General features: G+C 53.1%; 14 protein-coding genes across 14 annotated transcripts in view; 6 read left to right on the forward strand and 8 right to left on the reverse strand.

Annotated features, from left to right (window-relative positions):
* Positions 1 to 3176: 3176 nt before the first annotated feature.
* LOC34622048 (1-deoxy-D-xylulose 5-phosphate reductoisomerase) lies at positions 3177 to 6377 on the reverse strand. The gene is made up of 8 exons (XM_026334466.1): positions 6278 to 6377; positions 6073 to 6127; positions 5689 to 5913; positions 5197 to 5507; positions 4681 to 5021; positions 4182 to 4426; positions 3532 to 3742; positions 3177 to 3251 (listed from the first exon to the last, which is right to left on the reverse strand). The coding sequence occupies exons 1-8, from the start codon at positions 6375 to 6377 to the stop codon at positions 3177 to 3179; spliced, it is 1563 nt and encodes a 520-aa protein (XP_026190251.1).
* An 844-nt stretch (positions 6378 to 7221) lies between these two features.
* Positions 7222 to 8355, forward strand: LOC34622047. The gene has a single exon (XM_026334475.1). The coding sequence runs from the start codon at positions 7222 to 7224 to the stop codon at positions 8353 to 8355; it is 1134 nt and encodes a 377-aa protein (XP_026190260.1).
* A 3302-nt stretch (positions 8356 to 11657) lies between these two features.
* LOC34622046 lies at positions 11658 to 21695 on the forward strand. The gene is made up of 17 exons (XM_026334486.1): positions 11658 to 12543; positions 12793 to 13160; positions 13395 to 13619; positions 13908 to 14102; positions 14518 to 14644; positions 15054 to 15089; positions 15558 to 15976; positions 16235 to 16481; positions 16648 to 16971; positions 17074 to 17498; positions 17799 to 17852; positions 17999 to 18445; positions 18744 to 19295; positions 19539 to 19892; positions 20389 to 21080; positions 21425 to 21522; positions 21652 to 21695. Exons 1-17 carry the CDS (start codon positions 11658 to 11660, stop codon positions 21693 to 21695), a joined length of 5493 nt encoding a protein of 1830 aa, XP_026190271.1.
* Positions 21696 to 28957: 7262 nt separating this feature from the next.
* Positions 28958 to 35443, reverse strand: LOC34622045 (heat shock 70 kDa protein). Its single transcript, XM_022735226.2, has 2 exons — positions 35415 to 35443; positions 28958 to 30905 (listed from the first exon to the last, which is right to left on the reverse strand). The coding sequence occupies exon 2, from the start codon at positions 30902 to 30904 to the stop codon at positions 28958 to 28960; it is 1947 nt and encodes a 648-aa protein (XP_022588287.1). The 5' UTR covers position 30905; positions 35415 to 35443.
* A 3266-nt stretch (positions 35444 to 38709) lies between these two features.
* LOC34622044 lies at positions 38710 to 49769 on the reverse strand. Its single transcript, XM_026334497.1, has 17 exons — positions 48196 to 49769; positions 47288 to 48117; positions 46199 to 46359; positions 45325 to 45669; positions 44873 to 45046; positions 44564 to 44754; positions 44023 to 44102; positions 43497 to 43846; positions 42838 to 42956; positions 42436 to 42542; positions 42056 to 42210; positions 41413 to 41842; positions 41087 to 41139; positions 40572 to 40703; positions 40166 to 40302; positions 39862 to 39999; positions 38710 to 39622 (listed from the first exon to the last, which is right to left on the reverse strand). Exons 1-17 carry the CDS (start codon positions 49767 to 49769, stop codon positions 38710 to 38712), a joined length of 5889 nt encoding a protein of 1962 aa, XP_026190282.1.
* Positions 49770 to 62386: 12617 nt separating this feature from the next.
* On the reverse strand, positions 62387 to 63781 carry LOC34622041 (vacuole membrane protein 1). The gene has a single exon (XM_022735222.1). The coding sequence runs from the start codon at positions 63779 to 63781 to the stop codon at positions 62387 to 62389; it is 1395 nt and encodes a 464-aa protein (XP_022588283.1).
* A 954-nt stretch (positions 63782 to 64735) lies between these two features.
* On the forward strand, positions 64736 to 67223 carry LOC34622040. The gene is made up of 3 exons (XM_026334510.1): positions 64736 to 66015; positions 66498 to 66712; positions 66880 to 67223. The coding sequence occupies exons 1-3, from the start codon at positions 64736 to 64738 to the stop codon at positions 67221 to 67223; spliced, it is 1839 nt and encodes a 612-aa protein (XP_026190295.1).
* Positions 67224 to 70232: 3009 nt separating this feature from the next.
* LOC34622039 lies at positions 70233 to 71498 on the forward strand. Its single transcript, XM_026334521.1, has 2 exons — positions 70233 to 71003; positions 71274 to 71498. Exons 1-2 carry the CDS (start codon positions 70233 to 70235, stop codon positions 71496 to 71498), a joined length of 996 nt encoding a protein of 331 aa, XP_026190306.1.
* A 1759-nt stretch (positions 71499 to 73257) lies between these two features.
* LOC34622038 lies at positions 73258 to 74298 on the reverse strand. The gene is made up of 4 exons (XM_026334532.1): positions 74128 to 74298; positions 73966 to 74011; positions 73540 to 73637; positions 73258 to 73425 (listed from the first exon to the last, which is right to left on the reverse strand). Exons 1-4 carry the CDS (start codon positions 74296 to 74298, stop codon positions 73258 to 73260), a joined length of 483 nt encoding a protein of 160 aa, XP_026190317.1.
* A 7756-nt stretch (positions 74299 to 82054) lies between these two features.
* LOC34622035 lies at positions 82055 to 93392 on the reverse strand. The gene is made up of 14 exons (XM_026334543.1): positions 93164 to 93392; positions 92765 to 92872; positions 90992 to 91206; positions 89812 to 90325; positions 89528 to 89668; positions 88876 to 89072; positions 88119 to 88236; positions 87758 to 87861; positions 87131 to 87176; positions 85990 to 86991; positions 85575 to 85844; positions 85063 to 85466; positions 84298 to 84928; positions 82055 to 82356 (listed from the first exon to the last, which is right to left on the reverse strand). The coding sequence occupies exons 1-14, from the start codon at positions 93390 to 93392 to the stop codon at positions 82055 to 82057; spliced, it is 4281 nt and encodes a 1426-aa protein (XP_026190328.1).
* Positions 93393 to 93514: 122 nt separating this feature from the next.
* On the reverse strand, positions 93515 to 96005 carry LOC113146620 (glutathione synthetase-like). The gene is made up of 2 exons (XM_026334553.1): positions 95604 to 96005; positions 93515 to 95398 (listed from the first exon to the last, which is right to left on the reverse strand). Exons 1-2 carry the CDS (start codon positions 96003 to 96005, stop codon positions 93515 to 93517), a joined length of 2286 nt encoding a protein of 761 aa, XP_026190338.1.
* Positions 96006 to 97343: 1338 nt separating this feature from the next.
* On the forward strand, positions 97344 to 102481 carry LOC34622034. The gene is made up of 7 exons (XM_026334562.1): positions 97344 to 97632; positions 97717 to 98003; positions 98704 to 99712; positions 100240 to 100476; positions 100615 to 100995; positions 101243 to 101402; positions 102283 to 102481. Exons 1-7 carry the CDS (start codon positions 97344 to 97346, stop codon positions 102479 to 102481), a joined length of 2562 nt encoding a protein of 853 aa, XP_026190347.1.
* A 5031-nt stretch (positions 102482 to 107512) lies between these two features.
* Positions 107513 to 121598, forward strand: LOC34622033 (calcium-dependent protein kinase 4). The gene is made up of 13 exons (XM_026334571.1): positions 107513 to 107573; positions 108015 to 108087; positions 108601 to 108676; positions 109606 to 109820; positions 109990 to 110190; positions 110434 to 110528; positions 110865 to 110947; positions 111284 to 111456; positions 111718 to 111860; positions 112036 to 112176; positions 112656 to 112774; positions 113329 to 113452; positions 121573 to 121598. The coding sequence occupies exons 1-13, from the start codon at positions 107513 to 107515 to the stop codon at positions 121596 to 121598; spliced, it is 1530 nt and encodes a 509-aa protein (XP_026190356.1).
* Positions 121599 to 134260: 12662 nt separating this feature from the next.
* Positions 134261 to 135486, reverse strand: part of LOC34624527 — a 2792-nt gene continuing 1566 nt past the window's right edge. Inside the window, exons 2-3 of the mRNA XM_026334582.1 lie at positions 134555 to 135486; positions 134261 to 134364 (exon numbers count right to left, since the gene is read on the reverse strand). The exon at positions 134555 to 135486 is cut by the window's right edge and continues 1239 nt beyond it. Coding sequence (XP_026190367.1) covers positions 134261 to 134364; positions 134555 to 135486 — 1036 coding nt within the window. The remainder of the gene's footprint in view (positions 134365 to 134554) is intronic.

Genomic DNA, 135486 nt, shown 5'->3' on the forward strand with positions numbered 1-135486 from the left:
TGCAGAAGGCAGAGAAAGAAGCTCCGCGATGGCTAGGCCTTGGGTAACGGCTTAAGACGTGCGGATCAGGCACTGGTGTCTGTCCCACAAGTCGGTCAAGGAACACTTTATCCGATTTAATTTGAAGAAACGAAGGTCAGAGTAGTTGGAGGTCCGCTCTTTCAGTGGTCTGAGGCTCTGGGCACTGCAGCCGCTCACCAACACAGCAGGAGGGCGGCGCGTGCAGACTCGACGACACTGGAATAGTCGCTAAAATCCTCGTCGTGTCTCTGCCCAGTTGACAGAATAAGACTGAAAAAATCCAAAACCGCCATCACGCAGAACGTACAACAAGGAGCTTCTCTGCCCAGAGAAAGCGCATGGCCAAGCTGGGTCAGCCCTGACCGACCGCTGGTGCGGATCAGCGCAGTGTATGCGCTGGTAACCCTGGGGTAGACTTCCTTCCGTTCTGAGCCACTGTACAATTTATATACTATTTTTACATGAGTTCTAAGCTGCATTGGCTTTGAATTCCTTTTCCATGATCCCAGATCCCTATGGCTGTGGGGCTGCAGCTTACATTGAGCAGCTGCCTCTCTTCGCTGGATGCTGTCTGGCTCTGTATGCGATGATCATCTTATTCGCTGTCCATGTATTCTCTTACGATAGATCTCATACTTTTTGATTCCTCTCACACCATGTTTGGAGAGGCATTCAGCGGCTTACTCCCTATAGACAGACCACTGGATGGCTCGACAGCTTGTCTCCGGCCACAGCCGACTTTGCTTTTTGTACTCCAGGTCCCCATCACATTATCGGTGACAGAAAATATGCTTTATCTGTAGAGGCACCCTCGCTGTCCCCTTCTCCTGTCTGTTCAGCGCCTTGCCTGCTACTCACCGCCACGCAAAGCCCGCCATTCAAATCGGACCAAGCTACATGATACAGATACTTCTGGTGTACTTATACATACCCAAGATTCTGGTAAACATTGACAATATGGTTTGTCCGCGCTTGCGATCTGTTTTTCCGGAGCAAAGTCAGCTCCACACCATTAAATTGCACGATCCGTCTGTTTGTTGTGTGTGTGAGTGTTGGTTAGAGACCGTAGCCGGTCAAGTTACTTTTCGATGCGTCCAGCACACTGGTCATCCTTAATTCAAAATTAGTTACGAATTGTTTGGGTGGTCATTAGACTTGCGTGCCCTTTTTTGTCGAAGGATAGTACTAGTTTAAGAATACAAGGATGTACGCCGCGTGGCTGAGCACTTTGCTATGTGTTTAAAGAAGTGCAGCTGCTTGGTGTGCTTAGATGTAGCAGCAATGCGCACGAAAGATGTCTTGACTCTCATAACACCCGAATTTTGCGGGGCAAGGGATAGGAGGGGGCAGCTCCTCGAAAAGGGAGCGCCCAGTAACTTCGTATGCAGCCTTATGCAGGCCTAGTTCAAGAGTCCCCTTATGAAGATCTTCGAAGGAATGCTATAATGCGCTCGACGGATAACTTGCCTCCGCACTTCAACTAGGGCAATAAGGAGCGTAATCGTCAAACATGGGTATACCGAAGCTTGAGACTGTAAGGATGGAGCTCCGTTCCGCCTCTGTCTTCAGAGTAGATCGGGATTTGTATGGAGGCATCTGCATATTAAAATGTCAAGTAAACTGTTGATTGGTGCTAGTCCACAAAAGTCTCAATCAATTTGCCACTGAACGGGCCAAGGTAACATAGCTCGGTGACAAGAAGGCTTGCTGGGAAAAACCAGATGTTAACCTAACGCAGTGTATTGATGGATTTTCGAGTATGCTGATATATATAGAAGATTTAGGGGGAGCTGCATCATTTGTTCGGTCACATCAGTGGAAGCTTGAGGGAGCCCTCCTCTGCCTGTCCATGCCTCCTGGTAATTAGATCTGATGCCAAACGAGATCCGCAGATGACACAGAATCCCAAGAGTAGAGTCTCAGTTCGCATACGTTTGGCAGCTCCTTGACGAAATAAACTCCATATAAATGTATCGATAGCCCTTTGCGCTTGTAGTCTAGCCGTGCTTCCTTTAGAGTTCAGCAGCTCCGCTTGCCCCTAAGTGGGGCAAATGCAAGATCGAGGTAATCATGAACATATGTTGGCCAGAAGAGGGAACTTTTACCTTGGAAGCATATCCGCATAGACCTAATAATGAGGGCAAGGAGATGTCAGAGTCTGTGCCATGGAATGTTCGCCTGTTCGCTCTTTGTTGGCTCTTTCCATCTCTTCAGAATAATGGCCCTCTACCGCGTGTTAGATGTGTTGCTCTACAGCCCGTATGCTTGTGGTGAAGAACCTTGTGTAGTCAACATACACTGCGGGCCGCTGAGTGACACTATTCTAGTAAACCGTGGCCCTTTGCATAGTGCAACCCCTCCAGAGGATTGAGTGGTTTTTACAGGCTGCACTATGTAGTGAGTCTGCTTTCAGGTGTTTGTCATGTTTGTCTTGCGGGGCATGCCAAGCTGAAAGGCTAACGGGCTGTGGGCCGCAAGTGTTGTGGGTCCCAAACGTGGGGGTTCCGTACAGTTAAAACGTCCAAGGTTAACCAGCATTCGGCATTACGAAAAACGCCTGTTTTGCCTAGTAGAGTAGTGCTGGCAGGGGCTTCGTTTACTACTGCTAGATAGAGCGAAAACGATAACAGGGTACGCTCTACTATGAGTAGTCTAGGACGCTGCCGCCAGAACCTTCGGAACAAAAGGCACCTGGTGAGCGGTCCGCACCCCTCGAAAGCAAACGAAGCCAATAAGACCCCGAGGTAGATAAAATGAAGGTAAGAGTCCAAAAGAGCTATCCCTAGGATACACAAGTGACACTACTAAATAAGCCCGTCATAATGCAAGTGCTCAAGGAGATACATGCATAGATGCCCACATTGTACATCTACGCATAGAAATAGACAGCTAAATCCGCAGACATGCACTGTACTTGTGCCCCCGGAAATAAGATGGCACACTTCATTCCATCATTGCACAATTAATGCTGTCCGATCTAGCCTCTAGCCGAAGGAATCGGAACATAGTCGGCCACGTGTATTGTTCACTGGTCCCGAAGTTGTCCCTGAAGTTGAAGCAAACTCAGGCCGCTAAGGCAGCAACGAACCACGTAGAGAGCCCTTTCAAGCAGATGTTAAATACTAAATCTGCTCTATCGTTCTCTTCGAAAATTTCTAAGGGGAGAGTGTGGGGTTGGGGATGAAGGTTTTGGCCATCTGCCGGGCCCATGTGTCTGTCTCCTCCACATCCTGCAGACGCATCACACCAGCATCAAAGTGTCAATGCACCAGAAGCAGAGGATAAAAGCATCCACGCACGATGCGCTTGTATGAGTGGGGAGCAAGTGGTCTCCATGCAGTCAGAATATGCTGGTTCGTGGGGCGCTCGAAAATCAAGTGTTGGATACGTCTACCAGCAGCCCTCCTACACAGTAGAAGCAAGAGTTGCAGAAATCGCACACGCCTTAGACAGTACCCCTCTTCTGTTTCTGTTGCAGGCGTGGCAAGCATGCAGGAGCTGAGTACTTACTTCGAGGGTTATGTCAGTGTTTGGTGAAGACGAAATTTGCCCATCTGCCATACGCATGACATGCTTAAGAAGGGTGGGAATCTCTGTAAAGTGGATTCGCCCCCGTAGGAACTGAGACACGGCTTCCTCATTCGCTGCATTGAGAGCTGCTGGATAAAGACCACTCCGGCGCCCCGCATCGAACGCCAAATCCAGACACTCGAATGTTTTCCTGCAGCATAATCGACACAAGTGCAACCGATCCGCCAAGAGGCTGACTCGACTCTTCGGCCCAATGCTCGCTTGTCACCATATCTCGCGCGAAATCCACACACCGCATGAGAGGTTCTGCAGGGAGGGAAAGCTAGCACAAAGCTGCGGCCTCGAAAAGGTGCTTACAGGTCCGGCGGTTGGAAGGTGAGAGGACCGCAGGTGAAGAAGTCCAAGCGAGGCCATTTGGTGCTGTGCATTCACAAATAGCAAGCATGAAAACAAACAGCGAGGCGTTATTATTTCCGCAGTTTTCGTGGAATCATATATGCTGCAAGGTCTAGAGCAGTAAATGGCGCTTGACAGCCTGCACAGCTGCGGCAAGTAGGGTGCCTCCAGGCTAAAAGAGCGAATATAAGGGGCCTTTGGGAGGTGCGTGTCCTTGTGTAGTGGGGACTAACGGGAGTCTGTGTGGCCAACTGAAAGCGTAGGCGATTGGCAGTTTCATGTCTGGAAGCCCAAGCTGTCCGATGACGGCGCCATCTTGCATTTCGACGGCGGAGTGCAGAATTGCCTGGGGATGAATAAGCACGCGGATTGAGTCATAGGGGACTCCAAAGGCCTCGTGGGCCTCTATCACCTCTAGACCTTTGTTCATTAGCGTTGCGCTGTCGACCGTTATCTTCGATCCCATTGTCCACTTAGGCTGAAGAGCACGAAGCAGAGAACACACCCATACACACACATATGTACATATATACCAAGCAGCGACGAGCCAAACTACGCCTCTCTCCTTCAAGGGTTCGTAAGCACGTCATAGCAGCAACTTTTAATACTGCACAAAGCCTCAGTAGCTGCTGCTACCCCAGCCAAACGCCTGTCCCATGGTGCTTTCCCATGCGTGCCGGGTCGAAGAGGGTTTGTGGCGCTGGTGGTAGGTAGGGTGTAGCTGTGGCGTACATGTTTGAGGGCGTCCTGAACCTTAACATGTAGGAGATCCTTTGATGTCCACCCCAGGAAGGGGCCCCCCGAAGCGCAAAGAAACAATTTTGCGGGGGGGTATGCAGAGGGCGGGACTCCCTGAAGAGCTTGAAATATGGCACTGTGCTCACTATCAACTGGTAGTAGCCGCCCCATCCCCCCGTAACATTTATCTCCTTGTCCCCCCCTTCCATGGCTCAAACCGCGTGCCTCTCCCTTTCTGTTTACTTTGCGGGCGTACAGTCCATCGCCTCCTGTTCCCAAAGATTCCGCGGGGGCATTCCTTGATACCCCGCTAAACAGCTTCCGGAAGACTGGACCTGCAGATATCATGGGAAGGGAGATATATATATGTATATATATATTTACTGCCTGCCTCTCAGCTCAGCTGTTCAGGTTGCAGTGGCCTATAACACCATGTAGCACAGTCGAGGCATGCGGCTTTGGCCTTCACGGAGGCTCTTTAGCGAAAAGTCCCTTAAGCACGCCACTCACCTGCAGCAACAAGGGCCTCTTTCGTGGCAAGCGCCACGTCCTTGTTAGCCCGCAAAGCTGCAAGGGCCGGCCTCAAGCCTTTGAACCCCGAAATTGCGAGCAGAACGCAGTCCACACCCGGTAGACGCGCTGTGTTCTCCAGAGCCTCCACACCATGCAGCACAGTGGGGCGTCCTAGATGATCCTTTTCTGATCCGCTAGTGGGTAGCCTACGCTTCGCGCTGCTTGTGCAATGAACTTTGAAGGCTTCGCTCAGCAGCTCCTCTAAGGCTTCAGCCCTCTCGGCGTCCTCAACAACTATGAACTCCGGCCTGTAGATGGAGCACAAAACGAGCCACTTGCACTCAAAGCCGAGGTCACGCTTGAAGTGAGCCACCGCTTATGCATCGATGGCAGAATCGAGAGCGGCACTTATGGCCGCTCGAGCAGCGCAGAAGCAGCAGAAGCAGCAGCAGCAATAGCAGCGTCCTCAAAGGCCAGCAATGCTCATACCGGAACTCAAGCGCTTGCTCTGCAAGACGTTTCAGCCGCGAACCAGAAGCGGCCAAGGCCTTGACTTTAAAGAAACGTGGAAACTGTCGAACGACCTCCAGCGCCTGCTGCCCCACACTGCCTGTGGAACCCAAAATGCAAAGGGAGCGTCGTGATCCCCAGGGGGGCCCCTCGGGGGCCTCTTCAGCTGCAAGGGGAGCGTCGGAACCGCGGCGTAGCAGTTCCCTGTACACCGCAAATGCGACACAAAAACGTGGCAAACATACATAACGCTTAATGTGTAAAGGACTTGTGCGTCCTTTGCGCGATGCTCAGCCTCCATTCTCCTCGATTTATCTGCAGTCGATCAAGCATTTTGCACACATTTTTCCCGTCTCAACGTACTCCAAAGCATCCCTTGTTCCCAGAGGTACACCCGTAGCCCAGCCGCTTTCTGCTGCTCGGTCAGGACCAGCTGCAGCAGCAGGAGCAGCAAGGGTTGCTGCTGTTGCTGCTCTGCCTCTGAGTGTGCAGTGCTTGAGGCAGGTTGGCGTACACCCGAAGGCCTCAGAGCCGGGAGGAAGAAAGGCCTGGCGAGGAACGGCTCTGCCTGAGGAGGGGATGAGGGCCGCTTCACCAAACGCAGCAGAGAAGAGAATCGAGATCAAGAATACGGGACCGCTCAACATCGGCGCACATGACGGCACCATCTCCGCTGTAGCTGTTCAATTCTGCCTCTCATAGCAGCCTCATTGGCGCCGCTTTGACCGAAGACGTTCCTTCCGCCTTACAGTGCGGGCCCTTGGCGGCGACTACTGAGAGCTCGGGGCCTAGACGTGTTGTCTTGCGGCATATGGAGAAATGGCGAGTTGTCGGTGTAAAAAGCATCAAGAAACTCGATCATACGTGAGCCACCGCATTAGGTGTGTGTGAAGCCCTTGACCGTAAAATAGGGTACTATTGTATCTTTGTCCCTGAAGTCGAATCTCCAAACCGCGAGGCCCCACCGGGGCCCCAGCCACCGGAAGCCGCAACAGCAACCCCAAAGATACTTCAAAATGGAAGTATACTACCTCGTGTTCCTCTTCAGCCTCTGAAGATGCTGCTGTAGAACTGGAGAGGCACAGGGATAGGGGACCCCAGCCGGGAGGGGAGGGAGCAGAAGAAGGGGGGTGTGCGCGGTCCCTAGTTTTGGACTGCCAACTTCTTGTGGTCTGCGCTGCTCGAAACCTCGGAAGCTGCAATAAAGTTGACACGCGTAGCCTCTCTTCCGCCCCTCCTCCGTTTTCTCTTTCCCCTCCTCTCGTGGATCCTTTCGCATTCTGAGAGCTGGGGCTCCTCCTGCTGGAGTGCTCCTGCCCGAATCCGGCTCTGTCGAAAATCTCTCTACTCATCGGCGTGGGCGCTGCATAACGCTGAAGGGGGCCCTCCTCTGTGAAGGGGGCCCTCCTCTGTGGCCTGGGGCCCCCCAGGGCCATCCTTTTTGCTGCGCAGCGGTGTGGCATCGCCTTACACAAAAAGGAGTCCAACATACAACGTACTCGCTCCAGAAATATGTCCTTCCTGGCTATTATCCCGAAGGCCTCTTGGGCCTGCCCTCTGCGCCGCTCCCCCCGGAAAATCGGCTGCACAGCTGCACGATCCTCGTCGGAGGGATGTACCCTGCAGCCTTACGGGAAGGCTCCAGGCTCCTCCACAGCAGCATCCGACTTCTCCACAGTCGAAGACTCCCGCGAACTCCCGTATGTGCCTCTCCGTAAGGCCCCGGAGAGGGGGGGGCCCAGCGTGTTTGTCCATAGGACACCTGGTAGCTGCGCAGCCCCTTTAGGAGTGCCTCCTAATAGGGCTCTTTCCCCGCACTTACGAGGGGACAGTGGGAACTACGCCCTTCCCACTGGCGCATACTTGCTGCATGCCAAGCGGGGGTTCGCCATATCTCCTCTGAATCCACACATTCATCGGGGAGTCCTCTATCCGAGGGTCCCTCACCCCTATGTGTTGGTAGTGTTGCTGCGCTCTGTACCCGGCATAGGGGGTGCTGGGGAAGTCAAATACGTTCGGCGGGGCCTATTCAGACACCATCTCGGAAGAATGGGATGGGCTCTGCCGGCGACTTGGCAAAACATTGATTTAGTCCATAGTCGAATGCTCTCGCTCCAGCGCAGGCAACAGCAACAGCAAAAACAGCAAAAATCATCCGAACCCCTCAGTACTCATGAAGGGCTGCGTCAAGGGCCTGGTGGGGAACGCCTAGATATCCTCAGTGCTGCTGCAGCGGCTGCAGACATTAGGGGCGTTGACCTGCCTGTTGATGATGAGGGGCCAGTGCTCGCATGGGTACGCAAGCTGCGGCTCCTGTTTGCCGTCGAGACAGAACCTTCAGACAGCACGCAGCTTGCTGAGCCTCTCACGCCTCAGCAGCTCTTGCAAAGACTGAGCGAAGAAGAAGGGCTGGACCTGCTTCCAGGGCAGCTCCGCCTCCTTAGGCGTAGGATCACGCCTTCCCCCCTTCAGCAACAGCAGCCAAAGGAGTGCCATGCAACTGAGGAGATCCTGCAAGGCCGTCCTTTAGCGGCGATCACTAGGGTTGGCGAATACGACCTCTTGGCAATCCTTCCCACAAAGGCACGGCCCCTTGCTCGACCCTTCTCCATTGAGGTCCTCTCCAAGGAGAACCTGCGACGGTGAGCTGCCGCTTAACTCCCGAAGCTGCCCCGTCTTAGCTGATGACTCAAGTGTAGAGCTGGGGTTTGCATGCATGGGCAAACTCACTTGTACAACCCTCTTCTCAGTAGTCACATAAAAACGTACAGTGGAGAAAATATGGTGGCCTGTCTTACTCTGCCGCTTAACATATTGTTTCCTTGGGTAACAAAAACCCTCCTTACTCCGCGGCTGATGCCTGTTCTTTGGTGTAGGCATAGCCTTAGCAACAGTGTAGACGCTGCTTCTAGAAGGGAGGGCCCCTTTGCGCCCCTATGTGTGATATCGGTGTCAACCGCTGAATGTGCTGCGGGGTGTATGTATGCAGGGCTCTGGAGGCGGAGAAACAGCAGGGTGCCGACGAAGCTGAACAGCACATGACCTTTGCTCTTCCCTCGCTTTGAAGAATAGTGCCCTTGGTCCTTCCCCCTCACGATTGTCTCTGCTGCTTTTCGCACAGCTTTCCTACAGCTTCAAGCTTGTCCAATGTAGCGGCAGACCGTAGCACAGGGAGCCCTGCTAATGCCAAGTTTTGGCGGGTTTATTCGTGGACTCGATGTATACCCCTTTAGCTACCTACAGGCCATGCAAATTACTAGGAATCAGTCTGCCAAGTAGATGCAGAGTCTGCAAGCCGCTGCAGTGTTTTCGTGGAGAGGGTTGGCATTGTAAGTGGACGCTTGTTTAGGCATGCAACAATGAAGGGGGCAAGCGGCAGCGCCTCGTCAATCGAGGGGACGCCGGGTCTTTCCTTTTCACCGGACTCGCTATTCCCCTCTCAGGTGCTTAGCAGAAGGAGTCACGAATGACACACGCTTCCAATTTTTTCATTAGGGGCGTATTCGAAAGATCTTCGTAATTGACATACTGCTACACTTGCACCACACAGAGTCCACGAATTATGAGGGCTGATTTATCCACTAATTTCCAGGAGGCGTTGTGCTGGCTTTCCCTATCTAGAGACTACCGCAAATAGGCTGCCATTCCGAAAGCACCGAGGAACGCGTATTTCTAATTCAAGCCTGATATGCAGGTGGAATGAAACAGGGAGATATACATGGAACTTGAAAAAGGGTACTGAAGAGCTTGCAGAGAATCAATAATGCTTCATAGAGAAGTGGTAACTCTAGTCATACCCGGACTCCAACGAAGAATTAGGCGCTCTTCTCAGTATACGGGCATTTAGTCACTGGTAGCCTCAAAAAACTTTAAGACATTCAAGTTTTGCTGCCTGAGAAGAGAAAACCCTCTACTGTACCGTCTGGTGAGGCTATTCTGAAACAGACTGATACTAGTATTGAATTTCTTCATGACTCCTGTGCACATCCGGTCATGTGTCTCGCAGTAAATCGTGATTCGATATTCAGAGGCTTGTTGGCCACATGTACGGGGGCCACCCTACCATCTCTTTCCCTAGAGGAGTACCCTTGCCTGTGCATGCCGGTTTCCTTCCACGGCTGTGGGGTCTCGCTCCTTGAATTTTCTGCTGGTGTTGCGCCCTACTGAGCTCTAAGATGGGTTGAGGGAACTGGCTTTTGCTTCTCAGGGATTCACTCGGCGAGGAGAGACGTAAACGTACACTGCAGGTTTGTCCTTGCGCGGGATTACATTCCAAAGGCCTGGAAAAAGGTCTCGCCAACTTTTTGATTAGCGCTGCATTTGAAATACCGTCGCCTGGAAACAGAACTGCGGAAATTGCCTACTAGTGGCTTGGCGAGGAGCACGCAATGGCAGGGCAGGCATTGTATTCTACACACATTTAACATATAATCATTCTGATGTTTAAGAGCGCAATCAGACAGCACTACCTTCACGCGCCTGACTGCCCTTCTTCTGCCAAAGTTGGTATGTGTACCGATTAATGTGTAGATCAATGGAAAAGTCGGCTCAAGAACACAAAGTATCCATTCGCTGGATTCCTAGCTGACAGTTTTATCAATTTACGCCTAATTATGTAAAAGGCGACTTTCTTACAAGAATTCGAAGTATGCAGGCTTTACACTTGTTCGCTGCTGCCAGCAAGTGCATATGGCCACTTATCAGTTCAACGCCCACACTGCACCTCCTCCCGCATTTCTTGGCTTGCATTGAGCAGAAATGTTCTCCAGTAACATCTTTTACCGGGCCTGCTAGATATGTATATCTTTACTTTGATGTCAAGGGCACGTTATGGCGAGCCGACTAGTACGAACGGCAAATCACGTGTCCTGTTTCTAAAGGTAGGCGTATTCCCTTTACTCAGTTGAAAAAGGCGAAGGATTCACACCTTTATGAAAGCTGCATAGCTCTTGGCTATACAGGCGGTGCGATGCATAAATATTTCTCACTATTGATAGATGTTTGCAGGTAAACGAGGTTTATGTTCTAGACCTTGGTGAAGCACTGCTACGAGTAGAGGCAGTTTGATCGTTGGTTAGACTGACTGCCTAGCTCACACTGGATGATGCGCAACATAGATTTGCTGCTTTATCAGCCTGCTTAGGGGTAGCCTCCTTCGGTGTCAATGTTTCTTAAAGCGCCTTCGAATACACCAGTATGGCGGTGAGGCTGTGGCATACATTGCGCCCTTGGTAATGAGCTGTCCTTTGCTAGCAGCTCATTTTCTTCCTCTCCAGATCTAGAATCGATACCATGCTCGTCCTTTGCTATGTTTGTAAGGGTGGCCCTCCTAGGCCCTGCCTTCGTCCTCTTCGCTCTCGAACCTAAAACCCTCTCCTATGCTCATAATTTGTCGTAAGTCTCCACCCTGAGCCTCTTAGCCACTGTCTTCCCCTTCCCTTCCGGCCTCTCCACAGTGGCTCCTGAATCGATGAACTACTCAGTTTGTAGCGGCCAGCAAGTAACCCCTCCCACCCACACCAAAAACCCGATTTCAATCTTTTGCTCATACCTGTGGTCTTGCTCCCCCCCCAAGAGCATGCATATACACAGTAAGTAGTGCTTTTACCACCATGGACCTCCAGAGGCTCTCCTTGCATTGCAAGTGCAAATCCTCTTCGAGGCGACGAGATGGAGGGCCCCCGGTGCTGATGGTAAACAGATCCGGCCACTCCCTTCTTGCACTGTTCTTGCTGACTTCTGGTTTCAGAATTTGTTGTATTTCAGGTATACAATTATTTCTTCCTCAAGACCGCAGAGCCCCCGCGAAAAGCGGCACCGGAAAGAGGGTACCTTGAGCTCACCCGTGACTGTGTTCATCGGTATTTGCTGTGCTCGTTGTAGAAGAGGAAACCACAGAAGACATATTCTAAATTCATGTTTTCTCCCAGAACTTACCAATTCTGTGAATGTTTTATGAAATCTACGGTGGAGAGGGGCCCCCGGGCCGCCCGGACATACCGCCTTCCGCCGATACTCCCGAGTCTTGTGTCGAGCAGCAGCAGAGGCGCGCAAGCCCCCCTGATTCGGATGTGTGTCCCTCCCACAGTGGTGAGTCAGCGGCTACGGTAATTCCTGGCCCTCAATGGAGGCCTCGGAGGGCAGGTGCCTCACGCGGAGTTAGGAGGCTCCCTGTGGGAGCTGCTCTTGCGAGGGGGAAACTGCGAGTAGGAGGTGCGAGGAATAAACGCAACAGGGAGAGCCCGGAAGCCACAGAGTCCGAAGCCAAGGTGTCTGATGAGACTTCTGAGGAATCCGCGGACACCAGCGACTCCGAAGAAGAGACAGAGAGCTCAGAGCAAGCATCTTCAGGGAGCAGTGACGAGGAGGGTGACGCCTCCGGCTCTAAGCGGCTGTGGCAGCCCTCCAAGGCGTATTCGGCTGCAGCAAAGGCAGCCTTACTGAAGGAACGCGATCCATGGTTTGCAGCGTGTGCTGTAGATGGGGACTTCAGCAATGACTCCGAAAATGAAGAGCCCTTGATGGACGTAGTGGACAAGGTGGAGGAGGCCCTTGAGGTAGCAGCGAACTGCGCTGTATCAGCGGCGACAGCGAATGACGCACCGGCGGTGGATGCGCGCAGGAAGTCGGTACAATCGCCTTTTTATGTGAAAGTGCGCTCGGAGCTAGAAAAGATTCAAGAGCTACAAACCAAGCCAGTAAAACTTCAGCAGCAGGGGGCCCATGAGGAACAAGTAAGCCACTGCGTGCTGCACGACTACCAGACAGAAGGGGTTGCCTGGATTCTGCAGCGTTTCGCTGCGCACCTCAATTGCATCGTCGCAGATGATATGGGTAGGACCCGGTTGCTCCAGCTGCTGTCTATGCCGACAGGCAGGAGGACTTTCCCTCTTAAGACTGAGACACACAGAATTACTCTCTTTTTATGCCGACCGATAGATGAAGTCTCTCTTTTTGCTGCTAGAGTTCCTGGTTTACCTTAGACACACGCTCCGAAAACACGCATGCTTCCCGCCATGGTGTTGATGTCGTGTCGCTTTTTTCAACGAGAGGAGCTGCTCTTGGCTTTGTCGCTCCGTGCAGGACTGGGGAAGACACTGCAGGCGCTTGCGGTGTATCTGCATCTCTGTCGGTTTGGGGGCTCCGCCTTCGCTGGGAAGCCTGCCATCGTTGTTTGTCCACTGAGCGTCATTAGCTCATGGGTACAGCACTGCACACACTTCTTGGGGGCTGTCAACTTCCAGCAGCTGCCGGAGCAGCAGCAGCAGCAGCAGACAGCGGCAGGTTGCCACTTAAACGCAGCATCAGCCCCTCCAGGAATGTCAGCATTCGCGGAAAGCACTGCAGAGAAGCCTCTTCGGTTGCTAGTCTTCGTTGGCGACAGCCCCACACGGGCAGACATTAAGCAGAAGGTGTTGGCAATGCAACGGCGGGTGCAGCAGCAGCAGCATGTACGCTGCGGCATCTGCCGGCTGAGAGATTTTTCACGGACCGCTGCTGAACCCTCTCTCGTCTGCTCTCTTGTTGCATATGATGGCCCTTTTCCGTCTCCTCTTTCTCCCCCCGCCTCCCCACTGCTGCATCATTCGAGGCGCACTTTGCCCTGACTGCCCTCCTGCAGCAGCTAAACACTGCTGCGCATGTGCAGGTGCTTTTATTTTGTGGGTTTTGTGCTGTGTCAGGAGGTGGCAGCTCCTACTGCGGCGCCTTTCGATATACTGCTCACAAGTTATGAGCTAGCAGCGCGTGAAATGAGCTTTGTCTCTTCCTTCTGCTTCTCCCTGCTTATTGCGGACGAGGCCTCGCGCCTCAAGGGGCCCCACGGCGTCAAGCGACGCCTCCTAGCCGAAGGCATAAAGCGACAGAGGACGTTGCTGCTCACCGGAACTCCCATAGAAAACTCCCTTCTAGTAGGCGGAGCAGGAGGAGCAACCCGCCGACACACGTTTTGATGGTGTCTCTTTTTCTGCTGCTGCTCTGGCTCCTGTGTCGTGGCAAGGGCTGCTGTACAGCAGCAGCTCAGCCCTTGCGGCAATTCGTGCATTGTTGTAGACGCTGCCACTCGTGCGAATGCTGCTTCCACCGCCGCTCTCTCTCTGGGGGTTCTGCGCCTGTTGTTGCTGCGTACGCTGCTGAACGGCCGGCTCCTTCAACTTGCGTGATCTGCTGCCCCCCCCGCTGCCTTCCCATGCTTTCAGGAGCTCTTCTCCCTGCTATCCTTCCTCCACCCCTCCATCTTCTCCTCTGCAGAGGCTTTCACGTCCCTCTTCTACGCAGAGTGTGAGAACCGCCTCCCCGGTTCCAAGGCCTCCTTGGCGTCTTCGCCGAACAGGAACTGCCAGCTGCTGGAGCGCGTTGTCTCCGCTTTCGTGTTGCGACGCACAGTCATGCAGGTAGATGCCAATTCGCACGTGCCGTTTCATAACGCCATGCTGTATTTATCTCTCTCTGTTCACGAGACCTGAGGAGGCCTTTGTGGCGTCTTCATGGACAATTTCTCGCTCGACGTATCGAGATCTCAGCGCCTCAGACTCTCTCGTCGATTCCTCCCCCTTAAGATATCTCTATCGCGCAAGTGCGCGTCGTGGGGCCCCCACTGCAATGCCTTTTGCCCTTCTTCTCGCTCTTGCCTGCTTTCTATTTCCACTGTGCTTCGCACATCACCGTGCGCCTTCTGGCTCTGCCTGCACCCTCTTGTGCATCCTTCTGACTTCTTCCTTACGCGGGCAGCCCTCGCAAGCGTGCAGTCTAATCTACAGGGGAGACGGCAATTTGCTGGCGGCCTGTTGCGCTGCTACCTCCCTGCAGGCACAACACTGCTGGCAGCTTCCGCCTCTCCGTGAAGTAATCCTCATGCTGCCCTTGACGCCAGTCCAGCGACGCCTGTATCTCTGGCTCCTTACGCGGGATGCGCAATTGCTTTTGTCGTCGTCGCGTGTAAGGCAATACACACTGAAGCGGAAGCTGCATGCAGGAGAGCACAGGGCAGATGAATATAGTGCGGTAGCTTGACATTGCCGCGTCCCTCAACGCTCACGCTTTTCCGGGGGAAAGGCCTTGCAACGTGATCCTTGGCGTACATCTGTCCACACGGGCACGCATCCGCCTCCTTGCTTGAAAAACTGCCCTCGTTCCAAAAAGCATTGTGCGCTGTTTTCGAAGCTTGCTCTCTGCCTGCCGATAGTTCTTCGGTGATGCTTCCACTGCAAGCAAGTGCGCCTCATTCGATATGCACCGCCGTGTCTGCGTGGAATCTGGGGATGTCTGATGAAGTAACCCATTGCATGGCCCCTCTGTTGCTGCCTTCTGGTGCGATTTGCTCTCTGTGGCCACTTAGGATTCAGATTGTGGCGCTTCAGACATCATCAAAGGAATCCGAAGTAGGCTGGAGCACCACAGATCCTAAGCAAAGTCCCTTTGCAAAACCTTTGATGCACAGTCCGCTGACGCCCTGCTCTTCTTCCAAGTCCCCTGCCCCCAAAAAATTGTGCATCGAAGCTCTCTCGCAAAGCGGCTTCGCACCCGTCTGTCGCTTCTATGCTGAATCTCAACACCTCCCTAGAAGGCATCCCCGTCCTGCCCCTTGAAAAAAGATGGAAACGAATCACTGCTCCATCGCACCGGCTACGGCTGCCATGCTGCCGCTCTCATTTTGTGTATCCTCGCCTCTTTGTGCTCGCTTCGAAGCCGCTTTCCCCCGTTCTCTGCTGTCGTAATTGAGAGACGCACCCGTACGGCCGTCCGCGTCTGCTGCTTCCCCACCAGCCTCGGCGCTGTAAATGTGGCTTCTTCTTCGCTTGCCCGTCTTAGCTGCTTCCCTCCCTCTCGTTTCTGCTTGCCCTTCGCAGACTTGAACAACCTCTATATGCAGCTGCGAAAGGCCTCCAATCACCCTCTCCTCTTTGCAAGAAAACAAAGCGACACGCTGCCCTTCATGCAGGCATCAAGCGCAGCAGCTTCCGGACCGCGTAATGCAACTGCTCCTAAAAGCCCTAGCGAATTTTCCACCGACGATGAAGAAGAGGATTTCTGCTACGAAGAACTGCTCTTGTCCGCATCTAACAAGCTACAGGCATTGCATCGCATCGTCTCCCTATGCATTTCTCGAGGCGAAAAGCTGGTCATCTATAGTCACTCCACCAAAATGCTGGATATCACAGAGGATCTTCTTCTGGAGTCCGGCATTCGCCCCGCCAGACTCGACGGGGATACACCAGACGCAGGCAGAAGAGCGGCGATCGAGGCCTTTCTAAAGCCACCACCAACGGTCAGCTACACGACTGCACTGCGTTGTAGAGAAAAAACGCATACCCGTGCGCAAGTGTAGGTGTTTTGCCTCCGTAGAACGACGCACTATGGACAGAGTGCAGCGTTTAAGGCGAGACTGCAGAGCTTAGTTAGGCCCTCTACACGAGCCACGATAGTTGCACCTACTGCGGCAACGCCACCCCTTGCACTGCAGCTGCTTTGAATAAGTCCTCAAAGAGCGATTGTGTGCATCCCCTGCGTCATGCCGTTTCTTCAGACGCAAAAATCGGATGACGACGAAGGCACTGAGTGGACTCCCATGGTGCTGCTGATGTCGGTTCTTGCCGGAGGCTATGGCCTTAATCTCGTCTCTAGCAGCAGCAGCTGCTGCTGCCGGTGCTGCGTGTTTCTGGAAGGCGGAGGAGGCGGCAACCCCCAAGTAGAGCGGCAAGCCATCGCACGGCTTCATCGGCAGGGGCAAACGCGGCCAGTTGTAGCTATCCGCTTGATATCGAAGCATACAGGTGCGCTCTCTTGCGAGGCTGCTGCTGTTGCTTCCTGCGCTGTACGAAGTTGTTGTATTTCCCTTCTCCCCCCACCCCCAACCCTCCCCCGCTTCCGCCTGCTCTAAGCACACATGAGGCGACGAAATCCCCCGTGCTGGCCAGCTGCCTCCGCCTTGCTTTGCAGTTGAGGAAGTCCTCTATCGGAGAGGAAACGCGAAGCTGCACCTTTCCAGCGTAGTTCTGGGGGCAGCAGAGGCTGCTGCCACGCCTCGTGGCACTGCTGGTGCAAAGGAGGCGAGCGCGACAGCAGCTGCGGATCCCCTTCGGTCGCTACAAGCTTTCGACTGCGGAGCACTTCTTACCAGCAATGCGGCAGACAACGGGAACCTTGAACATGACGCGCCTCAGAAGCAGCACAGCCAACTGGCCAAGTCGTTGCGGTTTGGTGCAGCTGCTCTCATAGCTGCAGACACCGAAACAAATACCACCGCTACGAGCAGCGCTGACAGCAGCAACAGCACCAACAGCAGCACCAACAACAGCACCAACACCAGCACCAACACCAGCAACAGCACATGCAGATCGGACGGCAAATACGGTGCGGATAAAGCAAACGTTTTGGAATCCTTTCCGATTGAGGCGATACTGACAGATGCACTCTCGACGGCTGCTGCTGGTGCTGCCCCTTCTGCCGGAGTTTTGCCAGCTGCCACTGTAAGCAGCTCTTCCCCAGGTGCTTCGCCTCCTCTTCTGTCTTCTCCACCAGCAAGTGCCCCAGCCGCTCACGTAGTAGAGGTGCAGTCACAAGACGACAGAGCGAAGTCACCACCAGCAGGAGACAACATCTACGTTTTTGAACAAAAGGACTTCACGCCCTTCGTGAGAGCCGATCGTCGACAGGAAGATGATGTAACAGCGCTGGAATCGCTCGCCATGGCTAATGCACGTGCTCCTCCCGATACGTTTTCAAAAGGACGACGCGGACTTACACAGGAGGCAGGTTTTAGAGGCTTCCGGCTCTTGCTGTCTTGGATTGTGCTGCCGCTGCTGATACTACTACTGCTGCTGCTGCTGCTGCGCTTGCCCGTCCTTCCACCCTCATGCTAGTTCCCCATTTCGAGCAAGCAAGGCCAGGGCAGACGCGACTTCGGCAGTGGCGAGCGCAGCTGCTAATCCTCCAGCTAGCTGGCCCCGCCTTACACTTACCAGTGTGTTTGTCGGCTCCAAGAGTGCGTACCGCCTCAAATCAATTTTAACCAACACCTATAAGCCTGATACTTCTAGGCTCTTCACGTTCGCGTCCCCTCTGTCTGCGGTCTCTTCGGCTGTGTGTAGGGGAACCCCCGGCTGCCGGAGGAAACTCCAGAAGCGCGACGCCTGCGTCTACAGGTATGCATTCGGTTTTGCCTCCACTAGTTGGATTCAAGGTTCCTGCTATGCCTGTCTTATCGCCTCGCACCTCTTGGGGGGAGGAGGGCTCTGGGGCGGCCACACCTGCCTGCTTTCGCAGTGTGGTGTCCTGGCTGCAGCACCAGCGCGTTTTCCGTTTGGAAAGACTGTGGGAATCTCAAGGCTACATGTCGCATGCTTTGCGCTTCTCCGGAGAGACAGATCCTCGTTACATTTGGGGCCTTGATGCATCTGGTGCTGCCGAGGCAACGGCGTCGGGCTCTCCAGAAGGAAAGACGCCAACAGAACCACGGAGACAGATTCCTGCTGAGACGTTCTTCGTATTCCCTTCGCTGTGTGACAAAGAGGACAGCTCGGATGCGCTACCGACGAAAAACTCAAGGCCGAAGGGCAGCAGCAGCTATTGCCACCAGCGCATTGGTGATGCGACATGCCCCCAATCCGTTCTAGGGGCCCCCCCGGGGCCCCAAGTAATCTGTCTCTTCGTGGAAACGGGCGGTAGATGGCTCTCCAGAGGGTTCTTTGCCGCCATAGACCGTCTTAGCTCAGAGCCTCGAAAAGTCTTCACACAAGTCCGTTCCCTGTCCCTGCTTCCGTACGGCTGTAGCCGTAGCTACACCTGTTTCATTTGCTGTACGACGGCTGCTGCATGCATGCGGTGCTTCGGTGCTTTTCGAGATCTTCTTGCAGCTGCTATTCTACCCGCTAAGTGACACACGCTGCCGGAGCGGTCCCCCTTGCTGCTGATCGCCATTCGTGGCTCTGCGGTGTTGCCGCTGCGCGTCTTGCCAGCCCCCTTCTTACGGGGTGGTTGGTCTGTCTGCGTGCCCTGCTAGACTAAACAGATCTGCATGCATGTTGCTGCTGCAGGCACACAAGTGCCGCGACGTACGGGGCGGGGACGTGCACTTGGTCAAGATTAGAGAGGGCCTCTTTGTTGCGCTGGCAGTCTGCATCAATGAGGAAAACAGGAACCGGAAGGGAGGCGGCGGATTCTTCGTCCGCGTTCGAGATATGATGCGCTGCCTTGACCTGTTGTCTCTGCACTGCAAGATGAACGCAGCTTCGCTGCATCTCCCTCGCTGCAACACGCCTTGCCGGTATAGCGCGGACGCCAACACCAACAGCCTCACCACCAATGCACTGGTCTTTAGGCTGCTTCAGGAAACGTTTGCGAGGAGGAAAGTGCATGCTTTGACGTACATTCTGCCCCGCCGCGGCAACCCTGCCGATAATGTTGGCTGCCGGAATGGCGTAGGAAGGACTTCAAGCATCCCGAGTGCAGATACAGGAGTGCCTCCAAAAACTGCGCTGGTGAGATCCGCCTTAGGTCCCTGCGCTGCCGAAAGGGGATCCAATGGCTCCGTGGGGTCGCCCGAAGGAGATGGCGACTGCTGCGCATCTGGAGCTACGCAAGTGCAGGTAAGAAAGATTCCTAAAGGGGGTACACTTAGCCAGTCTGGCCTCTCTAAAACTGGAAGATCGTGTTTATGCCGGAAGCAGGGAGAGGCTTCAGTGGCATCGAATAGATAGGGCTAACGTTTTGCTGCCTGACCCTCCTTTCTTCTGGGTCGCCTTTTTGGCAGAGTTGACATCCATTGACGTTTGGCTTGTCCAATAGTCCTCCGTGTAAGTACTGTACTGAATGTGTTGCTGCTGCTCCAGGCAACCAAACAGAAGGCCCCCAAAGGGTGGTGTGCACTGCGGAAGAAGCAGCGGGCAGACGCGCAGACAAAACAGCAGCCACAGCCAACGCAACACGGCCTCACGCAAAAGAAGTCGCCACAGTTACAGGTGAAGCAGGAGCAGCAACAGGCGTGGAAGGTGCCGCAGAGAGGGGAACAAACTCAACCTGTTTCACGTGAGCCTGCGTTGTCGGGTAGCAGCAGCACAGCAGGAGGAAGCGCGCAGTCTTCTTCCGAGCGCTCAAAAGCAGATAAAAACGAAGTCGGAGAGCACGCTTGTGGCGTTGAGGGGGCTCCGTGTATGCCTATTCCAGCTTCGGCTGTGTTGCATGAAGCACATCAGCAGGAACAACAGCCGTGCAAGGTGTCGAACCAGCAGCAGCAAAGACAGCAGCAGCAAGGACCGCAGCTGCAAGGACAGCAGCAGCAACAACGACAACAGCAGCAACAGCAGCACCCCCAGCGGCAGCAGCGGGTTCCTTTAGAAGAGCCTATTTGTGCGCCATGGAGAGACTCGAGGGGCACCTCAGCTGTTTGGCTGTTGCACGAGTCTCTATGCGAAGGTGTTCGGCTTTTCCTATTTGAGGCCCTAAAGGCTGGGGGTGCCCATGTGGGGTTGGAGTGTGTAGCTACCTTCCAGCGGACGATTGGCCTTCACGGAGATCCTCCGCCTGTATATTTCATCGTTAGCCTGAGTTTCTTACAGGTACTCGCAAAGCCAACTAGCTCGAAATCATCACTCCTTCCTTGTAGGGCTAGGGGTCTGCCCGTCTGTATGTTAGGCTGCTCTACGAGTATGTTGCATATGTCTCTGTATTCTGCCTTCACAGGAAGTATTGGAGCTCACTCGTGAGGCAGTCGAGATGGATGTTTTGCATGCGGCTTTCGGCCGTCTAGTCGCTTCTCTCGCCGCTGTTGTCGAGACCGACGAACAGCTCAGTCAAATGGCTAGGGCTTGGGGAGTGCAACAAGTTCTGGTGCAACTGCCGTGGGCGCGGACTTTTTTTCCTGTGTGCTTAAGGCACACTTATGAGAAGGGAGGAAAGGGCGTTGACACATTTCTTGCGACGGGAAATGAGTGCAGAGGAGGACGGCGTTTGATAGTTCGCATAGAATTTTCTGACTTTGGGGAAGCTGCTGCTGCTTCTGGCTGCGCTGCCATTTCCAACTCATGGTTGGCTGGCCTGCGGGAATTCCGGCCCTCTCGCAGCGCGGCGACTGGAGGAGAGTCATTTAGCAAATGTACACCCACCTTTCCCGCGAACGAACCAGGAAGCTGGGAACAGATATGTCATGAGGCGAAGCGATGGATGCGCGCAGAGGCTTGCGAGGCCGCGGCCATGGCCAGCTCCTTAGAACGGACCCCCATAAGCCTCCTTGGCGGTCCCACCGAAAGAGTCATCCCTTCGAATCTTCGCCTGGCTCTGTTCGCTTGGGAAAATGCGAATCATGCAAAGCAACGACCGCCCACCGAACGGTCTAAGGTTGTTCCCTCCGACCCCCTCTTGTTCTATGGGGTGCAGTAAAACTAAAGAACCGCCATTTTTCGGCAACAATTTGAACTTTTGTTGCCATGAGTCCTGAATGAGGAGGGGCGTCAAGTTTGGGCAACGGGCTCGTGTTCGGCTGTTCAAGATAAATACACTCAAAAATGCGCTCTGACGCACTACTCGCACACTTGCACGCTTGCACACTTACACTAATAATATGCAAACCCGTATTACCCTATACCACAGGCCCATTCCGAAAGGTCATTTTCATGAGGGTGTATAGGACTTGATGCACACTGTCTTCTGGTAACAGAGCAACTATTATAGTTGTTGTTTGTAAGGCTATAATAGCCTAGGCTATTCATCGGGAAGCTAGTGTGAGTGGCGAACACAGAGGAGAACACAGTTCGATCTCTGGTCGCAAAGCTGTAGGTCACTTACATACGGCATTGATGTTGTCTCATTATGTACTGCGTAGACAGCTGTGTAAGATCAGAGGGTGCAGGCTTGGGCTCTAAAGTATACTTTTGCGGTTTTTCTCTATTTACATCTGCTAAACGCAGATAGAAACATTTTTCCCGCTTTCTCCTTCAAACTTCTCAGAGTGCGATCAGGCCTGTGCTGCATTAAGCTGTAACCCCCTCTAGAGAAAAAAGGTGGTCATTTTCTAGCGTTTATACGAAGTGATCATTGTCATTTTAGAGTTACAGGTCGAGGCAAGCATGCGGTGTCCCTCATTCTGATATCAGAAGTCCACATAGAGCGTATAGCGTCAAAGTTTCATGGTAGATGCAAAGCACTGTTCCAAGGACATGAATTATATCTACGTTATCTGCTGGGCAAAAGTGCGTACAACAGTCTGCACTTGCTTTTAGGGTGCAACTGGCTGCACTTCCAACCCCTCCTTAACTTTCGTGCAGCACGCTCGTATCCCGCTAAAAATATGGCGCAGTGCCTTTAGGAGTCATTGTTCAAAACGGTTCTTGGAGCCTTGGCTTGATGCCTAGGCGAAGTGTTTCCAAATTGGAGCAGGAGGAGAAGCTTGTTACACGGTACTGTCTACTCCATGACTCGATGCTGTCGCTATACCATTACTAACTGGAGAAGCTATAAGTTATTTCTCCGCTTAGAGCGCGTTGCTTGACTTCGAGGTTTGAAAAGTGTCCAAATGTACACCAGCATATTTTTCTTCTACTAGGTTAAGTAGTCCATTAACACAATGCAGGCTGATGCAGCGGTGACCCCCCTGGGCTGGGGTGGTACGTTTCACCATGCAGGCTAAAGTGAGTGCATTCGCCCTAAAAGATACAGAAGCCCCAGGATCCCCTCCAGGGCGGTTTTATTGACGAATGCCTGGATCTGCAATGCTCATGCTCTTTTGCTGAGCATAAGGACAGCTTATCACTGGTGCCTTTTACCGCCAGACCCTATGTGCACCTTCGCTTTGGCTATGATGGGCAAGAGAGTGTTGCCTTCCTCTCGCTGTGGTTACTGAGAAGGCCACACGAGGAGCCTTGCACTACTTCTGCAGATGGTACGCGTTGTCTCCGTGAACATCGAGTGTACAGGGGTCAACATCTGGAGGAGCGTTTTTCCACTATCGAGAGGGCACCTGCTGTAACGCTGGCTACTATCAGAATAAAGTACTTGACTGGGCTGAGGTTGTAGATGTTTCGACATTCTTGTTGCCCTCTGAGCGGGGCGATGGCATGACGGAGTCTTAGTGGCCCCGAACAGCACGGAGAGAAAATAGAGCACAAACCTGCGTCATGACATAACTGAGGATGGCCCGTTAAGTTTAGCGAAAAAAAATTTTAACTGAACCATCAGTATGTAGAACCTTCAGGATGCGCCGCGACGATAATCGCAACGTCGGAGCCGACTAAAGTTTCCCGTGACCGCAGAGCACCTTTGGTAACAAGAAGCAGTAAATTAGAGTCGACAATGACTTGTTATGTCTATGAATTTTTGGATGGTGGCTCGTGGCAGTGCAGAAGAATTATGCATTGCTTGCTAAGAGCAAGGGAATTCGCACCATTAGCGTGGAATGAGCGAAGTCGAGTACGGTTCTGACCGCAAGGACTCGGAAGAGCATATGCTTTCAGTGACTTCTCAGTTAGTGCGTATTACCCCTAAACTGCCATTAAAATCATTGCTCGAGGGATTTGACCGTATCGGCCTAGATCCCTAAGTGAGTCGTCACTGATGTATAAATAGAATCTACCTGTACTATGGCGTTGTCTAGATACATTGAAGACTGTTTCGTATTCAGTATTGGTTTCTAATGCTTCAGGGCACTCACTGGCTAAAGTAGAAGCACCTATGGTATGCGATTTGTACAGCGACTTCGGGGTTAAAAGGGGTCTAGCTAAGATGAGTCCACTATGCTGGATCAGAATCAGATCCATCACAAGCCTATGAACTTGCTGTATGGAAAGGATAGTTCGGCGTCTTAATCTACCTTTGCTTTATATCGTTTCAGCATGCAGGTAACCTACCCTACCTACAGATATCTGCTGCATTTTCAGGCTTGATAAACTGCATAACATATCGCTAAAGCCATAGCTATAGTGAATGCTTCGCCAAGCCTGCTGCTTCGTTTTTGTATACTCTTGCTTCTCTTTACTACTGCAGAAGAGGGCATCGGTGGGGCACCGGGAGAGTGGGCACCAGCACCAAAACAAATTAGAAAAATAAGCAGAATTAATGTAGACATATAAGATGCCGACTACGCTCTGTTAACAGTGAGTGTGCTGTCAATCTAAATGCTTAGATACCAAGCTGCGAGTCTTTCTATGGAATATGGCTATGAACATTCTTCAGCACACGCCACCCAAGACACTAGTATTTGCTAGAAGCAGTTTTGGATCGGCTGGATTCCTGAGCCTTTCTGGGCCGAGACTTACTGGACGACTTGCATTTTGATAAAGGGTTGGGTCACCTGTGGGACTCAAGGATGCCTGTGAACCTCTTTGATTTTACTTTTTGAAGTATTTGGAGTGCTTTCGGCAAACCAGGACTTTACCGGCTTTTTCTCGTTCATACTATGGACGCAAGCAAGCAGCAAGCTGAGCTCCACAGTAGTTTGCCAGATTCTAAAGTAGTCCCATAGGGGCTCCAGAGAGATTGCATCACACGCTCAGGGAGATACGGGTAAGAGAAGCTGGCGATCAGTATTTCAGCGCGCCGAGTACATCAGGGGACAAAGTCAACATATTCCAAAATAGCTGGAAACAGGTAAGGGAGTTCGAGGATTGGAGTTTGTGTGGCTGCCCTGACCTTCGTTGGAAACTGGACTCGTCACCCCTTGAGAGTATACTTCCTAACCATTCGAGGGGACTTCGTGTCGCCCAAAGACCACTGACTGTGGGTGTTAGGACAGTGAGTAAGCCTCCCATGAATCATTGACTACTTCCCAATTACTTTCACATAATGTTACTCCCATATCTTAAGCTGGGAATCAGGACACCATTCAGGATTTCGAGCCCATGGAAGTCTGAAATGTGATAACTAGCCCCGGCCTCCAGCTGTGAGGAGCACCCTATAGCCCCCCAATACTGCATCTGCTATTCATGTGGGAAGCTGAGTCAGATATTCGGAGCACAAATGAATGCACACAAAGTTACATGATTCGAAGAACTCAGCTGGGCCCAGAGGAAGCAAGCTGCTCGGCGAGCAAACAAGGCGCAGCAGGGGAACAGAAAAGGACATCACGCAGACTGAAGCGCAATGAAGGGGGCTGCAGAAAATAAGGCCACACTTAGGAACCCACCACAGATCAATCCTGAGCTTTTGCACGTTTGCGGTAATGATCAAGAACTGATAGCATATCCTGACGCTGAACCTCAGTGGCTCTGTTAAGGGAAGGTGCAGGAGTGCTTTTTGCCTGTTCACTCGCTAGCTAGTCAAGCTTCAAGCTTGAGGATGAGCAGCAGAACGTAATAACTCACAAGGCCACGATATATAACTATTACTTTGAATCAAAAAGGAGTCTTCTCAGCATGATCTCTGGCCTCTATGTTGGACTAGTGCACGTTGACGCAATTTTAAGTACCCCATGGGTGACTCAAAGGAAAGTGAACACGCCACCACAGCTCCACGCTATGTATCCAAAGAAAGAGCTACCAAAAAGAGTGATATCCTGGTATCCTTAATAAAGCTTGTTTCATCTAGGGTGACGGTAGTAGAATTAGTACCCTTCCAAGGTGAGGCAAAAACTTTATCCGGGCCTTTTAGCAGTGCAGTAAAACAAGACAATTCTGAGCACGCATACCCTTTTACTGCCTCAACTAGGGCGTTTTAAAGAATGCGATTCAATTTCAAGCAGAAGAACAACAGGAATGGGCAAATACCCCAAAGGGGTTCGCGGATGAGATAAGCATGACGAGCTGCCAGCACGCTGGCCACCTGCTGGCCGTCCTGCTGGACATATCACAGACGTTTCGGTAACGATTCCCGAAAGATCATTCAAAACTCTACGAATTATTCGGGGAATCGACCACACACAGAGGGCTCCTGTGAAAGCGCAGGATCCATGGGGAGCCATAGAAGTGCTGGATTCTACGACTTTTGATCGCCAAGTGCACAGTATATGGGAGTTTCTAGTGAAGGGTGCTAGTGAATGCCAGACAAAGTGGCTTGTGGAGGACCATTTGCAGGCTTCACTGGCGGCGTGAGACATTGCCCTCTAGTTTGATTAACAATGCTAGTCTACATGCACAGGAGTCCTCGCACATCCCTTGGTTAGTGCCCCTTTACAGCGCATGGTTGGCCTTGAAAAACTACCTTCATCCATGCGTATCGCTGAAAAAACTGCCGGGTATTATCGTTTACGCATGCTCTACACTCAGACTTTTGCGGTATGCTGCTCTTGTGTTCTTCCTTCTCTCTTCTTTGAAGCTTGCAGTTATAAGCAAACCTTAAAGAGACTGCTCTATGCGGTTCAAACTGTGCTAGAGTACCGTGTACGTTGATTCGCTTTCTTCTTCTAACGCTTTGTGTTTTTAGTAGCAGGAGGCTCCCACATTTCAGTGGTGTGACAACAGAATCAATCGCGCTACCACGGTCATGCTGTTTTGGTTTCTTATCGTTTCAGCCAGCATGCGTCTCTTCGTACCATTCTAGCTTTATTCAAAACAGGCAGGAAGCGAGAAAGTGCATATGAAAAAGCCAAATGCGTGCAACAACCGCTTGAGTGTCAAAAGAGCAGGAACCTTCAGCTGTCGTGAACATAGTTGGTCTCGACGCACCGATGCGGAACACGTTGGGGCGTGTTTGAGAATTAAAGGGAAGAGAAGTGCTGCGCCAAGCTACCGTTGGAGACGGTTTGCCACACTAGTTGTATTTAACAAAGCATAGATGAAGAATTGACCAGTTGGTCTGTCTCTTCGTATCTATTTATTATTTTAGAGTGATATTAGCTCGACACAAGAAGATTCGAAGTTGCGTGTGTGTGTGCTCGCCAGATGCTCTCTGTAACTAGCTGTGAGTACACAAAAGCTGCAGTTATGTGCCCACCAGCTGTCGGAAGACCCCTACGCCAATAACTATGAGGGAACCGGGCACGGGAAAGAAGGATCTCTTTTCAAAAATACTCAGTGGCTGTCTCTTGAGTTTGTATTGAGTCTGGAGTTGTGTGTCTCCCTACGGAGACCTTACATGCAACGAAAGCAACTAGCGCACAAGCACTCCACATGGCGTCGCCTTGGACGGAGCTAACGGTAATCTTCAATAAATATGATTTACGACAGATAAACCAGTTACCAAATTCTCTATTGATTCCCGATCATTCACCACCAGTGCAGTAGAAAGTACCTCAGAGTAGCTTTGCCCGCTACTCATCAGGAGTACGTCGCGTGGATAGAGTGCTAAGCTCTAGACGCAGCCGAACAAAGTTGGTGGCCTTGGCTGAGGTAGCACATGCGGGCCAATGCCAGATTTTCTAGAAGGAAGTCAAATTAGAATAATATGTACTCGACAGAATGGTTATGGCTGGGGAAGGACGCCCCTGCTTGGGAATGGGCAGTGTTAGGATGCACAGGGGTGAAGCTACGTCCCTTCGGGAAGTTAGAATGTAGTTGGCCATCCCAAAAGCACGTGTTGGCAGAGCTGTGTATGATTACATAAGGCATTTGCTGCTTTCCGCAGGGACAGGCCAGCAAGACTGGGGAGGGCACCCACTGCGGAGCCCCGGGAGAAGACAGAAGCTGCGTCGACTCCCTGCTTTGATGTCTTATTCTTCCAACTATCTGTCCCATATCAGCTTCAATCTTAAATGTTGCTCTGCTAGAGCTTGCCACGAAAAACGTTCAGTTGGCGCTTGAGACTCGGAAATTTTCCGGAGCCTCTGTGGACGTCTTGTCGGCGGCGCTCAAGGAGGAAAGCAAGCTCTTTTTTTGTGTAAGAGCTACAGTGGCACAGAAGGCGGCAGTTCCGTGTGTTTCTGTTGCGCTATTCGCATCCCACCTAGCGAGGGGCAGCTCTCTGGAGTTGGAGTGTTCACCTTGACCGTGGAGAGAGAAGATGCAGGAAGCGGAAGAATTTCACGCTTTAGGATATTTGTGGTTGGTATGGAACATAGTGAAGCTTCTGATTGCCTTCTCTCCGTTATTGGTCATTGCCGCCATCTTTATCACAAATACCGAGAGCGGTCGCAATAATGAAAAGCCTGACTTCCAGCTGGACCCCATCGAATAAAGGACGAATGACTCCCCTCCACGGATATCGCACATGTGGGCAGCGAACCAATCTTTGCAACCCGACAAGTTCGGCATGGAGAACAGAAAGATGGCTCCCTCTTTATAACATGCAAAGAGTCGTGTCATGCACGGTACGCTCAATCTGACCCGTCCCCGGAAAAGCCAGATTAATTGTGCCTGGTGGTTGGGTTGCGCTGACGCCCAGCTTCACCATGCAAGGCTCAGTCTTTGGGGACTCCCCGAATTCGTTTACTTATTCCACCATGGTTGGGTCAGCAGAGCCGGACACATGTGTAGGTTCGCATGCAACAACTCTCATAGCGCCATTCGTGGCTTTCCCCTAGTTTTTGCCTTTTTCATGACACGAGTTCGTATGTAGTGGACAGCCACAGCCTAGCAGTCCAAAACAGTAAGCCCAGTCATACTCAAAATTACGTCGATTGCCCGCGGTAGATATTGGTGTAGGGATAACGGCAGACCGTGTGCAGCTAGATCGCGTGTGGTTACCAGCAAGACGCCCAGGTTTTTCCTGGCCCCTTCGAGTTCATTCAAGGAGTCACTCCGCCACTTGCTGACCCCTGGGGGCCCAATGAAAGAGCTACACTCACGAGGGCCGGAAACAGGATACCATTTTTCCTTACCTGTTGATGTGCTTATCATCCCCTTACAGCTAAGAAGTCTGGATGGGCCGCTGCCTCCTACACATTTCCCGCACGACTCCGCCAACATCCCTCTGCTATACTATGTAACAGTGCGCATGACTACACTAACAAGAAAGCCGACTACAGTCCTTCCTGGTAGAAAATAGCAGTACGATAGGCTGGATTGCATTCTCCAAAAGGCGTACAGTTGGCGTGGACTGTACGGCGGTGAGCTTGAAGTAGCAACCAACAACTGTTCCTTCCTTGATGTTTGACCCACAGAGCCCACCGACCAACGCAGAGGTGCAACCCAACAAGTGATTCTTTTGCCGTCTAAATATGGCACAGACGCCGATTCCGACTCAACTAGCAGGCACACAGACGGCCCAGTGCAAGTAGGCATCGGATCAGAACCACACTGCCGATGCACCGGAGTACCATATGAAGGTTTTGTCGTGCGTACACCCATACATCAAAGCACGACCATCCACGTGATGCAGTGGCATCCGCCAGAACAATCGTGCCCTAAGACGCTCTACCAACCTACACAACAACGCTATAATAAAACGCTTAGTCGACCTCCTCTACAGTTGGTCCACCTGCTCCACCTGCCCCCGACATGTCGGGCATTCCTCCGGGCATTCCCCCAGGCATCCCTCCACTGCCAGCAGCAGCCTGATACATCTTCGTGACGATCGGTGCGCAGACTGCCTCGACCTCCTTTCGCTTCGCTTCGAACTCCTCCTTCTCTGCCAGGTGGTTCTTGTCGAGCCAGTCAAGTGTTTTTTGAATGGCAGAGGTGGCGGCTTCTCTGTCATTGTCTGAGACTTTGTCCTTAATCTTCTCATCCTCCATGGTGCTGCGCATCGAGTAGCAATAGTTCTCCAACGCGTTCTTTGACTCCACACGCTGCTTGTTGGCATCGTCCTCCGCCTTGTACTTCTCAGCTTCTGCCACCATGCGGTCGATTTCACTCTGTGACAGGCGGCCCTTATCGTTCGTAATCGTGATCTGGTTGGATTTCCCAGTGTTCTTTTCGGTGGCAGTGACGTTCATGATGCCATTTGCATCAATATCGAAGGTGACTTCGATTTGAGGGACGCCACGGGGGGCAGGAGGGATTCCATCCAAGTGGAACTTGCCCAAGAGGTTGTTATCCTTGGTCATGGCACGTTCTCCTTCAAAGACTTGAATCAACACTCCTGGCTGGTTGTCTGCGTAGGTGGTGAAGACCTGGGACTTCTTGGTGGGGATGGTGGTGTTGCGCTCGATCAACTTCGTCATGACGCCTCCAGCAGTCTCCAACCCAAGCGAGAGTGGCGCTACGTCTAGCAGCAGAAGATCCTGTACCTGAGAGTTGTTGACACCCTTGAGAATGGCGGCCTGCACTGCAGCACCGTATGCCACGGCCTCATCCGGGTTGATGGAACGGCAGGGCTCCTTGTCATTGAAGAACTCCTGGATAATCTGCTGAATCTTGGGAATACGGGTAGACCCTCCGACCAAGACAACCTCGTGCACACTGCGCTTGTCGATGGCAGCGTCCTTCAACACCTTCTCCACTGGCACAAGAGAACTCCTGAAGTAATCCATGCAGAGCTCCTCGAAACGTGCCCGGGAAAGAGATACGGAATAATCAATGCCTTCAAACAGCGAATCGATCTCGATGGTGGCCTGGGTGCTGCTCGAGAGGGTGCGCTTCGCTCTCTCACATTGAGTGCGCAGGCGTCTTAGAGCACGGCTGTTGCCGCTAAGATCCTTGCTTCGATTCTTCCGCTTGAAATCCTGCATGCAGAAGTCCACGAGTCTGTTGTCGAAGTCCTCTCCACCCAAATGGGTATCACCAGCTGTAGCCTTGACCTCAAAGATGCCGTCCTCGATGGTAAGCAGGGAAACATCAAATGTGCCACCACCCATGTCGAAGATGAGGACATTCATTTCACCCTGTCCCTTCTTGTCCAGACCATAGGCTATGGCTGCAGCCGTAGGCTCGTTAATGATACGAAGAACGTTCAGACCCGCAATAGTGCCGGCGTCCTTTGTGGCCTGGCGCTGAGAATCGTTGAAGTATGCCGGTACTGTAATAACGGCCTCCTTAACTTCTTTGCCAACGAACGACTCGGCAATTTCCTTCATCTTCACCAGCACCATGGCGGAAATTTCCTCCGGATGAAAAGTCTTCGTAGCACCTTGGTAGTTCACTTCAATAAGTGGCTTACCCCCGCTTCCAGCCTTGACCGTGAACGGCCAGTGCTTCATGTCCGACTGCACCGCGGGGTCATCGAACTTCCGTCCAATGAGACGCTTCGCGTCAAAAACGGTGTTTTCGGGGTTCCTCGCCACCTGGTTTTTCGCGGCGTCGCCCACCAGTCGCTCTGTGTCGGTGAATGCGACATAGGAAGGGGTGGTTCTGTTACCCTGGTCGTTCGCTATGATCTCGACGCCTTCGTTCTTCCATACACCCACGCAAGAGTATGTGGTGCCAAGGTCGATGCCAACTGCCGGTGCCTCCGCCATTGTGAAGCGATGTAGAATGAAATACGAAGTAAATGAGCTAAGAAAACAAGTGGGCTATGTGTAGAGACACAAACCCACAAGAACCCGAAAGCAACGCGAGTGGGGAAGCGGGCAAAGAGTGTGCTGGTGACCGTAGGTGCTTGTTGCCGCCGTAAGCGCCACCACACGGGCAATAGAAAAGCACGCAGTGTTCTGCAGACACCTAAACTGTACAATAACAGATGCAGAGAGAGCAAAAGACCACTAGCATTCTGCGGCAACGGCACCAATGCTCTCTGGCCGCCCCCTCCCCGCAGTGCGTAGCATCCCCCGCGGGGAGGCTGCTGCTGGCACATGCCCCTCGTTCCCCCCACTGCAGCACCTACCCTCCCCTTTCGCTTATCGCTATGTACTGGTCTATTTTTTTAAATAAGTGCTTCAAACAGGGGAACAATGCACACAGAAACTCTTAGCACACTATCAAGAAGCAAGCAAACATACGTGTATCCCACCAGCAGCACCACATGGTAGTGCGGGGACGGGCAGACAGAGGGGCGAGGTGCTTTTTGCTTTTAGCATATAGCCAAATAAAGCGAAAGCTGCCAAACTCACACACACCCTAGATGAGTGTGCGTCGTGTGTGGGTGGAGATGCAGTTGCGTTAGTCCCAGTTAATGCCAGCCTTCCCTTCGTCCATTACGCTCCGGGGTCTCCCGGAAGAGACCCGGGCATGGAAACTCGTGCAATCGGCTAACACTTCACCGAGTTTCCAACAAACCTTTTTCACCACTCTTTATAAGCCATGAGGTTCTGGGGTGGAGTAAATGTTCTTGTAGCCTCTCGTTACTGCCAAGTTCACTACAGAACCTGAATAGCTCATTGGCAACAAAGAGTCAGCCCATATGTTTCCATAGCAAGCTATCTTCTACCTCCCCAACCCAACGCGGTCATAAGCTTGAGAGCAAGAGGGGCTGCCCAGGGAGTGGCTCCGGTTGAGCTTGGATACTGCAAAAGACCTAACGAGCCACTAGCCTCCATACTCAAAATATACTTAGTAGGCTGTTGGGTATTCTCTAAAGAACTCACGCCTTCAACTGCATGCTCAGTGCATGTGGCATAAAAGGAAGGTGACAGCTGGGGGGACGCATTGCTGCACTTTCTAGAGGCACTCTGAGCGTTCACAGCAAGTCGCGCATAGCGTCTAGAGCACACACACAATATTGCGTTCTTAGCAGTAGTCTGCAACGACCAAGCAAAAAACCAGTTAAACGCTTTACTCGTGTTTGTCTGCATAAAACTAGTGGTGTATAAATTGTCCTCGAGTACCTTAGCCCGCTACACCTTCCCCTACGTTCTATTTCAACGCACACGCCATCGCATTCCGTACCTGTACGCCCAGACCAACCGAGTTCACGAGCGTGAAAGATTATCGCCTCGCTGACACTCCAAAACAGCCAGCAGTGCGAAAGAATGCTAGCGAGAGGAATAAGTGTGTGCGTCAACCACCAAAGTGATATTGACAGGACGAAAGGCACCCACGCACTAGCTAAAACGAATGAGGGGCAAGACCCAAATGACCAAGGAGGTGCGGTGGCCCGATGTTAGCGCCGAAATGTGGAAGCCTCCTGCTACGGCAGCACGAAAGCCAAGTATAATGTGGAAGGTGAATCAAAATGCATATTAACTCTGGAGTGCGGGGCCCCTGCATCTCCTGAGCAGTCTCCGCATGCGCATGCGCTCATGCAAAACAGTCGAATCCGGCGCCTCAACAGAGGCAGCAGAAAGAATATAGGCAACATACCTGGGAGTGGCTGCACATAGAATGAGTGGTGCGGCCCCGTTAAACAATAATAACCGGCAACTTTTCCAGCAGTGCGCATAGATGAAGGTAGTTTTTTCAGGTAGACCATGCGTTGTAAAGGGGCACTAACGAAGGGATGTGCGAGGACTACCGTGAGTGGGGACTAGATTTGCCAAGCAAACTGAGCAGCAATGTCTCACGCCGCCAACAAAGTCTGTAAATGGTCCTTCACCAGCCACATAGGCTGGCGTTCACCAACACAATTCACTGTAAATTCCCATTTATAGTGCCCTTGGCCCTCAAAAATATTCGAATCCAGCACTTGTATGGCTCCCTGTGGATCCTCCGCTTCCACACAAGCCCTCTATGTGCGGTCGATTCCGTGATAATCCGGAGAGTTTTGAACGTTTGGAACTGATAGGTATCTGTCAAGTCCAGCATCAAAGAAATCAGCAAAAGGTGAGAACGCATTAAGCCGTGAGAAAGCCACGTATGTGCCTAGCTCTCTGGCCGCAAGCTTCCTCTGTGCACCTGGTGCACATTGTAGCTCTTGGATTCAGCAAGTCCAAATCGCCGCGTTCGAAACACACAACCGACACACACTTATCACAAATCAGTATTTGTCTCTCTTGGGTTTTGCGCATGGTTTCGCGTGCACTAGTCAATAGTTCCCGCACCCCTCCGCCAATAAGGATGATTGCTTACCTTATTTCACCTGGTCCAGGCCTGCGTCGAAGAGGGGCTCCTCAGCGTAGACTAATGACGTGAGAGGGCAACGGGTGGATGATTATACTGTTGTGTTATAGCCAAAACAATAAGATGGTTGTGAACGCAGTAGGGCAAAACCCAAAGAAGAGTACGTTTCGTGGGCTCTTTCTATAGCTGTCTAGAATGACTCGCAAGGAGTCATACAATGATCAATGTTTAGGCGGATCATAAAGGCACACCAAATAGCTCTAACGACCTTCTGATCCCTAGCCGCACCGGTGCTCCTGGTAAAGTCGCCTGGCTCCCGTAGATGAGTTGAGAATAATTGAACCAGTTCGTGAGGCGTTTTTTTTTATAGAGGTGAGGCAAGAGGCAAGAGGTACGTGTTATCCTGACCCTTGAACTCTGGCAGTCTGTTAATAACACCCGAAATCATATTAGTTTAAACCTTTCCAGTATCTGGGAAGTTTGCGAAATGGCCAGGCCTAGGAAAATTTCGCGGCTTCAGCAGCCGACAAACTAGGCATAGTAGTGCACACTCCTCTTCCGCCGGACGCATTTCATGGTCACCAGAAGTACCGGTGGTGCTTTCCCTATGTACCCGTGAATTTAGCCATAATTTGGAAGAACAGAAGCTTGTGCTTTGGAAGAAGGTTATGGTTAAGCGAGGTCAGCAAATACAACTGATGGAGTCCCCGTCATGTTCTGAAACACAGAAGGCCATCCTCAGCAAGGCGATGCTTCATCCCTTCGCTATTCAAAGTTTTGGCAAGAGTAGCGGTTGCATAGGTATCAAAAGTATATGACTAATGTAAGCTTAAAGGAAGCCATAAAGTATCACCGATCAATAGCGATTTCGCTGCAGAAGAGCGCGCCACCCGGGCTTCGGGAGAGGGAATTGGTCACCACGCTGGTGTCGCTTCTCATATACTTCACTGTACCGTCATACTGCAGGAGGCGCTCAAGGCAGCATATATGTCTAGGGTTTTCAAATGCTCGAACACTCTTCCCAAGGTCCATCAAATGCTGATGGTTGAGCTGGACAACAAACTAACCCCCATACAGGTGGTGCCGGTATAGTTCACCCCCGGCCACACCACATTGTCCTTTCTCCGCACAGCTAGGTGCTGCTCGGATCCGGTGAAGCGATAAGAATACAAACAGATAATTTGGTTTTCTGTAATAATTCGTAGCTATTGAGGAAGAATGGCTCTCGCCACTACGCCACTAACATCGGTTGTTAGGAAGATATGACGGTCATAACCGCCAAACAATGCAAGTACCCGAGAAGTTTTAGCGACGAAATATGGCCTTGCTGTGGCATTTGCCTCCTGCATTCAGGGAACAGACGGTGTTTTCTGAAATAGGTCAGTCAAAGTATTAGTAATATGAGCAAATCCAGGGAAAATATTTGAATCTTACGTTGCAAGCCCATAGAACTTCTCAACGCCCCTGCGGGTGCGTAAAGGCAAAGGACACACCTCCTTCGCTTCAGTTCTTGCCGCATCTGATTTAGGTCGTGCAGCCAAAACACGGAATCCCACAAGCAATTATCCTGACTGAAGACGAACAGTTTCTTGCCTTCACATATTACTGTTTGTCCTGTAATAGTATAGGGGCACATTATGGGGACGTGGGTAGTACACTTGAACGTTTCGGATGAAGACCGAGACGGTGACCATATAGAGAGCAGTCCAAGTGTTTTTGATCATTTGAAAGATGTGTCTAACTTGCCGTTGCAGCTCAGCTGTGGCATCAACCAGTCCCAAACGCATAAGGTGTACTCGACTTTGCAAGTGCGAGTGTGGAATTCAGTTTTGTGCCTGTAACCAAGCTGCACGAGGATTTGCAAGAAAGCGTCTGTGATGTCAAACGCTGTGTATACGGTTAAACCCTGCCACTTGTAAAGCAGTGTGCCAAAAGTGGTCATCGGGAACACTTGTTTTACGGTGGTCTTGCTCAGAGGTTTAAACTTCAGTCATGTGCCCCACCTTCCCGTTCTTTTTCTCCAACACTACGATTTGCCCCACAGCGCTTGTCGACTCCTGCACTTTTCCTTTTCCCCTGAATGATACGCCTGCCGCCCAATATTCGATTTATGTAGTGGATGGCTTTGATAACGTTGACGCGATTTTAAGCTGACTCGGGGCTTAGCTCAATGCGTTTCGCTGGACGTCCAGCAGGTGGCCCGCCTGCCGGCAGCTCGTGATGTTTATCTCATTCGCGAGCTCCTCTAAGGTATTTGTCCACTCCTGCTGTTCCTGGGCTAAAAGATATGCTGAATTTGTAAAAAGGAATTAGATGAGCCAGTAAGAGGGGATGCGTGTTCAGAACCCTTTTTTTTACACTGCTGAGCTGTTGGAAGGAGTGACTGCGTCATCTTGTAGGGGTAACCAGTCTACCCCGCTTACTCTAGAGAAAACCAGCGTTGCTGACGATACCAGGATTGATTGTAGTGCGTCGCGGCACTCTGGGCTTCTCAGAGTGAAGCCAGGACTACGTGCTCACCCTCCTATGGGTCATCCATGGCTTACCTTGTAGTGCGTCATGGTGCACTGGTAAAACCTAGAAGCCATGAATCATGCTGACAGGACACATTGCCGATTTGAAATGCTATTCAAATAGCGTAGCCTCGCCAATTCTTGCGTTCTGCGGCCCTTCGGCAAACATGAGTATTAGCGCCTGGGATAGTGAGTGAACATGCAGAATGTGTCTACGCACCGTCTCCTTGGATAACAGATCAACTTCTTATCCAGTGTGATGTCACGCCAACACTTCTTGATGAATACTAAGCAGGTCCATTCTCACAGGATTGCCAGGTGGTGGGCTCCTAATTACGGTTTTATCCTCAGTAGCTTTCTTCACTGCGTTGCAGCCTGCGTTGGGTGTTTTTCCTTTCCCAGATGCGTCTCCTTTGCTCGCCAGGCAGCCTGCTCCCGCTTGGTCCAGCTTGGTTGCTCATGTTCTTCAAAGCGTTTGCGCTTGTTTTGCTGTGTCAACTTACATCACCTTTGTCTCTCACAGAAGAAGCAGAAGCGCTGCTGGAGGGCTGCCTGGGCCGCTTGGGAGCGCAGGTTTCCTGAGGCATCCTTTTCCAGCTAAGAGTAGACTGTGGGTTAGGACCACTTAGAATAGTACTGCCATCCATAGATTGCAAACCCCGATTGGCTTTTTCTTTAGCCAAAGGCACAGCATTTGCTCTCATTCGCTCTTTAAAGCCTCAAGGATCTCATCGTTGGCAGAAGCCCCACCGGGCGGTTATTTTGTCGCAGCTCACCTTGCGACCATCTGATGTAACACTTCGGATGCACATAAGACAAGGCACTTATGAAGCAGCCTTTTGTTTTCTTTGTGTCCTTTTCTAGCCTCGGCTTCATATTTCTCCATATACTAGTAGATTTTCGTGCTTCAGCTTTCTTATTCCCTCAAAGCTTGCTGTTGCGCCTCTTTCTGCATAAGCTGATGAGTCAGGCATTGTGTAATTATTTCTACTGCAGTAAGCCCCACAGGCACAAGACCTTCTCTACATGAATAAAGCCATCGTCGAAGTGCTTCTCCTTCCATGTATAGCTCCTCTCGCCTGAGGCAAATCTCCAGGGCTCTCCACTCAGCCGCCAGACTATGCATTAGGGCTGCTTGCCTGGCTGCAAATGCGCGGCTTTGTCTCTAGCGGTAGTCTTTTTTTGTAAGTGGATATGTGTGGAGTCATAGATGCATCAGTCAAAGAAGCAGCCTCCACAGCTACCGTAGTCGCATGGGCACTGAGAGGCAGGGGCACATAGTAGCACTAACTACACCATTTTCCCGGCTAAATGCAGCTTGTCATAAAAGTCTTTTGCATGCTTGCATTCATCACGCCTCTATGACGTACAATGAGCCTATTTGTCCCTATATTGCAAGATGACTGTTGTGTATCCCTGTACAAACGAAATTTGGGTCAGTCCAATGTTTTCGCTTTCATCGACGGAGCTTTCTGTCCCAACGTCACGCGTAGAAGCGAGAACGGATAGGGTGTGACGAGGTAACTGACGGGCAGTCTTAGGCAGAGAAGGGACAGAGGAAGGGACGGAAAATCCAGCTGAAGGCGAACTGTTGACACGCATTCCAATAGAACGTACTTTCCCTTGGCACTCTTCTTAGCTGCAAAGCTTCTTCTCTACCTGAGCTCAGTGTAATGCCGTCATGCATAGGACTTCGGGTCGAAGGGGAAATCGAAACGAGTGAAGGAACACGTGAGAGCACGCAATTCCTACAGCAGCTTGTTTGGGGTTGTCCGTTCGGTTGTCAGAGTGCTCATAGACCCTTCCGAGTGCAGGATACAGGGCTATCTTAAGACATACAGAGCTGTGTTGAGGGTAGTCGATGAGAAATATCATGACGGTGTGAAGGTGGGGGCTCGACAAGGAAGCCCAGTCCTGCTAACACCGCTCTCCTGCTGAAGGCGTCTATATTTCGTACCATCCGCAGCTCGGAACTAGTTCGTTAACTGCTGGTCTGCTGCCCTCGATGATAATTTAGAGCCCTATGCAATCCTAGGTTTCTCTGCGGGGCTTTCTGGGAATCGCTTCAAAAAACTGGCTAGTTGGTGGGATAGCCGCTCTGCAAAAGTCGCAGCTCTCGAGATGTTTCTGTGTTTCGTCTTCCTGATTCCATTTGTTGGGAAGAACCCCAGGCAAGCTGCCATCGCCAGAGTATTCGTGCCTCCTTCACTCGGTCTAAAACGTCAGTCGAGGTTCCCGTGCCAGGCCCTATGGCAGCAACCTCAAGGCGCTTATCCCATTTGTCCCTTTTAGGTTTGTTAAGAGCTTAGTGTTTGTCCGCTGCAACGCCACACTTCACCTTACTAAAGGAATGGACTCATAGGAAGGCTTAACGGCACCCGTGGTAAAGCCGTGGGCTCGGCGTACAGAACAAAGTGCGACCTTTTACTTCGTAGCAGCGTCAAGGAAGACGTTTGCAGTGCAGCAGTGGTTGAGAGGAAGCTACAAAGGTACCTCATGGAATCCAAAAATTTTACTACCTGCTGCGTGTGAGCTCCTTATCAGATCTTTTCAGTCCCCCTAAACCCATTTAAGCGAACTTCAGTGGCAGGGGCGTCCAAGCATGCTTTGACACAGACGTCGGCCTTGCACACTCATCGCCTGCCCCTCAGCATGTACTCTCAAGATAGAACATACCTCTTTCTTAGCCAGTTTTCCCCTTGCCCGACCTTTAGGAGCTCTGTGTCCACCCGAAAAAAGCGTGTGCGAACGTACGCAGGCAACGGCCAAACTGGCATTTGTGTGCAGCCTCGTTTTGTTGAAAAACGTCTACTACTCTACAACAAAAGGTCCTCGAAGACATGTTGCTGGGCTCCCCCCCGCGCCGTAGGCTGTTGCCCCTCTGAGGCGTCAGTCACGATCTGCCTCTCTTCCAAGCGAGGGGCTGCCGAGAGAGGCTGTGATAGATCCAGTAGGGACCACTCCGAAGCAGACCCCCCTGTTTGTTGATTCTCCACGCGGATGTTGCTTAGCAAAGCGTCTAGGGCATCCATTGCATTCGCACTCCCGTCCTTCACGCTTGTGGCTGTTTCCGGTAGCTGCCTGATGTTTCCGCTATCTGCTGCAGCAGCAGCTACCAAACGTGAAGCTATCGCATCGAGGCTGCCTTCAGTTGACATCTGTGTGCCACCATCCCGAGGGGAAGCAGGGAGACTGAGAAGATTTGATTCTTTGGCCTCGTTGGAGGGCGTTTGCACGAGGGGGCCTGCTGATCGTTCGGGAAGCAGAAGAGGCACTCCTCCAGCCAACATATCGACATCCGTCAGTGTAGGGAAGGGAGAAAAGCTGTGACTTTCGGGTTGTGCTGCCCTAGAGGTCCAGTCTCGGCTGGACGTGCAGTCGATAGAAGAAGTACCACTTGCGCTCTCAGCTCCCAGAGACGCCTTGGGAAAATTCGAGGGGGGCCGTAGAGTGTCTCTCAGGTCAAGCGAATCCTGGAAAAAAGATGAACTTCTGAGCGACTCTCCCTGCCACAGGCGGCTGCGCACGCAGCCTTTCCTTGACAGTCTTCTGGAGGGCACAGACACCTCGAATACTCCAGAAACAGGCTTGTGATCCGAAGAAAAGTAGCACTGGTGATGCGTGTAGGAAAGGCACTGCACTGGGGAACCCGCAGAGTGGGTGTTGCCGCGGTTTCCTCGACTGTCGGCAGGGGGCACGAGACGGCCGCCATACAGAATGCGATCGCACCTGCATATTCGAAAACCACGCAAAAAGATTGCCGTGAAGTCAATCCTTGTAGAAAGGTCAATACGCAGAGATCGTCCTTGTCTATGGAAGAGCGACGACGCCTGCTCAGAGAGAGAGAGCGAGACAGACAGACAGACAGACAGACAGACAGAGAGAGACAGAGAGAGGGAAAGCGAAAAAAGGCATAGCTGAAACAGTCTGTATGCAGTTTGCATTTTGTGTTTTTATGGGCGGCGTACCAGGCTGGTGTCCTCTTGAGGTCATAAAGCTGAGAGTTTCTTTTGTACTTGTACGTCGGCCTGAAGGTGATTGGCGGTTCTATGAGGGAGTTAAAAGGGGGAACATGGTGTTTTTTGCAGATGTACAGTTGATCGCACCTGCAAAGAAATGTAACAGCAGAAATATGAAGCCGGTTTTGTGTTTCAAGAAGAAGCGGGAGCTCCCGGAAAATGAGAAGAGTGGCTCGCGAGACTGCAGTAGAGAGGAACGGCGCATTCTCTGTGCAGCAAAGAGAGAGAGGAACAGAGCAAAGAGTCGTCGTACGAAAGAAGAGGCTTGAAGTTGGAGTTGTTCAGTTCCTCGACAACTTGCTGGTGAGACATGTGCAGGCGAAAATTGAAATCTCCCGCAATGAAAGCAAAGTCGTGGTGCAGAGCCATTGGGTAGTTTGAAGAGCCGGTCTGCAACGCAGCCAGAAAGGGGAGTGAGTGTGCGAAGGACTTGACGCGAGGATAACAGCCTCATTAAAGCGAACGGTGAGTTGAGTGCCACCCATAGTGCCTCCTTCGTTGTTGTCGCGGATTTTCCATGGATCATTCATTCAGCCCATTCAAGCCATGAACGCGGAGCAAGCAACTCAGAGAAAGGAGGCCGCTAGACGGCTGTCCTCCTGGGAAAAAATGCCCAGACGAAAAAGAGATACGCGTGGAGCTGATGAGGCCTCTCTTACCTGGAAGGCTTGCTGCAGCACGAGTTGCATTTGCTGCACTCTCTCGTGGCTGCTGGTCTGCCCTGAGGCGAGATGAACATTTAAAAAGGAGAACGAAACTCCGCCTAACGAGAGTCGAACCCCCACCGCGCCCTGCAGACATCGAAAAATAAATGCAGGAAATGACAGAATATGATGAGCAACACTCCGCGAGCGCACAGAAGCTGCTTGCTGCATGCGCACAGGGAATGGATGCTGGCAACATTGACGGGCGCAGCGGTCTACTGCGCGTTCTGCTTGAACAAGAAATGTGGCATGATAAAAAAACACAGAAAGCAAGTGAGTGAGGCAGCACTCATTCGGCAGCTCGACTGCATTGCCTATGGAACGTTAGATTCGCGATAAAAGCAGAGGGAAAGGGATGCTTTCTTTTAAAAATACAATGCGCGTTAAAAACGCGCTTCTCGCTTTCTCCCCCCCTCCCCTTTGCAGGTTCGCCTCCTGAACAGCTTCTTGAGCATTCTAGCTGGACGCACTTTGTTGCCGGCGTTTCCCTTCATTCCGACTTTCACAGTTGTTGCGTCGACATCTGAGACCAGCAAAGACGGAGAGTAGACGCTGCAGTAGTAGGCACTTTGAGGGGAAACGAAGAAAAGTGTAAGAAGTGAGGGGCCCCACCCGCAGTGAAATCCGAAAAGAGAAGCCACAAGACGCGTGTTAAAAAGGCCACTCTATGAGTCCGTATGAGTGCAAAACAAAGACCGCATTAGCTTCATTAGCTCCTTAGTGGCCATCATAAGGAGCAGTGTGGAATGTCACAGAAGAAAGATATACATATATATATCGGGAGGGAGTATCCTACTGTTTATAAGCCGCCGCAGATCCGAGCGAATAAAAAGCGATATCCAGAGGCCAACCATTGATACACTGCGAACCTTCACGTAGGACGTGGACTGTTTGCTTCCCCCGCGGCTACTGCTGCTGCTGCTGCTGTTACTGCTGCTGTTGCTGTTGCTTCTGTCATAAGCACGCTCCCGCTGCACTTGGTCCTCGCACGAGATGTTCGAACGTTCGTAGTCGCGTCCCCACGCCGAGACGTCTGTGCTGCCGCTGCTGCTTTTCCTCAGGAGTTTCTGCAGGCTGTCGAGAGTCTTTCTCCGACTGTCGAGGTAGGGAGGCGGGGGGCTTGTCCATGCGAGAGCTTGAAGCCCAGCGGATGTCTTTACGTCCAAACGAGATTCTTTGTCTCGATCCTTCAAACTCATCAGCACGCGAAGCCCCGTCAGTTCGACCTGCGAAGAAGAAGGGGACGCGGCATGCACAGACGCAAAAAGGGGGGGGGCTTATTGTGTTCCACCCAAAAAGAGACAGTCTGAGCAAGTGAGCCTCGCTAAATGACAAAAGCTAGAAAGGGATGAGCTGCTGTAGTAGCAGTAGTCGTAATAGACACTGCTTGTATGTCGGCTGCAGGTGACTCTCTCTCAGTGCGGAGAATGCATGCGCACCAGTTCTTGTACGCAGAAGACGAACAGGTCCGCTTGCTCGTTGATGGGAGTCAGCCAATCCTCTAAATTATCCCACTCGTGAATGTCTCTTCCCGCAACATTCCACGTGCCGATCCAGATCCGCAAAGGGACGGGAGAACCCTCGTCAGCAGTATCTCCGAGCCGAAATAGGCTGCTGCTGCCGCTGCCGCTGCTCGCAGCAGCAGCGGCAGCCTCCGCTTGTGAGGTTGCTGCGAGCCCTTCAACTGAATCGGAGGCTGCTGGCTGCAAAGGGGCATGCCTGAGCCGGCTTGAGGGAGCCTCACGGGGAACGGTCGGGGATAGAAGCTCTCCAGAGATGTGATGCTGCGTCGAGACAGGCAGTCCTTGTCTCTCGGAACCCTCGTCCCCCTGTGGGTAGAAAGCCTCTCCTGAGAGTCTGTGCTGCCCGACTAGCAGATCAACGCACTCCTGCCTGAATGAGTCCTCAAATGTATTGTGGTAGAACCTGCAGACAGCAGACACCCCACACGCCTGCTAGTGTTCTGACGCTGCTCTCAAGGCCCTCGACGCTTCCCTCTGCAAGCCTCAGAAAATTTTTAAAAAAATAAAAAAAACACCGCAAGTTTTAAATGCGCAGTCTCCGCCTCGAGAGCCCCTGCTGGAAGGAAGACTCCACAGCAGCCAGAGCGAACGGAAGGACGACACATGGACGGAAGAGGAAAAGATCAGGAGGAGGGCAAGTCACACACTGAAAAACAAGATGAAGAGGAGGAACGCAATACTCATGCGCAACAACTGACCTGCCAATAGATTTGATGGCATGGTCAATGTTAGAGGATAGAGAGCTTTTCCCTCCCTGCTTTATCTGAGAGGAAAATACTGATCCCGTGCCCGTGTACTGCAGGCTAATGCTGTCCCCCTGAAAAGACAAGCTCCACAGCAGGAAAAACAGATTGAGTGCAGACAAGCTCCGCGGCAGGAAAAGCAGATTTAGTGCAGACAAGGGCTGCAGCAGAAAAAGCAGATTTAGTGCAGACAAGGGCTGACGCAGGAACAGCAGATTTAGTGCAGATAAGCTTTGAAGCAGAAAAAGCAGATTTAGTGCAGACAAGCTTTGAAGCAAAAAAAGCAGATTTAGTGCAGACAAGCTTTGAAGCAGAAAAAGCATATTTAGTGCGTCAGGTATTTAATGCGCAACTGCTCCTCGGGTGTCCGTACAGGGCATTGGCGCACGCAAAGGTGCCTTATACGGCCAGAAATCAGACAGGAAACGTCACAAGTGTTTTTTCCTTTATGAATTTCTTGCGGATCACGTGCCTTTACCTCAGATCCCACCAAGCGACCAGCAGCAATCCTAGCTGCTGCTGCTGGAGAAAGAAAGACAGAGACGTATGTAGGAGCGCTAGCGGCTGCGCGGGAGCGACGCAGCGCAGCCATAGTAAGGGAGACACATACTGACCTGATCTGCCCACATCTTTTTGATGAGATCCCTCAAAACACAAGTCTCATCTTGTGGAGCGTCGCTGCAGGGTGTTGCAGGGATGTTCGTGCTGGATTTTTGCGTGTATACGGGGTGGCCAGCGTCTTCAGCCCGCGAAAAGCTGTTGCTCAGCGCTGCTCTGATTGCCGCGCTGCTTCCGCCGTTAAGGCTGCTGCTGCTGCTCCGCTGCAGCAGCACCTGTTGTTGCTGATCTGGACGTCCAGTGTCTCCTAAAACAAGGGTGACGAGCGAGTTCGAAGGAGCAGCTTCCTCCGTGCCCCCAAGCCACGGGCCGCTCCCCAAGGGAGCCGATGAGACAGTCAGTAAATCTGAGGAAAAATCACGTAATTCACACAGAGGACTGAGCTGAAAGGGGACTCGCAGAGCCGTTTTGCCTTCTTTGTTGAATACCTAGGAGTGCTGAGCACTCTCAAGTATTCGCAGCCGCTGTACTCAGAGGGGGAGCAGGGAGTGACAGATATGGGATGCGATGAGCCTTGCGCACTGCGAGACGTGACGGGTAGCAGGAAGGCCTCATATCGACTCTCCCGCAACAGCTGTGTAAGCCAGAACCAGCAGTAGAACCTGGTGCACACATCCACATGGCGAACAAATATGCGGACAGCAGAAATTGAAAGAAAAAGCGCAAAGGCGTCCTTCGGCGATGCTTCTTTGCATCAAAAACGAAGCACGTGACACGTTTGCCATGCCACCAAAAGGCTGCGAAGAGGAGCCGCGAAAGGCTGCGAAGAGGAGCCGAGCAGGCAGGAACAGAGCAAGGTAGAGAGCAGTGTGCCCCTATGAATAGATCGAGACAAGCCAAGCGCGAAACGAAGCTCACACAGAAAAAGATGCACAGGGCAGGCGAGAGGCGCCGCCAAACGAATGCATGCAGCAAGCAAGGGGAGGCCTGCTTCCCCCCCCTTCTCTTGAATGCGATACTGCTCCGATAGAGAGGGGCAGTATCGCATGCGTACTGAGGCACCAACACCCTTAGATGCCACCGGAGAAACACACACTTGCGGTTGTCTCGCTCCCCTCCTCACCATTGAAACACGTTCGTTCTGTCTAGACAATCCAGACAGTTCGTACGGAAGACGCCCTCCTGCTTCCTTCCTGCTGCAGCACCTCCCGCTTCCTCGCAAGGGCTGCAGAAGAAGCCGATAGCTGCAGCAGAGGCTAGCAGCTCGCGCTGTACGAAGTCGCCGAGAGCAGCCTCATACGCCTTGGATTTGGTCTGCAGCGGCCGTCAAGGCAGTCGCAGCACTAAGAGTCCCTTCTGCTACCAAAGACAGGCAGCCAGCCAGACAGGAGAAGGGTTTAACAACGCTAAGAGGCCAACGTTGACAAGGTACCTGTGAATGGAAGTCGTATCGTATATGGAGAGGCGGTATAGCGGAGAGGTGGTCGTGATCGTACAGCTGCAGCTGCTCCTCGAGACTGCTGGTAAGGCGTCTCTCGTTCTCTCGCGTCGTACTCAGCAGATTGATAAACACCAGATGAGGGCCGTAGCGGCGGTGCAGCATGTGCTGGTGGATAAAAGGCAGCATAGAGCAACAATAACAACTAATTATTTGAAGTCCCATGTAAGTCTGCGTGAGTGTGTGTATATGTGTATATACGTGTGTATGTATATATATATATATATATATATATGTATACATATGTATATGTCTGTCTTATCTCTCTCTCTGTCTATCTCTATCGCTCTCTTCTATCTCTCGGTATGTGTCGCGCATGACGCCGAGCAGCAGAACGTTTTGTGCATCCTAGAGGACAGCAGCGGCAAATTCGTGCGACTTCTCACAAGATGTCTCTCGAATGCGTTTGCGGTAAGGAGAGCGTTGCGAGTGACTGCAGTCTGCGCTGTAAGGCCACTTTGACACCAGAAGAGAGGCACCGAGCCTCGCACTTGCAGCATTGAAGCCCAGTGGCCATAGCAGCAGCCCTTTCTGCACAGCAAGGGAACCCCTGCGTCTGATGCCTCCGGTGTCTCTACACTCGAGGCTGTCGACGAGCAGGAGTGCGCAGAGACTCGCGGCCTGGTGAAACGGCTGGTTCGAGGCATCCCAGTGCGACTTCTGCTGCTGCTGGAGAGACTCTCAAGCTGCAGGAGGCGAACGCGCTGCTCGCTTTCTGCAAAATTTGCAACCTGCAAAAGCAGACACACATTGAACACACAGCACAAAAAGCGGGGTGCGGAGAAAGAGATATACCGACGGCAAAAAAAGGGGGGCCCTTAGAAGCGAGGGAAACCTTTCAAAGGCAGAGAAGAGGCTCTCTATATTTCGAAGAGCTTCGAAAGGGTGCACTGTGCCCCATTTCCTAAGAAAGTGGGTGTGCCACTAGATTTCCCAGAAATGTGGTTTTACAGCGCAATCGTAGTGTGCATATATTATATATGCGTGCGCAGAATCTACGTTGGGAAGCTTGCTTTGTCCCTGTAGAGAGAGAGGGAGAGAAAGAGCACGAGAGGGAGAGAGAGAGAGGGAGAGAAAGAGTAAGAGAGGGAGAAAGAGAGGGAGAGAAAGAAAAAGAAAGAGGGAGAGAAAGCGCCTTCATATCGCTGCGTCTATCCTGCTGTCGGTGCCGATTCTTTTTTTTTTCTCTCTCTCTTTCTGCCCGCTCCTTTGGGCTTCCCTACAATGCTTTGAGCCTTCAGCTCCCTCCCGCTTGCTTACGTCTCCTTCATCATCGATGCCCCTCGCATTATACCGAGTGCCTCCCCGCCTGCAGCTTCTGCGGCAGATGAGGAGCAGCTCAACGGCTAACACCCGTGCAGCACCTCCTGAGGTGGGGGCCCTTGACCCCAGACGCTCTACGCGTGCATAGCCTACATACCCTACAAAAAAGAGAAAAAGCAGCATGCAGACAGAAGCAAGGGTGGTCGGCGAAGCCGATGTTTACAACGGAGAAAGCAGGGAGGGGGACGGGGGGAAGGGGGGTTCCCGCAAGGACGGACGACGCCTAGGAAAGCGCTGAGAGTGCGTTGCCTCGATAAGCACACAACGGCCCAAGGGCATATTATATAGATGAGACACAGGCAAGGAGAAACAGAGAGAAAGAAAGAAGCAGCAGCAGTCCCCCTGGATTCGGTTCCGCGGCATACGCAACGCAACGCAGAGACGGACAGAAAAAGCAACAAAAACATAAGCGTACAGGCAGCAATCAACATGAAAAAAGCAGCAAGTGGCGAGAAGGGAGAGAGGGGGGGGAAAAACCGAGAGTGCACACAGCGAGAGGCGGCGAAAAGAGCGGGGGACGAAACGAGCAGTTCGGCAGGAAGGAAGGCGGAAAAAGATGACGCAAGCGCAAGGCAGCTAATTGAAAGCAAGTCCATGGGCAGTGTATGGGTGTAAAGGAGAATGTAATGGAGAATGTAAAGAATAATGTAAAGGATAATATAAAGGAGAATGTAATGGAGAACGTAAAGCAGAATGTAATGGAGAATGTAATGGAGAATGTAAAGGAGAATTTGTAATGGAGAATTTGTGATGGAGAAAGTAATGGATAATGTAATGGACAGTATAATGGACAGTATAATGGAGAGTGTAATGGAGAGTGCAAAGGAGAATGTAGTGGAGAATGCAACGCGGCGAGCTACACAGAAAAGGGCGAAAGGGAACGGGGGTCCCCGTAGGGCGTGCTGCTGCTCTATTGAAGTGTCAGTCTATCGATATAGGTACAGTGGCAGTGGAAGTAGCATCGGCAAGAGGGGAGGCAAGAGACAGAATGCGTAAGGAGAAGGGATGAGAAGACATTTCTGGTACCTTGGATAAGAGGGACAGTCCACCTGGGATCAATGCCAGAAAGTTTCCAGTCGGATAGCAGAGCAGCATTCCACGAGAATCGCTCATCTGCGACTTGAGTGAACGAGAAGCCGTTCCAGCAGGAGTCTTTGAGCAGAGCTGCATCTCTTTCCTCGCAAGAATCGAATTGCCAGCTACAGTCTGGAAATCCAGGCAGCGTCTGCCGACACTTGGGGAGTCTCAGCTCCGCCTGCCGCTGTAGCGACCGTGTCAATTCGATGTCGGTAGAGAAGTAAAAGCCGGCGGACAAGAGTTTTTCAATTGCACTTGCGTAACGGTTCCCATCAGACTCGCTGCAACACGTAGCTTCTGGCTCTGATTTCTGCCCATGGTTGTGGGAGTGCCTCTGCCGTCTCTCCCGAATATCACCGCTGCCTCTTGGAGGGACCGATGCGCCCACCTCGCTGCCTTCTGTGGCTGCTTCCGCTGCTGCCTCCCCACCTTCGGATATGCGAATTCTGATCGCAGAAGTCTTGGAGCCAGCAGTAGATCTCCCCAAGCTCCTGTCGTCCCCTCCGCCTCCTCCACAGAGATCTTCGAGGGAGCCACCGTCGCTGCTCTGGGTGCGTGGAGGAGCTTCCCACACCTCGTCGTCGCTAACTCTGTTCCTGTTGTTGCCAGCGTCTTCCTCCGGTAAGAGCAAGCCAAGCGACTGGGGCCCCAGCAGCATCTGCGTTTGCTGCTGTACCCAAGAGGCTACGCCTCCCCGCCCGTTGTCTCCCCAGCTCCCGCTGGAAGCCAGAGAATCAGAGGCCGCTGAAATAAGTCCACCCCACGTCTTAGCGATAGCGCTGCCAAGAGACACCTCGATATCCTGTGCATCATCGCTCCGTGGCTGCTGTGGCTGTGGCTGCTGCGGCTGTGGCTGCTGCTGAGAAAAAGACACCCCTTGGTCAACCCCTCCCACATCAAGCCCCAAAAGATCCTTATCGTCATCAAGGAAGTCCAGGGAGGCTCCTGTGGAGAGTCCTAGCTCCTGCAGCGGCGCCTCCAAACGATTCCCTAAGGACGTCCCCTCTCCACCGTGCTGCTGCTGCTGCTGCTGCTGCTGCTGCTGCTGCTGCTGCTGGCCTCCGTCGCCGGACATCCGAGGGGCTTCTGGCGCCTTCAAGCAGTAGGGAAGACACGTAACTCTGGTAGCGAGCTTGATGAGCTTCCTCACAAGCTGAGGAGCCTTCTGTTGCTGCTGCTGCTGTTGCCGCTTGGATCGCTGTAGCTCTAGCCAGCGCTGGGGAGGATTCGCAGGCATCGTCTCCTCCTCCTGCACCACTGCCACTGGCTCTGCCTCAAGAACTACTACCAAATAGCGGCGAGAGGTTATCTTCAGAGTTCCCAATAGGGCGTGGCAGTCCAACTGCACGTGGAATCCTCCGAAGGAGGCAGGCGCGTCTGGAGCAACTCTGGAAGGCGCTGCTGCAGCAGCAGCACAAGCAGCCGAAGCGACTGCTGGGGCATCGGTAACGCCTGGGGAAGTCGCGTGGCGAGGGGACCCTTCCGATCCTTGTTTAGCTGCTACAGCCGCAGCCGCAGCGCCTACAGAGGGCTGCGCTGAGAAGTGAGCCAGCAGAAAGCCTTGCAGCGGGAGCAGCTGCTGCTGCAGCTCCCCCGTTTCCCTGCGAATGAAAAGACAGGGAATAAAGGAGGGGGGAGGACAGCGAGAAGAAGGAGGCCATAGAGAAGGGCTAGGAATCACCAAAAAGACCCGCTGATATATACAGAGACGCCAAAATTTTGCATGCGGTGCGGAGGCTCCAGGAGGATGGAGCACCCAATTCGTCTGGACGGAAACTGGAGGGCACAGGGAGATGCCGGTGGCCCTCTGCGCCTTGCTGGTACTTTTGCTGTTGCTGCTGGTACTGTTGCTGTTGCTGCTGGTACTTTTGCTGTTGCTGCTGGTACTTTTGCTGTTGCTGCTGGTACTTTTGCTGTTGCTGCTGGTACTGTTGCTGTTGCTGCTGGTACTGTTGCTGTTAGTGGGTACCTCGTGCGTATGGGAAGGGAGGGGCCTCTGATCACGGGTAGAATGCAAGGAGGGAAGGTTCCTTTTGGTATCTAGGCCCCCAAGAGTCTCCTGCGTTCGGCTGCCTTGGGTTGCCAGGGACGGATGTAAGGGATGCAGCTCCACTTTGCATGCAGTAAGTGGGGTGACCACAGTGCCCCCCTGGAAAGCCCCCAAGGCCAAGCGCTCCAAACTCCCCCTGCAATCTGGTTGATTGGAATATTCGACGGATGGCGCACGGGCGGCTGAGGGGGGCTGCAGTACCAAGCTTGCAGAGGACTGCATCTCCGCCTTTGGCTCGTTCGTCGCAGTAGCGACGGAAGAAAAGGTCCGTGGAGGGCCCCTCCATACATCTTCTGGAAAGGGAGACGACTCAGGGGTAGCAGTTGCAGCAATCCCCTCCTTTGCTGCAGGGTCACCTGCGGCATCCCTTGAAGGATGCATTGCGCTCGCGGACTATCAGCCCATCTCAATTAGCCGCCGCTATCAAATAGCATACGAAAAATGCTCACCCCCAACCTGCTGAAGTGAGGGAGAGCTTATGGGACCGGCACAGGTGGACCGGGTCGAGCTGTCCATACACCCCAGCTAGTCCGCGAGATAGGGGACCATTACACGTGCGCCCGCATGGCGCCTTTGAACATATGCGCAGCTGGCGCCTATTGGGGGCCACTTGAAATAATTTTGATTCGTAGCGACAGTAGCAGCCGCCGCCTCAGAGGAATGCGCTGCTTCCCAGATGACACTGGGGAGCCCGAGAATGCCCGCCAGCAAGGGGCCGTGGGCAAAGAAGGGGAAAAGAGAACAGCTGTAGCCTCTACTGCGAGCCGTTTCTTGCCGTTGGTGCCTCAGATGCCAGACGCAGAGCGCTTGTTCAGGGTGCTTCTGCGGAGGCGGGGGTAAGGCAGCGGTCGCGTTGCGCGCGGGATGCAGTGTCGGTACACCGGCGCAGTGGCTTTGCGAGGATGGCCAGCGACAAAGCCCAAGAATAAGGATTCAGGCCACGCGAGGATGTGCCGAAACTGGGAGCTCTAGAGAAGAGATGTCCAGACACAGCCGCCGCAGAGAACGTAGGAGTAGCTGGCCTAATGGAGCGAAAGTCGCCGGAAGGGGAGATGCCTAGAGCTCTGGGATGATCGGAAACTCCACTTAATCAGCAGAGATGAGGAGAGGTTCATTCGCCGAACAGGAGACAAGCAAGGAACCGTTTTTTGCATCGCAATTGAGATTGTGTTGTTTTCTGGGGCTGTCACGGCCCATGGGCATGATGCAATTCAGTACCCAACTGAGCCGGCTGCGCACGAAAAATCCTGCAACTCAGTGCAAAATACGACTCTTTCAGGTCCTCTTTTCTATTGACTCGACACTTCTTGGCCTAGGAACACACACATCCGAGTGATCGCGCTGCTGTGACCACCCTGGTCTCTCTCTCTCTATGCTTGCCCCACCCACTCCATGCCTAGCGAACCGATTTACGTCCCGTGCTCTCCCCTTCCTCCGGATATACACATTTAGTGCTCTCTCACGCAACGTATTTGCCGGGCTTCCGCCTTCGTGCGAACTTAACTCTTGGCTGGCGCGTTTATTAGATCCCAGCGCGCCTCACTTATCCTTCGGCGCAGAGTTCAGGGAGCATACACAGTGAGGAACCCCCTTCCTGAGGGCTCCCTCCTCTCCTGACCAGGTCATAAGGCCACAATTATGGCATAATAAGACTCATGAAGGAGGGCCTGCTGCCTATGCGAACTCCCGAAAGGCTGCTGATTGTCTCTCAGAATCTTCAGACAACATAGCAACGCGTGTCCTCTCTTGCCCGTCTGGTTTCTGTCTCCAGCTAGACACACACACATACACAGAGACACGCGAACGCGGCACTCGTGAAGCCTCTTTCAACACTCCCTGTCCTGCAGCAGCATCATCCTGCCCCCTTTCCCCATGGTTTGAGCAGTCGTCTCATCACCAGTAGCGTTGTCACTGCGGCGATATAACGCTTCTGCCGTCGTATCCAACGCACTTGCCGCTAAATGCTGCGTCTTCTCCGGCACGAGAACAACTCAACTGTCCAGTCCCCCTGAGGCGCAGACTGTCGAACACGCAGCACAATGGGGCTGCCCTTGCTGATAATTTTTTGCTGGATAACCCTCGCGATCCTCGCGTTGGGCTTAGTGGCTGTGGTGGCAGATCCGACTTCCTCGGGATTTGCCGGCTCGCTGGCTCGGCGGCTTCGGGTGTCTCTACCCCTGCTGCTTCTGCGGTGTATAGGCAGGTTCTGCGGGCCCGCCGCAAAACAAAAAGTCGCAGGATGGGGAGCGTATATCTTCCTGCAGAATAACCCCTTTGGACAGATTCTGTACATGGCGTTGATGGTCGGCGCGTATACAGAGTACTTACGTGTAGGCACGTCTGAGATGTCGGTAGATGCTCCCCTATGGCCATCAACTAGACGGGCATGCTTGCACGCCCCTCTAGTTTATCTTTTTTCCCGGAAAGCTGCTGTATATGCACGTGAATATATACAGATGCGTATAATCTGTACTTTATCCTGGTGTACGTACGAACAGCCAGGGATTGGTCGTGATCATATTTCAAGTGTGTTGTTGCGTGGCTACATGCTCTGTGTCTGCAGCGCTCCCGCTTTTACCCAATGCTTTCCTTAGTGCCAGCCATCCGTAAGCTCGGCCTCTTAGTTGTGTTCTATACCCCATGTTGCCCAACAACCTCCCAGTTAGACTTCTGAGGGTTCATGGGTGTGCAAATTGGTGCACCTAGCACTGCATACACGCCTATGCCGCGGTGTTTTGACGTACATAGAAGTGCATATAGACATAAATAGATGCTTAAATCTACAGATATGAAGGAAAGAGCAAGTTTGGAAATGTGCGGCTTCCGCAGGTGGTATAGCTTCGTGGCAGTGTTGATTTGCATTGGAGTATTCGGTGTCTGCTGCCTTAGTGATCCTGGTAGGCGGCCCGCAGCACAAGCTGCACCAATTGCTGTTGCATATCGCATTTGTATCCCTGACCTTCTTCACTAGATGCTGCGTCTCTCCGTTATCGTTTGCTGCTCTCGCCTTCCGCGGATTTGCTTCTGCATCTTGCTGCTCTCTCAGACTCAGCAGAGAGTCCCTGCATGCGCCGCTTTCATAGAGGCGGCACGCTGTGATGCCTCTCTGCGCTTCCTCCTATCCTCTGCTAATATATACGTGGTTTTGTCTTGCATGATTTCCTTACGTCGGCTGTCTGTCTTCGTGCGGGCAGGGCGCTGGTGTTGGAGTTTTCACTGTGCTCTCAGGCGTAGTGACACCCCAAAATGCGAGACTCTTTTGCCAGGCCTTCCCCTGTGACGGGCTGCTCTACGCAGAGGGCGCAAGCTGTGAGACATGCTGTGTTCCGAAGTACGTGCGTCCTCTGCGTCTTTCACTCGCCCTAAGCAGTGCATGTGCGCGTCTTTAAGTCATGAAGTATGCATTCAATTCGCTGGGGGGATGCAGAAAGTTGCTGTGTAGTGTGCACTAGGGGCCTCCGCAGATACGTCGCCAGCGGACTGGGGGGATCCCGAACTGTTTCTCCCATGCGTCGCTACAAAGGTGTCTCAATCTTAGAAACCCCTCAGCGCATTTCTTAGGTTCAGCAGCCTCGAAGTGCCATGCAATGCTGTCTGCTTCTATCTCCACTTCTTGCCTAAGAAACGCCTCAGAACTTCCTTCCTTCCTCCACATGTTTATGGAAGCGAGAGGCTCATGGCCCCCTTCTTCCTGCCTTTCTTGAATTAAGCCTAAGCTGCCGTTCCACTAGTGTCTTCCTCCCTCCTGTACCCTATCGCTTATCACGCCACTCTTCTCCTCTCCTGTGCAGGCCGGCACGCAGCAAGCACTGCAGCTTGTGCAACCATTGTGTTTTGCGCTTTGATCACCACTGCTTTTGGATCGGCAATTGCGTTGGCGCGAATAATTGCCGTTACTTTCTCCTCTTCCTATTTCTGCATGCGCTCCTATGTGGGTACGCTCATACGCGATCTGAAGCGTTGCACAGCACTTCGCATATCAAAATATCTGTGGCTTCAGTGTCTGGCGCCTAGGGTCTCTACTCGTGCTTTCGGTGCCTCGTTGCTCCATTTGATTCTCTGAACTTGCACCTTTCTTCCTGAACATCCCTGCACCCGCTTTTAGCCAGCAGATACTCAAGAGCTCACTGCCACTGCGCATGCCGAGAAGCATACACTAGCTTTATGTCCGGCTTGCTTTGTGTTTCCGAACTGTGCGTCTGGGGGATGGAAACCTCACCATTTGTGCTCTGGGTGTTTCCGTGTGCGTGTTTTTGGGGTGTAGCTACGGCGCCTTTGTGGGGGCTTCTTTGCTACTCTTCATCGTCAAGGAAAAGAAACTCTTTTCAGTAATGCTGATAGACATTGAGACAGGCGAGCGGCACAGGCCCACGCTCACTCTGGTATTTCGGGTAAGGGGCCCTCGCGATGCCACCGATAGAAGTAGGAGCCTCAGCACTTTCCAAGACCAATTTTGTTACTAGCATCAGCTTTATTCTTGCTGTGCGCTCCTACTTCAAATGATTTGATGCCCTTCGTCTGTTACGCTGCTGTGCAGTACTTGCTTGGCACCTGGACGGAGCTGGTTCTCCTCTTCAGCTTATGCGTTATGGTTGGCATCGCTTTATGTTTCTTCCTGTCCATGCACTTGTCACTCCTTCTGCGTAACAAGACTACAAACGAGGTCGTCAAGTATCGGCGCATGCTCAAACTGGCACGCGCTCTACCGCATAAACCGAAGCACATCGACCCTGAGGATGAAGACTTACCCGTGGAAGCAGCCGATGCGACAGCTTCGTCTTGCGCAGAGGTAAAGGTAGCCGCTAAAGGCCTCGTTGCTGCTGCCACACATGAGGACGGTACTCATCGCCTTAGTACACCGGCAAACCAAAAGCCTTCAGAGAGCCTCCGCGGCAATTCGCGCGGGTGCAACTCGGCTGGGCGACAGGCCCTCAGGGATGCTTGCGAGGTTGCTCTGTTGGGGAACCAAACAGAACCCCCAAGGCCTTTTATCCTGACGAAGCGGCCAGAGCAGCCTGAAATCGCATTTACGCGCATGAGGAACCGCTGTGTGCACAAGAACGTGCAGGGAACTTTGCGACTACAGTCCCATGCGGACAGACTACGGCGATATATCTTCCTTGAAGATGCTCTCCATGCGATCACAGCGTCCCGAAGATTTTACGATCGAGGTGTGTCACCTATTTGCTGCTGCCTTTTCAGGATCCGTTTCACTTGGTTGCGCGAAACGGATCCTTTGTATCGCATTCGCGTCGTTACTCCGTTTCTATAGACAAAGCTTGTTCACACGAGGCACCCCCACATCTGCGTTTACATTTTAACCAAAAAGCGGCGTTTTCTGGTACTTTTAAGCTTGTCTTCGCTCTTTTTGCCTTTGTGAGGTGCCTTCTGCACACCGAATGGAGCCACGCAGTGGCAGCGCCGCTTCCACTCATCTCTTGCTGTTGTTCATTTGATGATTGGGTATGCAAAATCACACGGCCAGTTTTGGGACTTTGTGAATCTACAGCACTTTTGACGAGGTACAATGAATGCACATCGCATGATCCTTTTGCACGTTTTGCCTCGCTCAGGGTTGACAGAGAATTGCAGGGAAGTCATCTGTTTCGAGCTATTCGCTAAGGAGCACTGTATTCGTGAGTCTGAGCCAGGGACCAAAGACCGCTGAAGCCTCCAAACAATAAAGCATGAATGTTTTTTGTGGCATTGAAACGGCCTTTTTATCAAGGCATGGGCTCGTCTTCGGGGGAATTTTTGGGCTTTGCCTTTTCAGCCCTCTCAGCCTCGCGTCAAGCAATGCACAGAGGGGCGGCCACTGGTGCTGCTGCCCCCGCAGGGGATTATCATAGGCTCCTATTTATAAGCGCGCAGTGACTTTTGGCTGCACTTCTACAACGTAGAGCGTAGAAACCACCACAATGTGTCTTCTGACTCGTGCACTGGTGACAAGCCGTAATTAGAATAACTATGGCACACTGCTACAGTGCTAGCTGGCAGACTGGCGGTGCGCGTTAGTTTGGACTGAAGACGGCCCCTCACGATGGTCCCTTTGATTGCTAGTCTGCCGATGGTTGCAAACCGTAGCACAAAGCCGCAGGCTGAGAAGTCCCCTTTGAAGGACAGCACTGCAAGGTCCTCCCTCCTTAAGTGCATGTATGCACACACACCCTAGCAGCTGAAGGGCCAAACGCAACGCAGGTAAGCCTCAGCCAAGTGTCTTCTACAGTAGGGGCTCCAGCCCCAGTGAAGACAACATAGTGGCTTGCAAGCCAATTTTCGTAAGTGTTATCCGCGTGAAAAGCCACCTTAACAATTCTTCTTAGTTCCTCCGTTGGACCGCATGCATGGAAAGCCCCCTTCCCTCCCAATGGAGGTGTGACGCATATGATCTTGCAACAGCAAGAAAACCTTGGCGTTGCCGTCTGTCCAGCTTTTTTCCAACGGACATGAGGGGGAGACATCTGCTGTACTTAGAGAGCCCTCCTATAGTAGGAGCAGACTGACCACACTAATGAGAGTACAGGTGTTATTACACCAAGCTATGTATCTTTGTCCAAGGCTACCTGTTTTAATAGAATTCGTTCTGCATCAGTATAAAGATCCACTGAGCCTTTCTATTGATTGATCCGTTCTTCTGCTTACTCTACTCGATGCGTTTGGGAGGTCACGTGTCGCTGTGCACTGGGGAGCCCCTGCAGCACTGGACACTGGCAATGAGGTTTTAAAAACAGCAGAAACCGGGCAGGATATTTGGGATACAGTTGAAGAGAAGAACATTATGCTCTCAACTCTAAACAGGAACTACCATTGTAAAGCCAGTCCTGGGCTAGAGAGAGTCGCAGGGATGTGAAGATTTCCCCTGGTATCTAGCAGTCAGCAACAACTGAGATTACTTAGTGACACCCAAAGAAGGATGAGACAGTTAGTGCGCTTCGTACTGCAGCATAATTGGCTGCAGGACCGCTTTGGCCTGTTCCTTCAACCCACATGGTCCAAAAGGGTGGGCACCCCCGTGCCAGGCGATCACATCCCGGCGTAACGCATCTCGTGATGGCAGTGTGTGAGAGCTTACTCTGGTCATGATCCGGTGGGAAGGCCACAAGTGCAGCCATGCTCCAAGCACATACACTGAGCTATCGTCGTGTCTCCTACCTGCCTCTGGGGGCCAAGCCAAGAGAACCTAAAACTGGCAAGAGCCTTGACTGAGAACCTAAAGAAGCGTTGCAACAGTGCACAAGGAGCTGGTTTTAGTCTTTTTCAGCTACCCTGTTCACCGAAGGATTGCTAGAACGGAACGCACCAGGAGGGGACTATTAGAGGAGCACTGCATATTTTTGTTGAATTTGTGTCCCAGTCGGTTTGCTGTACTCTTGGGAACTTCTGTTTAGCGAGCACCATTTGAGTCTGTTTGTGTCGCGTTAGACGACATGGGCCGTGAGTGAGTTGTGGCGGAACCTGCCATATTGAAATCCCAATCAGTGTCACCGCTTTGCAGGTGCACGCCCCTTTATCATGCAAAGACGGGTAAGTGTCCTAACCAGAAACCACAGGAATTTGTTTTCCATGTCAGTGGCTTAATGCAGAGGAATCATATGGGAGCACGTGCGCGTGGCTACACGTCTACGCGTTTGACTTGTCTGCACTCACTCCTGCGGGTCTGTGAACTGCTCGCTGGTCAACCAGACAGCAGGCAATTCGTCGCCTTGCAGAACGCAAAATCCAGCCCATACACCACCGAGACATTGACACAAAAGCGTTATTCTGTATATTGTTTACTCGACAACAAGCGGGGGCTGGCGAGGAGGGGCAGAACGATAATTTCTTTCTGATCCAGGGCCCCCTGCTGCACACAGCGGCTCCCCTGCTGCTGTTTTCTCCTTTACTCTCCCCTGAAGAAGCGAGATGCATATATAAACGGGAAAATCCTTCTGTTTTTCTATTTTGCATTGCGCTTGACGGGGGAGGAAGGTCAAGCCCACGACCGCAAATCCCGCTTGCATCGATCTCGCCAACATCGATAGCAGCAGCAAAGGAGATACAAGGTTTTCATGGAGACGCAAGGACAGGCAGGAGAAAGGCCGCGACAGAGACTGACGCGAAATAGGGAGAGATAGTTATGTTAAAAAAGAAAACTTGGGGGCGAAGAACCAGAGGCAGGCACATCCAGCAAACGACGTGAAATCGTAGCGAAACCGAGGGAGAGGTGCACAGGAGGACGATCACGGGTTAGGAAGGTGGCCAAAGAGAGTGTGATAATGGCCTTGCATAGGCTGCGCATTGAGGTGGTAGCTGCTGTTGACTTGCCTGCAGTCGATGGATCGACCTCAGACCCTTTCGTCATTGTGAGTTTGTTTGCCCGTCAGCTGGACTATCCCGCATAAAAGTCCACCACTCCCTAATTGCAGCACTACGGCATAAATATGTACAAGGCTTAGTCCTCTGGCTCTATACGGCGGCCTTGCCCTCTGAAGGCGACCACGAAAATTACCAAAAAGCAGAGCAGCTGGACTTTGGGGCCCTGCTTAGGACGGTATTGTAGGGTTTCGCATTTTGCGGGCTGTTAACAGGTGAAGTATAAGGGCGCAGAGTTCAAAACAGAAGTCATCAAGAAAACGCTCTCCCCCAAATGGAACTTTCTTGTTAATATGAACTACAATGTGAGCCTACAGATCTCAGGATACCTGTTATCTCAGCCTCAGGAAGAGTTACTCAGAGTTATTACTTCCATGTTGGTTAGCTCGTAGAGAGTGCAGTGCTTTGGGGTTAGCGGCACGGTAGCAGCATCCTCTCTTTTCACTGCATACAGTACTACAACAGCCAAGTGGAGGCCATTTACTGAAAGCCTCTGGCATCTCCGTTTTCGCTACAGAAGTCAGCAGGTCCCCATAAGGTCCGTTTTGAGGTTTGGGACTACAACAAGATCTTAAGGAACGTGCTGTTAGGCGTCGTCGACTTAAATCTACAGGAGCTTCCTGTATGCCCAAAAGCGCGAGTAGTGGTCTTCGGGTACTGGCCCGAATCCTGCAGAGAAAGGCGATACAACCAAGCACAAGTTTTAAGCGTTTTCGCATTTAAAGGACATGCATGTATCATGACGCATAGGCTACCGCGTAGGCGGGGCGGGTGCCAGCTAGACTGCGGATCACCTAGCAGTTCAAGCGCTCGGCTTCGAACTCTGGCTCTTGGCGTGCATGAGCATTTCCCCTGTCCTGCTAATCCTTAACGCGTTTCCCTTTACGCTAAATCCAACTAGGGATGAGGCTTCCTTTCGCCCGCTTTTGCATTGGTGCTGTAAGGCGAACCACATCACTTTTTTCACATCGCTTCTTCTGCTTCTCTGCGCGGCATAGTAACACTTCTGTAATATGGAACTTTGGGCGTGTTCGTGCGCAGCTGGCCTCTTCAGTCGATCGATGGTACCCGATCAGTCTGACCACGAAGCAAAATACTGGTGCCGCTCTTCATCTGATTCTGCTCCTCCTTCCCCCTCTCACACAGACACATGTTCCAGAACATCAGCATGTACAAGTTATTAAGCTAGGCCCTGGTGTCTCTGCCCAAGATTACGCCAGGCAGATGGAAGCTGCACAACAGCAGCAACTGTGGCAGCAACAGCAGCAACTGTGGCAGCAACAGCAACTTTGGCAGCAACAGCAACTTTGGCAGCAACAGCAGCAGCAATGGCAACAGCAGCAGCAGTGGCAGGATCAAGGGATGATGGGTTCACAAATGCAGCTGCAACAGCCGCCGCCTGTTGGGCAGCCTTCAGCACTACCGCCGCAACCATTAGAACAAGAAGTTGAGGAAACAGCTATTACTTCAAGTTCTCCAAGGGCTAGAAAGACCAGCAGCAGCAGCGGGAGAAGTAGCGACAGTGGTGGGCCCTTCATCTGCTCTGAAATCGGCCTTTTTGCGTACCTGACAAACATATGCACAATTGTCGGAAAAGAGCTATGTAGTTGCACTTTGCCACAGCTGATCCCATTTGCTGTTGTGATTTTTCAGATGGCGAAGGAGCACAACAAAAGAAAAAGAGCAAACGGGAAAAGCAGAAGCGCGGAGGGAAAACAACTGTAGAGGCAGAGCCAGTTTTAGTCCTTGAAATCAAGCAGGTGCTTCCCCAGCTGCAGTACGGGGAAATTAGCAAGTAAGATTGCGTGCTCTTCCCCTTCCCCATGCTCTCTCGCCGCAAGCATTTGCCATTTGGTGCTCTCTGAGGTGTTTTATGCTTCCATGAGTCACGACAGGTAGCGAAAACAACGTTTATTGGCGACTGCTCAGGGCTCTCGCCAGGCACAACAATAATAAGGAAGAGGCTCTTAAGGATCTGGTCATTCTTGTCGCTAGCAGAAACGCGCCCAACAAGGACGGAGTCTCCGCGGCTTAGTGGAGTATAGTCTGCCTCCTGGAAGCCCCTTATCTGCTTCCACACACTTTGCAGGTCGTGTCTCGCCTGCGTTGTAAGACTACCAAATGTATTGCATCAAGCTTCCCGTTTGTTTTATTCATCTCATGTAATTCATATTCAAGATTGGGCCGCTTTAAGCAGCTAAAACTATTTTTTACTGACAGAAACAGCTGGTGTATAGCTGCATCAGGAATGCGTAACCATGCGTTGCTTTCTTTGAGCAAGGGAGCAGATGGAGGGGCAGACCAAATCGCTGCTTAGTGGCTCTTGTGGCAACAAGCATTGAGCTGCCTCATGAAAATGATAGACACGATGGCGGGAAGCCCGTAATTTCGAGGCACCACATAAAGCGTGCCACGCCGCGCGGGGTTGCACAGGGGGTTAAACAGCACTTGCCTGCATTCAATTTCGCTCACAGTCGCACAGCGTAATCATGAGGTTCCGAATAGTACAGCAAAACATGGAGCACCCTACACGATGTAGAAGGTAGCTGAGACCCCTTCGCTTGTGAGGCGAGCAACCACAAAAGAGGAATCACCAAGCACCTCTGGTGCGGCAAGAATGAGTAGAATGAAGGCTTGCACTGCGCAGTTGCCTGGAGTGCCCCCTGGAAAGCAGTAAAAAGCTCCTTCTAGGCGCGTCGCGTGTTACGCCATTGTAGTATACTGTAGGCTTGGCGTCCAACACAAAAAAGCGTTAACATGAACAGCAACACGATGTGATTGCACGCGGAATGCCCAGCTGTAGGGCAACCTTTAAGTATGTTATGCTTAAAAGAGTTTGCATCTCCCGCCGCAAAATGCGTCGTCTCTCCTCAGCCTCTTGAGCTGATCTGTTGCACTGCACTTAATTCGTTGTCTTTGTTAGAACATTAGATTGCCTTTCACCGCTGACGCTGGTATTAACAAATCGAGTACATCAACAGAAATAATATCCAGGAGCGTTTGTTGCTAAACTCTCATTTTGGTACGTTTGATTATCATCTTCTGTGCAGCTCGAGAGCGCTACAGTCCGGATATACAGCGGACTGAGGTATGAAGCCACCGCATATGCAAGAGAATGCTATTCGAGACGGGAACACAATGAGTATTGCGGAAATCACACGCGTCATGTCCCTTTATACTCAGTGGGATGCCCTTCAACAAACATCCCTGGTGTGGCGGGGAAAAGCTACAACTTAACACTTCCTATGACAAGCACAGTTAAGACTAAAAATCAGTCTAATATTCACCAATCGGTTTGTCTCTTCACATTGACTACTTTGACCGAGAGTAGACTCAGCTCATCACGGTGAGGGCCAATGCTCATTGCGTCTACGCTAAGTGCTATGTGCAACTAGCTGCGAATTCTTTGAGTTCTTAAATGGTGCAGCTACGCTCATTCTAGCTGCCCCTCTACCCTTGTAGCAGGAGCACTCAGGGGCGCAAACAGGTGAAGGCTAAAACTTCTCTTAGAAAAATATCAAAAATGTATTATATAGGCTGTAGTGCGCGTGGAGTTAAGTTCTGCCCTGCAATCCACTGAGCGTTACTCCGGGATCACGAAAATGTTGGAAAGTGCCACTGCCTAGCACGCAGCAGTCGATTAGTCCGACGCTTCCTTGGACACTGATGCAAAGTGCAGAGGCACTTCGATTTGCGCATGTGGAGACTCGATAGTCGGACTCCCTAAAGGGGATAAATGCGGCAGACACAACTAGAGACAAAAAAACGAGAGCAATGAGCTAAGCTCTCTGTCTCTTTTCATTCCAGCGCCTACATTGTCGTGCCTGCTTTTCTTTTCGGATATTTTCTAGAAGAGGGCCTTTCTGCACACCGTTGCGTCGCGTTCATTGCGCCTTCCCGTCTCATAGGATGTGCTTGAAGGCTGTTATGGAGTTGTTGATGCTAAATGCGAGGCCCATTCAAGTAATCTTTCATGCAGTCGTCGTGAAAGGCTCACCACGGGAGCAAGCAAGCTGCAAGTACACCGGAAAGACCCACGCGATGTCAGCACACCTCCCTGGAGGTGCCCCTTCCTGCCTCTTGCAATTCCTCGTTCTATCCACGACTACTTGTAGCTCCGCATGTAAGACTTTGGTGCAATAGCTAGTAAGTCTGCCGTCTTCAAATGCGCTACACTTGCTCGAAAACCCTCCCTGGCGAAAGACTATGGTCAAATTTGAGACCCACAGAACGAGTTGCACTGAGGAATAGATGCGGAGACCTCAAATGCACCAGGATTCGACTCAGTGCAACGCCCCCTTTATGAGAAACCCTCACCCCATAAGCGATCCGTGTGTCGGCTCTGCCACGGCGGGTTCTTAGCCGCAGCCTAACCGCCGGTATACGCCAATAGCAGCAGCGTAGGCAGCTGCGCACCAAGAGCAGCCTGCCAGCGCCTCCTCTGCCCTATCTACTCTTAAAAGAGTTGAAAGACAACCCATGAAGCACCAGTCGTTAACTATACGCTTAGCTACATGCTAATGCTGCAGCTTCTGCTGAAGCCTCGTTGGGACACCAGCGATGCATAAAGTTTCGAAAAGATGCTTGCTCCCGCAGTAGAAGCCGCTGCTGCTGGTTTTCCCGTCGCTACAGGCGATATTGTACGCTCATTTAGTAGCAGGAGTGCGGTCCTGCAGCAAATTTTGCATGTCTTCGTTGAGCTTGTCGTCAATTTTCTTCCGGTGAAGCTGTGCAAATTGCTCGACACAGGCTAGTGCAAAGCACACAACAAAGGCAACAACAATGTACGAGAAGATGGTTGAGATGCTGAAGCCTCTTCCACTGCCACTGCTGCCGCCGCCTGCAACTCCGTGTCTAAGTTTGTGAAGTTCTCGGTTCATTGCAGTCTCCAGTTCCGCAGATGATCCAAAGTAGCGCGAGAGAATAGACGAAAATGGCCAAATATCGGCCAGGCTGGCAATGATGTGTGCATGCATTGCATCGTACTGGGATGAAAAGAGGAAGACGAAAAGGGCTGCCTGAGACGTGGCCTTCACAACCGCCTTCCCGAGCACCAAAGCAATAAAGAATTCATGGAAAGGCATCATGAAGTGTCCACAAACAAGTCCGCAGAGATCAAACAGCATATTTGGCCAACAGGAGAGGAGAAAAACAGAAACAGCCCCGTATTTTTGCACTAGATCCAAGGTCCACTTCTTCATTCGCGTCACAAGCGAGCTGTCTCCCCCCTTTACCTCCCCTTCTAGTTCCTCGAACTCGGCATCTGACTGGTGCGCCTTGGCTGCAGCGTACGACGCTGCATACGGCGGCAGCTCTCCGAGGGCCGTTCCCAAACCCCACAGCAAGGCGTAAGGGAGAGTTTTGTGCAGAACTGACAGAAAAGGAAGGCGTGCCGTCGTTAATTCTGTTTCTGGCAGAGGCGCTAGGCAAGGGAACACCTCCCCAGGCTTCAAGACAGACTGCCACATGCTCCCCCTAGGGTCGAAGTCGGTATTCCCACAAGCCTCTGCCGAGGCGCAAATGGAGTAAATATGAGGGAAGAGAAACAAAAGGCCGCTGTGCATGCCGCTGCCCAGTCCAATGGAACTTAATACCCCCAAACCTGCCCACCAAACAACAACCTTCAACCAAATCCACAAATCCTGAATGACCCCGTTGTGTGGACCCTCCATCTGCGCAGCGACGGATACTGCTGTAACAGCCACTAGCAGCCAAAGGGTCAACACATGCGAAGCCACATAGCGCACCGCCCTGTGGAAGAAACTGCATGCCGCAAGGGTGCTGTAAGCGAGGGTCTTGAGGGGATCCTTCAGCAGTGTAATGTGCTTCCTCCTGTTGTGCTGCTCCTTGCGCACAGCATGCCAATCCACACAAAGGCCTCCATGGCAGGTGCACCGAGTGAGTCCCCTCCGTACAGAGGGGCAAGTGGAGAGGATGGGAGGAGGGAAGGAAAAAGCCCTTTCGAAAACATCCGCAGGACTAAGACACTCAGACCCCAGGTTCGACAGAAGAGGGGCTACTACGCCCCCTGAGGCCGTCATCTCTGACGCAAAAATAATGCAGCAATGCGTGGGAAAGACGCAACCAGGTCCTCTCTGGAGCTGCTTCTCCCGTAGCAGCAAGCCTGAGAACTCTAGACCTCCTGATGCGCTGCTTGTTTCGGCCAAAGCAATACGCTGCCTGTTTTGCCAAACGTACTTGGACGCAAAATACAAGAAGTAGGGGGCGAAGTTGAAACTTTCGCAAGGAGGGGCGGGACTGTAAAGAAAGGGAGAAAAAGCTCTGCAGAATATGCGCAGCGAGCTCTCTGCGGCAGATGCTTAGAGGCTGCTAAGTTATTATGCGCCAAGAACGAGGAAGGACTATGGATTGTTTAAAACGTATTCACTCAGTTTACAGAGAAAGCTGCAAGTCTCCCTCTTCGTACATACAGCAGTCAACCAACGCGAAACTGGCACTGCTGGACACTCACCGGGGCGAGACAAACAGATGCGGCGGCCCGCTACTCAAAAGACCACATTTATGCAGCATCCATTTCTTTACGTTCACGCAAAAGACATTCTGCTTTTACTATGGAAGGCTCATGGGCATCCTACTACCGCCCTCGGCCTTCCTAGAGGCTGCCGCACATTCGCTTCGCAGCCCTTAACCAGCGCGTAATCACGTGTCTTTAGGCAGAAGGTTTGCGCGCACTCCCCCAAACGCAATGACTTATAGGCATTTCTGCTAGAAAACGCGTTCGAAGCCGCTACATGCCTGTTCCCCCCCTTTAAACCGGCTGTACTCGCACGTGCCCCTTCCCCCCTGTGCAGCCCTTCCCAAAGATGATCCCCCCCCCTGCATCGAGTTCCCTCGTCAGGCAACAAAGCGCACTGCTAGCTTTTGGAGGCACCTGTGTAATCTAGCTCCGGCAGGGCCTGCTGCTGCGGCGGAGTCCATTCACCCCCCACACATCACAGTAACACCAGGGGCCCCCATCCGGCTTACGGGCGCAAATGAGGGATAACGCGCAGGGGCCCCTCCTCACAGAGCATCCACAAGACAATGCAGCTGCCCCCATAGGAGGATGGGCCCCTGGTGGACTTCCCCAAGGCGGCGAATCGGTAAAATCCGGGGGCCCCCTCAGTTGCACTGGACGGTCCGCCCTGTTGCCTTCACAGCAGCGCGCCAAGGAGCTGGTGTTACGGGCAGCAGCTACTGCCGCTGGGAGCACGCGAACTCTCAGGCTATGCGTCTGTGGGCCCCCCTCTGCTGCAGCCGACCTTGCCGTCTACGAATCCGTAGCAGTGCTTAATAGAACGACCCTAGGGGAGCTTATGGGGGCCCTTCAGGGGGCCTCTTCTAATGCGACGGTTTCTCAGCGCAGCCCCTCTGCCTTTGCCGGTGAGGCTCTAGGGGCCCCCGCTGCAGCCGCTAAGGCCCTCAAATGGTTTGTTCGAGGTTCGGGGGCACTTACCCACATTTACTGCCCGGCCATGGGAGCCTTGGAGAGGCGGTCTGAGGCTCGCCAGCTGCTGCATCTGCTCATTGAAAGGGGTGCCAACGTGACCTCTTGTGCTTCAAACCGCAGCAAATCCGCATCGGGAGCAGCTGCTGCACACCGGCAGCACCAACAAGTGTCTGCACAGAGTCTCATGGGGTTTAAGGGGGGCCCCCAGAGACCCCCTGCGGCTCATACATTTCTCCTCGAGGAACCAGAAACTTTCTCGTGGGGTCAGCAACGCCATGTTACACGGCTCATGGAGGCTGCAGGAGTGGGGTGGATCGCTATCTGCAGGGCCCCCCACCGCCTTTGCCCTGCATTGAGAGACAGCAGTTGCTGCATCCGCTTCCCTCGACCCTCCTCTGGGGAACTCGGGCTGTATCTACATTTCTGTGCCACAGCCAGGGCGGCGTCTGCGGCAGAATCCAGCTCTGCTCCCCCCGTTGGCTATTTCGTCGCGCTGGCCAAGGCTGCCGGCTGCGAACTGCTGGCTGCTATCCAGCTTGCCCGCCGTGCAGCCTCCAGCAAATTCCCTCCGCTTCGCCATTTGTACCAAGATGCTCATCCACAGCAACAAAGCCGAGAGCAAACTCACCAGCGAGAGCCTCGCGCGCAGCAGCAGATGGAGGGGGTTGAGGAGAATGGTCAGCAAGAAGAAACGAAAGGAGGTCGGATGCTGGCTACTTCTGAGGATGGCATCTTTTTTGCAGGTGCCCCTGCCATCTCCCTTGTCTGTGGGCCTCTACGCAAAGTTCACCGAATCCTCTCTCGGAAGCCTGCGAACCCCAAGACGTACGGACCGGTTCCCTTTCTCTTGTGACTGACTCTCTTCAGATCTTCATGGTCTTTTCACTCGCTTATTCGAGGCACTTGCAGTCTTTTGTTTCACCCTTTTTCTCGGGGAATTCAGGGCCCTCTCTGAGGTGCCTCACAGCCTCCTGCGCCCTCTTCTTTGTGTGCTGATCCGGCGTAAGAGGGAGACGAGAGCTGCAGCGGCTTCAGGATAAGCCTTCGGATTAAGTGCTTACTTGTGACTCCGCAGACTGCAGACGTTGAGATCTATCTGGTTTGAAGGCCTCTACGGAGAGCACTCAGGGATGCTGGATCATGTGGACTCGCTGCTCCTGGTACGCGGCCTAGGCGTGTCTGGGCAACCGTGCATCCTTAAATTACAAGTATTTTTTGCGATCACCCTTGCTGCGTTAGGCTGGCCTACTTTCTGGTTTGTGTGCGAATTCATGTGAGCTGTGACGCTATGGAGTTGCTGCCTAAAGGCAGTTGACTGACTTTCCTGCAGGAGGAATTCCAGCAGTGCGTGCTAGCGAAAAGTTGCGGGGCCTAAGGAATGCTTACGGGTATGGGGACGCTTGCATGCAGCTACTGCGTGGCCGTCTGTGTGCTGAGAGACCTGAAGACGCAGATTATCACGCCGAGCTCACGCATCTCTTGGCAGCTTGTGTAAGTCTGCTCGCCTCTGCGGGTATCTCTGGTGCTTTGCAGCAGATTGTTTTTCGCATTTTCTGCGCTCTGCTGGCAGTGCAGCCTCCACAGTCGACCCGAAATAGCCTATTCCAGCCAGACAACCAACGTCTACCAAAATTCCCATAGGCAGCAGGCACTTTAGGGCTACATATGTTGTGTGCAATATTCATCTAGTGGGTGCTGCTGCCTTGCCGCAGTCGGTGCAGCTCCGCGAGGGATTTCTAGCAGCAGGCTTCCAACCCGCGCTTGATTTGCTGAACAATGAGATTCTTCGCCTACGGGAAAAGCGGGAGCAGGACAGGGCACAAGAGGACACCAAAGCGGTAGACCAGCTTTCTGGTGGGCTAGGAAAACACTCACCTGAAGCCGTGATACCAGAACCATCCCTTCCTTCTCGCGAACAATCAGAAGGTCCCTCCTCCTTGAGTGAGGAGGAGGGACCCTCAGGGCTGCCCATGGAAGCGGGGACTGAGGCAGACAACAGTCACTCCTTCCAGCTCTTTGATCCCGACGAATAACTTTGTTATTCCTTGTAGTTGACTAGTATGATTGCGGACGGAATTCACGGAGCCCGTTTCGTGAAGATAATTCTACGGACACCCATGTAACGGCTAACATAAATATATATATATATATATATATATCAGATTCAATGGCTACGCTTTTATTAAGGAACCTTGGTTCGGGACGCTAACGCTTAGTACCATGGCATCGCCACTGCGGAGAAATATAGTCCGTGACAAGGTTGCATTCACATGTCAACGATAACCAGCAGGCAACAGAAACTAGGGCATTTGTCAAGAGCTGCCCCTCAAGTAATGCAAGCATGCAGTGAGCGTCGTCCTACCGAGCTGCGGATCATATCCTTAACCTTGCGTTGGTTGAACCTGGAGCCTTCGGGGATGCACTCCAGTGCCTAAGTCATTCGACAAAGCTCAGCTTTAGTCGAGCACTGTGCTCGACTGCCCGAAGGCACACTTAACTTGTGCAGGCGAACTGAGGCAGGGGCGAAACGAAAGGGTGCCTCAGCCATAATTGCACTCTCATTTCAGCGAGGGGATTTTCCTCTTCGAATAATTCACAAAAGATTTTAACCACCAGAATCCTGAAGACCTGCTTTAGAAGCTCTGCTCTGACCTTGTGATGTACCGATCACAGAAGCTCCGGATGTGGATGCTTGGCATTTGCTGAAGTCCCAACCATGTGGAGTGCCAGGAAGCAGTTCAGCAGGTCGTTTTACTCACTTCGTACAACAAAGTTCTCTGATGTTCTTCCCGTTTTTGTTAATTTAAAGAGCTTCCACACTAATGCGCAGAGTAACTAAACTCTTACTTTAAACGACTTGAAATCAGGCTGCTTCAACGTGTAATCCTATCAAGGTATTCTCGAGAGGGAGCGGAAAGCATCTGAGTAAGGTTACATTCAATAGTATGGCGTGGCGTGCTTGACTTGGAGCAACCAAAGTGACACGAAAGACTCCCTGTGCCTTCAACACGGACACTATTTGGTAGCAGTGCTGATAACTCAGTTCACATTAGTACTTGCCATAGGGAAGGCATAGGTGGATGAAACAATAGAGTGCGCTTTGACTAGAGGCCACTGAGCTTGTAGGGGCTGGACACAACTGGCTCTAGCGATCACTGCAGTGACATATAGCGTGTAGAATTCTCTTCTACTCACAACACTGGAAATATCTTTTCGCAACGTATTGTTTTCACCCTTCCTAACGCCGCGGCTGTGCTTTCTACTCACCGTATCGTCAAATGAGGGCCACTGACGATAGTGACAGAGCGGCTTTGCATTCATGAACCCCAATTTCTACTCGGCTGCCGCTGCCCTATCACTCTACCGTCGTTGCTATTACTTTTCCCGCAATATTGCAGCTCGCTTAGGGAGTCACTATACAAATCACCACATCTCGAAAGGTTCTCTGCATCCGCCCTGCCACAGCTGGTATCGCCAAGCTGCAAAACACCACTTTGGCCATCTATTGCAGACCAGATGTCATCCTTTCAAGCAAGAAGTGTTTTCATACTAACCATATGATAATTGGTTGCAAAAAAGACCGTCTGTGAAGACAAAGAGTAACATGCGCGAATAAACAATATCAGATACACCTTATACAGGCAGTGGCGCAGAGAAGAACGAAGAAAAGGAAGAGTAGCGACGAGTCTGGGAGCAGCCATAACCTCAATTTCCTCAGCTTCCGCTTTGAAGAGAAAGCTTAAACACCTGAGGTGGTGGGACAGAACCACGCAGCTAAGAACCGGAGAGGAGACACTGGGATTTCTCATATGAAAGTAGACATGTGAACGTTAGGATATATGGCATGAAGTGCACTATTCACGTACTAGCATTTGAGAGAAGATTTTCAGTATCAAAAATTCAGTCAAATGACTAAAGGACTGTTCCAACCAGCTATCTCATAATGAGCCATCTCCTCTCCCCCGTGTTTACAGTGTCCTTGGCCTACAGGATAGAAATCTTTTCTGGAGCTCAGTGACATACTCAGCAATCAGGGTGCAAGTCTAGATACTTAACACGCAGCTTCGCAACATAGTTTCAAGTGCCACAGAACAGGAGCTGCTCAACATGACTAACACTACACGCACACTCATGTCACACGCCAACTGTGGGTAGACTAATCTCAATACAAATTATTCTAATGTTAAAAGCTAAGATACAGCTACTCTGCTACATGAAGTCGTAGCTATGTGACGTCTACCTGATCTTCGGGTCACGAACAATGCTGTGCATGCATAACACCTTTCCACTAGGCTCCACAGTGTCCGAATTCTGCTTAACTGCACCACGAGCCAAGCCTCTTGCCTACTGCAAAAACAAGCCAAAAATCTCAGAATGCCTAAATTTTGCGTAAATTAATTATTGGCTAGGGCTCTTGCCCAATGCAAATACGGCCACAACGGCTCACTCTCAAGCTGCTAGAAAAGAAGGGACCGCCTCGTGGGGTGCCTCATTCACCTATATATATAGATTCCACACAACTAGATGCTTTGGGGGTAAGTATTGCCTAAGGAATTTCAAATTATTTTTGCGTTGACGTCAAGTGCTGTTAAGATAGGATGTGGGCTACTGCATGAAGATGTCTAGCGACTGGTTCTGGCAGGCCCATGTGCTTTCGTCCCGAAGCATCTAGCTGCAGTGCGATGCAAAAAGTCATTGCTTCTGCCAGCTGTCGAAAGAGAAATGAATAAATAGTTTTCTACACGACTGCATGCTGCAGTGATGACCTCCGTGGCTCATCAATTTTGTTGCCCCCCACCTCTAGCAAGAGCCGGCAATTGTTGTCCATTTACAGGTGCTTTTCTGCAAGGCAGGCTTAGCAAGTTGGAGCACGCAGGGCGGTAATTTCACTATATTCCCGAGGCACTTACTAATAAATGTGCAGCTCGCCATCCTCACTATGTTGCTATTGTGCGGCACCTCGAAGCGCTCTCTTTTGAATATTCTGTTGAAAGCAGCTTCTGTTTGCCACTTAGGTGCCACAGGGAAGGTTTCCTTCACAAATGTGGCCTCCTGTGGGGTCCCCAGAAGGGGGAGCCGAGGGAGTGCCAGAGAACCCTCCAGTTTCTATATTCTCTCATAGAATAACCCCAAGCGAAATATTGGCCATATGGCATCTTCAGATTTCAAAGAACTACTCAAATAATCCGGCCCCGTGCAGTTTGCCGGTTACAGATCAGCAGCAACAGGTTGAGGCCGCTGATGAGGGCTCACCCAAAGCTCCTCTCAAACCCCCTGCATCCCAGACGGGGGGACGCCATTCGGGGCAAGAGAAGAAAAAAAAGAAACCTGAAAAGGAACAAAGACCCTCGAGTGGCCTTCCAAAGAAGCACGCGTCCACCACAGGGCGCCACAGTCACCCAGCAGGAGGAATCACTGTAGAGAACAACATCTCTTTTGACTCGCGAGAGGGAAGCGCGGGAGCAACGAGCTTCCCATTACCTGAGGGAGGAGACCCCGATCAGGCTGTTAGATCAGCATTGGGTCATGAAATAGGGGTATTAGGGGCAGATGCAGTGGTGTCTCTAGTGCTGCGCACTTCGGCATTCTGCAGAGAGCATCTTATTAGGCCTGACGTAACTGCCTGCCTTATAAACTTCCTGGGGGTCCAGCTGCAGTGGCTTCGCTGCCAAGGGCTTCCTTCATGTTTGCCCATTGGTGCTGGGTTGTCCGATAAGCTAGAGGATGAGAAAAGAAAAAAAGGAGGTTTGTGGCCTAGGAGCCACAAGGAAACAGAAAACACTCCTTTTGCTGTATCGAGGTGTAGCATAGAAGTAAGGAGAGCTACTAGTGTATGCATCACCCTACATCCGACTCTTCTACTATTCGAGTATATATATATATATATACCTATATGAGACAGGTGTAGCGAAGAGGCACTCATTCGATGCACGATGGGTACCGTTAGTTGTTTTACAACATGCTGTTTTTGTTTCTGCATTGAACATTCCGCTGCGCAGCGCATGACGTATGCCTGGGACCGCCTGAAAGAGGAGACTCGGTGCCTTGTAGAACATTTGCAGTTTGGCCGGCCCCCTATGCAGCAGCAGCAGCAGACAAGCGATATGCTGATGATTGGCTCTGTACCGGACTGGCTTGAACCGTCCCTCGCTGGTTCAGCTTCTCCCGTTGAGGCAGCACTGCTGCAACGCTTTCTGCAGGATACACTGATAGATTGCGCTCAGTTCTACTGCGCTGTGCTGCGACGCGGGCACTTTTCTCCTGGGGCCCCGCAGACCGAGGAGGCAGCGGTCGTGACCTCAGATTAACAGCAGCACTGTTTTCCTTATATGCAAGCGTGTAGAGCTTGGCAGACATTTTATCCCCAAACCAGGCTCTACGATCCCAACGTCCACTTTCATTCTCTCAAGCGTTGCCATTTCTTTCTTCCTGCCTTTTCCTCTTCTCGCATTCAACGCAGTGTGCCCCCTCTAAAGGTTCCTGTTTGCCCTCAACATGGCTGACTTACACCCTGCATCTGCGTTACATGCAGCATGTTCTTCCGAGTTCTTAATCGGTTCTGTCGGAAAATTTGCCTAGACGAAAAACCGCGCCTATAATGTAGCTGCTCGCATGCACGGTGCTTATCCAAAGTGTAGGTATCTGACTGCCAGCGTGACGTGTGGCGTGCTAGCATGTCATTGATTAGGGTTTCTAGGATTGAAAAATTTTACAGCATAACGCCCTGCACCTGTTTGTCTTATAACGCACTTTAGAAAAAAAAAGTCTGTGCAAGCTCGAAAAAATGCCCCCATCACAAACGATGGTTGCAAGTCGTGTATGCTGCACCGCGCCCAGCATATCGTTGGATGCACGAAACTGGTCCACGGTGAAGAATGCGGAAGCGTTACTAAATATTGAAGCGGTGCTTGCAGTACGCGTCGTAGTCGTACAGTTCACACTGCACGGGTTTCTTGTTGAACTTCCTATGCGGCAAAATCCGCAATGCGCGATTCGCCTCTGAGAGAAACGAACCCCATACATAGCAGTCACTGCTACCTTCTAATATATCTGGCTCGAAAACTCATCGTGGATTGTTGCTGTTGCGAGCACAAGTCCCGTCAAGTGTTCGCCCGTCGCTACGCCAACGTGGCAGATGCGGGATTTTGAAGAATCAGCCTTTAAATGCAATCTCAACGTTAGAGGCAGGCCTAAAATAAGGCGTCAAACACCGCCTTATATCTTATGGTGTTCAATAAAGCAAAACCACGGTTCAACATTTTGGCCCCTTACCTTCGGGGAGCCTAAAAAGGGTGAAGACGCGAACCTCCTTAGTCGCCTCCACCACATGCACCGTCACTTCTCGGACTTGACCATATTTGCGGCATTGGTCGAAAATCTGCAGCCAGGCAACAAGGATCGCAAACCCCACGCGCTCAGTATAGCACAGACCTCCTTGTGCCCACTGTTTGCGAGATTGTATCGTCCTGCCTACAGAGAGGTGCACAGGTATGACCATGTCTAATCCTGTGGCGGTTGTGCAGCCCATGGAGTGTCAGGATGCATCAGTTTGCATCAGTTCTTATATATACAACTTTGAAGCGCATGGCTGATTGCCGCCCTAAAGCAGCTCCACCATTCTACAACCGTCACCCGCGCTGCACAAGAGGGAGCACTAGGACGGCAGCCGCACCTCTTTCTTTAATTGATCATCTACCTCATCGGCATGCACGAGGTTCTTGAGAACAATTAAAGAGGAGGGACGCTGTCCGTTCATTCTGTCGATCATGACACTGAGGCGTCTTTCTGCAGCCATGTGCAAACCAAACATTCCACTCTTGGTTCAAACACACTGAGGAGAGAGCCGCAAGCATCGTGCGATGAGACACAGAGAGTGCACAATGACACATATTTGACAAAGAGATGGTAATGCCGTACGAAAAAGCTGCTTGACCGGGTTTTCAACCGAAGGTGGGCTGGCAGGAATGGTGAAATCACGAGATTAGCAGCCAGAACATTTCCACAAACATCCAGTGCCACAAGCGGCACTCCAAGCATTTGCCTGTCTATACGGTGGAAGAGTAGACCTCAACTCCAAATAGCCGACAGTAAAGGGGCCTTACCACCAACTAAAAAGCCATCCATTGTGGCGACAGCCTGTGCCGCATGGCCCTTCTGATAGTAATGCACCAATGCTTCTTGAAGGTGCGGTATCACGTTCACCGCCATTATTGGACCAAAAACATCCATGATTTGCTGATCAAAGCCAACGTAATAACGCAGGAGACAATGCCATAATAAGCTCTCGCGCGAAAGGCCCAGAGCATTCCTCAGAGCGCGTGGCTGGCTGCACCTGCTGCTCAAAATTACCTTCACATCTTCCTCTCCAAACGTCGCGGGGATGTTTGCGACCTTCACCACACGGCCATGGCTCACAATGTCCTCCGGTTTAGAACACTGGCTCGCATCTGCAGCACAGGTACACCAACCCGGTATATCCTTTTTCAGTGCTAGTTCTTGTTATCAGCTGCCGTAACGAGCGGCCCGCCATGCAGCACGCAAACCTGTCCACCTTGCAGCTGAAAAAAGAAGTTTGTTCATTCCAAACAGTAGAATTCAGGAGCCCCTCAGCACCATGAGGCATTCGGAACTCTCCCGTAAGGCTCTGACTAGGGCAGTGCATCATATATATATATCCAATAGTACTTGGAGAAAAGACCTTGCACAGTGCACAGTCGGCAGACTTGCGTAGAGACACCCCACGAGCGTGGATTACCTCGAAAGAAACCTACTTACCCTGTGTGTCCTTACGGAAAGGGACGGTTCCAAATAGACCCCTGATCTCTTCCTGCAGCGACAGCGCAACAAAAAAAGCCTCAAGTCTTAGTCTTGACCGCCAATAAAGTTCTGAGTTTGTGCCCTCGAAGCTCTTAGCCCCGAATCCTAAAGCCAAGGAACATGACGGACGGTGGGCTGTTTGGTTCTTCGAAGCTTGAGAGCGAGATCTTTGGCATTTGCAAGCTCTTCCTTTTTCTCTCTTAGCGCGTTTCTCTCCTCGATGGACAAAGGAGCCCTTACTACCAGCTCGCGGCCCTTGAAGGGGAACCCGTCCATAGCCTTAATTGCCATTTCCTGCCCAAATGACGAGAAGTGGAGCGATAGCGGAATGTCAGCACATGCAAAAAACGCCCTCAGGTCTCTGTGCAGTCAGCATGCAGCTTTCCGCTTGGTGACAGCCGCTGCACTGCTGTTACGCAGACCCCAATTCAGAGCCGCAACGCAGAGCAACAGACGAGAGCGAGGCGCAGCAAAGCCCTTGAGTGACTCCGCTAGCACAAGGACAAAATGCTTCGTGCGTACAGCAGATTCTTCTTGTGCGAATTCGATGAAGCCAAAGCCCTTAATTTTGTTGTTCTCCTCGTGTCTAGGCATATCAACGGCCTTGATCTGCCCAAAGGGGGCAAAGACGAGGCGCAACTCGCTCTCCGTGACATCCGGTCCAAACCCTGTAAGAAACACTGTGCATCTGTTTCTCTGCTCCTGCAGCTGCTTGTAGTCAAAGTTGTGTAACAACTGCCGAGTCCCCTCCGTGTGCGCGCGCGTGCCCTGCAGAAGGCAACGCAAGAAGATCGCAGACCAGCCAGCTATGCTTTTTCCCTCCTTGCACCGCCGCGAATGCGCAAAACTGCCCTTCAAAGGTGGCTTTCACTTGCAGGCTACCCAACATGGAACCCCCCTCTTCTTGGAAACAACCCCCATAAGCCAAAGACCCACGACGAATTCGTCATTTCTGTTGCCTTCTCGCCTCCGTTTTAGCTGAAAGAAGCGACGCCGCAGCATTCCAGCAACACAACGGAGAGGAATACGGATTCAAGGGGAAATAAAACTAGCAACCAGACAAGACGGGCTCTACAGCGGCGGGGCGCAGACGAAAAAGTGAGGCAAAGCAGTAGAAGTTGCATGCACCTTTGTGTCCACCGAGTTCGAGCGGGAGCGGGAGCGACTGCGAGAGCGGCTGTGGGAATGCTGACGATCTCTAATCCTCTGGCTGCAAGCGGCAACACAGAAGCGCAGAGACCCTCATGGCTACGAGGAGTGACAGACAGGAAGACTGCAGCATGCAGGGAGGGAAAAGAAGCGACGGAGTACCAACGTGTGGCCCCTGGCGGGAGCAGAAGGCTCGGTCGCGAAGATTGACGCAAAAGAGAGAAAGCTGAAACGAGAGGCGAGGGCGTGAATGAGAGGGTAGACAAGGAGGGAAAGACGAGAAGAGGCGTCAGGCCTTATAGGAGCTTACTCTCTATACTCCTCGCGCGCCATCTGGATATACACGGGTCAGTACTGCCCACCGTCCGTTGTTTATAAACGCAGCACTCCGCATAAGCTCTCTCTGCTGCAGATCTTGGCTGAAAACACTTAGGGCTGTCTCCTGACAAATCCGGCTTCTTCAGATCCCGCAAGCAACGCGTTGCAGCTTCGGCCCACTGTCGCTGTTTTGTTGGTTGCTGCTCTGCGGTGCTGACCGTAAGCCTCTGTGCCTCGAGAGCAGTTGGGGGTGGCGCTCTGGAGGCAGCAAAGCCCCTGCAGCCACGATGGGAGAGAGTGTTCTTGTATTGAGGCACGGCAGTAGAGGCCTCACACAGGCACTGTGTAGAGCACAAGGACTGCCGGATGAGGGGGATTTTGCACAGCTTCTCCCTGTTCCCGGCAGCCAGCAATCAAAGACAGCTTAATTCAAAGGTGCTCCTTCCTAGATACTGGAGCCAAGTTGCTCAGAGGGTTGGCAACGCCGAGTCGATGTCTGAGATTTCTGATGGCGCTCACCGCAACGGCAGCTGCCAAGAAGTATGAGGTTGGTCGATTGTGTCCCGCTTCAGCGAAAGACTGCAAAGATTGCCAAAGATCAACAAATTTCCCCCTCCTGCTGCAGTGCCCATTGACTTCACTTGTTCTTAATCCCTGAGAACCTCTCTAAGGCGACCGCCTCCAGACCCTAAGCCACGGCGTGCTTGGCTGGGCAAGAGTTGATGTTGTGTTGGCTAATCTGTCACTATCATTCTGCCCGAGGCACCAACTTTGGGTATATATAATATGCAATACCTGATCTCCTTTATCCCCGTAATCTGTGATGCTGGGAGGGGGGCCTGCCACCGGACGCTCCTCAGAGTACGCAACCAGTATAGACATGCAAGGAACACCCCTGCGTTGTTGCAATTAATTAGTTATCTCTCTGTCCTCAAATAGATTTTTAAAACAAACGCGTGCGTCTATGGCAGACGAAAGATCGGGAGCTCTACAGATCTGCAGCTATGTGCACTCCTTGGCCGAAATCGAATGGTTCTACTAATCCTTGGGTTGGTCTAAGCTGTCAGCCAGCGTGGAGGGGACAGCTGCCTCGCTAGAGAGCTTAGCGTGCCTGTTAGGTGCCTGCTGCAGCGCCCCATTCAAAGTGATTTCTGCTCTTCTGCCTCAAGGGGACCAGTGGGGAGAAACACTTGGGGAAACGAAGGGAAAAGGGCGAAGCAGAAAGACATGGCACACAGAGCATTGGAGAGGGAAGATGCAGGTAGCAACAGCAATCTTAATGCTTGAGAATAAAAAGGATTACATAGAACATTCGCGCGTCTTAAAAAGCATCCTTCTACATTTATTTGTATGAAGGACACAGTTTTGATGAAAGTCCGCCAGTAGAAAGCTGGTAACTCCCCATGGCACTACTGGGTGTGGGTCGCTTCCAGCCCACACTGTGCATCGACCAGTAACGGCATTCCAACAGTAGCATCTGGAACTACCAGAGTACGACACTGGCACCAGTAACAGTAGGAGAAAGAAGGAGCACTAGAATGACATCTTGCAGGAGTCAGTCAGGTACTTTTGCATTAGCCCTTCGTTCCAGCAGCTCTTGGGAAGGCTTTGGTAGAATGAGCCCTCGAAGCCATTTCCGAAGCCTCCTCCGAGACGCAAGAATCAACATCTGCCTGCAGTTCAGTCAAATCGAACTGGGAGGGAGCGACACGCCTACTCCTAGTCACGTTCGGTTTGGGAACGTGCTATATAAACACGCCATGAGCAAAAGGTTCTGGTCTCGCTGCTGCCATCTACTATTGAAATAGGGCCTGCTACTTACCTGAACGGCAGCCTCGACGAAACAACGAGCAAAGTCCCTGGCCTCCAGTTTCCTGCAGAAACCTCACCGCTCCTCCAGAACACACCCATGCATATACACGTGCTACACCCAGTAGAGTTTCCCACTGTACTAATCTCCGTGAGAGGCAGGCATGGCAAGTTTAGGGAAACCACTCTTAATTCCTTTGAGACCGCTATTACCCCCTTAGGTGGTCCTCAAGAGGACTTCGGGTTGATTTAGGTTTTCTGAAGTACTTATCAACGGCATGGAGATGGTCGCGCCTCCACATTTGTTGTTGCTGCTTTCTTCTCTGTTCCTGCAGCATGAACCGCTCCGTCAACTCGGCTGCAGCACAACGAAGGTTTATGCCCCCTCATATTCAGTGGCCAGCGAAGCACAGGGTCAGTGTTGCCCGTGAAGACGCATCACAGGTTCCGAACGCTGGCATTCGGAAAGTCACTGAGGGGGAGACGGGTCGGTTCAGGGAGTCAATCCGAGTTGATGGAAATGTATTCAGGATCGCAGGATTCCCACAACATGAGGGGCGGCGAAAAGGATGTGTGCTTGGACCTTTACTGGGCCTTACTTAATTCGGATTGTAGCTGTTCATTCAGCCTCATTTGCTGCCTCAACTGCCTAAACCCACATGGGACAAACCGGGACCAAAAGCGCGTAAACATTATCCAAACCTCGAACTCTGGAAGAATAGAAACGCGACCGACGCTGACGGACACTCCAGAACGTGGACGTACGTGGTTACAAAAACAATAAGAGTGCGACTCTACGTGCTGGACCTTCAACACGGCCCTTAGACGACAGAGTTTAGCGCTTTGGCCAGAGGAGCTATCAGCATACACACTCGTGGGTTTCCTCTTTTTCGGTAGCAAGGTCATTAGCGAATATCTGCAGCTGGTCCATCTGCCTCCTGAAAGCGAAGCGCACCCAGCGTCTGATGAGGCTGAGTGAACTCTGAGGTGAAGGAGGCTGCTTCGGACCACGCTGCAGCAGGAAGAGCACTACCCTCTCTACGGTGGCAACTAACTTGTGCACACTTGGCCGTCTTAAGAGCCCAGCTACAAGCAACACACAGAGACTACTGGTGGCTCTTTGCAGCAGCTGGAGGCCTGTGACCTTGAGGCAATTTATTCGCACATAGAGACTGGACCTTCAGTGTTCCTGAAGAAGCAGTATCAGCTGCGATTTTAAGGTAGCAGCAACAATTGCCGCTGAGTATACCCTTGGGCTTTACTTAAAAGGGGCTAGGGCGTAGGTAAAAGGGGCTTGGGCTTGGGCTGCCTACCTGAGTCGATCCACCACAGCTCGCTCTTCCTCCATCTGAGGCGAACACCAACAATAAGCAGTCTGTACTGGTGATGGAGGTGCAGGATATGCTAGGTCAACGTCAACAGCATTTGTAGCGTCGGCAACAAAGGTATAGAAGCATAACTTACTTGGACCTGTGATTCTTCATACTTTTCCTTCCACCCCTACAGCAGCAAACATATACTGACCCCAAAGGCTATACCCTTGTCAGGCACAGAACCAGGCTTGTGTTATGAGCGGTGGACTCCCCTTGAAACAGCAAATCCGCAGCAGTAACCAACACGGCAGCAAAGGGCGACGCATGCACCTGCGAAGTGTAGTGCTACCTGCCCTACTAGCAACTGCATCACCACGTGTAAATAAAGCTGTAGGGAAATCCGACCTTAACGATCTGCTCGTGGTTTTCAATGACAACCCGCCATTCCTCATGCTCTTTTTGCAGCTCCCCAACCTTCTGCCTATATGCGCGCTTGACAGCGCTCACCCTTTCCCTAGCCTGTAGCCAATGCAAATCGCAAGCTGCTGTCCCTGACTAAAGAACGCCCCCCTTTAATATAAGGTGTGGCTTTGGCCACTCTGCTGTAGAGCGGACTCGGATTATGGTGAGCCGCTTGATTTGCACCTGTATGTATATACATATATATATATGGGGTCTTTCTGAGGAACTCAAACAATCTTGGTTCTACTTTAAAGCCTTCTCGTTTCACGTATGCAAGGTGGCTCACCTCTGCCAGTTCTTCTGTGAGGTTTCGCTGCAAGTCCCCTGTCACAGAAGAGCCGCAGAATGGGCATATTCGTACACCAGAAAAATAGCAGCAAAGGGAGGCGCTCCGACGCACACAAAACGATATATTTAGGGTAGATAAAGCAACCTGACGGACCCATCCCCTTCAAATTGTGCCGAAACATCTGAGTTTGCTGCTCTGCCCGCTGTCGCTCGTGGTCCAATAGACCGGCCTGAGGCATGACGGCACAGGCTGTGCGATTAGAGGCACATTTGCGAGAGAAGGAGACGAAAAGTACGCAAGCACAAACACACGCAGGACCCAGAATGGTGCCTCCATTCAGTAGAAGACAGTAGAAAGACAGTATCCACATTAGGCAGTGCCTAGCGCAGCTAGCAGTCCGGCCTTCCAGACAACACTTTAAATCCTACTCGGGGCCTCCCCCTTTTCTAGGGTCAGCGCTGGTATGCCTTTCACCAGCACCGCTGCCAAATATACTGAAATAGCACTCAAGAAGCATCTTACAAATCCACAAAGAATGCACCTCAACAGGCTCTCTTTCTAGTCTCAGTGTATAAGAATCTTCATGGCCTTCGGAAGCATAGCTAAAAGCCCTCGAAGGTGCTAAATAATATCATAAAAGCCCTTCCTAGGGTGCCTAGGAGGCATGGATGTACAAGGTACCTCGGCGCGGGCCTTGTTGAGCTCATTTTGCGCTTCCTGAAGTTTTCCACGGAGTCTTGCGATGGTGCGACTCTATAGATGCATCCCAGAAGCAGCGACAAACACAAAAGCAGCAGCAGCATATCAGCGGGCATAGGCACACTGAGGCCGATAAAAAGGCGGTGTTTACATCCGACAGGCCACTACATACGGTTGTAGATGCAACGAATCATGCTGCATAAATAAGCACAACAAAAACTGCAACATCAGCACTAACAGCAGCAGATGAGTCCCACCAAATTCTTTTTGTCTGCTTCGAGTTTCCTTGATGCCTGGCGTTCATCTAAGAGCTTTTGCTCCACCTATCGCTCGTAGATAACACATTAAAGCGTAATCCCTAGGTGGAGTGGACCGGACGCCAGGGAACGCTAGGAGGCACAATAAAACAAGTCACGCTGTGTTCGACTGCGTTCAAGGGTACGAAGGTGAAGTCACCTCGGCCATCTGATTGGATAATAATCGGCGTTCCTTTAGGTCATGAACTACACGGTGAGCCAGGGTCTGCAGTGGAGCCAGCAGCAGCAGTACGGAGCTTGGCTTCGCTGCTGCCATGGGCACGTTGGACATGCTGGTCTTTCAAAGAACAGGGTTCGTGTACTACACAAAGCAACATCCGTACCGAAGCCTTGTCCCTGTGCTCCAGGTACTTTTGGTGTGCTTCCTTCGTTGCCGCTTGCTGTTGGTGCAGCCGTTGCTTTGTGGCCTGACACTCGGCCTGAAGCCCAGGAAGGAAGATGGCACTGCATAGACCTTAGGAGCTCATGCGAAGGATTGAGCTGATGCTGCCTTGATTAATGCATGACGGCCTACGGTTAATGCAGTGTGACTGGGCAGTGAGCAAGGTATAGTTCGTGCCTTTCAGATGGCCTTTAGCAGTGTTGAGACACAGGTCGACGAGACTCCAGCACTATAAGCCTAAACAGTAGGCCTCTACCCTCCTAGATTGCTATTGTTGCCCATAAGGAAGACTACGCAGTAAGGCACGATGGTGATAAATTTTGAGATCTATGGTCGTAAGCTTCTTTTCTGATTTGCGAACTTGGCCTTGTATGCAGGAATATGCCAACAGGGACATGCGAACAGTTCCTATCGCTGCGTATGTCCCTTGTTTTGCTTTTGGAGTGCAAGCGTGGGTACACTCGCAGCTTCATTTGAGGGAGTAGATCTGTGTCTCCTTACGAGCTCGCCTCTCCAGTACTGTGTGTGACCTGCGGGAAAAGGCCTGCTCACTTACCGTGATGTCGTTGAGCCTTGAATATAAAAGCGCTTCTTTCGCTGTTGTGGCATCCTCGGCTGTCATATCTTCTGTTCTGAACCCTGCGGCGGCCCCGGAAACGAATGTAGCGCGCGCTACTGAGTGCTGAAAAATAGTCCCTGTTTTTTTTCCGTATTTCTTGCTCTGTCCAAAGGTTGATATACGAAAGACGACTCGACTATGTGCCTCTGCCTTTCGTGGTGGTTGGTGTCAAACCGAGGAAACAAAGCAAAGGACTAGCAATAACACAAAATAGAAAAAATCGCGCGAAAGCAAAGAAGAAGGAAAGCTTTTCCCACGCTGATTGGCAGAGTGCCCAAGAAAACTCGACATAGGAATGCTCTGGAGATCCCAAAGCAAAAGGACCACTTTAAATTCTTTATGGGGAATTAATGCACACTTATAGCAATAATAACGTGCATATGGAGGTGTGTTTGTCCATATAGCAGAACATGTATCTGTTGGTGGCTGCATTATATTTTATAGCGGTCATAACTTTAGCATTCAAAAGGAACTGAAACTAAGTTGCACACGGGATTCGCATGCAAATATGTTGACCCCGTCGTCCCGGCTCTGTTCGGAAGGAAGCATCCTCCGCAAGCGATACGCATTGGCCACATCTTCCGGTGGGTATGCAACTAAGGACTCCTCTTCCAATTGCAGGGTTTAAGCCATCCCCCTCTACTCATAGCTACATAAAACTACAGAGATGTACATCGATTTGTCTAGAATTCACCATGAGACGAAGTAATGCTGAGGGTGGTCGTGCAAGTTACCGGCGCTTGCTGTCTCTTGCGGTAGAGGAGAACTGGCACCGACTTCACACCCGGAGGCATCTACGGGGGCCTCTGAGAAAGCTAAAGGGCCACCAGAGACCTCTTGCCGGGCTCTATGGCCATCAATAATCTGTGCAATCGCCTCCTGAAAGCGAGAGGCGAGGAGCGATCCCTCAGGTAGTGGCCGCCCCCTGAGGGGTGTCTCTTTGGGGGGCTCAATCCCCAAGTTCACTTGGGGAAGCTGCTGCATCTTTGAGCCTAAGCCAAAACGTTCATGCGATGAATATGGTCATGCAATAAGGAGAACAATAGGGTGTTGTTGGGAGACACGGGAAGCGGACAAACTCAAGTCCACGGGGCGAAGCGGGGAGGGGCACGGCAACTACTGGGTCTCTCTCACGCACAGCTGCTGTCTCTCAGATCTCACACCGGCTCCTCAACGGACGATGGCTAAAAGTATACTCCTATTTTTTGAAATCGCATCCTATCGTTCTTTGCCTCTTTTTGTGGTCTTTTTAGCGCTTGGCGCCGGAAAGGCGAGGAAAGTTCCCTGAATGCCCGTCATAGCACGGAGGTCACTCCGCTCTACGAGACTTCTTCGCAACTTTACCCCCTCTAAGTCGAGTTATCCTCCTTGTAGAGTGTTGCCTTAAGGCAGTGCTGCGCAGCCATCTTCTCTGAATGCAACCCCGCTACTCTTGACCGGCTTGCTCTGCTTTCGCGCTTTATGAATCCTCATGTGCATCCACATTCTCCCATGCCTTCACCCAATAAAGAGAAACAGAACATCTATATGTCCAAATTCACCTGTATGGCAATAATAGACATAATCTCTCGAACACGTTTTGCAGCCCTGGCAAAAACGTGTAGTGCGTATGCAACAGGTGTGCCGTAGGGACAGACTACGAGAGTCGTTGAGCTGCTGAGCTAAGCATGCGACATTGATGAATAACGTTCATATCCTGTAGGAGCTCATTGACAGACTGCGATATCAGCGTGAAGTATCGCTGCCGAGACTCCTGCGGGCACTGCCCGGGAACCTGCGTACCGAGCCGAGCAAGCAGCTGTGCTGCAACTCGGGGCTGCCGCCTCTAGGAGATAGTTGTACCACCCCCCCCCCACCCCTTATTCTCCCCTATATAGGCCTCGTCTTTTTCACCAAGAAAAGCACTTGTTGACGGCTCATCTGATCTGCCCGCGGTCTGTACAATCGTCGGAGGCAACGCGAATCCGTGCTGGTGCATGCCAGAAGCTGCCTTTACACGCGCTTCACAAGTAACTGCAAAGCTCTGACAAAGCCGGTTGTGAGGCTGCACAGCTGTCAGCCTCCCTGGCGGCTCCCCGAGCATACCCGCTGCCTCCACGCTGCCACTGGGATTCAGCTACCCCACGCAGCGATACCGCACGCTGCGGTGAAAGCTCCGTTTTGTCTGTTTTCCTTCGGAAGTACTGTCTATACAGCTACTCGAAGAAAGAAGGCGCGGAATGGTCTCCTCCGCTTCGCTCTCTCTCTACAGAGATTTTACGAGACACTGAAGGAAACACCTTCTACCTCCCATGCGTCATGTGCCAAGGGCCCCCAGCATGGCTAGCGCCCTCCCCTCTAACCTCCCCCCTCCCCCCTTCCCCCCTCGTTGCTTTCAATGCAGATACTCAAGGAATTCGCCGCTGGCCAGATTCGTTAGAATCAGCCTATATGTTGCCGTTCCCAAGAAACAAGAAGAAGCAGGAAGGCTCTGCTGCAGCCGTAGCTTGTGCAGCACCAGCATCACAGAAGCTGCTGCAACCTCCTGCCATTGCGGATGTGGGGGTTCGGTGGCGTTCCTGGAGGGAGCTGCACTAGGGCCATAAAGACGTCCCTCCACTGACGCAACAAGAGTTGCTGCTGCCGTTCTTCAGCCCTGTACATCTCGATCAAAGCCTTCCCTTGCTGCAGCAGCTCCCGCTGTCTGCTGGCCTGCTGCTGCAACTGCTCTTCTTCCTCCTTGACTTGCTGCAGCTGCTGCAGATCCACTCCCTCGCCCTCCTCCTGCTTCAGCCGTCGCTGAACGTGCAGCAGCTGACTTCCAGTCGAAAGAGCGTCCCTCTCAATGCATCTCAGTTGACAGCTCAGGTGAGCTGCCTTGGCGCGAAAGATGTGGGTGCCAATGGAATCCAGCAGCACGAAGAGGCCCTCGTAGCTCCTGGAGAGTGACACGCATTTGGAGTCGCTTGTCTTGTCTTCCTCGGCATCCTTCTTCCCCCCGTCCCCCTCTCTGACGCGTCCAGCTTCCTTCTCTGCCTCGAGCCGTGCAGCGACACCTCGCAGCTGCCAGTCAAATCGCAGCTCGCTGCGATCCACAACATCCTCATTATACGTGCTGCTGCTGCTGTTGATATCAGCAGCAACAATGCTCGCCTCCCCCGCCAGGTTGCCCACAGCATGCTGTTGCTGTTGCTGTTGCTGTTGGTGCAAATCATCCCCTACTGGCAGCCGCTTCTTAGACGGGCTTTCCCCGGCTTGGCAGTTAGCACTGCCGTTGTTGTTGTTGGCTATTGGGAATCCCTTGGTAGGAACTCTCCTCAGAATGAGGTGCTTGCCTCCCTTCTTTTCGAGCGCCCTTTCAGCGGCGGCTCTGCTGCTGCTGCTGCCATGCGCAGCCTCGAGGAGTGAAAGCAGCGTGCGACTATGCGCCTCGATATCACTCAAAGTTGAAAGACGCGTGTCCAGAGCAGACAGCGAAAAACGCTCCCCGTGAGTTGTATAGCACCGTTCAAGTTCAGAGAGAGAAGGAGGCTGGTTGCTCACCTGCAGGCGGACCGCAAGAGTCACGCATTGCTGCACACTCACCTTGAAGACAACGACAAGGATATACACTCCTAGAGGGAATGCAAAAGCCTACATTCGCAGCAGCGCGGCTGTAGAGAGACCTAAGGAAGGGCAGCAGCCGCATGGGCTGTTGTTTTCGCTGTATCGTATCGCACCTTATCAAGAGACACCCGAAGGAGGAAATCCTCGTCGTCACAGCTGCAGTGTATGGTTAGCAAACACAGATTCAACGGAACTGTGGGCTGTATGCCGAGAGAGGATGGCCAAGGGAGCTCCCAGCCTGCATCGCCCTCTTCAGAACCTCGTGCTGGTGCTTCTCTTGTTGATATTGCTGAGGCTATGCCATGAGATTCGTCGGTTGTTGCAGCAGCATTCTGCAGTGCTGCAGCAATCGGAGCTGTGTATGCCGTAGAGGATGCTGCCTCTGGCCCGTCCACGTCCATGTACAGCTGCGTTTTCTCTGCTGCTGCATCTGCATGCGCGCGTGGATCTTTGCCGTTGAGGGTTTCTAAGGTGCCCTCGCTGCAGTGCTTCCCAGGTGCCAGCGAGTCACCGCTCACTGCGTTCTTCGAAGGGGGATTTGCAGCAGCCGCAGAGTCGCAGAGCTGCTGCTGCTGCTGTAGTAAAGGCGGTTGTGGCTGCTGCAGCAGCTGCTGCTGCTGCTCGCTTGTGGAGGAGGAAGGGGAGCAGGAGTTGCGGGCAGCAACTTGTTCTCCTGTCAGAAGGCCGATCCAAGGAGCACAGCGGAAGCGTTGCCTCTTAAGACGCTGCTGCTTCTGGTGCTGCAGATGCTGCATGGATCCTGCAGCGGCATATAACGGCAACTGGTTTGGATTGATGCGGCCATACAGCAGTCCAAGACAGAGGCACACAGAATACCCCATCTCGAAGCGCACAGTGCTGCTGCTGCTGCTGCTGTTGCTGTTGCTGTTGCCACCTGGCGCACATCCAGACGTACAACACCATATACATAATATACATATATATATATGTATATATATGTATATACATATCCATGTATATACAGATGAGTGGTCGCGCCCTCTAAATGAGACCGGCAGCACCACGCACATTTCACAAACCACATGATCGCGTGCATCCCCACAGAGAGCCTGTTAAAGCGTCGAGAATTCTTACGAAGAATACACAACTAAGAGAGCGTAGACATGGAGAAGCACTCAGAGCGAGCGATGCCTTGCTTTGCAGCGGCTCACCGGTTTGGTTGTGGGGAGTCGCTTTGCCGTGGGGTTTGCGCTGCTGCTGCCTCGCGTTCCTCGAGCACGTGTCGTGCTGTTGCGTCTCTTCTAAGGCAAGTCGCTTTTGCGCGGGATCTAAAGCTCTGATGGCCACAGTGTCACCGAGGCGGTGAAGCAGCAGGTTGGCGGCAAGGAGATGCGCAGCGGCAGCAGGATTTTGATGCTGGACCGCGATTTCCATCAGCAGCACAGGAGACAAGAGCGGCGGGAGGGGAGCGAACAAATACGTTGGATTGTGCAGGAGGTCAAGGGGGACGGGCTGGAGCAGCTGCAGAAGCCGCTCCCGACTCAGCACCAGAGATCTCATCATCGTCATCCACTGCCCTGAGAATCCATTCAGCAAGCCGCTGAGGCGCTGTTGCTCCTTCCGCTGCTGCAACAAGGCCTCCTGCTGCTGCTGCTGCTGCTGCTGCTCCGGAAGCAACCCTACGGCGGCCGCTAGCAGAGGATCATCCAGCGGACTTAGCCCCAAGGCTGCTGCTGCCAGCTCTCCCCGACGCTGTCGCACAAGGGGAGGCGTCCGTGCCAACACGACTCGTCTGCCACCCCGGTAATAATAATCCACCCCGTGTTTCGCTGCTGCTGCTGCTGCCTTTGTCGGGGTCGCTGCTGCGGCTGAAGGCCCTTCCTGCAGACCCCCCTCGCTGCTCTCGCCATCCTCGCCGCACGCCGCTGCTGCAAGCAAGGCAACTGCCGCAGCAGCACGACGCTTGCGCCCTCCACTCGCGGCAGCGGCAGCTGCTGCTGCAGCCGCTGCGGCCTCTTCGCGCGAACGCTTCCGCTGCGCCGCCTCTTCCTCTTCCCGCTGATACGCATCCCAATCCCAGCCTGAATGCAGCGGCAGCAGCACCAGTATGAACTCTTGCGCAAGCTCCTATGTTTTCTAGTCTTGAAAACACCTCTGAAACACGCATTCCCCACATCGTGAGGCAAAACAAACCCCTAAACACACAACGCAACAACTTGCCTGGGGGCATGGTAGTGTAGCTTTGGATAATCACGTCCGCTGACACCTGCAAAAAATAATAAGCGCAGGTGTCAAGTGTACAGACACCGAAAGTTTACTGCTAACGCGTCTCGATATGCATCTATACACATGGGCCTAAGCAAACATGCACCTATAGAAATATGTATAAATGTGTACCTAAAATATGTACATATATATGTATGGATAATTATATGTTTATACATAGAAATTCAAATTAAGTAGCGAGATTCGTAGCCCATGGTCCAGCACAGGCAGCGGGGGTGCGTGCGAACGACGGAGCGAACAAATTACTGGTGGGCGATGCAAAGAAGAGACCGCAAAAAATACTGGGGTAGAGAGCCCACTATGCATCGAAAAGAACATGCAAACGATTCAGCAAGTCAAGAGGAACTGCACTGCTCGAGGAAGGAGCAAGAGAAGGTTGCATAAAAAAAACCCGCAAACAAACACACACACATACGTACATGCACAGGGGGAGAGGCGTGCCGGCATGCAGACACACCCAAATGCAAGTACAAAAGCAAGGCATCTGGCAAGAAGGAAGACAGAAGAGACGGTAGATACAACTTAACACTACCCTCCTTCTTCCCCCGGCAGGCTGCGCACTGTGAACAGGTGCTTGACTGTCTCGTGGGTAGGTTTAATGTGCTCCCGCGCCAACGTATCGAGGAGCTGATTCTCTAAAGCTTCAGGCCGGGCATGCTTCATATCTGAGCGAGAGAGCACATAAAGTAGCTGGACCCTGAATTTGGCTCAAGACGTGCATCTGCAGACAACTTCGGATGTGGACAAAGTCGACGGCATGCAGTGTGCCATGCATGCGCCACATGCGGCGGCTCGCCATACAAGAAGCTCTCGTCTGCAGCTAGCAGCCGATTGGAGGGTTGGTGTTTCGTTCTTGCCGCGGCATTCGGCTGGCGACACACCCGTCAGAAAGAGATGCACGGCACGCAAAGCTGAGCCTCACCTCTGTATGCTTCCCTGAGTTGGAGGATCTTCTTGGCCCTTGCGAGAGCATTCAGACACTTAAGGGAGTAGCCCGCCATCTTCTCGAGACGCAACTGTTGGCATCCTGCAGGAAACGGCTGCAGAGGACCCCAACAAACACCAGAAGGGAGAGTATAAGCCTTTCAACGTGCAGTGCAGCAGCCTACACTGCACCGCGGCAAGCAGCGAGTCTCATCGAAGGGCTCTACGCCGGAAAAATACAGAACCGCACAAATGGAGGCAGTTACAAGTATACTTGCCCATTCAAGCCACAGAATTTGCCAATCGCGAGGGAGAGAACACATGCACGAGAAAACACACTACACACCCCTCAGAGAAGGCACACACACACGCTGATTCCTAGCGTATGGCAGAAACAGAAAAGATGGCGGCAAGGCAGCACATCGCTACTCAAGAGGCGCACATAAATACAAATACACACACATAAAGACACACATAAAGACACATAAACACACAAACAAACACACACACACACATAAAGACACACATAAACAAACACACAAACATACACACACATAAACAAACACACAAACATACACACACGTAAACAAACACACAAACATATACACACATAAACACACAAATAAACACACACACATAAAGACACACACATAAACAAACACACAAACATACACACACACATAAACACACACACACAGCCAAGCAGAGCCCCCAACACGACTCGAAGGGAAGGAGTCATAATATCGGGTACGCACCATGGGCTTGGTGCTTGTCCAGTTGCACAGGGAGTATTTGAGGTCTTCGAGAGCCATCACCACTACGATTTCTGTCTTGAAAGCCGGTGTCTTGCCTTGCAAGTTACTGTGGGGAACGCCTCCTCCCCCACGGCCATGTGGCGCTCTGCCTGTCATGCCGGCAAGCAGCGCGTCTCTCACTGCAGGCGTCATGCGTTCTGCATCATATGGAGGGAAAAGACACACACATGCAGCGTCCATGAAGGAGAGAACGCCATGATGAGAGCGCAAGAAGACCGACCCCCCAGTCCAACTTTGCACAAACACTGAGGTGCAACATCGGCGGTTCTTCCCCCTTCCCGCGGCTTTCCCTCCAGGCAGCCTGCCTGCTGATGAATTGGACCCTTTGCTAGACGCTGTTCCTGCTGCTGCTGCTGCTGCTGCTGTGTGTGTCTCTTGCGTTCGCCATGAAGCCTCGCTTTTTCTTTTTCCACCCTCTGCTTTATCCCCTTGTAACCCCCCTCCTTCCCCCAAAAGGTGACACCCCAAACACGGTGTCGCCCTGCCGCCTTTTTATCAAGGCTCCAGTCTTGATAAAAGGGCCACACTGGGGAGAGAGGGGGAGCAAAGGCGCATTCCTAGAAAGCCTGCTGCGACTGCACCACAAACTTACTCGCTTCCATTTCGGATTCCAGATCTCTTATAACCAGGCCTGGCTGGTACTTCCCAGTAGGTCTAAATCTCCACCAGCACAGACAGCGATGCGTTGGCTCGCACGAGCCGACAGGGCCGTTATACCACCCCGGGTGCTTCTCTGCAGCAGCAACGGCAGCACAGAGCTCTCCAGCAAAGAGCGGATTTCACGCAGCATCCTTCCCTCAAAGGGAGGCCAGCGGCAGCTTCACCCTGCACAAACAAAAGGGGAGAAACCTTCAAGGAGCAACTGCAACAGCGTACGCCTATCTGCATCGTTGAGAGCCACAAGGTCGGCGTTGCCCTTTGAACTGGGAGCTTCCTCCCATGGAGTTCCCCCCTCATAGGCAGCTGCATCTCGAATGCCTCGAGCTGCACCTGCTGCTGCTGCTGCAGCAGCTGCACCGCCGCTGCGTGTAGGAGCTCCCCTCGCACTGCTGCTGCTGCTGCTGCTCTTGCCGAGGCTTGGAGTCAGGGAAACGGGGATGTTGCGTCGGCGACGGCCAGACATTCGGCGCTGCTGCTGCTGCTGTTGTTGGTGCGGCGCTTCTTCCGATGTCTCCGCCTCTTCGTCGGTATCTATTCGGCCCTCGGCTGCTGCATTTTCTGTCTCCATTTCTGCTTCAGTTGCTTCCTCTGCAGCTGCTGCCCCGCCTTCTCCCCCCGTTCTGCTGTGGACGCTGTGGGAGTCTTGAGATAGAACCTCCTCCTCATCCTGCGGCTCCTCTGACATCTCCAAAGCCGCCGCTGCTGCGGCCACATTCGCCTCAAGTGACACCTCAAACGCCAAATCCGCCAGTCCCCGCTGAGCCGATATCACCTCGCGAGGAGAAAAGCAATTACCGCTGTTGCGTGCAGGCGAGTTGCGAAGGCCTGGCAACGGAGCTAGGCCTTGCAATCTGCTGCTACAGCGCTGCTGTTGCTGCTGTTGCTGCTGTTGCTGCTGTTGCTGCTGTTGCAGGGAAGGGGTTGAGGCAGCGGGAGGTGTGCGTGCGTGCCCGCCTTTGAAAGACGTCGAGGTTCTGCTGGCTAGCGTGGATCGTGAGGACCTAGGCGCTGCACTGCTACCGCTTCCGCTGTTGCGTGGAGGCGGGAAGGCAGGAGACAGGGAGGCAGACGCTTGGCCTCTGCGACTGATGGCGGCTGGTGTTGGTGGGGTCGGTGCGGGATCTGCAGCAACTGCTGCTGCAGTAGATGCGCGGCGGGTTGCTCTCATGTCACTAACCCCCCCTGCGCAGATGGGGATTAGCGATATTGGCGCTGTAACGCACAGCCGGACTCATGCCACAGAGAGGGAGGGGCGAAGGAAGGCTTTAAACTCCGAAGCTTAAGACCCCGAGCAGGGAGCAGGGGATACTCTTTTCTGAAAAAAAAATGCTGCTGCTGTTGCTGCTGCTGCTCGTGGTAGTCTGGTCTGCCGTGATGTAGATCTGGGACTGTTTTGCTGCTCTTGGTGCTGCTCTTGGTGCTGCTCCTGCTGCTGCTCTTGGTGCTGCTCCTGCTGCTGCTCCTGCTGCTGCTCTTGGTGCTGCTCTTGGTGCTGCTCTTGGTGCTGCTCCTGCTGCTGCTCGGTTTGGTGGGCACCAGATGCAGTTGCAATTGCAGTACAGCGGCAAGAAGGGCGGTGTGCAGGACGAGGGGAAGAACGCCCCCTGGGGCCTCCTTCCCAGGGATCTAAGGGTTTGGGAGGCACTCGCCGCTGCTCGCTGCGCCTCTGCTGAGAGGCTGCGGAAGCTCCCCGTGTATGCAAGCCGTATTATACCTCGAATCAGACCGACGCCCCGCGGAGGAGGGCAGCGGTGCCTCCCGTGATGCACGCCTGTACCCTAGGCTCCAAATCATAGCAAGGGAGGAGCAAAGAATGAGAATTAGACGCTTGTTGATGCAGCAACACCACGAGCTCGGGGGGTGTGTGACCCCACCGTCACGGGCTGGTGGTAAGGGCACCAAAGCCACGCGCTTAAGCTTACACTGCGGACCCTAGCCTGGTCCCCTTAGTTCAATTTCGGCGGAATTTCACAATATTAGGACGGGGTAAACACTCAAAAGGCTGGGGGAAGAGACAACAGAACCTCTGGGGTCTGTGGCTTCTCTTCTGCAGCGCCCCGGGTTGCTGCCGCTGCTGCAGCGAGGGAGCCCACGGAAAGGCCGGGTAACATTCTTTCTGTCCAATTCCGTACTTAAAATCTCCAAATCCTGCATCCCAAGCCTTTAGCCTTTATTGCGAAAAGCTATCTCTCCTGGGGAGCCCCCGGGGTAACCCGAGGTAGGGGGGTACATATAAATGTAACTCTTCGGGCACGCCTTGCTCTGCCACGCTCTGCCACACTTCTGCTCCCCTTAAAGACGAGCCTTCGGAGTCGTGAGGGCAATGGGAGTCGCGGCGCAGAGATTAGAGGCCCCGGGCCTCCTTCAGGGGGGATGCGCAACCTCGAATCCTAACGGTAAGTGCCAAACACGGGGGGGGGGTTTTCGGGGTAGCGCTACGCGGGTATTTTATGGCAGCAGCAACGGCGGAAGCCACTCCCGTCGTGGGGAGGGCTCACCGTATAGCGGGGAATGCTGACACGAGGCGGCCGCTGAAGCAGCAGTTCGCCTGGTGTTGCCTAATCCTGGCGAATTGGCTCACATCTTCAGAGGCCCTATACATCCCAATATGACGGCGCGACGCATGCACAAAGATGCGATTAACACCAAGGTTTACATTCCATGGACCTGTGTACGCATTATGCCGTTTGAAGGCGCCGCCTCAAGAGCTAACAGACACGAGGCCTTCAGGGGAAATGATGCGGGTCTGCTAAGTCCTAGTTTTGGCAACAGCACTCTAAAATCAATGTAGAGGGCTGCAACTATAGCAGCCACCGGTACTTATAGATGACTCCGGAGAGAGTGCGAGGACTAACTGGTCCCTGCATGCCACTCTCTCGCCCGCTAACTCCCCACCTGTACAGCTGACTGCTTATAGCTAAACGTCCTACCAGCGGAGAGACAGGATTGGTAGGCTCTTGGCGAAGGTCATTGGGGCCGGAGTAAATACTCTTCGCAGTGAACGGCCCAAGGGCCTCTATGCTGCGGATTGCCTGGTGCTGGGCAACTGACTGCTGAAGCGGTGCTAGGCAGTCAGAAAGGATAACGGGGAGGCTGCTGGAGGAAGGCGTTGACACTTACAGAAGCACCTGAAATGGCAAAAGAGGAGGCCGCGATAGATGGCGCTTGCGCCCTGGTAGTCTGCGAAGTCTCCAGCCACCAATAGTCTGAAAATCGCTCAGTGCAGCTGTTAACGCTTTTCTACTCGAGGTAGCAGTTGAGACGACACCCCTTGGCGCTGGAAGGTGTACTGTGAAATCTATACTATAATATCATTTGCTGGGAGGAAGGCGTCGGTGCCAGGGTAGCTGCTGCTGCTAGGCAGAGGATGGTAGCACACGCTGACGTGATTACATACATACACTCTATTGGCTACTCTGCAAACATGCACTGCAACTGCCCTGGCTGCTTCCGGGAGCGCAACCTAGACGCTGTACCGCTCATTCAAGTAGCAGACTAGTCGCACAAAAAGACTCAAACAGCAGTACATGCTGCTGCAGCGAAGTTCACTCCTCAAGCCTAGTCACACCGTGATCGTGTGCTGCATGGTGTATGCCTGCGTGTTTCCTGGAGGAAGGAGAGACACCGGGAAGGTACAAAGCCTCCCACAGTGTGTCTGAGGCGTGTAAAAGTGATCTCCTCTCAGATACACCTGTGCTACTTCCACCTGTCACGAAACCTGCTGCTCCTACTCCTCCTACCGCTACGCTTAAACACTCTCGACTCGACTGCCTTGCTGCTCTGCTGGTCGAACGCATGCGCACGTAGGTTCCAGAGTTCCCTCAGTAGGCGTGCAGCACAAAAGGAGTCCCAACTGTGCATTACGGGCAGGTAAAAAGCCAAAACTACCATCCAACGGTAATTGAACGCGCTTGCAACGTTAGTCCAACACAGTCGCCAGTTGCTGCAGACGCTTCACCACAGCCCACGCGGGAGCACCCCTAAAGAGAAGAGGCGAGTCAATGCGTCCATAGCCTGCAGCAACACCTCCCTCCTGCGCTGTGGCAGCCTTTGTCCTCAGCAGCGTCCCGCAGCACACGTTCAGATTGCTGCAACTGCTGCTGCCCTGCTGTTGCTGCTGCTGAGTGCAATGGTGTTGGTGCTGCTGACCACAGAAGAGGAATGCACTAAAGACGCCAAGCTCCCCAACGGACGCCACAAGGGAGCATTCCACGGGAGGGAGGGCCCCTTTCTCCAGGGTCTCTGCAGCTGCATGCGATCGAGTCAGCAATGAAGGAAGGACAGGTGGAAGCATGCGCCGCACCAGGACACACGAGCCGAGTCTGTCTGCGTCTGTTTTCGCATCAAGGTGTTGCTGCAACATGCGCTGCAGCTGCTGCCCGTATATGTTGTTGCCGCCACCCTCCCGTTGCGGCTTCAGCAGGTACAGTAAAGGATTTGCAACGGCGTCTTCGAGCATCGCTACAGTCGAAGCCTCCAGAGCTGTTATTGCCGAATGCGTTGGTGTTGCTGCACACGGCGCATCTGCAGGGTCCACATGCGGCTGCAACACGGCCTGCAAAGCAGCCCTCGCTGCAGCGTCCGGTAAGAAACGCTCAAGGACGTCTTCGGTTGGAGCTGCATCTGACCCTTGCAAAGGGTGCTGGTGCCGCTGCTTGAGCTGCGCAGACACCCGCGTGTCTGGACTGAATAACTGCTGCACTTTCTTGGTACCAGCGAGCTGCGCAGGCACGGAAGGCACTTTGACGGCGTCCGACAGCTCCAAGATCTCCCGCAACAGCCAAATGCCCTCGTGGCAGAAGTGCGCCGGGTCATAAAGAGATCGCAACAGCACAAGAGACACTTCGCAGACACCGCAGAGGCATTCCACACCAGAGGCCTGCTGCTGCTGGACTGGCGGCTCCTGGATGACACCGCCAGAGCAGCAGCAGCAGGTGTGGCAGCGCATGCACGCTTGACAGGGGGAGCCAGTCACGCGCAGCAATAGCCGGCCTGCTCGCGAGGGCCTCGGCAGTTGAGATACTCCTGTTGTTGCGATCCCATCGGCATGCAGCAGCACCAGCTGCTTCTGCTGCCACAAGTCATAGAGCTGCTGGGGAGATACGCGAAGCAACTGCGCACCGCTCGCTGTCTCAATAGCCTCCTGCAACATCAGCTGATCATACACGTTCAACTCCCCCTCCAAAGACACCATTAGCATCACCACAGGGAACTGCTGCAACTGCAACTGCTGCTGAAACTGCAACTGCTGGTTATGCTTCTGACGCTGGACATACGCAGAATGTGCGGCAGAAACAGCTCTGGCCATGTCTCTTACGGGGTTATTCTCGGGGCACACGACGGAGTCTGAAGGGGCCCCCTCCAAGAGCCTCGTATCGGGCAAGAGGCCACGAGTCACCTCCGTCGAGGCAGCCAGCTGCCGCACGAGATGCGCGTGCAGCTGAGAAATTCGCTTGCCTAAGCCTGCGAAAGAGACCGCAATGGTGTTTACCTCCACGAGCCTCAGCGGCCATCCTTCAACGTCTTTTGAGGCTCTTGCGTCCTCCTCCTCCTCCGGGAAGTCTCCCTCAGACGTGTCTAGCATGTAGTCTGCCCTCAAAAGGTGCAGTCGAATATCCTGATCTATGCGCCGCGGAGGTACGCTGCCGCAGCCATCTCCCATATACACCCGCTGCATAATGCCCAAGAGAGAGGAGAGGAAGCTGTCGCATGCGGCAGCACGCTGCAGGTGCTGCTGCAGCCATAGTGGGTCCTTGGTAATGTTGTCTATCAACACGTTGAAGTGGACACCCACAGACACCGCCTGAAGCAGCAGAAAGCGTTCCAGCAGTGTCTCAGAGTACAGGACGGTGCGTCAGCAAGCAAAAACACTTACGGCCCTTTACACGTACGCATAGCACCCCTGCAAGTAGCATTAAATATATATATACAGATATATACTGGGAGAGAGAGGGAGGGAGGGAGAAAAAGAAAAAGATCCAGGGATGGGAGGCACCTACATTCCATACCTGTGCATAGCGACTATACGGAAAGGGGGAAGGAAGAACGCAAAAAGGAGCCAACTGGAGCTTTAGAGGCTCTGCGCTGCATAGTTGCTGCTGCTTTTGCTGCTGCAGTTGGTGCTGCTGTTGCTGGTCCATTAGCACGCCATGGCTTGAGCACCAGCGCACCGCCTGGTGTAACAGCAGCGATATGGACTGCTTAGACACCACGAGCCGGTGCAAATCGGGAAAGGGGTGTTGCCGCGGCTGCAATTGCAGCGGGATGACGCACTCATTGCTCTTGGATTCTGGTGCAACTGCCGCATTAGGCTGCGTCGCTTCATGAAGGTGCCTGGCCGCAGTGTATAGACGGAGCAGCGCACCGAGGAGCTGCTCGTCTCCTCCAAGGCCCTCGATGCGCTCTTGCATAGGCCTTGTTGTTGAGTCTCAAGGCGGGTGCCTTCGCTTCCGCGACAGCAAAAGCAGCCTGAAATCGGCAGACTAACAAAGGCTTCAGTTATGCGATAAGACCTGGGGGGGGTCTCATGTGCAGACACAAGTCGGTATATACATATGTATTGGTACCAGAACAAGGAGGCTGCGCCGTCCTCGTGCCGCTAGAAGTTTTGCTGGCCTGAGTGTAGTAGTAGTAGCGGCAGCGATAACACCGGCCGCAACGAATACAAGTCTAAAATTGAGAAAAAACAAGGCTGAACTTGGGAAGCCCGAGGTTTATCGAGGGAACGTGCAGCAACAAGGCGGTGAGCAGCAGTTGCCGAAAGTGCTGCCGCAAAGGCTGCTCCATGCGCTCTCTGGCTGCTGCTGCATGCGTCTCGGAGGAGGCCAGCATTTGCAGCACTGCCTCACTAATCCGCCCTTGCTTTAGCACATTTAGCTGGCTTTTGTACTTCCTGTCAGCTATTCCTGCGGGAGCTCTACAGTCTGCTGCTGCAGCAGCAGCAGACACTGCAGCGGCGGTCCAGTGCAGTGCAGTGGGCGCTCAGTGGCGTTGCAGCCAGCGCTGCCTCCCCTGTAGCGTTTTCTTCGGCAGAAGTCGAATCTTAAGGAGCTTACAGGGGACTTCCAGGCTCTTGAGAAGCAGCAGCAGCAGCAGCATGGAACAGGAGGCCCTGCAGCAGCAGCAGCATGCAGATGCCTTAGCTCCCACACCTTCTGCTGCTGCAAATGGCAGCAACCCAAGGGCCTCAGGGGCTCCAAGGGCCCCCAGGCCCTCAGCAAGGGCCCCCAGGGTCTCTGGGGCCCCCAGGGTCTCAGCAAGGGCCCCACCAAGGGCCCCCAGGGCCTCAGGGGCCCCAGGGGCCCCAAGGGTCTCAGGGTGCGCCAACTGCGTTCTCTGCGGCAGCGACTATGGCAGAGAACGCAGCAACGCCCATGCCTCCCGCTGGCAGCGTGCAAGCCGCAGCCTCTGCGCTACCATCCGTTGATTCTGCAACTGTTGCTGCTGCACGCGGTCAGCAATGCATGCAGCTGCTGCAGTCTCAGCTCAGCAGACGGGCGTTGCAGCTCATCCAAAACAGCGGCAGCAGGGGGAATGCTGTCACCGCTGGTGCTGCGGGCCTGTTGGTGCAGCAGCAGCAGCTGCAGCAGCAGCAGCAACCCCAGCAACAACAGCTTGCACCTCTTCAGCAGCGTGCTGCAGTTTTGCAGGCGGGAGAGTTCTCCTCTTCTCTTCACCTGCCAGTGTTGACTGCAGCAACGGGGCCGCTCTACTCGGCGCTCAAGCAACCTTTGCAGCAGCCGTTTCTTATGGGAGCGACCGCTGCAGCAGGTGCTCGGAAGGCATCTGAAGTTGGTCCTCTTCTTCCTTCTCCTTCTCCTCACCAATCCAAGGCCGTACAGCAGAACGCAAAGCATCCGTCGCCCTTTATGCGAATCACAGGTCTAGCCAAGCCTCACGATCAGGCAGCTGCAGCAGCGCACCATCCATCAGCTCCCGCCGGCAGGGGTATCCTGTCCCCTGGTGCTGCTGGTGCCGCCACTGCAGATGCTTCGCCATCGATTCAGAGCCAAGAGGGCATCAGTGGCGTGAGAGAGAGCGCGAGCAGCAGCAGCCGCAACAGCAGCAGCAGCTGCAACAGCACGAGCAGCAGAGGCTTGTCACACCCCGCCATGCTGCGAGTAGCATCTCCTACCGCAGTCGACGCCAGTGCAGCTACTAGCCTCCCTGTCGTCAACTCGGGCAGTTCAGATATTTATGACGATCCTGGAACCAGCCAACCCATGAGTGAGCGATCCAAGCAATGGCTTGCGTACGACAAGGAACACGGAACGTTGTGGGGTCGCGATTGGCTGTATTACCGCCTTTTGCAGCAGCGCTTGCCACCGTCGATCTCCCTGCTGCAAGCGGCAGCAGGAGTGCGTCGAGTGTCGAGAGAGATGCTGCAGCAGCGCAAGACGCTCAACAGCATTCGGCTGAGGGAGGACCTCTCCTGTCCAATCTGCATGAGCATCTTGGATCAAACCGTTGTCGTCAAGAGCTGCCTCCATCGCTTTTGCGCAGAATGCATCGAGAAGTGCGTTCGCATCGGCATCCGCGAGTGCCCTCAGGTCAGGCCCTAAAAGATTCAAGTGTAGAGCATGCGGGAACGGGGAAGGGGGGGAGGCGGAGGAGGGAGAAATAGAACATAAAAAGGCAACAGACGGCGATTCTGCAGCTGTCTTTTGCGAGATAGCAGGCGGCTGCCTGGCCGCTTTTTATCGCAGGTCTTGCTGCTTACAAACACACACAAATACACACAAGCACATACACACATACAAGCACACACAAACACGCATATACACACGCATATACATACACGTACACATACGCACAAACACACATATGCACTCATACACACATATGCACTCATACACACATATGCACTCATACACACATATGCACTCATACACACATATGCACTCATACACACATATACACTCATACACACATATACACTCATACTCACACAAACACACATGTATCTGTAGATGTGCCTCTCCCTGAAGGCCTCGTGTGCGTCTAGGTGATTGGCTCTTGCAGCCACCAGTGTAGCAGCGGCTTTCCTTCGAGTTTTGCAAGCCTATCGACAGCTATGGGTGTGCGTCTGCGGTGCACTGTGGTTTGCAGTGCCGTTCCCACGTTGCCTCCCGTCGAAGTTTGCGTCCTGACGGGGACCTCGACAGAATTGTCAGGCGGCTGTTTCCTTCCCTGCGAGCCTTCGAGGAGAAGCACCATGTCCTCCTGTCAAGAGCCAATCAGCGGCTTCACTCGAACCAAGGAGCTGCTGCCGAGCATGCAGCCGCCGCTGCTGCTTGTGCTGCTGCCGCTGCTACCTGCACGACCACTCCGGCAGCAGGAGCCCCCGAGACAGCGTCTGCAGCGTGTGGACTCCCGCCACACAAGCGGCAGCTGCCGCAGGGAGCGCTGGTGTCGCCGCTGCAGCTGCAGCAGCACCCCAAGAAACACGGAAGCATTCTCAACACGAGCAGCAGCAGCAAGGCGTATGCCTTGCTGCTGCTGCGCCCCCCCACTCCCCCGCCTTTTGTCGATGCTTCGGGGCAGCTGGTCCCCCGTCAGCAGCAGCAGCAGTCGCATGGGAGGCCGCCTTCTCTTTGCGCTGCGGATGCAGCTGGATTCGCAGTCGCAGGCAGCACGCACTCCCGATACCTCACTATGGCCATGCAAGCTGCCCTCCCTCCTCCAGAGAGGAAGCGGCTCCGCCGTGAACTGTCTTTGCTGCTGCGGCGGCATCAGGCTTCGACGGCAGCAGCAGCAGAGGGAGGGGACAGTGCTGCAGCAGTCCGTCTGCACTTCGAGCTCCTTCCGGATTTGCTGATGCCTCATCTGCCCTTGCTGGAGCAGAACAGGCTGTCCACCGACGGCAGCTGCACTGTGCTGCAGCTCTCCCGCTTCGTCGCCGCACGCCTTAACCAGCAACAGCAGCAGAAGCAGCTGCTGCAGAAACAGCAGCTGCAGAAACAGCTGCAACCCATTGCAGATCTGAGACTCTACACCAAAGAGCACCGAGCCCCCTTCGGACCCAATTTGACGTTGGCTGCGCTGCATCAGCTGTCCCTCGCCTACCCAACGGAATCGCTGGTTGTTTATTATACAACAAGAAGCTACAATGACGAAGGTGCGCCATGTTGCTGTTTTGCTGCTGTTTTTTAGTGTTGCTGTTGTTGTTACTTCTGTTAGTGTTGCTGTTGTTGTTACTTCTGTTAGTGTTCTTGTTGTCACTAGTGTTAGTGTTCTTGTTGTTACTACTCCTGGTATTCTTGTTGTTACTACTCCTGGTATTGTTGTTGTTACTACTCCTGGTATTGTTGTTGTTACTACTACTGGTATCGTTGTTCTTGTTACTACTACTGGAAGTGTTGTTGTTACTACTGCAATTGTTGTTACTACTGCTGGTATTGTTCTTGTTGCTACTACTGTTATTGTTCTTGTTGCTACTACTGGTATTGCACTTGTTACTACTACTGGTAGTGTTGTTGTTACTACTGCAATTGTTGTTACTACTACTGTTATTGTTCTTGTTGCTGCTACTGTTATTGTTGTTTCCTCACTACTGGAATTGATGTTTCCATTTTTGATGTCATCTTTTTTATTCGTTTATCGGCGATAAGGGAGTGAGCTGTGGCTTATGCGCCTTGGGGGCAGGCGGGGGTGTCTTGAGCGGGTTGCGCGGTCATCTGACGGAGGTGTCTTTGCTTGTACCTGCCGAGAGTGCTGCTGCGAGTCGCTACTTGACACAGCAGCAGCAGCAGCTGCAAAGTCTCTCTGGAGGCACTCCAACGGATCGACATTCAAGCCCGTCCCCCAGTGTGTCTGGGGGTGGCGGTTCCCGGGGTTCTGCTATGACACATGCAGCACTTTCTTCTCTTGGGGGGAACGCGAGTAGCAGGAGCGGCTCAAGCCAAGCGAAGGCCGCTGCATCATTACCAGCAGAAAATCTGGCAGCAACAGCAACAACGGCGGCTACACGAGCTGCAGCTGCCTCGCCGAGGCCTCTTTCCACGATTTCCTTGCTGCCAGTGGGAACCCCTGATGGGTTGTTGGCGGGGGCTCTCGGTGCACGTTGCGCATTGCCCCCTGAAAGCGGCCCAACTCCTGAAAGACAGAGGGAACATGCAGCAAACGCTTCTTCAACTCGTGCAAGTACAGCCATGCAGCAGCACCTTCCTGCAGCAGTGCTAGGAGCAGCGCGAACGCCGCAGGGCTCTGCTGTCGCCGTTCCACACCCAGCGGCAGCAGCTAGCGCAGGACGCTTTGGCTCTGGAGCTGCCTTCAAGCCTCTAGATGCCTCTCTGCCCGTGGCAGCAGCCGATCAGGTGCCTCGCCGCAGTGCGGCGGTAGGAATGCCTTATCGGCCAAGCGGCGTGGGGGCCCCTGGGACGGCGGCCTCGAGCTTCGCAGGTAATCCGCAGCATCCCAGAGGGCCCCTCGCGGATCATCGCTAAGAACCCTTGGGGGCATAGGAGGTGCGCAGCCAGCTGCTGCACAGGCGACAGCCGCCGCTACAGCACCTCTGCCTGATGAAGGCAGCACGTTGCACCGGGACGGATGGAGTTGAGCGGCCTCCCGCCTCCCATCATGGCCTTTTTGCACCAATGCTTGCATACGGTAACAGAGAAACACGCATGTGCATCTGGAGATGCATGAGCGCATGCATGGATATTCGTGTCGCCTAGATGCTGGTGGAGTTTGGCAAGCGCCTCTGCTTTCTGTAGTTATGTAGGCGGCTGCCTTGCTCGTCAGTTAGCCAAAAAATTAGATGTAGTCTGCTTGCATCGTAAGGCCACTGGACATGGTGCAAGCGTCACGTAAAAGGCAACCATGATTGCGGTTCTCTTTGGAAAAAGGGGGAAGAATACACGCTCGCTTCTCCTTTCCCCACGGGAGGCGTAAGGTGGGGTTAGTTCAATTTCAGCACTCGCGCCAGCCACAGTTTCTGAAGCCTTTGTGTCATGAAAGGGGCCTGCTGCAAACCTCTCCTTCGTTAGGGTCTTGCCTCTGTGCGTCTCCCTGGCTGTCTTGTTCTCTCTCACTCTACGTGCCTTTTATCAGCCTCTGCCCACGGCATTGCTGGCTCTGTCAGCTGACATCTCGTCTTTTTTGCTGTAATGCGCGCCCCCCGCAAGGTTCCATGGGGGAAATCAGAGGGGACAGGATGAGGCGCTGCAGGGGGGCTACATAGGGAAAGCGAAGTAACAACGGCAGCACAGCCCAGCAGACACTACTTCTAAGAAGAGGGCAACCGTCAGGTTGGGGCAGCAGGCATGCTGCCGGAAGCCCCGCCTCTCCTGGTGCATGTCCTCACATAGGCACATGCTTTATCCACGTTGCTTCTGGGCTGCCCTTTGCTACGGGCGCTTCTACATCGTCAAGAGGCATGTACTTGCGTATCAGTGAACGTAAGTAGGTCGGAAGCAGAGCCAGATTATAAGAGATCACACGGATGGCGATTCAGACACTATCAAGACACTGAAGTTAGCATTCAGGCCCCGCAGTATCACCATGAAGGATTACGAGGTCTCGACAGACGCAAAAGTGCATTTGGCATATCAAAGATATGCCAATTACATGGCTTAAACACCACCGCACCTAGTGAGCGGATGTTCGTGTTAACTGCTACACTGTACGAGCGAAGGGAGGCAATCACAAGAAGGAAAATACGCGTGTCCGTACTGCCTGCCTTTTCAGTAACCCTGATCTAGGCACATCTGCAACTAAATACCCATATATAAGCTCACGCAAGTCGAGTTGTTTGCGTACTGCAGGGCCGGCTGCATCAGCAGGGTGTGGCGACGCTGCAGTTGCAAATTCAACAGACCGTCAGATGAATGATGTGCCCGCATCAATGCTGGCTGGGACTGCCTGCAAAGATATCGAAATTCCTTGATTAAAATACACGCGTATCCGTTCTTATCAGTAAGCAGATGTGTGTGCTTTTGAACATGGTAGGTAGATTTCTGCACTGGCTGTGCCTATGAGGTGTGGTGAGGACACAAGGACACAGAGAACACCATTGCGGGCTCTGCACTATGTTGCGCCAGGCTAGCCACCCCACTTAGGGGCGTCTATGGGGATTCCTAGCTTACGGAGCAGTACTGGAGTAGGGGGCTTCACCACGCTTTCACAATGTACCACACCAGTTGTATTAACTACAAACTAATAAGGGATTCACTCTATTTGATTCGGCTGTCCACATATCGTTAGTGAAACACATTGAATTAGATAATTATTATAAGAAATAAATATTTTGAACTTGTGCTCTGGATGCTCTCTGCAACTAACTGCCTGGATGCAACAGCGCCGACACGCCTTTGTTCTCTCTCCCTATTCCCTTAGGTCCGAATCATGAGTGGCGAGGGCAGAGGAAGCAAGAATAAGCCCTTTTGCTACTACAGGGTTTCTACTACAATTGTTCTATTCATTAAAGAAGTAGTATGGAATAGAATAATTGGTGTGTCTGCGTATATTTCTGCTTGTTGCAGAGTATTATGAGATCGATACAAGAGCACGCTTTCTTGTGTGCATGTGCGCTACCTGCTCCGTGCAACTATCGGTGAATAATTGGAGTGCTTAGAGGGGGCAGCTACGCGCACAATATCTGTCCCTTCTTCCTGTACTTTGAAAAATGAGACGCATGTATAGGGGAAGACGGGAGGTTTTTGAGGAACACTCAGAAGCATTCCATTGAGTTTGTATTGAGTGTGGAGCCAAGTGCCTTCCTGTCGAAAGTATAGATGTAGCCTAAGAGTTGCAGGACTGCATAGTTTAATGCTGCTCTTCTCCGCTCATCCACTGGCTGTAGATGCAATAGGATATCAGGTTTCCCTTCAACATGTGCCAAAGTTTCTTCTCGTCATTTGGTAATTCAATAATCATATTTCCTTTGGTAGCAGTGCAACAAAAATCTCTGGCGATGAAAGTTGACGGTAGTACAATGGCTAACGGAATGGCAAAGGCCCCCAAGAAGCTTGTGCGAACGCGGTAGATTTACAGGTGCTAAAGAAACAAGGATTTTCAGCCGCCAACGTTTTAATAGATGTGCTGATGAACCTATGCCGACCAGAAAAGCAAAATGGCCGTTAGGATGAGCAAGTACTCAACGATTTCACCAGCCGTTTGAAGGTGTACCTTGCTTTGTAACCGTTCGAGGAAGAGAAGATAGTGCTAGTTGGGGTTAATTTGTGGAAGAAAAAGAGCACTTCAAAGGCGGCTGAATGTATGTAGAGGAAGTCGTCTGCCTGCAGAAAACACTACAACTAAAGCCTTCATGCAAATCTTGAATCACTGTTTTCTGCCAAGATAAACCCAACAAGCTTTGGGAGAAAAAAGAAATGTGAGTGACAGGAAGCTACCAATAACTTCATATCTGGAGGAACATGGAAATTCGGCTCATAAGAAAGAACTGCGTAGAGGAACTTCCGATTTGTCAGTGACATTTTTGCGTCTACCCGAAGTGTACACACTACGACGCAGAGCATAGAACTACAGAAGATGGAGCCGCAGTTCGGGACCCATCAGGGGTCAGTTCTTCGGTGATACGGGCTCACATAAAAGGCCGAAAATTGCTATCGCTACTTAAAAATGGATGCGAGGTTTATCTGCTATCCGAAGAGAGGGTGAGGAAAAATAGACTGCCTGCTCACTCGTCTGCACACTCTCAAAGACTCAGGCTTGCTGGCGGGCGGCAGAATGCAAGGATTGGCAGGGCTTCGGCAATCGAATGCTACTTCAAATCGTAATCTGGGTCTCTTGTCATGGTCCACCACTTTTATTTGAACCAGTGCGCCACGATGTAATCGTAGGTATGCCATGGGTGACCAATAGTAAGGCACGCATGCGACCACACCTGCCTGCTGTGGAGGCCAGTGTGCCGAAAAGCACTGGGCCACGCATCTCCTAGTCTCTATAAAGCCCTCAGCTCAGCTACGGTAAGCAGAACAGCGTCAATACATCATAAAGCTGAGGCCTAGTCTCCGTGTGGGTGGCTCAGCAACGCAGAAAGGATTGGGGGTTTTGAGCATGCATCCTATCTTCGTGGCTTCATGACATTGCAACCCAATCTTTGTTAAAAGCTTCGAATAACTTTTAGCCAAGGAACAATAGGAACAGCAACAGTCAAGGCGGAGTTCGTTTGTGGGTTAAATAATGACGAGCTACCAGCAGGCTGGACATGCTGGTGCTTCAACGCACCCTGTTGAGCTGCTCCCCGGGTGGGGTGCAAGCTGTATTTCGTGAAATCAGAACCCCCCCAGAGCATGAAGACCAGGTTGCCTGAGTGGCAAGTAATTTTGATAAATAGGCGAGGTACAGAAAATTGACAAGCCCTTTTGGGCAAAAGCCAATGTTGGTGTCAAAAAAAAGGTGGCAAATATGAGTTAATCTTATCGAACAATGTATCGCTTCAAAGTTACCGGCTAATGCTGTTAAGGTGTGCTCTACACTCATTTTTATGCACAGGCTTTAGCAGGTATGTTACCCCAATATTCATTCTTGTGCCTCTCTTGGAGCTTGGCAATCGACCACGCAATATGCAGTAGCTGTACTCGCATGCCGAGACTGGCCTATAAGCCATGATAGTACAGCTGAGCTAGTGTGTACCTTAAATGCCTTCAGTCGTTTTACTTGTCTTGTGTTTTCTCGTATCAGGAGGCTCAAACATTTCAGTGTTCCGACTAGAGCGAGCTCACGCGCCGCCGCCGTGTTGGTTTGGCCACTCCTTCGTTGTTGGCTAGTTTGTCATTTTCTTCCGAACATTTTCACTTGGAACGATAAAACACAGTTTAGTCTTATTGACTGCACTGCTCACGCGTCTCTGCCTGCCTGCGGAGTGACGACAGAGCGGTAACCCTTCCCCCGTCCTGCATGCATCTAGTCACATTGTACAGGTAGGAAACAAGCGAATGTGTGTTCTGAAACGGGGGCAAAGCTACATCGGACCCAGCTCCACTTGAAAACTTCCCACTACACCAGGTAGTAAGTAAAGTTTCAGAAAAAACTGAGTGATTCGCGTGTCGTCGCGAAAATCTTTTTTAGACTAGTGCTGTTAGCTCGATGTGCGTGTGCATTAGATATTATGTGGAACTTCCTGTGAAGGCTTGGAGTGCTTAGAGAATGCAGGCACTAGCTTGCAAGGTGTCACTCTTTCCTTATTCTAGGAACTACGTGTTGGCGCGAGCAGAAGGGGGCAGATTTTCGAAAGACATACGAGAATCCACTTGTTACCAGTCTAGTGCTGGTTGGAATTAGGCTCCTGCCCACGGATAGCTTTAGTAGAGCGTTATATATAGCTTAATGCATGCTTCTTTGTGCTGTACTGGCATGCACTGCAGCAGCGTTTGCTCTAAACGTGATGAGATGATTTCTGAATGACACCTTAGGCGGTAGAATTCGCAGCTTCACGCCGGCTTTCCACGAAAGGCCGCTAGCTACCAGAGGCTGATGGACACCCTTGTGCTAGCTTGGATCAATCTGCCCGCAAGCAACAGAGGAAAACAAGGGCTACGTACGGCTCAAGAGGCAACCGAACTGTAAAGTTCCTCGTGACATGCCAAGTACGAGACCTCACCCTATCAAAACTTGCCGCAACCGGGGTCATACGTGCCTTTTCTGCCAGAGCATATCATCGGACGAGCTAAAATAGCTAGGGGGTGCTTTTTCATACCCTTTCAGCATGACAGGTACTTGCACACAGGTAGCTGCACATACCAAGTTTCAAGCGCAGGTACACTGTACACGCTGTTGTGGTACAACACGAGCGGTCCTCTACGACACATTAATTACATGGTCATTGGTGTGTTGATGTGGGTACTCACTTGTACTTGGATTCAATGTTCCCACTGGTGTAGCAAGTGTCCAAGAAGAGCTTGGTTCGCTGCCGTCACATTCGATGATTCCTGCAGTAAAGCTACTTCAGAGTCAGAAACGCCACCCTCAGTCCCTGTAAAGCCCATCTGCTTCTTGGAATCAGCAAACAGGGATTTAACTAGGGGTGTACAGCCAGCGGTTGCAGTGAGAGAGACGTCTGTCACCCTCGCCACAGACACACGCCCCCTCCATCCGAACACCAGCATAACCAGCGCAGCAACGGCAATAACTGCAATCAGATACAGCAGTAGTACCAGCAAAAACCCCAACAACTTGAATATGCTAAACTAAATTTGCAGATAGCTGTATACACATCTGGTAGAAGAGAGGAAAACAGCTTCACCGTAGACCAGCCACGGCCCCGAGTGCATCGTAGTGGCAGCAGCAGCAGGGGTGCATGGACTACACTTTTAGGGGATTCCATTGGCTTCCTCCCTCTTTGTAATTGCACATTTCTGCTGCTTTATTTGGCAGCATGCTTTTTCCGATACGAGGCAGCTAGTGCTTCCATTGTTGCAGGGGCGATACAGCTGTGCTCGCGCTGTTTCTTGTAATACCGCCGCTTTTGGCGTGGCGGCTCCTAGTGCTGCTGTGGCTGGCGGTAGTGAGACTAGGAAGAAATAGGACTAGCTCCGCTGTCACTATTTGTGAGGCTTGAATTAAAAACACTACCATTGGTGGGGTAGCAAAAGCAGCAACAGCTGCCGCAGCAGCAGCAGCACAGCCAGGCAGCAGCAGCAGCCACAAGGTTCGGGCTGAGTGTGCGACTGTGAGCAGCTGCATTGCGGCTGTTGCTTTTGTGTTTGCTGCTCCTTCGCCTATATGTTTCTGTTTTCTCCCTAAACTAGAATTCTTATTTGTTTGCCGCTTTGGTGCATTGCTGCGGCAGCACGTGCCTTCTTCTCTCTCCAATCCCTTGCCGGTGTGGCTGCCCAGGGAGAGCTGCCGCCGCAGTTCGTGCTTGCCGTAGCATATCTGTCACTTCTTCTCTAAAAGGGGCTTGTTCCGATTCATTTCAGTTTTTTTGGGAGAGTGGCGTATCGCGGAATTCACCATGGGGCAGCAAGAATCCTCCCTGCCGGGAGAGAACCGCTCCAGGCAGCCGCAGCAGGCAGGTACGTTGCAAGCACTTCTTTGGCGTCAATACTATTGAATTCGTGCGGCTGCTATGGGGCTCGTAGCAGCAGAAACGCTTCCGTGCCCTTTAAGCTCGAAAGATCAATTGCGGAGGCAGAGGCTGCGAGGACTGGGGGTCAAGCGGCATTGAGGGACTGTCGATTCTCCCTGGAGGCCCTTTAACTGATGCGTGTGTTTTCTCGCTATTTTCTGCAAACGCACCTGTCAAGTCGATTATGCATATCTCTGCTCCATGTGTTGCTGCCACCTTTGGCGAAACAGCGATAGCAGCCATGGCTGCTATCGCAGGATTTGGTGTTCGATCGCCCGCTGGCTGGGGCGAATTGAGGGTTTTCTACGGCACAAGCGTCAGAAACCTCCCTGAAGGCGGGAGTGTCAACGGCGATGTGCATGTCTGTCACATTTCTGTGCGGTTGCAGCCACGAAGGACGACAAGTTGGCGGCCACTCCTGGAATGTTTGTGCAACACTCAACGGCAGCGTTCAGTGACAGGTAGGCGCATCCTGTCGTCCTTTCTGCACCTCTGTATTTAAAAAAGAACCAGAACTGTTTTGTCTTCTTGCGCCTCGCATGGTGTCTCTGACCCGCCGTGCCCCTGTTTCCCCCCGCCCCCCTCCAAAAAATTTTTTTTGGAAGTAAGGGAGTCATCTGGCGCAAGGAAGCCCGTGCAGTCTCGCTTTTCAGTACCGCCTCCTGACGCCTTCTCTCAGCAGCAGCATGCTTTTTTGTGGCTTGTCTTGAAGCCTTCTTGCCTTGGTTTCTAGCCTCGCACGAAGTCCACCTCGTCTTCCGCCGTCCCCCCTCATGTGCTGCCTTTTGCCTTTCTGAGTGGCATTCATGTCTATCTACTTGCGTCCCTTCAGTAATCACTTTTTGGCGACAGAGAACTCTCGAGCTCTGCGGCCGTCGTTTGTCTGGTAACAGACGCACGCAGTCGCGTTCTTGAGTAGTAGCTGTTTCAGATTGAAACGCCTGCTGTGGGGCAGATCGTCTCTGAGTGCTCAGGTACAAAGGCCAGCGTGTTCTAGGGAAGGGCAGCTTTGGGGAAGTGATTCTCTGTAAGGACAAGGTGACAGGACAGGTGCGTCGTGTACATGGCACATTTGTTATAGGCCTACTCCCGCATGCATATATATATATATACACACATACGCAACAACATTTTTTTAACAAGCAAACGCGCCGTGTACGGCGCCTATTGTGTTTGTATCTGTGGGGGTGGCGATGCACTGAACACGAGATCAGGCCTTTTCGCACTCCCCATATGCCTAATATCTGCTTGCTCTACTTCCGTGGATGCCAGTCCTCCGCTTGTTCTTCATCGACTTGCACAACGGCCCTTCATGCATGCAGGATGCAGGCGGGCAAGAAGAAGAACGCCCTTCTCTCTTGTGCCCTCTCTTTTCCTTGCCATCTGAATGTACACTTCTACATTTCACTGTGGCCTCTGCATCATCAAGATGTATATGTATATACGTATGCATATATACATGTATATATATGTATATACATACATTTCGCATGCAAAACACCATTCTATGCCGTTCTTTGTCCCGATACGTATGTATGCGTGCGTGTGTACATCTGCTCTTTAGAATCCTCGAAATTCCTCTTGTGCCGCCTCCACCAGACGCCTCTCTGTCCTTAATTCCAATCGCTGTGCTGATGGCTGGCTAGTGGTCTTTCCAGTTTTGGGGAGGGCCGTTGTTAAAAGTGCAGCCATGTGCTCAATATGCCATTCCGTCTTTTGCTCGTTACCCATACGTATATACATGCATATATGTGTATATTGATATACATATTCATGTCAGTATCCGTGCCTCTATGTCGCTCTGAGTTTCTGCTTCCCGATTGGCGTCAGGGGTACGCAAGCTCCTTCGATACCCAAACACATACATATTTATATATATGTATATATGGACGTGTATAAATATGTGTATGTATTGTACATACTCATATTTATGGTCATAAAAATATGTATTTTTGTGGTTTTTCCCCCTTTGGCTACAGGAGTATGCAGTCAAGGTGATATCGAAGCGTCAGGTGAAGCAGAAGACTGACAAGGAGTTACTGCTAAAAGAGGTTGAGCTTTTGAAGAAGCTTGATCATCCAAACATCATGAAGCTCTATGAGTTCTTCGAGGATAAGGGGTACTTTTACCTTGTGACGGAGGTGTATACAGGCGGAGAGCTTTTCGATGAAATCATCAGCAGAAAGCGCTTCAGGTTTGTTTAATGAGGGTTTCTCTCTGATTGGTCGACGTCCGTGCAGAAATATATCACCGCGTCTTCTTATGCCTGAGACCAGACTAGAAGTGATTTTTTTTCTCGCGGAAGGAAGGAGAGCGCTGGTCAAGACGATGCTGCAGGTGTGTCTGTCGCTCTTGTGCTTCAGCGAGGTGGATGCGGCCCGCATTATTCGGCAGGTATTGTCTGGGATAACGTATATGCACAAAAACAAGGTCGTTCATCGTGACTTGAAGCCGGAAAACCTCTTGCTCGAGAATAAGCGGAAGGACGCCAATATCCGCATTATTGACTTTGGCCTGTCGACCCACTTCGAGTCAACGAAGAAGATGAAGGATAAAATCGGGACGTAGGTGCTCGTTCTCTCTCTTTCTCGCTTGCTTGGCAGATAGTGCCATGTGCAGACCATCTTTCTGTTACCCTTGCTTGCTCTGCCAACGCTGAGTGCGCTCTGCGCAGGGGCTGCGTATTATGTATCTTGGCAAGGCGTGCGTCCGGCGTTTCTTTGCTCGAATGCTTTATCATTATTACTACTACTGCTGCTACTGTGTGTATGTATGTGTGTTTATGCGTGTGCCTGTTTGTGTATTAGGGCGTATTACATTGCTCCCGAGGTGCTTCACGGGACGTACGATGAGAAGTGTGACGTTTGGTCTACTGGCGTCATTTTATATATCCTGCTCTCTGGTAAGGCGAATAGAGCGGGGAAAGAGGAAAGATGGGGGGAGGGGGAGGGGAGAAGCTGTCTCTCATCGGGGTTCATAGATGTTTCTGGGCTGTTGTAAGTGCTATGTGGGTTTTAGGGCTGATGGGTGTATTGTGTCTCCTTGCGCAAACGTTAGTTGAACAGCAGCTCGGAAGGGGTGGGAGCAGATAGACTTTATTATCTTAATGATTATTGTTTTCTCTCTCTCGCTCGCTCTCTCTATGTCCAAGTGTTTTTTGTTCATGGTTTTTAGCGCTCTCTCCCCCTACAAGCCTCTGAAAGTGCGTCTCTGTTGCTGAGTGTGCCTGATTGACCAGGGTGTCCGCCCTTTAATGGCGCGAATGAATTCGATATTCTGAAAAAGGTTGAGAAGGGAAAGTTCACTTTCGATCTCCCACAGGTCCGCTGCTAACAAGCAACCCGATTCCTTCTGTTGTGGGAGTGGCCTTATTTCTCCTTCGTTGGGTGTCTTTTGTGCATATATCGCATATCTATCCGTGCAGGTCTACAAATACCATAGCTGTCCGTGTCAACAAAAAACCTCCTTGGCTTGTGCCTTATGCGCCTTGCTGCATTCTCGTGATCTCTTTGCATTGGCGTCGCGAAGAGGAAGTTACCTCCTGGCGTGTCGATTGCTGCGGGCTTCCTGTTGTGCTCCGGCTGTCTATCAAGTGCTATCACTTTCCGCTCCATGGGCAGCATCGCGCTGGGGTTTGCTCTGTGGTGCCTATCGCAGTGGAAGAAGGTGAGCGAGCCGGCGAAGGACCTGATTCGCAAGATGCTCGCCTACGTGCCGACCATGCGCATTTCCGCGCGGGATGCCTTAGAGCACGAGTGGTTGAAGAAGACAGATGCAGATACAGATTCCATTGACGTGCCATCGCTCGAGAGCACCATCCTGAATATTAGGTTCGTTAAGTGTACAGTACCCTAGCTGGTTGCTCACGTACAGAGTACTAAAAGTCGATGCACGGCGGTTTGCGCCCTACGGAAACGAGAGGGGAGCGCTGCAGGTAGTTGCGGCTGCACGCTGCCTCGTGCCTTCCTTGAAATTTTCCCCTCTTTGGAGCTGCCTACCGGCTCCTTTTGATGTGCTTGGGCGTTGCTCTTTCTTGCTGCTGCTGCTGCAACAGCTGTTGAAACCGCTGTGGTGGTTTCTGCGGTGCACAGACAGTTCCAAGGCACACAGAAGCTGGCGGCTGCGGCGATGCTCTACATGGGCAGCAAGCTCACAACGAATGAGGAAACTGTTGAACTCAACAAGATCTTTCAAAAAATGGACAAGAACGGGGACGGTCAGCTAGATAAACAGGGTGAGTTGCGACTGGTCAGACAGGCTCTTTCTGGCCGCTCGTTGCAGTGTAGCCGCCGTCGAGCTGGCTTATAAAGCCTGCAAGCAGCCGTTAGACGTATAGGTGGCGCATCCACGAGCTGGGGGAGGAAAGATTTTTGCTGTGTTTTTGGTATTTATTCGCACGCGGTCTGCAGAACTGATGGAGGGCTACGTGGAGCTCATGAAACTAAAGGGCGAAGACGTCTCTGCGTTGGATCAGAGTGCAATCGAGTATGAAGTAGATCAAGTTCTGGAAGCCGTAGACTTCGACAAGAACGGATTTATTGAATATTCAGGTCTGGTGCCTGTGGGTGCTTGGATGCACATCTGTATGTGAACATGTTTACACTTGGAAACTTGAAGGGCGGATGTATCCTTTTGCTTTTTGGTGTATACTTGCGCAATACCTGTTCTGCCTCCCTCAGGAAAGACGCATGCGCGTGTGCGTGTCTGTCCCTCTCTCTCTTTCTCTGTGTGCGTGTGTCTGTGTTTGCTGCACACATGTTGGACTGTGCATTGTACCGTGGCTGATCAATTTATATGTGTGTATGCTTCTTTCTTATTTGCGAGCTATGTGTATCTTCCTGTACATGGATTTCGTTGTGGGAAGGCATACCTTCATGAAGTGAAAGGACATCTACTTGAATGGCATGCAGTTGTAGAGTGACCTGTTCGGATGGGCTGTACTTTCGGTGGTCTTTATGAAGCTGCGGGGGATAGCATACGCCTTTTCTGCTTTTATTGTGGGTGCGATGTGTGTCCTTTCTCTGTGCAGAGTTTGTTACGGTCGCCATGGATCGCAAGACGCTGTTGTCGAGACAGAGACTAGAGAGGGCTTTCGGCATGTTCGATGCGGACGGCTCTGGAAAAATATCATCTTCGGAGCTAGCCACCGTTAGTGTTTGCACACTTTACCATTGGGTGATGTGGGGTGATGGAAAGGCGGTTCTGCGTGCATGTGTCTAACGTGAAGCGCAGGAAGAGCCAAGGGATATCTATAGTGATCAGAGTTCGGCTGTATGTATGTATATGTACGTATATGTATTTGAGTGGTTAGGGTTTGTCGGCACGCAGACAAACGGTGCTTTTGAAAGGCAATGAATGTGTATTTTGTGGTGGTGCCGGTATGGGGAAAAAAGTATATTTCTCTATCCCCAAAGTAGCCTTCGCATGTGGGGAAGCGCTTTTATAGTTGGTGGTTGTCGTTGTCTATCGGTTCGTTGCGTTTATGGCAGGCCGTTTTTCTCTGTGTGCTGCCTCGTGCCCTTCCGTATTGTCTGCTGCCACCGGCCTTGCATTTTTGGTGTCTGCCGTAGCGGCTTGTTGACGCCTTCTGCGCGTCGTGCCACTCGGCTTGCGTTTTTTTGTGCTTGCACGAAACACGGAGGCGTACGGAAAGAAGCCGCAGGAAATTGTCCTGATATGTCATGTCCGTCTGCTCTTTGCAGATCTTTGGAGTGAGCGAGTTTGACTCGGAGACATGGCGCCGCGTGCTGGCAGAAGTCGACAAGAACAACGATGGGGAGGTTGACTTTGAAGAATTCCAGCAGATGCTGCTGAAGCTCTGCGGCGGCCCCGCCATTAGCAGCTAGTTTGGTGCGTGCTACCTGTCTGGCTAGATGCAGGAAGAACTAGGGGGCTAGCTAGCGAGCCAAACTCGCTCTATGTCCAGGGCACTATCGCAATGTTGCCGGGTCAGCAGTGGGGGAGGTCGGCTGGCTTCTAGAGACCAAGGCGAGGGGTAGTACCCGAATTTTCTCATCCTTCGCGTAGTGTGTGGCTTCTTTCGAACACGGAGAGGAGCATCATCCATTCTCAAGCAAAGCGAGCGTTAGATGCGGACGGTATGGATGGATAAGGAGGCAGAGGGATATAAGCGCGCTTGCAAAGTGCTCAATTCTGCACCGCTCGTGCATCCCGTATATGGCTCATTTTGTGGTGCTTCAAGTGTCGGTTGCAGCAGTCACAGCTGGAGAGCAGCAACAAAAGCACTACTAGCGGCAGTGTAGGACGGAGGAAGGAGGGAGGGAGAGGGGGAGGGGAGGAGGGCGAGGGTTCGGGCGGCCTGACAGTGTCAGCACGGGAGATGAAGCAACAACTGTATTTTCATGTATTCTATAGTTGACAGACTTAACAGCCTCCGAAAGGCTGCGGCACTGCAACAGAGGCTCTCTGCCGCAGCAGCTTCTCTGTCATGATGCGACTGCTGCTGTGTCGAAATAACAATAGCGCGCTCCATATTTCTTTGCTAGTTTCTTGTGGCGTCGGCATCCATCATCGACAGCGGCAAATTCACGTGCTGCTTTTGTTGCTGCTGGGGCTGCCACATCCTGATGCACATTGGGGTTGTGCAAGTGTGGCAGGCAGCTAAGCGGGATCTGTACTCGGCACAGCGTGCAGCAGCTGCGTCTGCATATTTTCCTTCTCTCGATGCATAAGAGCCTTTGGATAACAACCGCCACTTGCCGATTTAGAGCTCAGTCGGTACAGAGCGCAAAGCTCTTCAACCACGGCGGACACCGCCTTAAGCGACGAAAGGGTCTAAGGGGGTGGGTGCTGCCCACTTGTTGTACTGTTCAGTTGGGCAGGCGCATGGCCAAGCGAAGCGATGCGCGATAGTAGGGAGGGATAGGGGCGTTCTGTCTGCGGCGATGCATCCAGCTAGCAGACCCTCGTTAGGGTATGGAGGGAGAAGTAACGTATTTTGTTGGAAAGGAAGCAGATGTTTGGCAGGTATGAGGAGAGGAGCAATTTAGAAGGAGGGGTAGCCAGACGCCGACAGGTGCATCTGGGTGTTCTGTCGAGCCATATTGCAAGCGGCGTGCAGCATTGAGTCGAAAAGGGGTGAGGCAATGAAGGGCGCCGTAGGCGGATTAATTGGTGGACAGCCAACCATGCGGTAAAGCAAAAGCTGCCAAAATGAGGGGGTGGAGAAGCATTGGTGGAAAAGGTTCAGGCAGGAGGGGGCAACAATAGATAGGGGGAGGGAGTATGACTGCAGAGGAGCACAACCTTTCATGGGTAACGAGAGTAGAAGCACGGAGGAATTACATGTTTAAGAGAGGCACGTCCAGAATGTTCCCCTTGTAACGCATCCTTCCACAGCATGGTCACAAGGTCCCACTTGCGTGTTGAAAATTTCTTTCCGCGGCTGCTACAAAGGGAAGAAAGTGCATGCAGGAGAGGCTGAAGCGCTTCTGTCGACGCTGAGAAGCTCCGTCTACGCCTCGGTAGGGAGACGTTCAGCTGTAGACTATTGGTTAAAGGCTGCAGAAAAGGTTACTGAGGCTTCCAGATGAGCTGTCTCCATTTGCTGCCCTGATCAAACCCTCTGGAATTCGGTATAACGGGAGACGGGCAGCTGGAATGCGCGTGGCTGCAGACCCTGTAAGCAGGACGGGGGTTTGCTGCTAGTTCCGCGAAGCATTGACGCCTCCCCCACCCAGCTTTGACTATTACCCTAATGCAGCAACTGTACAATGCAGCAATATCAGCCACGAAGAGCTGCCAGTCCAGACGATCAATGCTTGGCTGTTTCCTTGTGTTCCCAAGTATAGCTTAGCCCGCTACAGACGCGCTGTTTTGTTGCAGCTGTCTGTTTGTGTGTGCGAGCCATTCTATCTCTATCCCGCTGTTTGCTTTCACCTTCATCTGCCTCTCTTGTTTTGTGTATCTACTCCTTTCTGACCTCGAGCAACACGCTGTTGTACCTCTCCCTGTACTGTGCATGTCCTTTGAAATCGTCGCTGTGTAGTATAATCCCCTTACCCTTGTTACACGAAACGAGAAGCCCAGGCAGAGAGAGACGCGCTCTGTTCGAAGTCGCAACGTCGGGATATTGCGTCACAACGTGGCCTTCGACAGGCGCTCGGCCTGTCTCTCTCTCCCTCTGTGTGTGTGAGTATTGCTTGTTGCGGCTACGTCCGCTTGCGAAGTCCTATAAGTCCCCTACATAAGTATATATGCATATATATATATATATTCACATGTATATATATGCTTACCGCCTAGCTCAGGAGGGATTTTCTGCCTTTGCTGGTAGAGCTTCGAGGCAGTTGTTGGTGCGGTTTCGTGTGAGCCTCCCTCCCTAGCTATTCTGTGCTCTATGTGTCGTTAAGCAAGGCGAGATATGACGCGCTGCAAGGGGAAGGGATGCAGAGCTAGATTGCGAGGGTGAGACACGGCATCCAGCCGAACATGCGGGCTACCAATACAAACTGAAACACAGATTAAGAGAAAGGCACAGCCAAAATAAAGAAGTCAGCTGCTGGCCACGCCTTAAATGGATCAAAGGGACTGTGCACAGAACGAACAACGGCAACGCCAAGATGAGCGCTCCTGTTCTACTGAAACAATACTGCTGCCCTTCCACTGTTCTAGCTCTGCTCATTCTTGCTGCAGCAGCTTGAGCGTCATCACATCTGTATACTGGGGAAGGGAAAAACCGAAATCAGGAAGATCTTGCGCAACGCAGTTGCTAGCAACGTTTGGCCACCCGAGTCAGAGAGCGGTTGTTGTGCAACAACCTGTACAACAGATCTAGTGCCATAAATACAATACATACATGCACATGCACATGCAGAAGCGCTTCGCAAGCACGCGGGGCTAGAGAGCTTAGCTCCACAATATATGTATATATATATATTATGTATATACAGAGAACTCTCCGAAATCGTACGAAAACAGCGGAAATATAGGAGACGCAGCTGCACAGCTGCTGGAAATGTTTGCACATGGAAGCAGACCGAGACTAGAAGCAGCATCCCAATGGAAGCCTCGAGATAAATTCCTCGATAAAGAGCACATAAAGGTGATGCATGCACAAAGGATGCTGGTGAAGAAGCGTGCGGGGAAGCACCTCTCCTATAATGCGGCAAACGCTGCTTGAGCTGCTGAGGATATCCACCCCCCCTTGAGGCCCCCCCGCTATATAGAGCGTTTAAGCGCTTTCTACCCGAGAGAGGCACGCCAATATCCGGAATTTTCGCTGGCCGGTGCGTTAAGGCTGGCTGCTTGATAAGGTCCTCATCCCCCCCCCTTCCCCCTTCCTACTGGGCCGTCGAGCACCGCCTGCTACTCTGGTGCGGTGGGGGGGCGTGCAGGAAGGAGAATATCTTCGCACAGGTGCAGACCTTCAGGAGCGTCAGGATCGCCAGATCCCCAGCTGTCTCCTTCGGGCAGCACCACCGAACGAGACGAGAGAACTGTTAGCCTGCCTACACTATGCCAAGAAGTAGAGTTCGGGGCAGTAGTTGCGCCTGCCGTTATTGCACTATCTGCCCCCCTTCCCACTACGGTGGAGTCTGCATCCTCTGCTGGGCACCAAATGCCATGCACTATTTGCGGGTACCCCAAGGCTGCCTCGGCTTCGACGGCGGCTGTAGAGGCCGCAAGAAGGCAGTCTCTCCGCAGAGCACTGTCTTCGAGCCAGCGGCAGTCTCTGTAGCTAAGGCGAACCCTTTGCACTCCAGTGCTCGTTAGGCCTCCTTGCTGCTGCTGCGCGTAGCAGTGCTGCTGCTGCTGCTGGAGGTGCATCAGGCCTTGCTGCTTCCTGCGCTGCTCCCGCCGCAGCAGCAGAGGCTGCCGCTGCGGCAGCAATCTGGCAGCCATGCCATCTACTGCCATGAGGCCCTCTAGACCCTCCACGCTGAAGTCTGCTGACAGCAGCAGCGCAGCTGCCGACGCCTGCAACGCAACGCTTCTGCTGCTGAGCCGCAGCATCCGCGGCTGCGACATCTTTATCCCGGAGGGCGTTGTTATGCAGCTGCACCTTGTTGCCGCGCGGCAGCAACAGCCACACGCTTCGTGCCGCTGCTGCTGCTCCTGGTGAGGCGTGCCGAGGAGACTCGACGGGGTGTCGAGATCAGCATCCGACGCGAAGAACTGCCCTGGTGCCGCTGCTGCTGAGGACGCTGCGTCCTCTTCTCCTGCTCCTCCTCCTCTCATGGAAACAAGAGCAGATCTGTGCGGGTACGCCTCAGGGCATGCAAATCGGACGGCAGCCGTATGGAGGAAAGCCGTGCGCGGCGTCGTTTTTTCAGGTTCATCTGCATCTGCGGCAGCCGCACCGGTAGAGACTTCCAGAGAGTAATCGGAATAGCCGCCCCCCTGCTCCGGCGTATTGTAACGAACGTAAAACTGCCCAGGGATACCTGGTATCTCGCGCACGCCTTGAAGAGTCTCTCTTGGCAACACCCCAAGCCCGGTAACTACTTCGCCTGCCACAAAACTGCTGCTGCTGATGGTGCTGCTGCTGTTGTTGTTGCTGCTGCTGTTGTTGCTGCTGCTGCTGCTGGACTGGCTCATACTAATCGCATCCCCCAGAAAGGGCAGAGGCGCTGAAGAACGGCAAAGGAAGGATACAGCACCACTGCCACATTCAATGAGCTGAATCAGCACGGCGACGCGTACCTGCGAGCAAATCATCACCATCATTACACACACAAAAGGCAAAAGGTTCGTGCGGGCTAAAGGTTGAACGCCAGTCCTCTAGTTGTTGCTGCTGCTGTAGATCAGCAACAACAGCAACAGAAGCAGCAGCAGCAGCGACGGCTGTACCCGCTGCAAGAGCGGCAAGCGAGCGACAGTCTCCCTCGCTCCCCCCTCCCTCCTTCCCTCCGTCTGCCCTCCTCAAACGCCAAGCACACAGCGCTACGCTGACGTTGCCTTATTATATTATGCCCACCATGATGGTCGGAGCACAGCACAGCACAGCAGCATGGGATCCACGTTCCCCCTTTCCTCCCTTTCCCCTTTCTTCCCCTTCCCCCCGAAAACACACGGACTCCTATATTCAAGAGCTTTAGCTAGCAGCCATCCATTTATTTATGCCACATACCGTTGAGTGCTTGACTTTGGCCCTCTGCAGCGCGAGCACGACAGGGGGGGAGAAGAGGGTAGCCCACACCGAGAGAATGCCTATCCAAAGCCTTTGCGTGTCTTGCAGCATCAGCAGTCGTAGGCGGTAGCTCGGCGAGACAGCTGTATCCGAAGAACCGTCGGATGTCGCCCCCCCTCCCCCGCAGAAGTTGTGCAAATCGTGCAGCACTTCAGGGGGAGCCTGCAGCATATGGACCAAGTGTCTCGCCCGCCGCAGAAGCCTCTCAAGCTGCAGAAAACCTCTCAGCAAAGGGCCCTCCCCTCCTGCTGCTGCCGCAGCTGCTGCCGCAGCGGCTTCCCCATCCGGAGGCCTCTCCCCCAACGCGCGTGAGGCTGCCGCTGCTGCGCGCGCAGCAGTAGCAGCAGCTGCAGCGGCGTTCGTTTGCCTTAGCTCTGCGACTTCCGCTGCAAGATCTAGGGCGGCACAAATCCGCTGGAGGGCCTTTCGCAGAGAGGCATTCGGAGGGAAAGCGAGACAGCACTCCAAAGCTCTAAAGGGAACTGCCGCCGTAGCTGCAAGAGAGTCGTGCAGCTGGGTGTGCTGCAGCATTGCGATGCCAAGGCACTTGGAACCCACATGATGCGGCTGAAAGCAGGAAGGGTCGAGGAACCATCGAATAGAGCTTCTCTGCCTGTCCCCAGAGCCTTGCGAGAGGAGACTGCTGCTGTGCAGTCGGCCCTTGCTTCTCCTACGCAGTCGCTTGCTGCTGTACTCACGAGCTGCGGCAATAGCCTTCGCTGCTGCCGGAGGAGGGGCGTCCAAAGCAGCGGCTGCAGCGGCTGCTGCCGCTGCAGCCGCCCTCCTCTCGAACTCGCCTTCGCTTTCTGCGTCTGCATCATCCGTTTCTATCCCCGGCTCATCTCGGGCCTCATCAAACAAAGAAAGAAATAAAGGCCGCTGGCGCACTTGCGTCTGAAAGACACTTGCACACATCTTGTGCTCGAGAACCACAGGCTTTGGAATCGAAGCGCGCGTGCCAGAAGCGCCTCCCACCCGCCGCATCGATCCCAGGGCAGTTGCCGTCAGCGCAGGCCTCATGGACGCCTCGCCTCGCGGAGTCGTTGCTGCACACCCCTTCTTATTGCTGCTGCTGCTGCTGCTGCTGCTGCTGCTGCTGCCTTCAGGCTCCAGACGAGCTGTCTTGCTCGCTCGAAGCGGAGTGGCAGCTGGAGCGCTCGCTCCCGATCCCACCACTGGGCAACTGCCAAGCGGCAAATCCCCTGCAGGACTGGTCCCAAGAAGCAGCGACTCGTCGCTGCCTTGTCGCACAGCCGCTGCAGCGGCTGCTTCTGCAAGCAGTTCTGCCGCAGCCTCTGTCTCTTCGCCTGCCACCAGACTCGGCTCTTCTTCCGCAAGCTCCGGCAAGTGCAACGGCGAAATGTTGGGGGCTGAAATCGTCAGCAGGAGCGGCAGATGCTCGGGGAGGCCTTGAGCCTTGCTCGGCTGTGTCACAGTGCTCCGCACGCGAACGGAGTTGCCACTGAAACTGCTGCTGCTGCAACACACCTCCGCATCCCGTGTAAGCAGTGACGGAGTGTCTTTCCATTCTTCGGCTAAGCGGAGCTGCTCCAGTACGAACTGACGGCGTTCCAGCACGACACAGTATCTCTGCCGAATCGGCAGCTGCTGGAGAAGGCGCTGTAGAGACGGATACACTGTCCTTCCACCCTCCAGCGCATGCACGAGGGGTCCTAGCCAGCACTGCACCTGCAGCTGCTGGTGCTGCTGCTGCAGCTGCTGCAGCAACAGCAAGAAGTAAGCGGGGTCTCTGCACACCGCAAAGAAGCACCGCTGCGTCCGGCAACGGATCAACAAGCTGCTACTGCTGCCAGGAACGAATGAAGCCGTCGCGACGAGCGAAAATGCCGAGCGACTGCCATGCGCTTCCGCCTCTCGCGCTGCCCCGGCTGCTGCAGCGGCTGCTGCCCCCAGGAATAATTCGGCAAAAGTTGCACACGGATGAGGTGCCGCGAACTCGTTCTCTTCTTCTGAGAGCTCTGCTGCTGCATCGGCAGCTGCTGCCTCCGCGAGCTGCGCAGCCTCTGCAGCTGGAAGGACTCCCTCTTGCTGCAACTGCTGCTCAATAAGGGCTTGTTGATGCTGAATCTCACGCAGTAGCAGCAGCAACTGCAGCTTTGCATGCTGCGCTGCAGCGGGGAGGAAGGCAGCTGCAGCAGGACAGAGCAAGATAGCCCTCACATACGGGGGTATCTCCTCCTCTGCATTGCAGCAGACGGCAGCCAGCAGAAGGGGCTGTGGCGAAGGCGGAAGAGCCGCTGCTGTAGTCAAATAAGGCAGAAAAAGCAAAGATCCTGCTGCTGCAGTGGCCTCTGTGGGTGCTACCGTGAAGGGCATGGGGATGCATCCGGGGGAAATGGAGTCTGTGAAGGCGAGGAGGTGAGAAACCTGAGTTGCGGAGACGCAGACAGACAGAGACGGGCGATACGTCGCAACTCGCGAGTCTTTTCCCCCAGCTGTGAGAAGCACAAAAAAGCATGCCTCATCAACACGTACCACCTTGGCAAGCATGCATCGCGGCAACACAAAAACTGTCTTACATGCATCAGCGCCTTTTTATACGCATCCACAACGTCGCTAGTTAGCTGGCTAGCGCATACCGGCACAGCCACAGTCTCAAGCAGCGCCCCTAGGAGAAAAGCGTCTTACGGTTGCCACAGAGTGCAGTAACGATTGCTGGACGACACCCAGAGCAATCCAGCTAGCGACTGCAGAATTTTCGCTAGCTGCCTGCGTAAAAGCACCCCACAGGACCGGCAAGCAGTGCGCATGCTGCCGTTGAACGCCGCTGGAGACGCAGCAAGCAACACAAAGCCTTGAAGCGCGACCCCTTCCTCTCCCCTCCTCACCCCCCTTCCCTCCACCCTTCACATCGACGCCTCCCCGTAAATCCCCTTCAGTGTCGCGACACTTGCAGTGCGAGAGAAGTCGCGATCGCAGGTAGGCAGGCAAAAATGAAGGAAACGGCAGCCAGCTCCCAGAGCCTCTACCATGCGGTGCTGCACGTGGATACCCACCTGAAGAAAGAACAGAAGCTTCTCCTTGAAGTGCTCTTGGCTCAAGTCCACTAAGCGTCCTATGGCGCGTCCAAGGCGCTCCAGCAGAGCACGCCGCAGGAGTCGCTGCAAGGCGACGTGAGACTCACGGGCTGCTTCCCTGTCTTTTGCACCTGCTGCTGTATGGACTGCAGCCTCTCTTTTGCCGTGTGCAATCAAACGCCTGCTGCAGCAGCCTTGGCAGCTGTGGTGGCATTCCACAGCCTCCCCATCTAAAGCAGACCAGTCCCCTGCGATTACCGAGACTTCAGCAAACCTGCAGGCGCAAAGACGAAACTCAGCTGCTACGCTGCTCTTGAATGGAGTCTGCCTAATAATCACGGGAGACAGGGCGTCGTCTTCAATCACCGTGCATGCCGCGTGCAGAATCACAGTCAAGACTTCTGCGCCATTTTTTTTCTGTTTTTCTGTGAGATCCTGAGAGCTACACGGCTGCCGGGCTGACGACCAGCTGCTACTCAGGCTCATGCCTACCAAGGATAGTGACACTTCAGTGTGAATAAGAGAGGCTCCATCAAGGGGAATAAAAGTCGAGGACATGGTGGCATCGGCAGCTCCTGCAGCATCCTGTTAAACTGCTGCGCTTGCTGCTGCAGGTGCAGCTGCTGCTGCTGCTGCTGCTGCTCTGCATCTGCCCCTGAGCGCGTGAGTGCCGGCAGCTTCAGGGGAGCGGCTAGCGGGTTCTGCCGCTGCAGGACCAGTTGCTCCTTCGACGCCCCCTGTGTCTCAGCCTGCAGCAGCATCTCGAGCTGCCGCTGCTGCACGGGAGAAAAGGGAATGGGGTTGCTGCAGCTGAGGAGGATCTTCTGCTGCAGAGTATTCGCATACGCGTCTTGCTGCAGCACACGGCTCGCTAGCTGTTGATAGAGCGAGTCTACCGACACTTCAAGCAGCAGCAGCTCGGCGCATGCAGCCTCTTCGCCTCGGTTGCTGCTGTTCTCTCGTGCAACAGCCAGGAGTTGCCGCACGGCCCCTACACGCTGCAGCAGCTCGAGGCAGCTGCAGCGCTTCCTGCAGCAGCCACAGGAAGTGCTAACGCTGCCGTTGGCCTCTTCATCATGAGGGTGTTGTGCCTCATTCTCCTCCTTCTGCTGCTGCTGCTGGTGCTGTTGTTGCTGGTGCTGTTGTTGCTGCCGCTGCTGCGAAGAAAAGTCGTTAGGGCACATCGAAACAGCAGGGTGACTCGCAATTGCCTGTAGCTGCAGAAGCAGATCCCCATACCGATCGTACGCGGTGTTGTGCTGGTGATGGGAAGACGGCTGCTGAAACGGCTGTTGCAGTCTGTTGCAGTAGAGAGCAACTTCCAACGGCACAGAAGGGACGGCTAGAGCCCTTGCGAATTCTTCGGGAAGGCAGTAGCTGCGGCACTCGTTGTTGTTGATGCTGCCCTTGCTGCTGAGGGTGCTGTCAACCTGTTGGGAGCTTCTCGGATCGACTGCAGCCGCTGCGCCTCCTTCTCTTTTCCCCCCCGCGGTTGTTGCGGAGAAGACTTCCTGCACACTGCCCCGACAGGCTTCAAGACCTACCCGCTGCTGTGCCCCCAGAAGAAACAAGAGACGCTGCAGCCGCGAGAGGGGAACGCTGAGCTCCTGCAAATACTCCGACACGGAGACGTCGACTCCGCTTTGCTGCATCGCAACTTCCCCGAGCTTCTTCTCTTCCATCGGCGGGAGCGGTGCGTCGCCATACGCTGGAGAGAGGGGAGAAGCACGTTCTGAGGCTGTCTCCGCAACCTGCTGAGAAGACAGCTCTGCCTCCGACTTCTGCGCGGCAAGCCCCTCTGGAAAAAGTTGCAGGGGGATGTACAACTGCGATCCCCTTTGCAGCTGCTCCTCCTCCTGCGCCTTCGGCTGCGCTCGCTGCTGCAGGTGTCTTTCTGTCTCCCGAAGGCTGCAATACGTCGCACGCGAAATGCCGAGAGCCTCCCAAAAAGCCGCCATATCATCACCCCCAGCTCGGCAGTAAGCAGTGAACGCCTTGAGAAGTGCTGCGTCCATTCCCAAGGCAAGCGCTGCTTCCGCAGCCGCTGCAGAGCAGTCCGTAGTCGCCGAAGGGCAGGCAGCCACAGACACCAGCAAGGGAGAAACTGCGTGAGGCGTCACAGAGAGAGAGGCAGCCCAAGCGGCAAACAAGGGGTCCCCAGTTCGCGCATATGCAGATCGAAGAATCTCGTCAAGAGCCTGCAGCACAACACGCGTGCGGCACACACCGCGCGAGCAATGCATCGCCCTGTAGGCTTGCTGTTGTGTCAATCGAGCTTTCCTTATCGCAGAATATATCCAGCGAATTTCTGCAGGTGCCTCGCTCTTAGCTCCCAAAATGCTAGCCAGCAAAGAAAAGCCAAGCCAAGAGAGTCCTCATAAAAAGCTAGCTGCATGCATGGCTGGCTAGCTAGACGGCCAGCCGCTCGCGCGGCAAAGCTTGCAGAAAACGTCTCGCCCTCCCTCCCTGGGCACGCAACGCCTTTACACGTCGGCAGAGCCGCGCAGCCAGATGCAAAGAAGCAGCAGCATTAGCAGCAGCAGCAGCTCATGCTAATGCTGTTGCATTTACCTGCATGAGGCGTATGCCGAGGATGAGGGGTGCCAAGGCTCCAAGACAAAAACGGATTACACTCCTCGCCTCAAGACTTTCACTCCAGTGCCTCCCCAGCAGCTGCAAGATCTGCTCTGCTGTCTCCGCTGCCGTGAACGGCAGCAGTGGAAAAGCAACGGCCTTGAGAGCCTCTTCCTCTGCTGTGCCGCTGCAAGGCGAGCATGCGGTGCCTAGGGGGCTGCAGACATCAGACGTCGCTGCAGCTGCAGCTGAGGCTGCTGCCACTGCTTGTAGACTCGGCTCTGCTGCTGGAGAAACACAGGGCATGAGCGGCACCTGGAGGCGGGGAGGTGGAGCCTCGAATTCCCCGCCGAAAAAGCACTGCTGCGATGCTTCTGCTGCCGTTGCTCCAGCAGCAGCAGCAGAAGCAGCAGCCACTGCAGCAGTTGCTGCTGCAGCCTCCACGCAGCTCGTAGAGCGACTTTGCTGCGGCTGCGGGAGACGAGAAGCAGCCTCCCGCGAGGAGGGGGAGCAGCAGCAGCAAAGACCTCGAGAAGGACTGCTGCTGCTGCTGTCTCTGTCTTGTACACACGCGCCAGCCGTTCCCCCCCCAAAGCCATAGCAGCAGCAGCAGCCGCTACCCCAAGCGTCGCTGTGGCAGCGGCGCATCGCCAGGGGTGGACAGCAACAGCTCAAGCTGAGGATTCTCGGGAGCTCTGGCCTCTTAGATCCCTGCAACTGCGCTGTTTGCTCTTCTTGGGAACGATCCTGCTGCTGCTGAAGCTGCTGCTGCTGCTCCTGCTGCTGCTCCCGCTGCTGCTGCTCCCGCCGAGCTAGCAGAAACTGAACAAACCCCTCTTGCTGCACATTTTGCCAGCCCCACAGCTCCACCACAACAAACGCGAATAGCCAAGACCAAAAGCTGACAGCCTTCTTGTCGTAAACGTCCTCCTTGAGGAGTCTGTGGAGGCACTGCAAGACGGCTTCAAGGTCGCCTAGGACGGTGTCTGACTGCCCTTCTTCCCCCTCCCCGCCGACATACCAAGGAGCTTGTGGAGAAGGGGGCAGCGGATTCGCCAGAAAGCGAGACGACTCAAAGAGCGCATGCAACAGCCGTCTCTGCTGCTTCATCTGCTGCTGCACGGCTTCGCGCGTGCTCTTTGAGCCCCCTCGAGGCGTTAAGCTGCTACGGCGCTTGGCATATCCCCAGACTTGCTGCTGCTGCTGCGGCTGCTGCTGCTCCAACTCTCCGTACATATGCTGGCTTGAACTCTGACTGGACTCCTGATCCCCCTGTTGCGCCGCTTGCTCGTGCGGGTGGTGTTGCGGCTGCTGCTGCTGGCGATGATGCTGGTGATGATGGGGGTGGTGGTGGGGTTGGTGGTGGTGGGGTTGCGAGGGCTGCTGCTGCTGATGCCCCGCATAGTGTCGAAGCGTGCCGCTCCTTCTCCCCGCGAAATGCGCAGAAGCGGCTCCTGATTCGCTGGAGGTAGTGGCTGCCGCAGCGGATGTACTTGCAGCAGCCGCCGTCGAATCGGATGGATTGAGGAGCATGAGCAGTTTGTCAGAAGCAAACAGCAGCTGCTGCTTCAAGCTAGGAGAAAGCAGGGGCTTTGCCACGTCGATGCAGAAATTGCCGCTATGCGGCGCTTGCGCACAGTGATGCCACCGGTAGGGGGGCTGGCCAGACCGCAGAACAAAGCTCACGCCGATCGCTGCAGTCGCATAAAAGCACATCAGCGGATGGATATCTTGTTTCCCATGTTTTCGCTTCAAACGTTTGGTGAAGGAAAACGTGGGAAAGCGGAGACGCGCAGCTGCGTAATGCACATTCGGGATCTGCAAGCATGGGAATACGCCGACAAAAATTTGTGGTATGAGAAAGCTCATGGTTGCTTTGTCATGGCAGAAAAAAGCTCATGGTTGCTTTATCATGGCTCTTCATAAAGAGCCACATGCAGTGTAAAGCCCCTCACTTGATTTGCCGTCAACTTTGCGGGGAATTCTGAGGTCTACGACATGCAACACAATGCTCCTGCAGCTGCTGCAGCAAATCTTGCTGCCGCCGCTCCCGTTACTAGCATCATGGCTGCTGCTCCTGCTGCTGCCGGAGGCGCAAAGCACCCCGTTGTTCCCCACAGTGACACGCAACATGGGCGTGTCTACACTTTGCGTGTCTGAGGATACGGAGCCGGCAGGCCAGAAGACCTTTGGGGGCTGTCTCCATCTCTGCCCCGTTATACTATTTGCACCAGTGGGGTTGCCTTTGACGTTTGGAATGATCGGGGGATGCTGATGCTGCTGCTGCTGCTGCTGCTGTTGTTGTGGCTGCTGCTGCCGCCGCTCTTCTGCCGCCGCTGCAGCGGAGGGTAAAAGACCAGCAGCAGCAGCAGCAGCAGCAGCAGCAGCAGCAAGGGCAGCCTGCTCATCGGCGGGCTTGTCAGCCACGGAGGAGGGGGGAAGCGGCGCGCCGCTTCCCCCCTCCTCCGTGGCTGACAAGCCCGCCGATGTCGCAGCAGTAGCAGCAGCAGCAGTCGAAGAGGAAAGTGCCGAGAGAGCTGCAACTGCCGTTGCACAGCACTCGTCTACTGCCGCAGTCGCGAGCTGCAAAGGCGTTCTGTCATCAAGAATAAGGCCCCAGTGGCAATAACAGGGAGAGGACGATCCCGACAGCGAGGAAACATTCCCCCCCTCCTGGTGGTCCTCATTGAGCAGCGCAACAAGGCGCAGCAACACTACCCCCGCCGCTTCCTCCACAAGAGCCATCTCGACTTCGCCCCCTTCTTCTCCCGATGACGCATACCTCCTGAGGCAGCAAACAAGCAAGCGGCGGATACGGGCAGCCGCTGAGAGCGCCATATAACAGAGGCGAAAAGTGCAACTAGGGGCTCAGGCAAGCACGCCAAAGATTCCACAGAAGCCGACACAGGCAGCACACCACAGCACCCCCTGAACACGGGGTGTGTGTGAGAGACAACCCCTTCAAAAGACCTTTTTCCACACGCGATCGCAGAGAAAAAAGGCACACCAGACTCCCATGCCACACACGCTCCAAGTATCGAAGGCAACCCGACGACCAAAGGAAACGTCTCGCACAGACGAAGCATTCTGATACACGCAAAAAAGGCGAGGCAACGCAAAGGAGGGAAGACACCCCCTCCGCGAAGACAGCAGCCAAAGGGGTCAGCCAGACGCCAAGAGAACACCACCAAAAGACATCACAAAAGAAAAAAAATGTGAAGTCACCGTACTTGCAAGCTAGCAGTCGAAGACCTCCGTAAAAGACTTTGTCGACATTCGCAATAGCAGAGGCATCCTGAGCTCCATCCAAAAGAGAAGGCAGCAGCAAGCGCCACACTTGGGAGCAGAAAGCCCTTTCTGCTGCACCACTTGCCGAGACTTCTGCCGCTTTAGCCGAACTCGCCTCTTCTGCTGCGACACATGCAGCCGCTGTTGCACACTGGGACTGAGCCCCTGCTGCTGCTGCCACAGCCGCACAGTTTGCCCCTGCTGCTGCTGCTGGCTCTGCTCTGCATTCAACGGCTGCTGCTGCTGCGCGTACAGCGACTGATGTCGCTGCGTTAGCCGTATCCGCTGCCGCGTCTGCAGCTGCAGTCGCCAGTGCTGCTGCACCTGCAGAGTCTGACGTATCCTCCAGCCTTCCCCCCCCCCGCTGCGTCTGCGGGTTCGCAGTGCTGCCATCGTAATCTGCCGATGTACCAGGAGGATCACACACTGCAGCAGCAGCTGCTGCTGCTGCTGCAGCGGGTTGCGCAATCGTCGCTGCCGTATTCGCTGCAGCTGCGGCACCAACGCCTCTACATGCGAAAGGCCGCTTTGACGGTATATTACGAAGATGGGTTTCTTTGCCATCGGAGCGCTCCTCCTCCTGCTGCTCTTGATGCTCCTCCTGTTTGTCTTCCTTTTCTTCTTCCTTTTCCTCTTCCTTCACCTCTTGATGCTGCTCTTGATGCTGCTCTTGATGCCCCTCTTGTTCGTCTTCTTTTTCCCCCTCCTGATCTTGCTGCTCCTGCTTGTCTTCATTTTCCCCCTCCTTTTCTTGCTGCTGCTGTTTGTCTTCTTTTCCCCCTTCCTTCTCCTCCTGCGGCTCTAGATGCTGCTGCTGTTGGTCTCCTTTTTCCCCCTCTTTCTGCTCCTTCTCCTCCTGCGGCTCTATATGTTGCTGCTGTTGGTCTTCTTCTTCCCGTTCCTTCTCCTCCTGCGACTCTTGCTGCTGCAGCTCCCACAAAATAACCTCCTTTGTCGACTGTAGCAGCTCCTGCTGCTGAGGCTGCGCGCCAGTCTCGTCCGCCGTGTTGAATGAAGACACTGTGCGCTGCAGAGACAGGTCAAGTGATTTTCCCTGACTATCGAGAAAGTGGAGAGCAAGCGGTCTTTGCTGTAGTGGTGCTTGCTGTAAAGACAGTAGGAGCCTCAGACGCCACAGACCAGCGCAACCCTTTCCGAAGCAGGGAAGGGTTGCAAGGGCAGCTATAGCTTGTGCGTCAGGTTCTTGCGCTGTGTCTCTGGTGGAAGCGAAAGCGCTCGAAGCATCAGAGGATCCCGCCTCTGCTGCCGTGAGGGAGAAACACTGCAGAAGGGGGGTCCCGCCAAGAAGCAGTTTCACGCAGTGCCACCACTTGCCTCCAACCCCTAGCTGTACACCTGCCAGAAGAGGCGAACTGTCTGCTGCTGCGGAAGGCTGTTGCTGCTGGTTGACGAAGATATCAAGAGCGAATGCTCGACCCAAGAACCACGTAAGGAGGAAGCACTGCGCCTTTTCTGCCGCTGAACGGAGTCTATCTGAGGCTTGCAGACACCGGAGGCGAAGCAGCGTGGGGACGGCGAGCAAAGGCTCGGAGCTCTGCTTGAGGCTTAGCGGCATCTGCTGCTGTTGCTGCTGCATGCGTATCAGCAGCAGAGCAGCCTGCTGCAGCGCAGCGGCCTCTGCAGCCGCCGCCGCTGCAACGCAGTCCACGGAGTAGTTGCAATTCGTTTCCGTCTTCAGCCACCCATGAACTGCGCTGTGAAGAACAAACTCGATCGCCTTCCGTTGAGACTCTTGAGGCTGCGTCTTCTCCCCGCTTCTGAGAATACGATTCGAGGTTATCCACACTGGGCAGCCGAGTCGCACAAACGCGCAGTACACCGGGCCCCTAGTTGCATGTCTGCAGCTGTTGCTGCTGTTGCCGCAGCACTCGTCGTCTGTGGTGCTCTTGCTGCTTTTACCGCTGCTCTTGCTGCTGACGTCTTCTTGCGCTAAGATGCCGCTGCTAGCCGCATGCTCCGGCAGGGCTGCAGTGGAGGGTGCAGCAGACGCACTGCTGCCAGTGCTGTTGCAGCTGCTGCAAGCCAAACAGCAGCTGCAGTGCCCCCCCGAAAGCACCTCGTCGCTCACGCTGCGCATCGAGGGCCTACTGCATCTGCTGGAAAGCAGGAGAGCTGAGCAGCAGAAACAGCAGCAGCAGCTGCAGAGGTACATCGGCGACTGCAGCGCCGCTTTGTTGGCGACGCGCACGCAATTCGGGAAGGCACAAGCCGCAGGAGGCTCTCTCCAGCTGCGTCCATCCGCCGCAGTAAAGCCCCAGTGTACATACAGCTGCTGCTGCTGCTGCGAAGGCAGTTGCAAGGAGCCTATTTCAGAAGGTGGCGACTCGGAGGCGTCTTTTGCTGCTCCTGCCGTTGTTGCTGCTGCTGCTTCTGCTGCACGCGTTGCTGCTGCTGCTTCTGCTGCACTGGTGCACGGCGAAGGAACTGCGTGGACGTCCAGCACTTGCGACGCTGGCGCTACTGCCGGGGCTGCTGCATCCGCCTCCCGCTGATGGGTGCTCGGCTCTGCAGCAGGAGGAGCGCCGCGAGTCTCTGCTCCTGAGAGAGCTTGTCGGAAACAGCTGCAACAACCCCACAAAGGAGCTTGGGGTGCGTAGACACCCGAAGCCACGGGGAGAAGCCGCCATCGCTCTTTGTGAGGCTGCTCGAGATCCTGTTCGTACCCCGGGGAAGCAACTACCTGCAGCAGAAGCGTGTGACTTCCACTGCTTTGAGTATCCTCGCTCAAGAGAAAGCTAGGAATGGCCAAAACGCGATGCGAGATCCGCCATTGCTGCGCCGTCCTGCTGCTAAAATGAGGCCCTACAATGACGTACCGCCGCAGCAAGTCTTGCAGCAAACGCTTTTGCAGAGCTCCCCCCCCCCATGGCTCCCCCTCCTTTTGCTGCTGCATCACAGGCAGGAGATCTGCTGTGCTCATCGAAGGGACGCAGCAGCAGTCCCTGTGGGGTGGGGTGGCATCCCTGTTCCTTCCCGCTGCTGCAGCACTCCTCCTGAGGCTGTACTGCCCGTCACTCCTGCCGCCTCCTCCAATCGCTGATTGGCAGCACCTATTGATGCTGGTGCTGCTGCTGCTGCGTCTTTCTTCCCTAGGAGCCGGAGATGCCTAACCGTATATATATATATATACGAATGTGTATATATATGTATACGTATGTATATGTGTGTATACAGGTAAGTATGTATGTATGAATGAATGTGCTGCATAGATTGATTCACATACATGCACACACATAGACACCTAAAATCCTCTCGGCTGGCAGGCTGGTGCTCCTACAGGCAATTACACGGGTAGTACTTTTCCCATGCGGGAGGCCAAAAAGCTGCGCTCTCTGAAAGCGTGTTTTCCGCCGGTTCGGCTTGCGCCGTTTTCGAAAACTCTTCAATGTCACAGGAGGGTGCACGTGCAAAGGCAGCAGGCGCTTCTGCTGCGGTCTAGAAGAGTAGACACTGCACCTCCTTTTGTTAGGGGTATTGTTGAGGCACAGGGTGTAAGGGCATCCGCGTAGATGGAAGCGAAGAGACACACGGTGCTGGGTGCTTGCGGGCAAGGGATGACGCCGGGAGAGGTAGAACTCTGTTTCCGGGTAGGGGAGCTTTGTAGGCTGCTCGCGTTTGGTGTATAAGTTTAATGAAGCTTCGAATTATTAGCTTAAACTTTTTAGGAATCTGCGAGCGTTGCTTAATTGAATGGCAAGGCACAGAATCGGTAGCTCGCGAGAAAGCCACTGGCACTGGTACGTCCACATTCGCTCCCACGGATGCTCTGCACCTGGACTGTGTGCAAATGAATTCCGGCAAATAACACACACGTCGCTTACATCTATTTGACAGGTAATTTTTTTTCTTTGTGTGTCGTGAAGTCTCGGGAGAAGTCCAAAGACATCCTTCTGCGCGCCTATAGAGGCTGCTGGTGCGCTTGCGCATATATCGCCTTTGCTGTTATTGCTCTTGCTGTGGGCGCAGTAATCGGGGAGGCTTACGTTTCTACAAATATGCGTCTGGCTAAGCCTAGAGTGATTCGAGTCATGAGGGTCGACGCTTTGCGAGCGCCCTTGGATAGCCCTCTGCGATCTCCTTGCTGGACGGGCTCTTGCCGGCCATGTGTATGCTGCAATGAGTGCGTCTTGCTGCTACTTCTGCTACAGCACAGAGTATCAGGAAGGCAACCAGCGCGGTAGTCGGGGATGTTGCTCAATGGCTAATGTAGAAGGCAGAAAAATGTTCGGCGGTGTGCCTAGTGGCGTGCTGCTTCGGTACAACAAGCCTAAGGGACTTTATCAGACTTGTACACACATGCCACATCATGCAGTTTCCTTCATGACGCTCTGACTGGTGGAACTAGCATCACCATTGGAAAGACACTCTAGTCAAGCGGGGTAAGCTAAAGATCGGCCCTTCTTTACTGTACTAGCGCTACACACACACACGTGATTCTGTTTTAGAAAAGAATCAAATGCTTAATTTGTTTCTTCACATCCAATATTACAATCGAGAGTGGAGTTAGCGCAATGCAACAAGGACCAATGTAATGGACCTGCACACTAAAAGCTAGGTACTGCTACGCCTTGGGAATACTCAAAGTGTCCAGAGCAAGGAGCTAAGCGCACTCTGGCTGCCCCTTACTCTGAAAATTGCAAGCAAGCAAAGACGGAGGCTCTTTTGTCACGCAGTCAATTACGTCTCTACAGTTCGTGTTGCGCTCCACCAAAGGTATGCGCAAGGAGACTTTTTCTCGTCAAGCCCAATACACAAAGCAATAAGAGGGAAGTAAGTCTATGTTCTCTTAAAAGAGCTCACTTTTCCATTCCCTACCCACGACCCTTCGGATTTCTTCACGCTTAGCTAGGGTGCGCGCTGCTGCAACCTCCAAGCAGTCCGAGCATTCACGCTAGCTGCACAAATATCTTGCGCCAATACACACGACATTGGGTCTTCTTGTATCGAGCTAACAGTACAACCCTGTAAAAAAGGATTTGCGAACAGACCAATCAATTGGCGAATTCCGCAACCATTCTTAGGCGCAGACAACTAGTAGGGTAGAACCTGCGTTAGTGCAGTATACACCGCTCTACCGTCTGCGTCGATACGAGGACCATCCCTTGCTCACTCAAGGGACCCGGTGAAGCTACATGCAAACAGGTTCTACTGTGCTGATTATATCTAACGAGCTACTGTGAACATGTGACCAAGTGGTGTCTGCTCACATTTGTAATTTATTGGGGCGTACTACTTCTTTCTCGCGACAAGACGCAGTGTCATGTGCTGGAGCGTTGGATGCTCTGTGCAACCAGCTGTAAATCATCATTTAAGTGGATAGAAAATGCAGCTACGCTGAGCCTTACTTTCCCTCTATACTCCTGGAGGAACCCTAACAAGCGTGCAAGAGGGGAAACCCTTTGAAAACCCACTCCACCCCTGTGTACCATGTTTCTATTGACGCTAGAGTCAAGTGTCGCCCTATGGAGACCCTATAGGGGCATTGTTTCGGATGCCGCAACTATTCGGGCACAAACGTGGTACAAGGAAGCAGGTAGATGTGTATTCAAGAGCGAAGGGCAGGCGAAGTGCCGACGTGTTGGGCTCTGTCCGGCTGTGCTGACCTTATCCAAGCTGCATGCGGTGCGATTGACTCTGCCTTTCGTGTACGTAACGGGAAAAACTCGTGCTGAGATCAAACGTCTCTTAGAGCTACGAAAGCGGCAGGCTACGCAGAGAAGCCCTCAGAGGGGTGCTGGGTGGCTGGACCAGTCTTCTAATTGCCCCCCTTGCCAAAGATTCGAGGGGCCCTCAGCGAAAGGCCGCCGCAGAGCAGTGGGGCCCTGAAGAGTCGAGAAGGGCCCCCACCTAGATGCTCCTTTAGGCGGGCTCAATGCCCAAACGGCTATTGTCTCGGCTGGAAGAGACCAGTAGGCTACGGCTCGCCCATCTGCGCTTTGCACCAGGCTTGATGCATTATCGGTCTTGGCGTAGCAGCCTCCCTGATGTGCTGCTGCTGCGTCTTCTGGCGTTGCCGTCTGGCTCCCTGGTAGCTCCCAGGAAGAGCGGCGCGGGGAATCCGTCAGAACCTCAGGGAGCAAGAAGCCTCCCCCAGGAGCTCCCCAGTGGGAGGCGTTAAAAGTAGGGTATGACGATACTGCATGCGGACCGGGCCTGCTGCGAGGCCCTCCGCTATAAAAGGGAGGAGACAGAGAGGCGCCTCCGGGGGGGCCCCCACTGGACGTTGAGGCTCCTGTCGAGGCTGCAGCATCTGGTGTCGGGGTTCGCGTGTTGCTGTCAGTGTTGCTGCTTTCGCGCATGACTGGCCTTTCCCCAAAGCCCCCAATCTTCAGCAACAGCGGCTGAAGCAGTGCCGCACAGTCTCCATACACGGCAGAACCCCCTGATGGCGCCCAGGAAGCCGGGGGCCCCCTGGTCGTCTCCTCTCTGCGTTTACCCCCGACGCCGTCGAGTTGCTGGTGCTCTCGCGGCTGCCTCTCTAAGAGACTCTTTCCCCCATCCCCCAGATAGCACCATACAGTGACACCTCCACGTCCACCGTTTCCTGGGCCCTTACCGTTCTTAAGGGCCCCTACAGGCGGCGCATAGGACGCTCCGCAGGGCCTCCTCCAGCTGTGCGCGAGCAGCAACTCCCCAGTAAGTCTGCTCCACAGCATTGACGTGACCTGAGAGTAAGCCCCAGGAGCGCACATATGAAGTCAACTCCAGAGAGAGAAGAAGCTCTGCACGTCTCACGGTCCCACGCACTGTCTGTTTCTTGTCTGAAGGCATGATACCAGAGTCGCAGGACGGCTCCTGCGGCTCTGGTGTCATGCCTTCAGGCGGTCTAAGGGATGTATCACTAAGGAAAACGACTTACGAGGCCCTCTAGAAAGATCTCGAGGATGGGGAACGGTTGTATGGCTTCGGAGTCTTGAAACCAAAGCTTCAGCTTGCTGCTGCCGCAAGCGGGCATAGGCAACAGAAGGCCTCTACTCCCCGCTGCTCCTGCCGCAGTGTCGCCTGCTGAGAGCAGCACCCTGGAGTCGTGAACGCAAAACGAGAGGCAACGAACTTTCCCGCCATGAGCCTCCCGAATAACTGAAGAGATCCCCAGCAGCCAAACCCCCGATATAGAGGGCCCCCTAGCAGCAGAGGACTCTGGATGCCTTCGCCGCAGGGGGCAGCTAGGGGTCTCCTCCGGTACGTGAAGCTGCACCCGAGGGCCCCCAAAATGCGGCAAGAACCTCTGCAACAGCCGACTGTGGGCATCCCTCAAGCATCTCGAGTCGTCTGGCTCCGTAGGAGGAGCCAGCCACTGAGTGGAACCTGTCCCTTCAAAGGGTTCGCAGATTTGGGGTACAGGCGCTGTGGCACTAGGGGACCCCCAGGGAGGGGGATCTTCTCCTACGGCTGAAGGAATCTTCTCCTGCGTCTTACACTGCTGCTGCTGCTGCTGCTTTTGCTGTGGCTGTTGCTGCTGGGGGCCTGGAGTCGTTAGTCCTGCGTCTCTACCCACTGGCGTGTCTGGAGGCGAGGCACTGGAGGGTTGTGTGGAGGCGTTGCTGAGAGTCTTGAGAGAAGAACCTCCTCGGATTCTGGGAACGCTGTCGTGCAGAGACAGAGAACCCTCAGAACTGAGCGCTGCCACTTTCTCAGCGGAAGAGAAGGCATCTTTCTTGAGGAGAAACGCTGGATTTCCTGAAGGCGGCACCATCAGCCTTCGGCCGGAGGGGCCCCTCAAGGGGGCCCCCCCCCCGGCCTCCAAGAGTGCAGCCGCCCGCTGGTATTGCCGCAAAGCCCCTAAA

This window comes from Cyclospora cayetanensis, unplaced genomic scaffold, assembly GCF_002999335.1.
Source record: "Cyclospora cayetanensis isolate NF1_C8 unplaced genomic scaffold, CcayRef3 CcayRef3_contig_11, whole genome shotgun sequence".
NCBI classification, from domain to species: domain Eukaryota; phylum Apicomplexa; class Conoidasida; order Eucoccidiorida; family Eimeriidae; genus Cyclospora; species Cyclospora cayetanensis.

Excerpts from the sequence above, each read along its gene's own strand:
- LOC34622048 (XM_026334466.1), bottom strand. The coding sequence starts at position 6,377 with ATGGTGCCGTCATGTGCGCCGATGTTGAGCGGTCCCGTATTCTTGATC. Across the intron at positions 6,128-6,277 it reads GGCCCTCATCCCCTCCTCAG|CAGCAGAAAGCGGCTGGGCT; the intron begins GCAGAGCCGTTC and ends GTCCTGACCGAG. Across the intron at positions 5,508-5,688 it reads GAGCAAGCGCTTGAGTTCCG|GCCGGAGTTCATAGTTGTTG; the intron begins GTATGAGCATTG and ends CTCCATCTACAG.
- LOC34622047 (XM_026334475.1), top strand. The coding sequence starts at position 7,222 with ATGTCCTTCCTGGCTATTATCCCGAAGGCCTCTTGGGCCTGCCCTCTG.
- LOC34622046 (XM_026334486.1), top strand. The coding sequence starts at position 11,658 with ATGTTTTATGAAATCTACGGTGGAGAGGGGCCCCCGGGCCGCCCGGAC. Across the intron at positions 12,544-12,792 it reads CATCGTCGCAGATGATATGG|GACTGGGGAAGACACTGCAG; the intron begins GTAGGACCCGGT and ends CGCTCCGTGCAG. Across the intron at positions 17,499-17,798 it reads GGCTCTTGCTGTCTTGGATT|GGGAACCCCCGGCTGCCGGA; the intron begins GTGCTGCCGCTG and ends GGCTGTGTGTAG.
- LOC34622045 (XM_022735226.2), bottom strand. The coding sequence starts at position 30,904 with ATGGCGGAGGCACCGGCAGTTGGCATCGACCTTGGCACCACATACTCT.
- LOC34622044 (XM_026334497.1), bottom strand. The coding sequence starts at position 49,769 with ATGCATCCTTCAAGGGATGCCGCAGGTGACCCTGCAGCAAAGGAGGGG. Across the intron at positions 43,847-44,022 it reads GCTACCCGTCACGTCTCGCA|ATTTACTGACTGTCTCATCG; the intron begins GTGCGCAAGGCT and ends ATTTTTCCTCAG. Across the intron at positions 40,000-40,165 it reads AACTTCAAGCCTCTTCTTTC|GTGCGATCAACTGTACATCT; the intron begins GTACGACGACTC and ends ATTTCTTTGCAG.
- LOC34622041 (XM_022735222.1), bottom strand. The coding sequence starts at position 63,781 with ATGACGGCCTCAGGGGGCGTAGTAGCCCCTCTTCTGTCGAACCTGGGG.
- LOC34622040 (XM_026334510.1), top strand. The coding sequence starts at position 64,736 with ATGAGGGATAACGCGCAGGGGCCCCTCCTCACAGAGCATCCACAAGAC. Across the intron at positions 66,016-66,497 it reads AAGCCTGCGAACCCCAAGAC|GCAGTTGACTGACTTTCCTG; the intron begins GTACGGACCGGT and ends TGCTGCCTAAAG. Across the intron at positions 66,713-66,879 it reads CGCCTCTGCGGGTATCTCTG|TGGGTGCTGCTGCCTTGCCG; the intron begins GTGCTTTGCAGC and ends ATATTCATCTAG.
- LOC34622039 (XM_026334521.1), top strand. The coding sequence starts at position 70,233 with ATGTGGCCTCCTGTGGGGTCCCCAGAAGGGGGAGCCGAGGGAGTGCCA. Across the intron at positions 71,004-71,273 it reads TATCGAGGTGTAGCATAGAA|CAGCAGCAGCAGACAAGCGA; the intron begins GTAAGGAGAGCT and ends CCCCCTATGCAG.
- LOC34622038 (XM_026334532.1), bottom strand. The coding sequence starts at position 74,298 with ATGGCAATTAAGGCTATGGACGGGTTCCCCTTCAAGGGCCGCGAGCTG. Across the intron at positions 74,012-74,127 it reads AACAGCCCACCGTCCGTCAT|ATCAGGGGTCTATTTGGAAC; the intron begins GTTCCTTGGCTT and ends CTGCAGGAAGAG. Across the intron at positions 73,426-73,539 it reads TTGGAGAGGAAGATGTGAAG|CAAATCATGGATGTTTTTGG; the intron begins GTAATTTTGAGC and ends GGCTTTGATCAG.
- LOC34622035 (XM_026334543.1), bottom strand. The coding sequence starts at position 93,392 with ATGCGTTCGACCAGCAGAGCAGCAAGGCAGTCGAGTCGAGAGTGTTTA. Across the intron at positions 89,073-89,527 it reads GGAATCCGAAATGGAAGCGA|AACGCATGACGCCTGCAGTG; the intron begins GTAAGTTTGTGG and ends CATATGATGCAG. Across the intron at positions 86,992-87,130 it reads CTACACTACCATGCCCCCAG|GCTGGGATTGGGATGCGTAT; the intron begins GCAAGTTGTTGC and ends CGCTGCATTCAG.
- LOC113146620 (XM_026334553.1), bottom strand. The coding sequence starts at position 96,005 with ATGCAAGAGCGCATCGAGGGCCTTGGAGGAGACGAGCAGCTCCTCGGT. Across the intron at positions 95,399-95,603 it reads CGTATAGTCGCTATGCACAG|GCGGTGTCTGTGGGTGTCCA; the intron begins GTATGGAATGTA and ends CTGCTGCTTCAG.
- LOC34622034 (XM_026334562.1), top strand. The coding sequence starts at position 97,344 with ATGGGAGCGACCGCTGCAGCAGGTGCTCGGAAGGCATCTGAAGTTGGT. Across the intron at positions 100,477-100,614 it reads TTCTCTTGGGGGGAACGCGA|TGGGAACCCCTGATGGGTTG; the intron begins GTAGCAGGAGCG and ends CCTTGCTGCCAG. Across the intron at positions 101,403-102,282 it reads GGACATGGTGCAAGCGTCAC|TAACCCTGATCTAGGCACAT; the intron begins GTAAAAGGCAAC and ends CTGCCTTTTCAG.
- LOC34622033 (XM_026334571.1), top strand. The coding sequence starts at position 107,513 with ATGGGGCAGCAAGAATCCTCCCTGCCGGGAGAGAACCGCTCCAGGCAG. Across the intron at positions 109,821-109,989 it reads ATCAGCAGAAAGCGCTTCAG|CGAGGTGGATGCGGCCCGCA; the intron begins GTTTGTTTAATG and ends CTTGTGCTTCAG. Across the intron at positions 110,191-110,433 it reads ATGAAGGATAAAATCGGGAC|GGCGTATTACATTGCTCCCG; the intron begins GTAGGTGCTCGT and ends TTTGTGTATTAG.